At 39.7% G+C, this 144,179-nt stretch overlaps 1 protein-coding gene across 2 annotated transcripts; it reads right to left on the reverse strand.

The window, feature by feature from the left end:
* Positions 1 to 1,797: 1,797 nt before the first annotated feature.
* LOC149194766 (proteinaceous RNase P 1, chloroplastic/mitochondrial-like) lies at positions 1,798 to 121,028 on the reverse strand. Of its 2 annotated transcripts, none has more exons than XM_089405159.1 (7): positions 119,696 to 121,028; positions 118,371 to 118,469; positions 118,009 to 118,190; positions 54,972 to 55,092; positions 3,230 to 3,298; positions 2,657 to 3,088; positions 1,798 to 2,481 (listed from the first exon to the last, which is right to left on the reverse strand). In XM_089405159.1, the coding sequence occupies exons 1-6, from the start codon at positions 120,677 to 120,679 to the stop codon at positions 2,699 to 2,701; spliced, it is 1,845 nt and encodes a 614-aa protein (XP_089261285.1). In that variant the 5' UTR covers positions 120,680 to 121,028; the 3' UTR covers positions 1,798 to 2,481; positions 2,657 to 2,698. The 2 variants fall into 2 exon arrangements, with proteins under 2 accessions (XP_089261285.1, XP_089261284.1); XM_089405158.1 differs by having other exon boundaries at positions 118,371 to 118,472; positions 119,696 to 121,027.
* Between the last annotated feature and the right edge of the window lie 23,151 nt (positions 121,029 to 144,179).

The following is a 144,179-nucleotide window of genomic DNA, read 5'->3' on the forward strand; positions in this document are numbered from 1 at the left end:
TGAAAAGGAGACGAGAAAGGGAGCCTCTAGTGCACCATCGAAGGAAGGAAGAACACCGAATCTTAAAGGACTGTTTCTAGGGCAACCTACAGTCACACATGCGAGGACAGGGAAGGCTGCCTGCAGTCATAACAGCAGAAACCCACAGTTGGCATATCTCTCTAATTGGGCTAGGAAACTAGACCTATAAAGTCTCCCAATCAAGCGAAGGAAGAAAAGAGCTTACCATATCAAGGAAATCACCACACGTGTGGAAATCTAGGGCTGCAGGACAGTCATATCAAGCCTGCACCTACACCTTGAAGAAAGAGCTCATTTGGTCAATTAGAAGAGACAGATCATCACAAGAAAAGGGACTTATCAAAAGGTGTCCCTTCTAGAGCAAATGCAACAAAGTCTATCAACAATTAAGAGAAGAACGATGTGCCGGAAGAAGGAGGTCGAAGTGCTGGAAGGAGGGAGTGCCGGAAGGACTTGACTTGTGCTTGGAGGATATTCAAGTCAAGGATCTAGGATTTCGCATTGATCAATAAAAGAAACTTACTAATGGGTTTTCCTCTCAAGAGAAGAGAGGTTTTGGCCCTGGCAGAGAGCCAACATCTTGTGTTCTCGTTCTTATGTTTTGGTAGCGGTTTGATGAAGTTCACACACATGCATTAATAAGAAGAAGAAGAAGATTAAGTTAACAAGAGAAAGTAAAAAGACTCCACAAATTGTTATCAAGTAACGAAGAATCACACTACACTTATTTGCCCTAGATTCTTCAACAGAGGACACTATTGTAAACGCAAGATGTCAAAATAGAAACACTCAAAGCTACAGGTAAATAAAATCTATGAAAAGTAAATGGGTGAGGTTATATGCATATTTGTTACAGATCTTTAATATAGGAATATTGATAATGGCATAAGAGATGAAATATACTTGAAAAGATTACCATAATGTTTGGCTCACAGCAAAATAAGTATATATATTGACGGTTGAATTTCACAGGTGGTCTCGAGACATGTTGAATATCTTCCTCCAGGACCCAGGAAGGGTGGCCAATCATAATCAGCATCTTAAATTGGCTTCGGCTTTCAGATCAGTCACTTAAATTATCTTGGCTATGAAGTTTTATTTGGCTTGCATCAACAAGAATGGGTGACTGGATATGTTGCAAACACACGGCAGCTTTGAACTTAAGAGCGGCCATGTGGAGAGGTAGCCCAAGGTTTATGATTAGCAGCACCTAAACGAAGAATGGTAAGAGTATAGTATGGAGCCATGGACTGACACGCACCTGCTCTAGTATAAAGCCAAGTTAGAAGCACTGACCATTATGTCACTACTACAGATGTTGGAAATTCACCTAAAGCCACATGGGATTGTAAAAAAAGACAAGAAGATAATTAGCAGATGCCTGGAGACCAGCTGTTTCTGCAAGCAGTTTGTTTCTTCAGTCATTTGTGGACTGGAAGCCACAATAAAGGGGCAGCTTATCAGAAGAACGAACATGTCAGTTACCCACAGATTCGATTTGCATGTCTGTGTTGGAACTTGGAGGAACTACCAGCTAATAATATAGAACATTCCAGGACTTCAACGTCAGCACTCGAGGAGGACCGAGATGTAGGGGCAATAACTATAATGTGGAGAACTACTCAAACCCTCAAAATGTATCTGTTCTGTATGTGATTTTGATCCTTTTTGTCTATGTATAGTTACAATTTGTCCAGCTTAACTGAGGCAGGCATCATAGTTTGTACTTGTTTTGTTCCTGTAACTGAACTTTAGCTTCACGGAACAAGTTAAAAATGAAATAAAATATCAAAGGATTACATATATTTCCAATCCTTCCAACAAAGCATAATGAAAGAAACTTAATGAGATTTGTTCTTTACAACTTCAGAATTGCCAAGCACTTGAAATCACCTTGAACTTAGATGATCTTAGCTCATTAAATGTCTGTTCCCTTTCACTTCTGTAATGCTAAATTGAGATGATTTTGCATGATTATATCTGCCAGTAGATTTCTTGTTTATCCTATCTCTATAGAGAACTTGTTACAAGCTGAACGTTTGGTCAAAATGGGTCATGCATAGGAATAACACAATAACCACGATGCATTCCTTGGAAATACATCAGGACTTCTAATGTCTTACAAAATCAAGAATTCCTGTGAAAAATGAAAAATCAAATTAAATGGAAGAATGCACAAAATTTTTCTGCCAGAAATATTTCCTGTTTCTAAGTAGAAATGCCAGCTGAAACCTAGCTTGGCATGTTAGTCCCATCATCAACAACATACCAATCCTTGCACCTATAGAGTGTTCCTCATTTGAAGCTAGATAAGTTCAAGCTACCAAAACATAAAATCAAATTTTATGTTTCAGTTAACAGGTGTTACCATGTTCGGTTTCATGATTCTAAATGCAAAGTGACAAGTGAAACACTTCCCACCAGAATTGTATAATTTATGACTGCTGCCTGAAGTTTTTCCTGTACATAAACGACATGCATTTATGCTTGTAAGATAGATCAAGATTTCCTGAATAAAGGTCGACAACTTGAAAAGATTTAATGCTCATGTCAGATTTGAAAACCAGATGAACCTTCAATTGTATAAGCACAGGCAAAGATTTCTGCGAAATACTAGATGGTTTGAAGTTCAAACCTTCAACTGGTTTACTCTTTTAGAGAAGGCAAGTATCTCCATTCAGGCAGATTCCTTCCTTATTTTATATGAACAAGGTTGTTTGCATGGACTTGAAGGGGACATCGATCCCCATTTTCTTTTGTCCGTTTCTGATGTTAACTGAGCAGTTTCTGTAGAGAAAGTTGAACATAAACCCTCGCCAGTGTTCTGCTCATGCCTGGCTATACTTGTGTCCTCAACGTCCGTGTTTGATTTGGAAACAACATCATCATTAACAACCTCAAAACCTGAGTCTTCAGATGGGCCCAATGTATTTCTTTCCTGGGATGAAGGATCAGACCGTTGCTTAAGTCCACATGCTAGAGACCTAGTAACACATAGCCAACTTCTTGGCATTTCAATGTCATCACCTCCTTTAATGGGAATGTGCCATGAGCCTCTTTCAGACTCCTACATTACAATTTATAATGACATATTAGGATCGCCTTTGCAGCCAACATAAATGAAGCTATTGACAGTAAAGATGGGAATTATTTGCAGAAATGAAGTTACAACCTTTCGAAGTGCAAATACCAAGAAAAGATTACATACTTGAATAACAATCGAATATGGAGGTGGCATGTGAAACTGTGGACCAGATTTATTGAAAGTAAAGCGGACCTGCCATTCAAAACAATCAAACAAACAAGACTCATTAAGTCATTATTTGAAACAAAGACAATAAATAAATAATATATATATATATATCATACCCCCTACAAGCAGTTGGATGACCTTATACATGCATGATTTAACCAAATTTTGGAAAATTAATTCTATATTTTGTTGAGAAATGTAGCTCAAGCAGCAACTTCTTGCATGGGTTTCAGTGTGAATGTGCAGAAAGTGGTTCAAAACATTTCATTGGTGACCACCTTGGAAATCACCAATTCCTTGTCGTAATTTCGCTTGAAAAATAAAAAATAAAGTGAAAGTCTGATGTTTTGAAGATCACTTACTCTTAGGAATCTAAATGAAATGTTCTATAAGTTCTATAACATTAGTGATCTAGATTAGGATTTAATCTTAGCCGTACAACTCAGGATTGAGATAGGTGGCACCTAGGACTAAGGAGTTTAGTTATTTCTCTCAAAGCATAAATAGGACAAGAGAAGAAGAGGTCAATTTCATACGAGAAGAGAGCACAAGCACCAGAAGGAAGAAGGTTCCACCAGGGGAAAAAAGAGAAGACTGCTAAAGAGACCAACAAGATACAAGCAAACTGTAAAAGCCATACCTCTGTTGTAGCCATTTTTTCTTCATGTACATGCCGTACACTTTCAGATCTGTATATACAGAGACTTCTGCAGTCACTTAAGTATGTTTTGTTGAAATGTGTAACTAGGTTCAGTCTTCATAAGATATGAAATGTACTATTGATTCTTGTATATTGTAAAATGAAAGAAAATTATTATTATTATTTTTGTAGCATGGGTTTCATGCTCAAGGTCATTTTATTTAGAGGTCAAGCACCCATTGAGTGCTTCTAGGGTTTGTCCTAGGGTCAAGAAGTCAATAGAGTCATTGTCATATGAAGAAGACCCCATTGGGCACATTGTAACATGTCAAAAGAATTATTTTTGTATTTAAAAGTGTCAAAATACCCTCCAAGACCAAGTCGGCCTGGCAGCTAAGAAGTCGGCCTCATTAGGGCATGTCGTCCTCCTTGGAAGCCTATATATAGGAGGGAACTCGACCTCCTATGGACACTCACTCACTTCTCATCATCTAAGTAGAAGAAGGCTAGCGAAGAAGGAAGAAGGACGAAGGACGAAGGCTTGGGTTATTTCTCTCTCTATCTCACACATGAGAAGAAGGAAGGCTAGGGTTTTGATGCTGCAAGATCGAAGTTGAGGAAATTGCAGAAAGAAGGACGAAGAAAGAACTATTAGGTCACCTACAAGCCCTAGAAGGAGAAGCAACCCAAGTGAAGGTCCAAGGAAGCTTTGGAAGCCCTAGAATTGCTCTCACGAGTGGAAGCAGGAGCTATTGCAGAGGCCAAAAATTTCAAAGCAGCAGTAGAGGCCGAAATTCTGTAGTTTGGGCTCAAAGTTGTGCAATTGGAAGAGATTTGACTGGGATTGGCTTGGATAGAAGGAGCACATCATCAAGAAAGTCTAGCTTGGTATTGGAAGGGTATTGGTCTTGGTCTAAAGGTCTTGGAATTCGTTATTTGAAGAATGATGAATCTATAAGAAGAGAAGAATTTGTGGGTTTCCCTCTCAAGTGGAAAGGCTTTGGCCCTTGCTTGCTGCCTACAACATGTGTTCTTGTGTATTGTTGATCTTCTTGTTTTGGTAGTTGTTTGATGATAAGAGCAACATAATAATAAGAGAAGTTAACAATTAAGTGTTAAAATTGGCAACTAGGGCCAAACTCCACATGGGTCATCTTATTTATGATAGCTGATATTTTTCTTGGATTCCTCTCTCCTATAGGTATAGGATTGATCTAAAGATCACCTGATTCTGACATGTACAAATGAAGATATAAATTTATTTATATTATGGACAAATTGTCAAGGTCAGCCACCAAACTCATGTAGGCTCAGAAGCCCAACAGTCACGTCTATTCATCCTCAACATCAGCCTATAAATTCATGATGTCTCATCCTCATTTGGACACACTCATCTTCACACATCTCTCTCTCTCCTCATCTGATTGGGTACGATTTTTGGGCAGCTTATCTATCCACACGTGTGAAGGAAAGGACAGCTAAATTTCTGTTTTGGACGTTGACCAGAATTTCCAGAAGGTTGTTTTAACTTTTGGGCTGCGTTGACCAAGCATTGACCTGTTTTGCTGTGATTTTGAATGGAGGAATTCTGTTCTAGCAGGGCGCATTTCTGGGCACAAAAATCAAGGCAATCCATTGACTGTTTGACCAGCATTCACTATGGTTAAGGCTGACCGCAGGTTGACTGTTTGACCAGACTTTGACTAGGCTGAATTTGACTGTTTTGAGGGTTTTTTCATCTTGCTATTTGGAGGCTGAAGTTGACCAAAGTTGACCGAATCTTTGAGGATCAAATATGCCCTGTTGACCAGCGTTGACTTTTTTAGTTAGGGCTCTTTTGCTGCTGTTATAAATTATCAGAATTTGTAAATTGTACTATCTCTCTCTGCTGAACTATTGAAGACGATAAGAAGAATTGATCAAGGGTTTCCCCACATTGGGGTTTGTCCCTGGCTGGTGCCAGTGGCCACATCTTGTATCCTCTTGTCTTGGCTTATCTTCTACTGTTTATGTTTTTGTTCTATCTGCATTTTACTATCATGTTGATGTGATTGCTAAACTGGATATTGATATTGGGCTAATAAAGAAATTGAAGTAAAATTGCTCTAAAGCATAGAACATGCCATTCAGGTATGTTCAAGTGGTTCATTACTCATGTAGCAAAGATCCTTTGAAGCATAGTTTTAAAATTCGGCCGTTTCGAAACCGAAACGGCCGAGTTGATCCGTTTCATGGCCCTCAGGAGTGACTCGGTAGAAGAAACGGCTCGTTTGGCCGAGTCATGGCTGACTCAGCCAACTCGGCCGTTTCCATACTAACTCAGCCGAGTCACAAACAGCGGCCTGTAACCCCAGTAAAACAGCGATTTAACAATTTTTTAATGATTTTTTAAGGTGTTTGCTGATTGGTTTGGACTCCAATGTGTTTTATGAATTAGTTAAATGTTATTTGGAGTCCATTTCCCCTCCCAAACCCTATTTAACACACTCAAATGCTCTGTACTATTGATATGCTATTCAAATTTCATGGTAATGTTAAATTCTTAAAGTAAAAGTGACATTCTCCTTAATCTTCATTTTTATCCTTTTACTTAAATTTTTAACATTACCATGAAATGACTCAGGATGTTTGAGAGTGGTTTCGGCCTCATTGGATTTCATATGGAGAAAGTAGAATTTTAGATTTCATTCAAAATCCAGCAGACTTATCAGTTTTTCAGGATTTCAAGATTGGAGGATTGCAATGTTTCCATTCACTTTTTTCATGTATTAGGGTATAGAACTCGTATTTAATCAAGAGCACCAATCCCTCTATGTACCTTGATATTAGTGACATTGGTTGTCGAACTCCTCTAGGATTCGCTCCCAAACTAGGAGCTTCTGAAAATTTCGCTCCCGCTCCCATTTTCGCTCTCACTCCCCACTTTCGCTCCTACTCCCAAGTAACACTGAGCCAGATGATGTTGGCAACTCTAGTAGTAGCCAGTAGTACTGGTCACAGACTTTTGTTGTAGAGGCCATTTATAGCCTCCTTGGTTATGTGTTTTTGTTTTGATCTCTATATCATCATTGTGTATGTATTGGACAATGCACTGGGTGCCATTTTGATATAATGGTTATATTCATGAGCCTACTTTGATCATATGTTGTCTTCTATCTATATTCTAATGCTGTGTGTTTGGAAACATGAATGAAAATCTTTAAAATTATGTGTTTTTATAAAAAATAAATATTTAATGTATTTTTTACAACGACCGAGTCATTGAAATCGAGTCGGTCGAGTCGATACCGAGTCGGAGTCGGAGTCGGAGTCGACCCTTGGCCGAGTCGGAGTTGGAGTCGGAGTTTTAAAACTATGCTTTGAAGAGAGGCTTGACACTTATCCAGCACCTTTCAAAGGACGTTTTGCTCATTGTTGAGAGCAGACATGACCTTGTAGCCCCAGCATTTCCCACATGTGATGGACATTGGGCTTTGATGAGACTCCACATAGTTGTAGGCCCCTTACTACACCTCCAAATGTTGAAACATTGCACTGGGAAGCCAACGTGTTGGCTTGTTTGATGATGTGCCCAAATGGACCCAAGAAGCCCCCAAGTTGGCCTTGACCCTGTTTTATGGATGTGCCTTGTTCCAAAGCCCAGATGAGGATGGTGATCACTAAGATGACTTGGGAGGCCTAGCACATTATGCCTAGTTGTCAATGCTTGCCTCAAAGTATGCCACATCACCCTCCATGTGCCCTAGAACGGTGACGTGAGCCTTCTTGGAGATGACATCATGGTGGAGGATTTATTTTGAGATATACCCATGCATTGATGATTTCTAGAGTGAAGAGCATTCCTAAGCCACTTTTCCCTTGTTTGATGGAGATTGTCCATCTTGAGAGCATGACATTATCATGGAAAGCACTTATTCCCACATGTGTGTGTAATTTTGATGTATTTATCAATGTGGAAAAAGTCGAAGTTGGGATTAAATCAACAGGGGTCCAATAGTTGAAAAACTCATTAAAGTCGGGATTTTTTTGAAAAAGTCGGGATTTTTTTGAAAAAGTCGGCAAAATTAGAAAAACACAAAAATATTCATTTATTTGCATTTTTTTTAACATCTAGAGTATCCACAGTCCATTAGGGCTTGTAGTCTACAACATCAGATCTGCAATCTAACCAATGAGAAATAAACAAGAACAAACATATAGCTTACTTGTTGAAGTAGCCCATCTAGATCAACCCTTTCTGCATTTTTTGTACTTGACACCTGGCAGGTCCTTTGCCTCATTTTCCATCAATTGCTCATTGAGTATTTGTTGCTTCAAAATACACAATATACTGAGCCCTAACCAGATCTACTTCTCAAGTGGATTTGACCACCAAATCATTGTACAATCAGCATCAAAGGATATCATCAACTCACAATGGTTTGGCCCTTCCGAGACGCTGAATACTAGTTGTCCAAAACCCTTATTGTTTAGCCTCCTCATAGCAAATTTACCTTGTCAAATTCATTGTATAACAACTCTAACAGTAGTGGCAACTCATAGTAATTTTGCTTATCAAATCACTATATGATAGCCCTTAAACACCACTGTCATATCCCACATTCAGCAGAGATGGCAAACTTTTTCAGTTGACTCCCGATAAAATCGAGCATCTAAGGAATATATCGTGATTTTTTCGTTTCTGAAAAAGTCTGCAAAAAATCTAAGGATTAAATCGTTTTGTTGAAAAAATCGCAATTTTAGGATTTAATCCTGATTTTTTGCAAACTTTTTCTTATCAAGCTATCTTAAGGTCAGCTACTTATCTTTAGGCCTGGTTGAACACTCAAGCAAAATTTTACGGCTTTTACTTGTAAATTTATGAAAGTGACTTGGTTACCCTCATATATATAAAGGGGAGTCACTTTCATTTGTGTCAACACACATCCACAACACCTCTCTCTCTCTCTCAAGAAGTGTACAGTAGCTCTCTTGTTCTTTTCTCTTGGACGCAATGTGATCTTGGTGGAGCGAATTGTCTTGGGAGGGATATTTTTGCATGAGGAGATTATCTTGGATTGATGAAGTGGTTTCCGATTGAATGGTGTAAGTTTATTGCTAAGTTTCTTCCATTTTGCATGGAAATTTTAGAAATTAGGGTTTCTTTGTGCTATATTAAAAAGAGTCAGGCCAGGAGGTAACTCCTCAAATGAGATTATATTATTCATTTAGGTTGTTCATAGTTATATACATGAGGGAGTGACTGTTGATTTTCATCTCCCGATGACTCTCCATGTTCTCTTATTATTTATTTACACTAATTACAGTTGTTCGCCCAATCCCCATGATTAGGTGTCAACATTCCCCCCCTTAATCTGAAGGGATGTTGGCAAGTCCAAGCATCATTCTGAATCTTTCAAGTTTTTCTCTTCCAAGCGCTTTGGTGAAGATATCTGCAATCTTCTCATTAGTGGAACAATGGCGAAGATGGATTGTTTTGGCCTCAACATGATGTCGAATCGGATGATATTTTGTATTGATGTGCTTCGTTCGATCATAGAACTTTGGGTTCTTGGCCAACTTTATTGTCGAGGTATTATCAATCATGAGTGGAGTCAAATGTACTTGTTTTACCTCCAAATATTCCAGAATTTTCGTGAGCCGCACAATTTCTTTTGTTGCCTCAGCTGTTGCCACATATTCTGCCTCAGTTGTGGAATCTGTTGGAACTAATTGTTTGCGTGATCTCCAGGAGACAGCTGCTGATCCAAGACTCATAGCATAACCAGAAGTAGATACCCCAGTTTCATTGTCTCCATCGAAGTCTGAATCAGAGTATCCAATCAAGATGAAGTCGCCCACCTGTGTATACTTGAGTCCAAAGTCTTGAGTTCCCTTCAAGTACTTTAGAACTCCTTTTGCAGCAAACCAATGTCCCTCACAAGGCTTTTTCATAAACCTGGAGAGGATTCCAACAACAAACGAAATGTCTGGTCTGATAATAGTCAAGTAGTTGAGACTTCCTACAAGCTGTCTATACTTTGTTGCATCCTCAAATTCTTTTCCTTCAATGGATGTGAGCTTTAAGTTTTCTTCCATTGGAGTAGTCAGAGGATTGCATTCAACCATGCCAAACCTGTTCAACAGATCTCCAATGTACTTCTTTTGAGAAAGGAATATGGACTTCGGATGTTGAGTTACTTCAATACCAAGCTAGTAATGAACATAGCCCAAATCAGTCATTTCAAAACCTTTCCTTAATTCCTTCTTTATGGACGCAATGTAGCTCTCGTTGTTCCTTGTCATCAAAAGATCATCTACATATACCACAAGATATACAATTGTTTTGCCCACTTTCTTGACAAACAAAGTTGCATCATCAAGATCATAATGTTTGAAATTGAGTTTCAGAAGATGCTCAGTTAGTTTTTCATACCATGCTCGATGTGCTTGTTTGAGGCCATATAAGGATTTCACAAGTTTGCATACTTTATGTTCATGTCCTTTCACAGCAAATCCTTCAGGTTGGGACATAAAACATTCTCTTTTAGATCTCCATTCAAGAAAGCAATTTTTACATCCATTTGATGGACTTTCCAACCATTCTGAGCTGCTAGGGCAAAGAGTGTCTGAATAGTAGCCCATCTTGTTGTGGGGGCAAAAGTCTCCTCATAATCGACCCCTTCCTTCTGTGCAAAACCTTTTGCCACAAGCCTGGCTTTGTGCTTGTCAAGTGAGCCATCAGCTTTATACTTATTCTTGTAGACCCACTTGCAGCCAATTGGTTTGGTTCCAATGGAGGATCAACCAGCTTCCAAGTGCCATTCATTATCAAGGCAGCATATTCCTTTTGCATCGCTTCTTTCCATTCATCATGAGAAGCGACTTCTCTGAAGGAAGTTGGTTCAAAATCTGTAGACAAATTCAATTCACAATCATAAAAAACACCCATATCAACAGGTGAATCAGAGTCATCTACATCACCTCCATTTTGTTTGGTTGAATTTCTAGTTCCTATCTTTCCAACCTCATCAGGATGAACACTTTCAAGTGTCTTTGTCAGCCACTTTGGGGGACCTTTCTAAGATGGTCCAAGCTTCTCAGTTGATTGAGTTGGGACTGAATCAAGATTGAGTCTCTCAATTCTGTCAATCACATCACTCAAAGTATCATCCATTGTTGGAGTTTCATGCGGGGGAGAGAGTGCTTCAGAAGAAGATTCCACAGGTTGATCTAGTATAGGAATCCCCCCTTCAAAATGTGGAATCTGATTATCAAATTCTTGAAATGATTTTGCATTTGCGAATCTATCCAAGTGATCAAGTTGCCGCTCAACAACATTGTCAGCTTTGGATGATTCAAGAAAGATTACATCTCTAGATACAACAAACTTTTTATTGACTTCATCATAGAGACAGTATGCTTTGGAGGTGTTTGAATACCCCAGGAAGATACACTTACGACTCCTTGCACCAAGTTTGTTTCTATGTAACTTTGGTATCAAGGCATAACATGTGGAACCAAAGACCCTAAGATGCTTTACCGAAGGAATGTGCCCATACCACATTTCATAAGGAGTCTTGTTTCTAATAGCATTAGATGGACATCTATTCTTCACATATACAGCACATAGAACTACATCAGCCCAAAACATCAATTTTACATTCTTGAAAAACATCATGGAGGGCACCATATTTAAGATTGTCCTATTCATTCTTTCAGCTACTTTGTTCTATTGGTGATTATAAGGCACAATTGTTTGATGTTTGATCCCATGTTGGCGAAGATAGTTTTCAAATTCATTTGAAGTGTATTATTCTCCATTATCAGTGCGAATAGAGCCAATATGAGATTGTGCATCATTTTCAATCCATGTATGAAAGTTCTTGAATGTTTGAAAAGCATCAGATTTGTTCTTCAATAAATAAACCCAACACATTCTGGTGTAGTCATCAATAAACGTCATCATATATTTATTTCCATTTATAGAGAGAATAAGTATTGGACCACATAAATCTGAATGAATGAGTTCAAGTTTTCTATGTGCTCTGGAATGTGAATCATGAAAACATTGTTTGCTATATTTTCCTAGAATGCAAGCATCACATTGCTTAAGTTTCCTAGGAATTGTAGGCAAACTAGTAACACCATTTTCATTCAACAAGCAGAGGTTGTCATAGTTCAAGTGTCCAAATCTAGCATGCCATAATAATCTTGATGGAAATGTACCTTCTTCATAATGAGAATTGTATGAGAAATTTTGTGCATGAGCCTTGCAGCTTGAGAAGCCTTTCTTCTTCTATCCCCGTCATGACAAGTGAGTGATCTGATGCTTTTCTCACCTCAACCTTGCCATCAAACATATGAATGGAGTGTCCTCGTTGGCGAATGTGGACCAAGGACAGCAAGTTTCTCCTTAGCTATGGGAGATATAAAACATGATGCAGAAGAAAGTCTGGAAGACCAGGCAATTTAAGCCTGATTGTGCCAAGCCCTGATGGCTTGAGTTTTGATTTGTCTGCAAAGTATACTGCTGCATCAACACTGTCAGTAAATTCTTCAAAAATTTATCTTCTAAAGGTCATGTGGCAAGTTGCTCCTGAATCAAGCAACCAATCATTTTTCCAAGAAGCAAGTGAAGCATTTACTAAGTCTTCATTTATTCCAATATTATAGTGTGCCACAACATAGTGAGCGATTCAGGTACTTTACCTTTCTCTTTGTCATTAGTTTTACCTTTGGGTTGGTTTCTTTCCTGCTCAATTCTGTCCCGAGGCAACTTGCATGTGGATGCATCATGTGATCCATCTCTTTTGCAAAGTATGCAATGCAAATCTGACTTTTCTCCTTGAGAGTATCTGCCCCCTCTGCCTCTGAAATTGCGCCTTCGTCTTCCTCTTCGACCACCTCTTCCTCTAGAAGAATCTTGAGCAATACTCTTCTCTCTATGTGCAAGACACACAGTCTCTTGAGAAGACTAAGGAGTTGTCTTCTTCCCAAAAGCTTTCTCTCTTTCAGCAAATTTTTTCACAAGGGAGTAATTTCTTTGAGGTTTCCATTTGCTTGCAATGACTCAAGATAATTTGAAAAAGTGGGATAAAGTGCCTTGACAAAAGCTATCAGAGGAATGTCGAGTTCAACATTAGTGACTTTGATATCATGCATAATAGATTTTACTTCTGATGTAAGAGCAAGAGGATCATCACTTTGTAATTCAAGGCTGAACAATTTAATTATGAGTTGAACAACTTCAAGTGCAGAGTGTGAGTCATAGAGTTCTTTCAGTTTTTGTAAGGCTTCGAAAGCATTTGAAAATGGCAAAATATGGCGACTCACCTCTTCATTTGCTGACGCTGCAATCAAGGCATAAGCCTTGCTATTCTTATTTTCCCAAATGGCGAATTCCTTGTCTGAGGTAGGTTGTTCTGGTTCTTTGTCTTCGTCTCCAACACACACTCCTTTCCATAGCTCATTAAAAATGAGAGTGTGTTTGATTTTCCGTAACCATTCTGGATAGTTCTCCTTACCGATGAGAACCACTCCCACAACAGAGATCAATGAATGCATTTAAAAAAAAAAACTATGCACTGTAAAAAAATATACTTCTGCTGCCAATATATAAAATATTTTCACTTCTGGTGTTGATGAAAAAATTTGCATTGTAATAGCAATATTCTGAAGAAAAAAAGGCAATTTTGGTCAAGAATGCAGTTCTAGTCAAAAATGCAGTATGGAGGGAGCAGCAATAGCATGGAGAGGAAGGCCAGATGGAAACAACGCGTATTACACCGCAGAGAGCTGTTGGCGGAGGTTAGAGATAGCAGTTGCTGCAAGAATGCTTCTATGGGCCAGATAATGCACCAGGACTGCTGGCAGCATCATAAAATAGTGTTGCGAAGTAAGGAGAAATGTAAGCGGAGTGGTATGGGAGCTGCAAGGGGAGGTACACCAAGTGTTACACTAGTTATCACACAGAGGGCAAAGAACTGAAGAATATAGCAGACTACAGGACAAATTTCTGAAAAATGGCAAAAGGGAGTTTTAATGGCAGACTACCATGCCAAAAATGGAGCTGGTTCTGATACCATGTAAGGCCAAGAGGTAATTCCTCAAGTGAGATTATATTATTCATTTAGGTTGTTCATAGTTATATACATAAGGGAGTGACTGTTGAGTTTCATCTCCCGATGACTCTCCATTTTCTCTTATTATTTATTTACACTCCTTACAGTTGTTCACCCAATCCCTATGATTAGGTATCAACAAAAAGTGCAAAATCTTTTATGAATTCTTGTTTACATGTTATGCAAAATTAGACTTTCAAGAATCCATCAAAGGAACTTTTTATATGCATCCTTTGATCTTAAATCTTCACATAAAGAAAATCACTAGTGTTTCTATGAGAGGCTTCTTAATTCGGCACCCTCCTCATCCACGTTACGCTATCTTTGATCTCACCATTATTAACTCCATTGTCCAATTGAGAGAAAACACTAGACTAGATTGTGGTGATCACCTTAATTTCTTCTTGTTCTCCTTAATTTACACTAACTAGGATTAGGGTTGGCTTAAATCTCTATTTTATAGCAATTTATTGTCTATTTGTTATCGCCCTATTGAAAGGGATTACATTTAATAAATACAAAAAGGATAAATCTAGCATTAATTGCGTGTTTTATCCCCAATATTAGGGTTGACGTCTTGATAATTATTGTTGTCTTATGCATTTTCAGCGATAAAAACATCATTGTTTAGCTAACCCTTGCTTGCCTCTTGAACAGCCTTTACTCCTTTGTTGGTCATATCTTTCATAGAATATTTCTCACGCTACGCTATGCCATTGTATGCACTAAATCTGCATATCATTAAAACCCTAACTTATAGCAGCCTTATTTTAGATCATTAAGGTCTTAAGTGTTGAAGAATGTAATTAGTGTCGGTCTTCATAATTGTATTTGAGTCATGATGTAATATATTTGTCAAAAGAAAGAAAAAGGAAGTTTATTTTAAACTAATTGACTTATTAAAGCATGGGTTTCATGCTTGGGTCAATGTTTAATAGGTCAAAGTCTCCATTGAAGACTTCTAGGGTTTGTCTTGAGTCATTAAAGTCATTGTCATTTTTATTAGACCCTTCTTCGGCTTTTGTTCCATGTAAAAAGATTTATTTTTGAGTCAAAATGGCCATTTGTCACCTCCACACCAAGTCGGCTCTGCCCTCATCAAGTCTGCCTGAATTAGGGCAATTCGACCTCACAAGAAGCCTATATCTTGAGCAACTCGACTTCATTTGGATAGTATCATCTCGAGTTCGATCTCTAAGAAGCAGTTGCAGAAAAAGAGTGTGAAGTTGCAGAAAGAGCAATTATCAAGAAAGAGGAATCAAACCCTAAGCATTCTTTTCTCAACATTAACTGTGCATGAACTCTTGGCAACTCTTATATCATCCTTTCAAAGTTTGGTTGGTACCTTCCCTTTCAACTATTACACCTTGGATAACCCCTAAGCCCCTTATTAGCACTCAGACTCGGAACAGGCCGAGGGTCGACTCCGACTTGATATCGACTCGGCCTAGTTGATTTCAATGACTTGGTCTTTGTAAATACTAAAAAATACATTAAATATTTATTTTTATGAAAAAACATATTTTTAAAGATTTTCATTCATGTTTCCATACTCAAAGCATTAGAATAATAGAGAGAAGACAACATATGATCAAAGTATGCTCATTTATATATCTGTTATATCAAAATGGCACCCATTGCAATGTCCAATACATGTAATATATAGAGATCAGAACAAAAGCACAGAACCAATGTTGCTCCGAAAACCAACTCCTCAATGGCAAAATGTTGATCCAAAAAACAACTCCTCAATGTTGCTCCAAAGATCGCCCAAGAACCTCCTCAATGTTGCTCCAAAGATTGCCCAAGATCCTCCTCAATGTTGCTCCAAAGACCAACTCCAACTGCTCACAAACTCTTCACAAATGCTCACACAAATGCAATGAGATAGCTATAAGGAAATATGAGGGGTTTGGTTCACCTTTATAGGCATGGGAGCCATGTAGAGGGGCTAGGAAATAGTTTAAATAGAAAAAAATGTGACTGTAAGTCCACCCAACTTGCGTTTTTTTCTCGTCACCGAGATCAGCCAGTTTAAGTCAGGCTCGGTTAGTCCCGCCATTCCGTCACCTAACCGGCCAAATCAGTGACCAACTCGGCCGGTTCGATAACGAACTGGCCACCGAATTGGATAATTGAACTAGGGGGTCCGAGCATGGGTGTGGCTCGGTCAAACAAGTTGATTCGAGTCAAACCGACCTAGTTTTAGAACATAGCTTATTAGTTGAACATCTTGTTAATTATCTTTTTAGAGAAACCTCCCTTGTGTGGATAATATCCACCACTAAACAGCTAGAGAGAAACCACTGAGGTGACAGTGGTCGTTGATCTCTTGTTTTCAAACTTTTCATAAGACCTTGGTTGCATAATGAGGCTTTGCACTAGGTCTGCGAGATTTTACGATATCATGCTCCATTTCCTTCCAAACGCCATTAGGTAATGTTCTTTAGTTAAATGACATTTTATTTGCTACTAGCCTAAAGAAGAATCTTCCTTTTCATTTATTGTATGATAGATCTATAGTGTAGAATTGCATTTGAAAGCCAAGAATGCAACATTGGAACTTGTAGTCTATCCAAAGAGAGAAGGTGGCCTTTAATAGTTACTTGTCGATCCTGTGGTACTTGTACATTCCAGTGAAAAGTTGGATCCGAGGAGAGCCTTCTAGCCTTGAGGACACACCCATAGAGTATGCATGGTAGAATGCCAAGTAGATGGGTTCAAAACCTATTGTGGAATTAGGGATTGATGATGGGATTGTTGGACTCTCATGGAGAGAGAGTTGGCATTGATGATACTCTTGCTTTAAAACTATCTAGAAAAGAGGAAGTTGATCCATTTCAAGTTGTTGTTTGAGTTGGTAGAGGTTTTGAGATGCATGAGAGGGACTCTCATGATTATAAGTTGATGACAACCTTGCATATGTTGTTACTTGTACGACATGCTTGCTATTTCAAGATGGATGGGATTTGTGCAGTTGTCTTTGTGATTTTGATAAGATGTGACCCACTTGTCTTGGTCTTCTATAAAGATATGACCATCTTTTCAAGATGTCATGAACAATTCATGATGTAGTGTCTAGAGATTTTGGCAGGTAACAATGACTTGAGGGATGACGGAGTTTGATAGGTTTTTTATGGTCCAAAGTTATGTTCCATGAGATGTGGGGTACATCTTGTGTGGTTAACAAGTAATTAATCCATGATGAACTTGCACATTGGAGATCACTTACTAAATGGTTATCAAACCCCATATGGATGCTTGATTAACATCTGTCATTGAAGCATTGGAGATCTTCAAACGGTTTAGTGACATTCCACATGGTGGCCACATGGATGAGGTTGCATGCTAAAAACGTCCTACATTGCACGAACATTGTTTGGTATTACAAAGGAGGGTGTTGACCACTAGACAGCATGTGGTTACTTGAACCACTTACATGGAGGTTTGTACTTGACTTATGCTAGCTTGGGTTGAGGGAGTGGACATGTCGATAAGTGGACTCAAAGATGGCACACTTGTCGGAAATACTAAGAGGGGTGAATCAATGTAAATAGCCCACAAGAATGGCTCAACAATAAGCTCAATTATATATGATGTACATACAACAATTTACTAGATAGATCTGGAAGGAAGTGTAAGGCTCCATAGGGTTTTACCAGCAATGCTCAAAAAAAGCAAATGCTCTCTAAAGATTGAGCTCTTGTACCAGGGATAATGGCCCAGTTACAATAAGTTGTACTCGTCACTCCAACTGCCATTGTTGTTGCTATAGTGCTTATGTCTGTTGCTAAATTTACTACAGATGTCCACTGCAACTACCACTATTGTTGCCACTCTTCCTGCACTACTCTACTGCCATCATCCACAATTGCCCATTGATGCTAGGCATACTACTGTAACCACTACTACACCAACATCCATTGTTGTTACTGCTACCATCTTTGTTGCTACTACCACTCTTACTGCCTCCTAATCTTGCTACACTGTTGTTCGCTCTTGATGTTGTTTCACTGCTAACACTTCACATGTCAACAAGGTCATATGTCATAGGATCACTATCCTGCATCACCATATCATTAGGATCAAAGTCACAGCTCACTGTGATGCAATAAAATCACTTCAGGTCACAGTCCAATGAGTCAAATTCTATCATACAAGATGGCTGCCATTCATCAAGGAAGCTACCAAATACTAGTCAAGAATTATTGTCATATCAAGGGTCATGTCACAATCTTCCTTGTCAAGAAATGATTATAATATTGTTGTAGTATGTTATATAAAATTAAAGTCTATAATTAGTAAGTAATTAGGAAGAGGGCATGATAAAAGATCAAGCCCATTCACCAAGAGGCACCTAGGGTTGTATTTAAGCCAGGGCCTCCCACAGTTGTAAACATCATTGAATAATTAAAAATCTTTATTCGTATTTCTGTCAACCAATGAATTGTGTGCTCCATTTGGTATCAGAGCTAACGGTCCTTGACCTACAACCACATTTTTTCCATTGTTCCCTGTTGTTCTGCTACTGACTTGTGCGCTCCAGTTCCTCATCTGCCCTCGCCGCCATCTACAACACAGCCATGATCCAAAATTGATTTTGGATAAACTCCTAAGTCTAGTATTCCTCGCTGAGGAAAATGAAAGTCCAAGGAAGTTCCTGGAAATAGCCCCATTGCAGAGTCCGTCTCGTCCTGAATCTGCTACAACTCGAATGGGCAAAAATGGACTTAGGATGCAAAAGTTATTGCAGAAAGAAGATGCCTTTGTTCCTTAGAAAAAGAGGCAAAATCCTTTTAAAAATGGCCTAAAAGGCTTTATGAAGAAAATTGCATCGGAGGAGGTCAAAGGCGGATTTAAGTGAAAAGGGGAAGCACCCCCGATTGCTGATCCCCAACAAATCGGGTCAGAGGAAGGCACATGCACATATAACATAAAGACAGGATCGGGCCGCCGATATTGCGATCACCGATATCGGTGGATCGCAATCGGCGATACCACGAGGCAAAGACGAGACCCCGGGCCGAGCGATATCGGCGTCGGCATAGGCCATGCCATATGGACAGACCCCGGGGCTCATGCGATATGCGATATGTCGATCGCCGATGATCGGATCGGCGAATCGGTATCGGCGATGGCCGAACCCGACGGCAATATGAACCAGATTTAAAATATTTTGAGTTCCGTCAACAACAGTTTTCTATGTATTTTCGCATATTTTGTTTATTAAACGAAACACGAAGGGAAGCGCCGATACGATGAAAACTGGACCGGAAAGGGTTTGTGAATGAAAATATATATTGTTTCAAGTCCAATATGGTCGTTTTACGGGATTTTGCAATGTTTTAATGTATTTTAAAAATACAAATGGAAACCATCGAACAGGCATTTGCGACATGCGATAGCGATTTAAAAGGCGGACCCGATGGAATATAAGGAGGAGTTCATAGTTTTTGAAGTCCCATAGACGCGTTTAGGCGGATTTTTACAAGCTTTCTGTGTATTTTCCTATGTAAGCCGAGAACGACCATCTTTGGGATCTCAAGGGCACCAATGGTCCATTCCGTTACGGAACGGGTGGCCACCATCCCTGAAGGCGTTTGGCAACGATTGCTAACGCTCGTAGGGGGATTCGAGCAGACAGAGGCCAAGAGACAGAGAGCCCGAGAAGAGGAAAACAAACGGACAGCGCCAGTTGGCTTAAAAGCCATGAATGTCAGAGACAGAAAGGTTGTTGTTGGAGTTGTTGTCAAAACCGAGTATAAGTAGAAAGCGAAGCCAAAGCAGGAAGCTAACGCGTAAGAGAGCAGCGCGAAAAGGCAGCAGCAAAACAAGCATGCATAAAGCAAAATCGGAAGCGCACGCAGCCAAGGGAGTCACTTGGAGTTCAAGTGGAAAGCCAGAGGGTTGTAAACTGACAGAGAGCCGAAGAAGCCAGAGCTAAGAGCCAGAGTTAGAGCCAGAGCCAAGAACCAGAGCCAAGAGCCAGAGCTAGAGCCAAGAGCCAGAAAGCCGAGAGCTTCAAGAGCCGGGGATAAAACGGTGTCTAAACCCAATGTTTCTGTGTAAAACAGTGGGGTTGAGCCAAGAGCTTGTAAAAATGACATTTCCATAATCCCAGAGAGCCTACTTGAGTTGACTAGAGCTCATGGAGATGTAGCCCAAGAGTTTGGGGTGAACTCCTAATTAAATTGTTGTTCTGTGTGTTTGGTTTATTGTTGCATTGAAGACGTTTTCCGTTACACCAAAACCCGCAGGTGTTGGTAAACTTTCCAAACCAGTAACTAGGATCCCCAAGGTGGAAATTACGGATTCCATAAAGGTGCGATGATTCTTCCAACACCCCCCTCAAACACAACTTGGGGGAATCGAACCTGGGTCCAAGCTCTGATACCATGAAGAGGTTTTCTGTTACACCAAAACCCGCAGGTGTTGGTAAACTTTCCAAACCAGTAACTAGGATCCCCAGGGTGGAAATTACGGATTCCATAAAGGTGCGGTGATTCTTCCAACATGCATTAGTTATTATTGTATGTATTTACATATCAGCATACACAGCAGATTTTAAAGCACATAAACAGTCAACAAAAAAACATAAGCATACACCTACAATTTCAAGCATATTTTTAATTCCGCATTGGTTAATCAATAAGACTTGGGAATATTTAAAGCTTTGGAAGTGGGAGAGGTTCTTGTAAGTTAGACAAGAAGCCTAAGTGCCCCATTTTCAAATCAGGTGGTATCAAAACCTAAGTTTGATTAAACCCACCTTCAAAGGAGGTTATATCAAAATGTGTGATTAACAGAGCAAAGATTGCTTGTCTGAAAGGTGTTTGGGCAGTCAAGGATTGATTGTCTGATTGATGTATGCTTGTTGCAGACTGACTATTTTCTAAGTTTGCAGAGGTGAAGGGAAAGCTATTGATAGCTCAGTCTAGGAAGGGCAATAAGGAAGAAGGGCTGAAGGCATTCTTCTATCCCAAAGGACCTCAAAGCAATCCTTGAAGCACAAGAGGTCTGTTGCAAAAGGTTGCTTAATAAAGCACTTTATTAATCTTGTTTGAAGTCTTTTGTTCATTGGTATAATGACAACTTCTACAAGTGAATCCTCAAATTCCTCCTTCATTACAAGACTCTATGATGGAGACTTGAAGCAAGACTTGTTCATCATGATGGACAAGGTGAGAGAAATGTATGAGGATGGAGGGAAGAGCAGCCTACTTAGAGAGCAGTTGAATTCCATGAAGGAAGAGAAGCAGTTGCTTTCTGACAGACTGCAGTAATCAATGAACGAATTGAATTAATTTACATGAGAAAACGAAGCTCAATAAGTAATACAGAGATATTTACAGAAATAGAAACATCAAGTTTCTATTAGAAAACAGAAACAACCAGTTTCTTCTAAGAAACTGCTAAAAAGATAAAATTAGAAACAGCTAATAAGAATGAGCATTAAACACTAATAGCATTATTCTAATACCCTCCCAAAATGCTCAATCTATTTACAACACTGATAGACCCTCTAAATTTTACAAACTTATCAGGACCAAGTGGCTTAGTGATGATGTTAGCGGGTTGCTCCGTTGTGGGAACATATTGCAACTGAACAGATCTGTCTTCAACAAGCTGGCGAATGTAGAGACAATGGGTTTCTACATGCTTTGTTCGTTCATGAAAGACTGGATTCTTGGCAAGTTTGAGCACTCCCTGATTATCACAGAACAAAGGAGTGGGATCTGTCTGGAAAACATGCATATCCGCAAGCATACGTCGAAGCTAAACTGCCTCACAAGATGCCTTAACTGCTCCCCGATACTCTGCTTCTGTTGAGGAGAGAGCCACTGCCCGCTGCTTCTTACCAGTCCAGGTGACAACACCGGATCCTAGACTAAACACATACCCAGCTGTAGATTTACGGTCATTAACTGAACCGGCCCAGTCAAAATCTGTGTAACCACTGAGTATAGGATCGGAACTTCGAGTGTACAGAAGTCCATAATCAAGAGTGCCACGCACATAACGCAGCACACGCTTCGCTGCTATCCAATGATCAGCCTTAGGAGCTGACATGAAGCGGGAAATGTAGCTCACTGCAAAACTGATGTCAGGTCTAATGGCAGTAAAGGTAGATGAGGTTGCCCACTAATTGCCTGAATAAAGTTTCATCCACAAGTGGTGAGGATGTCTGAGCTGAAAGTTTGAGCCCTGGTTCCATAGGAGTCGTGGCAGGTTTGCAATCCTGCATTCTGAATCTGTCCACAAGATTTCTAGCATACTTGGACTGAGAGAGAAAGATGTTGTTCTCGGTCTGCAAGAATTCAACCCCCAAACAGTAATGAAGATGTCCTAAATCTGTCATATCAAAAGTGCTGCACAAATCCTGTTTGATCCCATGAATCAAACGTGTTGAGCTACCAGTAATGATAAGGTCATCCACATAGACAACCACAAATAGAATATCATCCCCAGTGTGCTTGATATACAGGTTTGCATCAGATGGACTCCACTGAAAACCATGATCTATGAGGTACTGATCAATTTTCATGTACCAAGCCCGAGGAGCTTGTTTCAAACCATAGAGTGCTTTGACTAATCTACAGACTTTCTGTTCTTGACTGGCAACCTTGAATCCTGGAGGTTGTGTCATGTAGACTTCTTCCTGTAAGTCACCATTCAGGAAAGCACTCTTTACATCCATCTGATGGACTTTCCAATTGAATTGAGTTGCTAAGGCAAGGACAAGTCGTATGGTACTCATCTTGGTTGTAGGAGCAAAGGTCTCCTCGTAGTCAATGCCTTCCTTCTGTGAGAACCCTCGAGCAACAAGATGAGCTTTATACTTGTCTAGGGTTCCGTCTGCTTTGTATTTCACTTTATACACCCATTTGCAGCTAATGGGCTTTTTTTCTACAGGAAGATCAGAAAGAGTCCAAGTGTGATTCTTCTGAAGACTCTAGAATTCAGCTTCCATAGCTTGTTCCCACTCAAGTGTACCCTTAGCCTCTGAACAGGTTTGAGGCTCAAAAATACTGTGCAGGTTAGCCATAAGAGCAAAATTTACTATAGACGGTTGTTTGCTCTTATGTCTAGAAGTTCTACCTTCAAGGAGTTCATTATCCCAAAGATCACCAATGGTTTTAGCCCACCATTTAGGCTGGAGAGTAGAGGAACCAATATCAGGAGGAGATGGAGAAGGCTCAGGAACAATAGGAGCAGCAAGAGGAGGGTTATTTTCCAGAGGAAGCTCAGGTAGTGCATCATCAAATATTGATGTTGCATCATCCCTCCCATCAGGTGGACCTACCGGAAGAAGAACATTGTGAGGTCGATCCTTAGAACACTGCTCAGAAGGACGAGACTGAAAGAATCCTCTGTCTTCATCAAATACTACATCACGACCGAAGCTAAGACGACCAGTGGCTATGTCTATCAACCTATAGGCCTTGTGATGATCATTGTACCCTGTCATCATGAGTTTCTGGCTTTTGGAATCCAACTTAGAGCGCTTCGCAGCTAGAATCCAAACATATGCAACTGAGCCAAATACTTTGAGGTGACTAATCTTAGGCTTACGGCCAGACCAAACCTCTTCGGGAGTCTTCCCCTTAACAGCCTGAGTAGGTGATCGGTTAAGAAGATAGACAGCAATAAATATTGCTTCACCGTAGAATTTGTTCGGAACATTCCTGTGTTGTAACATGGAACAAACCATTTCAACAACCGTACGGTTGCGACGTTCGATAACACTGTTCTGTTGAGGAGTGTAGGGTGTAGTTAACTGACATTTGATGCCATGAGTATCACAGAAGTTGGAGAAAACAGAAGAACAAAATTCCCCCCCCGTTATCTGTCCTAAGAGTTATGATATTACAGCCAGACTCTTTTTCAACTAAGGATTTAAACTTCTGAAAGATACTAAATATATCAGATTTATATTTTAGAAAATACACCCACATCTTTCTACTAAAACCATCTACAATAAGCAAAAAATATTTGCAACCAGAAATAGAAGATGTATGCATAAGACCACAAATATTAGCATGAATTAACTGGAGTACCTTAGATGCGCGCCAAGATTCTCCATCCTTGAATGAAGACCGATGTTGCTTGCCAGCTTGACAGGCACCGCATACTCCCAACTACTGAGTTTGAATATCAGGTAACCCTGACACAAGTCCCTCCCGAGAGAGCTGAGAGAGATACTACATGTTTAGATGCCCATATTGTTGATGCCATAGAGTGCTGATGGGAGAAACACGAGCTGCTAGAGCTACTTCTGCAGAATCTCCAGTGTCAAGAAGTCTGTATAGACCATGATCCTCTAGGCCAACAGCAACCGTAAGACTAGTGTCCTTGTCGATAATGGAGCACTTGTGCGCACTGAACACTACATCAAGCTAAGGAGAGTTCCTCATAATCTGGCTGACAGACAGCAGATTAATTTCCATGCCACGAACATAGTACACATTTAGGAAGATGAGTGTGCGCCCACCAGACTGGATTTGAACTGTACCTTTGCCAACCACTGTGTACTCTTCACCTCCGTCGAATACTACTGAATCACTGAAAGGTGAGAAGTCAATAAACCAATCACACCTGTGAGAGAAATGGCATGATGCACCAGAGTCAATGTACCAGGTCGAAAACGGGATATGATCTGAATACCTTTTAGCCATAAAGACGTAAATGGAAAATTCTGTATGCTCGGAATGTTCTGCAACATTCGCTGTCTAATGGGGCCCTCCCTGTTTCTTCCATTCAGAAGCAATCTTTTGTCGGCAATCTTTCTTCATGTGGCCGAATTTGTGACAGTAATTACACTACACATTTTTCTTCCTAGCAGGATCAAAAGGCTGAGAAGAACCTTTCTACTGAAAGGACTAAGAGGATTGATATTTGGCAGCAAAAGCATTTTCTGAGGAGGTTGATAAGGCACCACTCCCAAACTATTGCTTCCAACGATCCTGTTGCATGAGTTTTTTGCATAGCTCCAGAAACTTCAGATCAACATTAGTGGAGTGTTTCTATGAAGTGCTCATAAGATTTTGGTAGACTTTTAAGAGTGATGACTACCATATCTTCTTCCTCCATGGTCCGACCAATGGCTTCAAGTTGATCTCGAATGTCTTTAATCTTGTTAAGATGTTCCTGTAAAGACATATGTTCGTCCATCATGATGGAGAACAACTGATTCTTGAGAAAGAAAGCTCTGCTCTTGTCGGATGTCTCGTGCAATTCCTTCAGATGTTGCCAAATTTCAGCAACTATTTTGCCGGAAGGAATCTGCGGTAACTAATCATCAGTCACAGAAAGTTTGAGAAGCATAACAGCCTCTCGATTTCGATCATCAAACTTATCCTGATCGGTACTAGCTATACCAGGACGGAGCTCTTTGTTCAGAACGAGCTGGTCAAGACGCCTATATTCAAAAATGGTCAACATTCTCTGTTTCCAGATGTTATAATTGGTGCCATTAAAGCATTGATTGCCTTCCAACATCAGATTAGTTAGCGAGGCCATCTGCACGTTTCCCAAGACACGGAAAACAACAAAGGTGTCTGACACAAATTTCAATGCAGATGCCAGCAGATCCGGACAAAATCTGACACGTGCTGGTGCAATAGAAATAGAACCAGAATAATTAATTCCACCTTTAACAATATGTCCCTGTCTCCTCAACGATCATAAATTGAGAAATTTGTTTGTTTCAAAGATGCGTCAGATGTTTTGTGACAAATACTCGGATTTCCAATATATATATTTTTTTTTAAATACACAGAAGGCAAATCTGCTCAAAACAGAAGCATAGAACCCTGCTAAATATTGAAAATTCCACCGCGGCAACTTTATGATATACAAAGTAAGTGGAGTTTGCAGTGAATGGAACAGATCAAAACAACCCAAAAAGTGGTTGGGACCAAGATAATCGCAGAAGCGAGAATGAACAACAGGAAGCAAAACCTTGCACGCCCTTAGATTTTGTGCCTTTTGTTGTTGTTCACTCAGGTGCGCCGATGTTTGCAGACTTGCTCCTCCAGAAGAATCGATTTTTCGTGCACTTCTGGTTCTGCCACCAGTATCTATAGATTACCACAATCTGGAAATTTTGAAAGCATCAATGCACTGTCTTATGCATATGCACAGAATCTATGTGTTGCTACGGGGCTTGGTCAATCTGTACGCTCAACCAACCAAGACACGATGCAGCGTATGAATTTGTTGATTGGGCGTCAACTTACGTGCTGGAACAAACACAATTGTGGCCTGTTTCGATGGCAGTGTCAACCTTCTAACTGTTCAATCCAATGTTGCACGAAGCGGGAGCGAAGTGGAAGCGCGGAAGCGGAAGCGGGAGCGCGGAAGCGTCATTTTCCAAAAATCTAGGAAGCGAAGCGTCCGCGGAAGCGTCTGCTATATATATATATATTTTTATATTTTTTTGCATTTATACTCAAAACAAACATCCCAAATACCAAATTAATTGTAGAAGACATGAAAACATGCATATTTTTGCATAAATCAAGATAGATATGGCATCCATGATTCCATTGTAGTTACTAGTATGTACAACAATCATCTATATTCTAGCTATTACAAACATACATCAAATTTTTAAGCATATTATAAAACATAAAACATTTAAGCATATTATAAAACATAAAACATTTAAGCATATTATAAAACATAAAACATAGAGCATATTATGATTTATCTAGCAAGTGAGCAACTGTCAACATTTGTCATGTCCAAAATTCAAATAATAATGTTTACAAAATATGTCACTTGGTCACCGCCAAGCCAAAAAGGTTCAAAATTCAAATTCACAAGTCTACAAGTCTAATGAGTAATCTATGACAAAAAGTAGTAGATTGTGAATATATCTACTAATCTCTCCTCCTTCCACCACGAATAGAACGTGATGGCGGGCCTCCACGTGGTGGCAATGAAGAAGATGGTCCCTGTGTAAGTCGTGGCACTGAAACTGTGGAAGAAGAACCCCTGCTGTTGGTGTTGAACCATGGAACCTAGGAACCAAGGGACCAGATGGGGGTGGGGGTGGTGGCATATCAACACGGTCATCATCATCCTAGAATCGCTCAAAAAATTCATGCAAAAAAAAAAAAACACTAGTTAACAAAAAAATTAAAAACATGAATTAGAGAAATGCTTTATAAGGGAAAATTGGAAAATTCATACCACAATGGACATACCTGGATAAGAGCATCCTCTAATTGCTCTAGTCGCAACACTCCATCCTCCAAATTGGGCTCCTCTGGATTCTTGTCCCAAATCAACAAGTCTTTATTAGACGTTGCATCTTCACAGTAATGGGACAACAATCGCAAGTTGTAATGAACATAAACCAAGCTCTCTGCCCAGTCTAAATTCAACCTGTTCCTTTTAACATTGTGGATGAAAGAATAAGAACTCCAACACCTCTCTGCAGAAGAAGTGTTTACCACCTGTGATAGCACCCGCAATGCCAAACTCTGTAGAAGTGGAGTACCCCCTCCATGCATGTTCCACCACTCAAGAGCAGAAAAAGTCTCTCGACCTTGAATTGCATGCATGCCCCCAAATGGACCAGTGTTGAGCGTATAGTTGCTCACCTGTCTCCGTACCAATGCAGCCTCCTCCTCATCAGGGATTAATTTACTCAATGCAGCCATATATTTTTCGTGAACCTCTCTATCTTGGTGTGGTTTTTTCCTGCTTCCCCCCCCAGGTGCTGGTGTTGAAAGCCATGATGGATGATAGTATTTAGGTGTCAAAACATATGCTAATGCATGCAATGGAATATTTAGCATTTCCCATCGGTTTTGCACCTCTACACGAATATAATTGTACAAGGTGGTATCTCTAGGCTCAACAATGTCTTTAATCTGCCCCAACATGCTATCCATTTGCTCATACACCTCCCCAATTACTGGTCGATCTGAATCTGCAAACTTGATCATGTAATAAATTGGTTTGGTGAATTGCAAAACATATTTAACCTGTGACCAAAAGTAACTGTCAAGAACAGTGTCCTTGACTGCATTAGCACCATCTGAGTCAGTGTTAATTTCATCCCATGTTTCAGCACACACCAGATTAGTTAAATCTTGTCTCACCCTCACTAGCCGCCTAAAGGTGAGGTAATAACTAGCAAATCTTGTCTTTGCAATTTTAAGCAATTGCAACTTGGAGTAAGTGCCATAGAAGTAGTTTACCCTTGTATGCCCTGTGATGAATTTAATGAGCTGCTTCCCTTTCCTGTAAACCTCAGCAATCCACCCACAATCTTTGTGTTTCACAATATCATGCATCAAAAGGTTCAATGTGTGAACCAGGCACCCAGACCAAAAGATGTGTGGATGAGTACGCTCAATAATTTTTCCTGCTGCCTTACAATTTGCTGCATTATCTGTGATCACTTGAACCACATTATTCGGACCAACATCTTTGATTGATTTCAATAGGAGATCTGCAATGTTTTGTGCAGTTGCACTGATGGAGGAGGAGTCATGACATGCAATAAATACTGCACCACTAGAAGAAACACCAAGAACATTTATCAAATGTTGGTTTCTAATATTTGTCCACCCATCTGATACAATGGATACCCCAGAATCCACCCACTCATGTGTAAAACGTGTCAAAGCTCTTTGAACCTTAGCTTTTTCTCTTTCTAATAACACTGTTCTAGCTTTCTCATAGTTGGGGGCCTTGTATCCTTTTGGGGCTTCATTGATGGCCTTTACCATGTCATGCCAATAGGGAGAGCGAAGCACATTGAATGGTACACCGCAAGCACAAAGAAAACAGACTATCTTTCCATCCACATCATCCCTCCCAGCAACATTAAGGAAATCCCCTATTGTTCTTCTACCTCCAGAGGTTGCAGAAGTACCATGAGGAGATGGGCAACTACCAAATTTAGAGGTTGCACTTGATTCAGAATGAGTTTTTTGTTTCTTGTTTTTTCGTTGTGCAGCCATCTCTATTTGGATGTATTTTCTCCTTTCTTCAGTTGAAATGTTTGGGCAAATTTGTACCCCCACAGAACCCTTTTTTTCATCACTGTCCAGCACCCCACAAAGATGCCTCCTCAGACGGGTATATGAACCCGTATATGGTTTTCCTCCATGACAACCATGAGGGCACACAAATTTGTAAGATCCACCACCCTTTCCCCCATCAAGTTTGGTCACATAGTTCCACAAGGGTGTTGATGTACCTTTCCCATCTTGTGCTTCAGTGTCCCCTTCAAGTTCATCCCCTTCCTCTTCAAACCCTTCCTCCTCATCATACATTGGGTCACTACTGTTAGGACCAAGTTCATCCCCTTCCTCTTCCCCTCTATTCCTCACCCTTGCCATCATTAAAACCAAGAGTGGAATGATACATAGAAGCCAAAAGAACACCATCTTGGAATATGGATATAGGTGGTGGACAACCTGTAAATAAAGGAGCAAGTAGAAACAATGGGAAAGAGTAGGAGAGGGAGGAGAAAAATACAATTTTTTTTTCAAAAAAACAAGGGAGTTTGGGGTTTGAACTTACCTCTTTAGCTCTTGTAGATGAAGTCCTCCAAGCTCTTGCTCCAAGCTCCTCCTTCTCCTAGCTCCTCCTTCTTCACTCCTCCAAGCTCTCCTCTCTTCTCCTCTCCTTTCCTCTCTTCTCTTCTCCTCTCCTCTCTTCTCTTCTCCAACTCTCATAAACTCAAAGTGAGAAAATGAGGAATGAATGGGAGCTTTATGCTTTTCATTCCTCACCTAAACTCACCCTAAACTCACCCTAACCCACCCCCTCATTGCAAGTTAAGTTAACTTTTAAAAAAAATTAAAAAAAATTTAAGTTTAAAACCGAGCCCGCGCGGAAATTTCCGGAAGCGCTCCGAAGCGCTCGTGAAGCGTGCGCTTCCGGGCCCGAAGCGTGGCGCTTCCGGAGGCCCGAAGCGCCCTCCGAAGCGCGGATGGGGGGCAACGCAACCCAAAAACCAGGAATCGTTTTAAAAATTCGGAATCGCGCTTCATGAAAACTGGAATCGCGCTTCGGCTGGAGGTTCCGGAACGCTTCCGTACGGGACGCGATTCCGGCCTAGGATCCGGGGGGGCGCTTCCTGCAACTATGGTTCAATCTTGTAGATGCCAGAAGTGACCAACTTATCCACAAACACAAAGTAGGCAACTACAAAAATCCGTGTGACTATCGCTCTAACTCAATCACGAGTTGCTGCTGAAATCCATTACTTGCACCTCCAATTGATTTGACGTTGCAGCCATGAATAATGCGACCCCGCCCTAATCAATTTCACATGCCCAAATCAAATTCGCATTGCCTCAGGAGAATTATCTTTGGACATGTCACAAAGGTGTATAAAGAAACAAGACTTTGGCCCCAATCCAGGGATTCGACTGTCCAATAGTTGTGCACAGGCTTTCGACTCAACGGCTCCAGAGAATCGAACCTCGGTCGCCGAATCCCTCGTGCCCGAACCACAAACAAAACAGAACAAGATGTTAAATAGCAACTTTACGATGTGGCCGAAAGTGGAGATCAGATTTTTCACCAGCGGTCTTGCCCGTCGAACTGGAGCAACAAATGGCCACACTCGTACAGAAGACGCCAGATATTTTCCCTGGCCAGATGCTTTCGCACACACAAACCCTCACACAGAGAGCTAAGTGGGAGTCGAACGCGGGAATTCGACCTGCAATGGTGGACCACGACGCCCAAAAAAAAAAAAAAACACCACGCCCAAAAAAAAAATTCAAACTCTAAGAGAGCAATTTCGAAATGAAGCACAAAATTTTTCAAACAATGTAAAATTATTTCAAAAAAAATACCCGAGCTCTGATACCATAATCAATGAATGAATTGAATTAATTTACATGAGCAAATGAAGCTCAATAAGTAATACAGAGATATTTACAAAAATAGACACATCAAGTTTCTATTAGGAAATAGAAACAACCAATTTCTTCTAAGAAACTGCTAAAAAGATAAAATTAGAAATAGCTAATAAGAATGAGCATTAAACACTAAATAGCATTATTCTAAGATGCAGGAAATGGAGAGGCAACTTCATATTGCAAATATAAACCTGAAGAGGATGCATGAGTTGGAGTCACAACTCTTTGTTGCCAAAGAAGCCTTGGTCAAGTATCAGCTTGAAGAAGAGGTAAACCATTCCAATTTGTCTTCAAATTCCTCTAAGAATGCTTATATTGGTTCTTTTGAAAAACATACTAGAGGCATAGGTTCCAAGCTAATGTCCAAAATGGGCTATGAAGGAAAGGGCTTGGGAAAGCATGCATAAGGTATTGTTGAACCAATAATGGTTGAGGAAAGGCCTAAGTATTTGGGTCTTGGCTATGGACAGTCTTATGGAGAGAGTTCCAAAGCTGACATGGAGACCATAAGAACAGCTCCAAGAAGGAGTTGCACTGCAGAGTGTGAAGATTGTGTTCAAGAGGAATGCAATAACTTGAAACATCACTTGTAGGATGCAGGCGTTCAGAATCACACACTTGAACCAGAGAGTTGTGGAAACTCTGAAAGCCTTGAAGAGATTGATGGTGCTTCAAAGGAAGCCACTTCTTCATTTGCTTCACCTCCTCATGAAGGCAATAAAGGTGAAAGAGGCAGGTATAAATCTGGTTCTAAACACATTCCTTTTGATTTTGCAAAGCATGGTAAATTTCCACATAAGCATGGGAAAAGAATTGCATGTTCCTTTTGTGGTTTGGATAACCATCATGTTTCTAGATGTTGGAAGAGAATGGCCACATACAGGAAAATTTTGAAGGAAAAGAAGCAAAGAGCCAAAGGTTCATTGGACAAGGCAAATCATGTTGTCAAGAGGATGCACATGCGTTGCACTTACTGCCATAAGCAAGGGCATCTTGCTGAAAGGTGTTGGACTCTGAATCCAGCAATGCTTCCACAAAAGCTGAAGAAGATGGAAAGAGAATATGGCAGAAATGGAAAGGAAGTTTCCATGAATGATGTGTTTCAAAATGATTCACATGTTGATGCTGATGTGCAGACAAAGGCAAGCCCTTTGAACTAGATTGGTAAGAAATGGTTAGAGTTCTTTTCCAATTAAGGATTGCATGTCTATTGATGCATCTATTTGCATTTCTTTGTTGATGAGATGCAAGTTGCAGGTTTCTACCAGGAAGATGAATGGAGAAGTTGAGTAGGAGGCTCACTTTATGGCTGCAACATTATATTTCATTTCAGCTTTGAAAGTACAGTGTGCTTAAGTGAAAGTTGAAGGATGAAATGCATGCATGAGCATGATGTGCATGGACACAAGGGTGTTGATGTTTTCATTGTATTTGAACATGTATGTGTAATTAACTTGTAGGGTTGATTGCTTTGACATGCATGTGATGCAATGTTGACTTGGGAGAAGTTAACTTGGTCTCCAAGATGGAGATAGTGATGAAGTGTTTCATCTTTTGAAAGGATTCCTAATGGTCTTTTTCTACATGCTTGACTTGAAGGGTCATTTGTTTTAAAGGCATGTTTTGTAGGCTTGTGACCTAGTACATCATTTGTATGCAAGATGTAAGGCATGGAGGTGTTCACAAAATCTGAAATCTGTTTCTTTTGTTGAAGCAGGAGTTTAGTCCATCCAGTTGTTGTCTGTATTCATGTTGTTGTTAACAGTTGTTGTTGACAGCTTGTCAAACAGGTACAAATGAAAGTTTTGTGGAGCAGATGTACTTCACATTTGTTTGAGCCACCTTGGATCAATGATCAAGGCAGGAAAGTTCAAACTACCTTCTGTGACCATCTAAGCAAGAGTTCTGCAGGATGGCAAAGAAGAAGGCAGCTCTTCCCAGGAAGACCAGCGCATCCAAGAATGGAAGTCGTCAAAAACTTTGGTTCAGAGGCACTATGTAAGGCAAGTGTAGGGAGGCTCAAAGAAGAGGGTGAGTCACTCTCATTTACTGTTCAGATCAGTATATCAATCTTTTGGAGACCAAAAGTTCTTTAGTGGGAAGGTGTGATCCAAAATTGATTTTGGATAGACTCCTAAGTCTAGTATTCCTCACTGAGGAAAATGAAAGTCCAAGGAAGTTCCTAGAAATAGCCCCATTGCAGAGATCGTCTCGTCCTGAATCTGCTGCAACTCAAATGGACAAAAATGGACTTAGGATGCAAAAGTTATTGTAGAAATAAGATGCCTTTGTTCCTTAGAAAAAGAGGCAAAATCCTTTTAAAAACGGCCTAAAGGCTTTATGAAGAAAATCACATCGGAGGAGGTCAAAGGCGAATTTAAGTGAAAAGGGGAAGCACCCCCGATTGTCGATCCCCGACAAATCAGGTCGGAGGAAGGCACATGCACATATAACATAAAGGCGGGAACGGGCCGCCGATATTGCGATCACCGATATCAGCGAATCGCAATTGGCAATACCACAAGGCAAAGGCGGGACCCCGGGCCGAGCGATATCATGATTGCCGATATCGGCGTCAGCGGATCCCGTCGACATAGGACAGACCCCGAGGCTCATGCGATATGCAATATGCCGATCGCCAATGATCGAATCAGCAAATCGGTATCGGCGATCGCCGAACCTGACGGCAATATGAACCAGATTTAGAATATTTTGAGTTCCGTCAACAGCAGTTTTCTATGTATTTTCGCGTATTTCGTTTATTAAACGAAACACGAAGGGAAGCGCCAATACAATGAAAACTGGACCCGAAAGGGTTTGTGAATGAAAATATATATTGTTTCAAGTCCGATATGGGTCGTTTTGCAAGATTTTGCAATGTTTTAATGTATTTTAAAAATACAAATGGAAACCATGGAACGGGCATTTGCGACATGCGATAGCAATTTAAAAGGAGGACCCGATGGAATATAAGGCAGAGTTCATAGTTTTTGAAGTCCGATAGACGCGTTTGGGCTGATTTTTACAGGTTTTCTGTGTATTTTCCTATGGAAGCCGAGAACGACCATCTTTGGGATTTCAAGGGCACTGATGGTCCGTTTCATTACGGAACAGGTGGCCACCATCCCTGAAGGCGTTTGGCAATGATTGCTAACGCTCAGACGGGGATTCGAGCGGAGAGAGGCCGGGAGACAAAGAGCCGGAGAAGAGGAAAACAAACAGACAGCGCCAGATGGTTTAGAAGCCATGAATGTCATAGACAGAAAGGTTGTTGTTGGAGTTGTTGCTGAAACCGAGTATAAGCAGAAAGTGAAGCCAAAACAGGAAGCTAAGGCATAAGAGAGCAGCGCGAAAAGGCAGCAGCAAAAAAATCAGCGCAGAAAGCAAAAGCGGAAGCGCATGCAACCAAGGGAGTCACTTGGAGTTCAAGTGGAAAGCCAGAGGGTCGTAAACTGACAGAGAGCCGAAGAAGCTAGAGCCAAGAGCCAGAGTTAGGGCCAGAGCCAAGAGCCAGAAAGCCGAGAGCTTCAAGAGTCAGGGATAAAGCGGTGTCTAAACCCATTGTTTTTGTGTAAAACAGTGGAGTTGAGCCAAGAGCTTGTAAAAAGGACTTTGCCATAATCCCAGAGAGCCTAGTTGAGTTGACTAGAGCTCATGGAGATGTAGCCCAAGAGTTTGGGGTGAACTCCTAATTAAATTGTTGTTCTGTGTGTTTGGTTTATTGTTGCATTAGTTATTATTGTATGTATTTACATATCAGCATACACAACAAATTTTAAAGCACATAAACAGTCAACAAAAAAACATAAGCATACACCTACAATTTCAAGCATATTTTTAATTCCGCATTGGTTAATCAATAAGACTTGGGAATATTTAAAGCTTTGGAAGTGGGAGAGGTTCTTGTAAGTTAAACAAGAAGCCTAAGTGCCCCTCATCTCTCTGTAACCTGACTTGTCTTCTTCCGCCGTACTTCTTCCTCGACCCTCCTGCATATTCCCCACTTATTTCAAGTTGTCCTCGTCACTGCTAACCCTGTCCCTATCTAGTTGCCATTGCCCTGTTCGTTGAGCTAACAGTCCTTTGCACATTCCTATTCCCTTGCGTCTTCATTTCCGCCACCGATATTTCAGCTTCTACCGCATCTATTGTCTAGAGTGGCCACTGTTGTGGGCAACAAAAACCCTGCAGTCCACACCCCAAATTATGTTTGTCACTTCCGCCTCATGCCCAACAGTCAACCGCTACTGTCACCATCATTAATTCACTTGACTAGTCGTCACCACCGCTCAACACGCCATCCACACCTTCGTCAACCATCGTTGTCGTTCTATCTCCGGTCAAAAGTTCAATACAGGATCCCTAGTGTCGTATCCATTTGTTTGGAGAACCCACTATATCGATTCACATTTACAAAAAAAGGAGAATCACACAATTATATGCTATATTATATTTTATAATTATATAATTAATTTAATTATTAAAAAAAAAAAAATTATAAAATAAAATAAACAAAATATATATATATAAAAGAAATCTTAAATAAAAAAATAAAAAATAAAAAAGGTTTTTCTTAATTAAAAAAAAAAAATAGAATCAAGTTAAGAAAAGTTAAGCTGGATAAGTATACTCCACCACATACCCAATCAATGGCTTCATCAATGTCGATGATCGATTTCAATAAAAGATTGATAGATCTTGAGACTAAGGTGATCGGACATGGTGAACAAATCGAGGCGCTCCAAGATACATCAAAGAGAATAGAGAGCCATCTCAAGCAAAACCATAATGAATTTAAAAGGGATCATGCAATCCTTTCAAATACAGTGAATCTAAATCAGAGTCAAGCAATGGTGATGTTGACCTGTATTTGTGACAAGTTGAAGATTACACCCGCTCAAATACCCCAAAATAATGAAGCTACTCGTAACTCAACATCTCAATTCTCCAGATTCGTCAAACTCATCAGACTCACATGAGAAACCCGAATCTCCAAAAGCATTATCCAGACCCCATCAACAAAATAGTAACATGAATTTTCAAAATACGTAGCTCTGGAATCAATTCTCAAATATGCAGCTTGTGAATCAATACCCTCTATTTACTCCAACAGTTGCGACATATCAACGAAGAGAAAAACTTGAACTCTCCAAATTTGACGCTAACAAGAAGTGAGTGTTGCATGGTTCAATTGTTGAAATTTCTAAGTATTACCCGTTAGAAATTTTATGTGTATTCTCTGGTTTATTTCTCCTACTTATTAATTACGAACAAGTTATTTAACCATATAAATACTTAAATAAACACATTACAGTCTCAACCATCTATAGATCAACAGCTGAAAGAAATAGCAAACACACAAGTGACACCGTTATTTTTGGACAACTCGGCCCCGGAAAAACCCAACTTGGGAAAATCGATGCAGCAATTCTAAGGGTTATATTATTATGCAGTCTTTCTGAGTACAACTAGGTGCCAAACCGACTCAACCGACAGAGAAAATAATCTAGCAGTAATCGGAAGCAGATATTCAGAAAGTCTGCCCCACAAAACCCTCTCCAGCACAATTTGAAGCTCAGCGTCAACCCTCCTAGCCTCTGCGTTAGCCTGAAACCCTCTACGTCAGTCCTCTGAGGCTCTGCGCAGCCTTTATGGCCCTCTGCATCACTCCTGCGGCCTCTGCGTGGATGATGCAGGCCCTTCTGGCCTTTGTGCGGTCCCTTCTGCCTATGCATGGCACCCTCTGGCTCAGCGTCTGTCTCTCTTTGCCTCTGCGTGGCTCCCTCTGGCTCAACGTCTGCCTCTCTCTGCTTCTACGTTGGTCTCTCGGCACTATCTTTGCCTCTCTACCTTGTACTCACTGCCCCTCGTTGTAACTTGTCACTGATTCAATTTCTCTTAGCAAACCCTGCTCTAGAAAATCGAATGGCTGATCACTCTGGTGTATTCTCCAACTGACCCTCAAGCCTCCTCTTATACTTTTCATGTTGGTCCGTCAACCGCCGCGATTACTTCTCTAATCAACGGCTAAGATTAGATTTGGCTTGATCATGTCATTTAGAACCTTCTAACCCAGTTTTATATTAATACCCATTACTATTTTATTTTAAAAATATTAATTATTTTAATATCTCCTTAACTGGGTAGAATCTGCCCAAACCATTTTTGGGTCTTGGAGATCTCATGTGCTTTAGCCTCTCCACCAATTTTCATGTCTAGAGCACATCCGATGCTACCCCAAATCAACACTCCCTCTTAGCGAGCACTGTGCTCTAGTAATACTCCATACTGAGCATCACCCTAATTATACAGCACTGATACCTGTGCTGATGCTAGGCCTGCCCGCCCAACATCCTTTGCACTACTGCATCCTGTACTGTTGCCCATGGCTCTGCCACTGCCACTGCTACATCCATACGGCAACTCCCTTTGCATCTGTGTTGTTGCTAGTCCTTTCTCCCAACACTGCAACCCCCTCTCATCATGCTGCATCGGGCTACTGCTTACTGCTACTACACTGCAACTCAGTTACTCAGAAGTAAGTAACTGATCCACCCAACTACTGACATCCCTGTCAGGTTAGAAACACTCCCGATGTTGAAGCTCTCTCTCCTACTATCTCGTGCTCCCTCTATTGCCTTTGCGTTGCTACAACAACTCCCTGCCTCTCACACCACTGCAAACCCCTCTTTGTGCCATCCTGCACTACTGCAACCTCCTTTGTGCCTCTCGCACTGCTACAACCCTCTCTGTGTTGCCCGAGACTACTAAATTGTAGCACTCTCTATTGCTTCATCCACATCCGTTTCTACCGACATCTGCCATCCTACTATCACTTCGGGGCTCCCGTAGTCAGGTATAATCCAAGAGTTTGGGTACCTCAAGGATCCTGCCCCTCATCGCCTGTAGTCTTCCTGACTACAGCTCGATGTCTCCCCACCATTCTCTAGAGGTACATGAGCACTCATGCCACAATCATCATCCTCCTCTACCTCCTTTTCATGCACCAGGATCTTTTAAAATGTGGCATTATCACAAAAAGTATAAGTTTGTATGTTGCTCCAGTTGTATTAGTTCGAAAGAAAGATGGATCGTTCAAATTATGCGTCGATTATAGAGGAATAAACAAAATAACAATTAAAAGCAAGTTTCCAATCCCTTTTATCGATGAAATGTTGGATGAACTACATGGCGCTAAATACTTTTCAAAATTGGACTTAAGGTCAGGGTATTACCAAATCATAATAAGGTTGGAAGACATAGCAAAAACTATGTTCCAAACACATGAAAGTCATTACGAGTTTAAGGTAATGCCTTTTTGTTTAATCAATGCACCAGCGACATTCCAAGCTACTATGAACGAGCTATTTTGCCCATATCTAAGGAAGTTTGTGTTAGTATTCTTTGACGACATTCTAATTTTTAGTAAAACATGGAAGATCACCTACAACAGTTGGAGCAAGTCCTTATTGTGTTAGAAAAACATCAATTCTATGCCAAGAAGTCCAAATGCACTTTTGGGAAAGAAGAAATAGAGTATCTTAGACATATAATATCCAAGGAAGGAGTAAAATTGGATCCTAATAAGATCAAGGCTATAAGGGAATGGCCCATGGCCCAAACCAGTGAATATCTACAAGCTAAGAGGATTCTTAGGATTGACAAGGTATTATCAAAGATTTATTAAAAACTATGCCCATATAAGCGCACCCCTAACAAACCTTCTAAAGAAGAACTCGTTTCGATGGAATGACGAAGCAGAAAAGTGTTTTGAAGACTTGAAGTTATGTCTAATGCCCCTGTATTGGAAACTCCAAACTTCTCAAAACCATTTGTAATTGAGTGTGATGCTTCAAGTTTTGGCATAGGAGCAATACTAATGCAGGATGGACACTGTTAAAATTGGCAACTATGGCCAAACTCCACGTGGGTCACCTTATTTATGGCTGCTAATATTTTTCCTAGACTCCTTTCGTTGAGAGGTGTAGGATTGATCTAAAGATCATCTGATTCCGACAAGTATTTATGGAGATATGAATTTATTTCTAATTACTTGACAAATTGTCAAGGTCAGCCAGCAGCTAGGTGTGTGGCACTCATGCCCGGCGTTTCATATAAATAGAAGAGAGGTTGAGTCATTTGCAACTCATCTCATCACTCATCTTCTCTCTCTCCTACACATCAAAGGAGCCTCTCTCTCTCTCTCACATGTGGCTGGAAAAGAAGACACAGTAGGGCAAGGCAGACGCAGGAAGGAGGACGCAGGGGCTGCAGGTCATCTCTTTGACCAGCATTGACCAAGCGTTGACCATCTAGGAGTGCAGATTTGGTGTGGCTGCCTCTCCTAGGCAAGCCGCAGATTTTGGCACGAAAACCGAGGTGATCTGACCTCTGGTTTGACCGGTGTTGACTGCCCTAGTTTGGGGCAACAAGTTGACTTCAGTCAACTACAGTTTGACTGCATTTTCAGGGTTGTTCAAGGGTTGTTTCTTCAGGTTGTTCGAGGGTTAGCTGACCAGAAATTGACCAAACATATTGGAGGTCAATTTCCACTCGTTTGACCAAGTTTTCCTTTGCTGATCTAGGGTTTGTTACTGCTGATATAAAATTACAGAATTCTGATTTTGTACTATTTCTCTCTGCTGAACTATTGAAGATAAAAGAAGATTTGATCAAAGGGTTTCCCCGCATTAGGGTTTGTCCCTGGCTAGCCGCCACATCTTATCTCTTGTCTTGGCTTGTTTTCTGTTGATCATTTAATGTTTTATTTGCACTTTACTTTATGTATATGTGATTGCTAATTTGTGGCTAATAAGAAGAAAAATAAGTAAACTGCTCTAAGCATAGAACATACCATAAATTAACATGGTATCAGAGCTGAGGTGAAGACAAAACCCAAGCAAGAGCAATCACCGAAGAGAAGGTTGGCAAGGCTATCTTAAAGAAATCATGGGGTCCTCAACACACTTCCCTGCTGAAGACAGACTCCGTGAGAAGTCTGACTATCACGGATGGAAGATGTCTCTCGATCTAACATTAGAAGAGCAAGAAGTGTTGGACCATGTGAGAGGCAGAATTGTTGACAAATGGACCAAAGGAGAAGTCAAAGCAAGGAAGATCATCTGAGACCCTATCGACAAGCGCCTGGTGGCCTATGTTTCCGCGCTAACCACCTCCAAAGAAATCTACAATAGACAGGTGAGTTTATTTAAAGTTAATGATGCAAATCAAGTTTTGTTCCTTAGAAATAAGCTGAAGGAAATTAAGAAGGGCGAAGATGAGAGTATGCAAGCATATTTCTTAAGGATCACCGAGATCAAGAACGATCTCCTATCTATTGGGGAAGTAATTCCTGACAGGGAAATGACACTCACAACTCTTGGAGAACTACCACCTGAACGGTATATATTCAGGACTACTCTTCTCAACAATAACGTAATTCCTGGATTTAAGGAATTGATGGCTAGATGCATTCAAGAAGAAACAAGGATGGAAGAGCAAGAAATGCCCATACTTAGAGGTCATCCCTCTGCCTTTTCTTCTCATGCTAAAAGAAGAAACAATTCTGGGGCTAAATTCAAAGGAAAGGCTGGACCGAAGGGTGGAAGAAAAGGACGATGTTACAATTGCAATAAAACGGGCCACTATGCTAGGGAGTGCCCTGATAAAATGGACTCACACCGGGACGATGATCAAAATCACTCTCAAGGCAATCAAAGGAATGATAGGTCAAATGGTAGAGGTAAAAGAAATGTCGGAAATCAAGGAAGAGGACAACCCTTCAAGAAGGCAAGAAACTCCAGGTATGAATCTAACATTGTTAACAATAAGAAAGATGAATATTATCTACCAGCGGCTCTCTCTACTACTATTCCCCCGGACTCGCTCGGAAATTGACTTATTGACAGTGGTGCCTCAAGGAACTTCACTGGTTACAAAGAACCTCTCTCTAATCTGGTAGAGAAGGAGACCAACCTGGAAATTGTTCTTGGGGACAATTCAAAATATCTCGTGAAAGGCATAGGGAATGTCACTCTTCAATTGAATCAGGGAAATACAATCCATTTACAAGATGTATTATATGTATTTGATCTCAAAAAGGACCTGGTGTCCATTTCGGCAATGGAGGACAAAGGCTACAAGGTGGCCTTCAGCGATGGCACGGTACGTGTATGGAAAAAGAACTTTAAAGATGCTTTCACTCTTGGGTTTCGAGTTGATTCATTATATCATGTCGGAGGAAGTCCGTTGGGTGTCATGTCTTGTCACACATCCCTTCAATCCGAACTATGGCATCGGAGGTTTGCTCACCTTCATTATAAAGCTCTACCCGATGTGAGAAAAAAGGTAATTGGGATGCCCGAATTCAAATTAGAGTAAGAAGGTGTATGTGCAGGATGTACCGAAGGAAAGCTCAGGGGACCATTCCCCTCAAGCCCAAGCAAGACCTCCAATATATTGCAGTTGGTTCACTCCGACATATCCGGTATGATGCTTGTGAACTCCTTGGGAGGATATTTATATTACCTCACTTTTACAGATGATTATTCTCGCAAGACTTAGATACACTTCTTGAAAAAGAAGGATGAAGTGTTCTCCTGGTTTCTGTTAAACACACACATGGCAAAGACAAATAAGAAAGATAAAACATGAGAGTACAATTTTATTAACTAAACATATACATTTATAGTACATGGTTTGACCGTTGGGTTTCACATCCCAAGGTCTCTTGGACTTCCTTTTGTCTATTCAGCTTCCACACTATCCCATTGAGGATTAGGTGTCCAACATTCCCCCCTTAATACGAAGGGTTATGTATGAGTCCAAGAAGAGAGCTGTAATACAAAATGTGCAAAAAATGCATGGCAGCACTAGGCTGAGTGTGCTCTCTGAAATGTTGGTATAAAGGGCAGTGGTTTAAGGATGACCACCAACACTAGAATGCTTATAGTGCAATTCCCGGAACTTCCAAAACTCGCAAGAAGCTGAAGTCTTCTGCTAGAGGAAATGCTCTTGTTGTTTTGAAGAGGGAAACCTTCAACCATGAAAGGGAGGTCTCACTCTGCATAAAAGGGAGAACTTCAACCTGAAAAGGGAAGTCTCCACCTGTGATGGTTTAAGGATGACCAACAACTCTGGAATGCTTAATGCAATCCCTGGAACTCTTCCGAAACTGGCAAGAAGCTGGAGTCTTCTGCTAGAGGATGTGTCCCCAATTTTGTTCCTGTAATTCTTCTGAAACTGGCAAGAAGCTGAAGTCTTCTGCTAGAGGAAGTGTCCCAGATTCTTTGAAGAGACATTACCAAATGAAGGCATGCTCAAGGGCATCTTTGTTTCTGGCTACAACTCTAAAACTGGTGTGGCAGGTTGTGGCTCAGGCTCGCTTGATGTGACTTTGAAGCTTGTAGATAACCATCATTCCCCCCCATCAAATAGAAGGTGAGATGATGGAGAAACTCAACTACAAGACTGTTCAATACTCTGGAACAAGTTCTGACATGTGATTGGAATATCTTCTTGGCTGTTGATGCCCATTGCCAAGAAGCGATCCATCCAAGATGAATCTTTGTTCTTGCAAGACGTTTGTTTCTGAAGCATCTGTGTGAAGAATGGGTGGTTTTATCACAATGCTTACATGGATGAAGATCAAAACAGTGAACTTTCAGATGGCCAACTCGATCACAGTGTTGGCATTTCACAATCTGATGTTGTTGTTGTTGCTGTGGAAGAGGGGCAGAATCTAGAACAGCTTGAGGTGAACTGTAATGAATGAATCCAGCACTCTGAAACTAAATGGGCTTTGAGTAGTCTGGAATATGAAAGGACAAGTCCTTCTCATATCCGAGACCAGTTCTGTGTTTGTTGTGGACAAGCTCTTCCCAAGGTCTGATGATGGGCTTGGGAAGTGCAAGCTGAACTTCTGCATCTGCATGTAGCCTTGCTGCTTTATGGGAGTCTGTTTCAATCTTCTGAACAGAAACAGGTTCAGAATGACTCCTCTGTTTTAATTCTTCTTGCTGTAGCTGAGATTCGAGCTGCAAAAAATCAATTTTCTCTTGTGCATTTTGTAGACAGACCTGAATGTCTGTGAGAGAAACTTTGTTGACTTTTAATGTATCATGAGTAGTAGACAATATCAGAGTTTTGATGAACTCTAATACTTCATTGATTCTGGCCATTTTCTCCAATGTTAAACTTACACTTTAAACCAACTATGAACCAATGTCACTACAAGGTATTCTCAAAGTTTGTTCTCCCAGAAAACTACAACAATCAAGTGATATTATTCCTTGAGGAATGAACCAAAAGCAAGATTTTAACTCTATAATTATTCTCCAAATCCACTCACAACGATGATTGGTTGCATTCATATACAAGGAAAGTATATTGTGCATTCCCAAACAATGCAACTCAAATGCTACAACAAATAAAATACTTGTTTCTCCATTATGAATACTCAGAAATATATATCAGCAAGGATGCAAGCTTTACACAGTCATCTATTCAAGAAATACAGAGCGCAAATCGAAAAGGAACCTGACCTAACCACTTGTATAACAAATTCAACTTCTAGTGCCTGATATGCCAAAGGAATGGTAGTAAACTTCATAAAATTGTCCACTGTTAAGTCTGCACCAGAACTTGATAAATTTCGTCCCACTGATTTGAAGGTTTAATAATAGCAATCAGCAGCCCATTCATCTGAGAATTATCTCTATGAAGAATTGTTCCCGCATTAGAGTTGAACTCGCCCCTTTTTTTCTTTTTTTTTCTTTTTTTTTTAAATATAGGAGACAATCTGGGTGCTATTCTTTTCGCAGCAACTTCTCTGGAATCACAACTTAAAGCTATTGCCTCCACCCATGTGCAAGTTGAGGATTTGAAAAAGAGGCCTTTCACGTGGCCATCAATTCTTTTCGATCCACTAAAGCAGCAGACATTAGTTTGGAAAGCGTTTATGATATTGCTCTCAGAGGGCTTGATGAACTCTCCACAATTGAGAGATCCTTTGCTACATTTAAGAAGACTTTGTTCAATTCAGAAAGCCTACAGATAGACCGGGAGCTTCAGAATAGAGAATACAATGCAAAACTAGATAAATCTATTGCCACATTCTTGCATTTACTGTCTGGATATCTGCTTCTTTGTAACCTTGCTCACAAGATGCTGGAGTACTTGATTCGGCGATACAAGATATATGCATACAATGTAGATGATGAAGTGCTCACTCTCGAAACCCTTAACCATTCAACGCATTCAGATTACTTGCATTGTATTGTTGCACGCTCATCACAAAACCAGGTTATCACAGGTTCAGAGGATGGGACAGTTTGCTCCCAATCCGCAGGTGTTCATGTTGTTGTGGGGACACCAGGTAGAGTCTATGACATGCTGCGGCGTCGTGCCTTGCGTCCTGATTCAATCACAATGTTTGTGCTCGATGAAGGAGATGAAATGCTATCACGTGGGTTTAAGGACCAGATATATGATATCTTTCAATTTCTACCTTCAAATCTCCAAGTCGGTGTTTTCTCGGCTACCATGCCTCCTGAAGCTTTGAAGATTACTAGGAAGTTCATGAATAATCCAGTCAGGATTCTTGTCAAAAGAGATGAGCTTACCAGATCAAATGCGAGCTCGGGAACTGAGACCAGGATACATCTGGTACCATGTTGAAAACCTCAATGATTATATCTATGCATCCACGGTCCTCAAAAATGGCTAATGCACCCAATACCAAATGCGGCCCTTTAAAATTTCAACGCAAAATACCAGGAGTCATGCATGGAGATCACACATTATTTTGTATTCCTTCGACCTTCAAATCTTTAAAGAATAATTAATGGATTTCCGTCGATGACACATATGAATGAATCCCTTGCAAATATTACGCAGAAAGAAAAGGACCTTCTGGCGAAAACAGTAAATGTCTTGAACTCTATGCAAAATGTTGTGGATCAGACTACAATTATCACGTTCGACTCTGAACTCGCCGAATTCCAGCGTGAGATGGAGAGAGTTAGAGAACAACGACTGAAATCAATCAAGCAACGCGAAGATCTGAACGTTCGCAGAATAAAAATGGCAGAAGAGATCCTTGAAACTGTCAAGGCGGCAAGAGCGGCTGAGGATAAGTTCAATCGTCAACACGATCGGGAACACAGAAATGTAATGGATGAACTTCGAGCCGCACGAATGAAACGAGAAGATGTCCAACGAAAGTTGAACGCTGCACTCCTTCAACCCGATAACTTTTAACTTTTAATGGATACACTGTACACTAATGACAAGAAAACGTGAATTTCTTCATCCACGTTGTTTCTTTGGAGAGGGTTATTGGCCTTCTTGAGTTCTTTTCACGGGCAACAGCTTCTGAAACCACGCATCTTTGTCCGGTGTTCAATTTAATGTAGTCAATGTTCACCACAGTTCTAAGAGCGACCAACAGGACTTCATCGTTCATATTCAACTCCTTCAATCTCAATGAATATTAAGAGCCCACAAGAATTTTCTATCTGCCTGCAACGAGCCTCCACCATTGTATCAATTGTTGCCTTGTAATGTTGCTTCGGTGAATATCAACAGTCCTCAACACAGAAAATAGTGAACGGTGAGGAGATAGAGCACTCAATGCACAGCGCAGGGAATCAAAGACATATTTTCAAAGGTCGAATCAGCGAACTTCTAATACAGACAATATCCGCACACAACCAGAGAGTTAGTCGCTCCAGCGTTCGAATCTCATAGCGAAAATCCTCCCTCAGATGCTCGTCTTCTTGACGGTTTCCACGAGATTCTGCTGCGTTGTTCCCAAAGCCAACTTCTGCTCCAGCTGAGAAGACCAGTGAATTTTGATCTGGCGTGCTGCCTAGATGGGGGAGATTATGCGTGCTGCAAACAAGCTGCAATGGAACATTATGCCAGAGGTCAATTAACTTATGCAATATCACCAAATATGCACTCATCGCACCATACTATGTCAGTGATGTCAGTTTCTACAATATGGGCAGAACATAGGCAGAATAGGCAAATAGGCAGAAAAGGGAGTTACAAGGGCAGGAATGCTAAAAATAGGGTTGGAGAAATGACAGAGGTTGCAGCTAGAATTTAGCTGAGAAAATATTCATGAAATGCATAAATGATGACAGAAATGACCTACACATAAAGGCCATAAAACAAATGGCTCAAAGTAATTATGTAGGGCAGGAATACGCCTGCTCTGATACGATGTTAAGCACACACATGGCAAAGACAAATAGGAAAGATAAAACATGAGAGTACAATTTTATTAACTAAACATATATATTTATAGTACATGGTTTGACCATTGGGTTTCACATCCCAAGGTCTCTTGGACTTCCTTTTGTCTATTCGGCTTCCACACTAACCCATTAAGGATTAGGTGTCCAACAGTTTCGGCACTTCAAAGCCTTGATCATGAATCTGACCGAAAAGAAGATCAAGACCTTAAGGACTGATAATGGGACTGAATATGAATCCAATGAGTATGACTTTTGCAATGAGGTTGGCATTAAGAGGGAGACTACTACACAATATACTCCTGAGCAGAATGGTGTGGCAGAAAGGAAGAACCGTACAATTGTGGAAGTTGTCCGTGCTATGCTCCATGATCAAAGACTTCCAAAGTTTCTATGGGCTGAAGCTGCAAATACCGTCGTATATGTACAAAACCGATGCCCTCATCAAGCATTGGGTTCCAAGACTCCCGAAGAGATGTTCACTAATAAGAAACCTGACATATCTCATTTTAGAATCTTTGGAAGCCCTGTATATTTTCATGTGCCGAAGGAGAAAAGAAATAAATTGGGTGCATCTGGAAAGAAAGGAATCTTTGTGGACTATAGCGAAAATACTAAGGGCTATAGAATCTATGTGGTTGGTCAAAGGGAAGTTGAGATTAGTCATGATGTCACCTCTGATGAAGATATGGCTCTTAGCAAAGTAGACAATCTTCCTACTTTAAGGGAATCTAAAGAGGCTGACACCGAGGAGCCGAAGGAAAAGGAAGATGAGACGATGCCCGATGTGGAAGAACCTATGGATCCTATTGATCCTCCTCCGCAAGAGCCTTCCTCTTCTAGGAAGAGGCCTTCATGGCTTAGGGGGACACTTGATGATGCTGAAGGACACATTGCACCTTTCGTGAAAGTAAGAAACCAAACAGGTATCAGGGGTACCTGACCATCATGAGCACGATCATCCAAAATGAGCCTTCGTCATTCACAAAAGTTGTTAAGCATCAACTATGGAAGGATGCTATGACCGAGGAATATGAGTCCATCATGAAAAACGACGTTTGGGATGTGGTTCCCAGACCCCAGGACAAAGCAGTTGTTACTTCGAAATGGCTTTACAAGATAAAGCATGTAGTTGATGGAAGTGCGGAAAAGTATAAGGCTCATTTTGTCACTCGTGGCTTCTCCCAGAAGGAAGGTATAGACTATGACGAGATATTTGCACCTGTTGCCCGATATACCACCATCCGCTCGATCATAGCCCTTGCTGCTTCGCAAGGATGGAACCTACATCAGATGGATGTCAAGACTGCGTTCTTACATGGTTCGATCAAAGAGGAGGTCTATGTGGAGCAACCCGAAGGATTTGAGATTTATGATCGAGAATCTCAGGTGTGCAGATTGAAGAAGACTCTCTATGGGCTAAAGCAAGCACCCTGAGTGTGGTATGAGAGGATCGATAGCTACTTGATGAAGCTGGGATTCACTAGGAGTGAAGTTGATCGTAACCTTTACTTTAAGGCTGTAGATGACAAGCCAGACCTGTTTTACGAAATGCTACCAAGTATCGTCAACTCGTCGGAGCATTGATGTTCTTGGTGAACTCCCATCTAGATATATGCTTTGTAGTCAACACATTGAGTCAACATATGGTTGAGCCTCACCACTCACATTGGATTGGTGCCAAGAATCTCTTGATATATCTTTTTGGCACGATCACTCATGGGTTGAGATACACTACCGGAGATGTGAGACTACTTGGATATACCGATGCTGACTATGCAGGCAGTGTGGTGGACCGAAAAAGCACTTCAGGGTGTTGTTTCTCTTTGGGATCTGCCTCAATATCCTGGATGAGCAGGAAGCAGAAATCGGTGGCTTTGAGCATCGCCGAGGCAGAGTACATTGCTGCAAGTATGGCCTCCTGTGAGGCAGTCTAGTTGTGAAAGCTCTTCAGTGAGCTGTTTGGATTTACATTGAATACCATTGTGATCATGTGTGACAACTAGAGCGGGATTCGTTTATCAGAGAATCTCGTATTCCATGATGCTCCAAGCATATTGATATCAAGTACCACTATATTCGAGATATGGTGCAGCGGGGAGCAATAAGGTTCCAACATATCGGTATAGATGAACAGGTCGCCGACATTTTGACAAAGCCCCTGGGAAAGGTCAAATTCTTGACTTTCCGAGAATGACTTGGTGTCATTCAGAGACCCTCTTATGAGGGTCAAGTATGATGTATTGAGCTCTGGGAGCTCCAGGGGGGCGCGGGGTACTTCTTGGAGCGACATGCAACCACAGGGCGATTCACCATCCCCTGGTGGTGCACTATGTATAGGGGAAAGGTTCAACCTTCCTCTATGACACCTCGTGGCAACTGTGGAACAGGATGATTAGTTCTCCTGTGGGCCAAGATGATTAGTTCTTCGTGGCGACTGTGGAACAGGATGATTAGTTCTCCTGTGGGCCAAGATGATTAGTTCTCCGTGGCGACTGTGGAACAGGATGATTAGTTCTCCTGTGGGCCAGGATGATTAGTTCTCCGTGGCATCTGTTGGACAGGATGATTCGTTCTCCTGTGGACAGGATGATTAGTTCTCCTGTCGAGGCATCCTACCCATGCAGTCTGGGACTCATGGGAAGTACCTCTCATCTGATCAATGAGCAGGGAAATGAGGTTAGGGACCATAGTAGTACTATCGATGGACGCATCGTTGTATCTACCGTAATCCCTATGTTAGGATGACCTCCATTGATCTAGGATCAGTGAGTGTTATGACACACTTTGAGACTGACTTTGGGTCAGTGGAGGATGGTATGATACATCCTCGATCATTTCTTCTTCTTCATAGTTCACGCAGAGCAGAGCAGGACCAGCTATGCAGGGCAGTGCATTTGATGGTTGGGATAGTAGCGACAGTCAAACAGATTGCAGATGAAGTTCTCCCTAGTTGAGAGGGAGTATTAAAATTGACAACTAGGGCCAAGCTCCATGTGGGTCACCTTATTTATGGTTGCTAATATTTTTCCTAGATTCCTCTCGTCGAGAGGTGTAGGATTGATCTAAAGATCATCCGATTCCGACAAGTATTTATGGAGATATGAATTTATTTCTAATTACTTGACAAATTGTCAAGGTCGGCCAGCAGCTAAGTGTGTGGCACTCATGCCCAGCATTTCATATAAATAGAAGAGAGGTTGAGTCATTTGCAACTCATCTCATCACTCATCTTCTCTCTCTCCTACGCATCAAAGGAGCTCTCTCTCTCTCTCTCTCTCTCTCTCACGTGTGGCTGGAAAAGAAGACACAGTAGGGCAAGGCAGACGCAAGAAGAAGGATGCAAGGGTTGCAGGTCATCTCTTTGACCAGCGTTGACCATCTAGGAGTGCAGATTTGGTGTGGCTGCCTCTCCTAGGCAGGCCGCAGATTTTGGCACGAAAACCAAGGTGATCTGACCTCTGGTTTGACCAGTGTTGACTGCCCTAGTTTGGGGTAGCAAGTTCACTTCAGTCAACTGCAGTTTGACTGCATTTTCAGGGTTGTTCAAGGGCTATTTCTTCAGGTTGTTCGAGGGTTGACCAGAATTGACCAAACATATTGGAGGTCAATTTCCACTCGTTTGACCAAGTTTGCCTTTGCTGATCTAGGGTTTGCTGCTGCTGATATAAAATTACAAAATTCTGATTTTGTACTATTTCTCTCTGCTAAACTATTGAAGATAAAAGAAGATTTGACCAAAGGGTTTCCCCGCATTGGGGTTTGTCCCTGGCTAGCCGCCACATCTTGTGTCTCTTGTCTTGGCTTGTTTTCTGTTGATCATTTAATGTTCTATCTGCACTTTACTTTATGTATTTGTGATTGCTAATCTGTGGCTAATAAGAAGAAAAATAAGTAAACTGCTCTAAGCATAGAGCATACCATAAATTTACAGACACCCAATCGCGTTTGAGAACAAGAAGCTCAATAAGTAAGAACATCTCAAGTCTACATACAACAAGGCAATGCTTGTTATTATGCATGCATTAGCCAAATGGAGACAATATCTCTTGGGAAGTAAGTTCTTAATACAAACAGATCATAATAGTCTCCAGCATCTCCTCCAGCAAAAAACACTATCTACAGAACAACAAAAATGGATAGAAAAAATCGCTACCTTTGACATGGATATATTACATAAGAAAGGGAAAGATAACGTAGTAGTTGATGCTCTGTCTAGGAAGGATGAAGAACCATCATTACTTGCAGTTTTGGTTGTTGTTCCTAGATGGCTTGATGAGATTCGAAGTGAATATGCAAAAGATCAATAACCTTCCTCAGAATTCAAAATTTGAATGGAAGAACGATATTCTATGGTACAAAGGAAGAATTTATCTAAATTCAAATTCCAAATTTAAAGCCAAGATTCTCAAGGAGTCACATGATTCACTGTCAACCGAACATGTAGGGTTCTTTAAAACCTACTATAATGCACGCCAATCATTCTTTTGGAAGGGAATGAGTAACGATATTCAGAAATATGTAGCAGAATGCGATAAATGCCATAGGAATAAAAATGAAAATATTGTGACACCTGGACTACTTCATCCTTCAAATATCCTGAAACAGAAATGGAAGAAATATCAATGGACTTTATCGAAGGTTTACTTGTGTCTAATGGTAAGGATAAAATTCTTGTAGTAGTCGACAGACTCACCAAGTATGCTCACTTTATTGGAATGAGGAAATCAGACTCAGCAAAACAAATCGTTGAGATATTTTGCAAAAATGTTTACAAATTACATGGATTTCCCAAGGTCATTGTGAGCGATAGAGATGCCAAATTTAAGGGTAATTTTTGGAAGGAATTTTTCAATCATATAGGAACCTACCTCAACATGAGTTCAGCCTACCATCCTCAAACAGATGGCCAAACAGAGGTTGTCAATAAATGTTTAGAAGCCTACCTACGTTGTTATGCCACAGACAAACAAAATAAGTGGGTTCAGTGGTTACATCTCGCTGAATGGTGGTACAATTCTACTTACCACACGTCAGCAAAAATGACTCCATTTCAAGCTCTGTACGGTTATGAACCTCCGAAATGGAAGGACTTTGCTATCATCGAGACGAAACTTCCAGCTATTAAAAACCAGTTAGAAGAAACCCAAAAAGTCATCCAAACTCTAAAAGAAAATCTAAATAATGCAAGAAATCGTATGAAGCAGCAAGCTGAAAACAGAACTAAGAAAGAAATTGAAGTTGGAGAATGGGTGTTTGTTAAACTTCAGCCTTACAAACAGTTGTCCTTAAAACAGAAGGGAAAAAACAAATTGGCACCAAGGTTTTATGGACTGTACCAAATCAACAAAAAGATCAGCCAAGTAGCATACAGTTTAAGCCTTCCTGATAAAAGTCGTGTTCACAACGTTTTCCATGTATCCTGTCTTAAAAAGACACTTGACGAACATCAATCAGCACAAACAACACTTCCGATCTTAGATGACGAAGGAAGGGTCATTCTAGAACCAGAAGGAATCATCTCCATTAGGGAAAAGAAGTTGTTATCACGAGTAATCAAAGAATACATGATCAAGTTGAAGGACTTACCAGGAGAAGAAGCTTCTTGGGAGACAGAAGCATTTCGTCACCAACACCCGTCGTTACGTATGCTTTGAGTACAAAGCATTTTTTCAAGGGGAAGGCAATGTTATATAAAATTAAATAGTCTGTAATTAGTAAGTAATTAGGAAAAGGGCATGATCTTTGCCAAAAAGTACCCAGGGCTGTATTTAAGCCACGGCCTCCCACAGTTGTACACATCATTCAATAATTAATAATATCTATTCTTATTTCTGTCAATCAATGAACTGTGTGCTCCATAGTCACTTCATATATGCAACAGATTCACTTTGCCATATAAGGATGCAATCTGCTTCTAAGTTGCTGTCATGTGTATATGAGCGAGGGTTACTGTTGTATAGATATCACTGTGTATGTATTATACAATGGGATCATTGTCACAATATCAGTCAAGTCAATAATCAGTCTTCTAAACCCCAGCTTCACAGCAATCTCCAAGCCTTTTACGAATGCAACTCGGAACACTTCTTCAAGGACTGTTTACACAAAAATTTATAATTCTGGGCATAAATGATCAGGACACCTTGTTCATTCATAAGTTTGTAGACTGTCAAATATGTTGCCTTACGGAGAATGCTAATCACCAAGAACATTTAATTATCACGGCCTCACTTCTCAAGGATCTTCATAGTGGTCATACATAAGGACACTTGCCAGGTTCAATATATATCACAGTTTATTGTTGTCAGGGTCACTACATGTCTTCAATACTTACTGTTTCTAAAAAAAATCAGACTTAGGATCTCCATTAATCTGTGATACAACCTTTGCACCCTGAAAACATATGTCACAAAATAAACGGCGGGTGTATTATTCATAGGTACACATTTTCAGAATCTTAATGTGATAATTAGGGCTCCAAATATTGTATTGTGCACACAAAGTACAGTGCTACTACTGTCATGAGTACCCTTGACCACTCTTTGACTGCAGACACATGCACACGGATTTCTTCAAGACTTCTCAGGTTCTGGAACTTCAGAGATCTAGTTCAAGATGTTTCTTATGGAAGACCGCAGAGTGTTGTTCTGAAATCTATGCTGCAAGTTCTGAACAAAGTTTCCAACAAGACATGATTAAGTTCCATATGCATGATGCTTTAACCATAGGCTCAGATAAAAGGCATCTTTCAACAGTGACCAGGCCACAAGGATTTGATTCCTTCAATGCTACACTTCTTCAAGATAACCCACAAATTTTAGATGATGTTTTGATTTGCAGTCATGTACAGCAAAGATATGTATTAATTGATCCAACTGTGTCCTTTTACAGAGGTCAGCTTACTTTTCTAATGGGACCGTAGGCACATATATCTATATATATACATGTGCTTGATTTTCAAACCGTGCCAAATTCAGAACATCGACTTCAGAAATGTGTAATTGCAGAGATGGAACTTAGACCGAAAACCGAAAATTTTGCTTTCTCAGAACTGCAATAGAAGAAGGGTCCAGCGCTGCTTCAGATCAGAACGATTTCAAAAATCATGTTTTAATTCAATGTATCCAAGACAGGATAATTAAGGCCACAGAATTTCAGAATGTTCTACACCGGATAGATGGCAGAGGAAACATGATGTGCATAGCTTGATTGATCTGCAAAAAGGACAAAAGAATCACCGAAATCCCAGCCCAAAAAATGTAAATCATATGCCCAGAAATCATTCATACTTTCAAAAAAAATCCTCAAGGCCGCAGAACCTCTCTATGTCAGATAGGCATTGAACACACATTGATTCATGTTTGATCTATGGAGCCCACAAGATCACAAATGAGGCTTGTTTAATCGTTTCAACAGCACACAGGCTTGAATAAGGTATTTCTGGAGATCTGCTAGAAAAGTCAAACCCACAAATCCCTTTGAGCACCCAGATCAATACCCTAGCAAAACAAAATAAAACCCTTCTTTTGCCATCTGACTGCAGGCAATCTCAGAAGTAATTCCATCTAGCATAAGATTGTTCATCATCTGTGCCCTAGCCACAAGATGAAAGAAGGACGAAATTACTTGCTCGCCTAAGGAAAGGAATAAGCTTGTTTATATAGATTCAATCAATCCATTTGACATGATGTTACACCCTATTTTAACCCATGACTGTTCAAAATCCTTCAAATATTCATCTATGGACAAAACTTCTTTTCAAAAAAGAGATCCCCTCAAGTCATGCATACGAGAGCCTTTGAAGCCCTTTCTAGCAGGAATAATAGAATCCCATATAGGTTGGTAATAAGGTGAGTAGGCAACATTGAATTGGATATCTACATCAGAACACCATCTAGCTGTGTACTCAAAAGCAGCTTCTTTATATTGCTTCTTCAAATTGCTATTCAAGGTGGGAAAAGTTTGACTTGGTTGAGAGGCACCGGCACTGGAAGAGGTGGGGAAAGGTGTAGAGCATTCAAATTTGACACTATAATTTGCTAGAGATCCAGAAGCCCTCATCCTGGCAAAGTAGCCTCTTCCTCCCTATTTTAGCATTTCTTTCTTTTTGCCTAACCTTGTCTTCTTCAACTCTCTCAAACTGATTTTGCAATTCCAATCTAATCTGTCCGCTCTCTTGTAATGGTGGCGTGCATAGGACAACTTGACTTCTTATACCAGCCAAGTGTTGCTTCAACCTGTGGATCTCACCACCCAACCCCCATTTTTATATGTTTCTTGCAATATTTGTAATACATCTCCTCATCAAGAAGATCGGCATGAATCCATGCAAAATCTTTGACACTTGGGACCATGGTAAAATTTAAATGGAAAGAAATCTACAATTTCAGATATGCAACCCTATCGTAATATGCACTGTGGTAAGGGTGGAGACCAACTCTGTCCCAGTTTGAGTTGGTTGGATTTAAACACACTAGTCTATGCTGATCTGGAGTCAGAAGCAAGGCTGCAATTAGTGTCACTTGTTACCCTTAGCAGATGAAAGCACCATTAATGAGGTGAATCTCTGGGTGATTCTATATTTTCCTTAAAAAAATTGGGTTCTACAATGTTATCACTTCTTGAAAAAGCATAGCACCAATATGAGTCTATAATCCTTCAACACAAGTTACAAACTAAGAGAACAGAATAGCGCATCAATTACAGTAATAAACATGCTAAATTATTAGTGTAGATTCATAAATCAGGGTATCAATGAAAACTGTAAATAGGAAAGAAACAAAATCAACATACCTGATGTTTTTCCTTCCATTTTGAGAAGAACTCATTAACTAACAATTGGAATAAATGATCTCTCATTTCATCATTTGTCACAAGCAAACATTTGAATCTCACAGCCGCATATAGCCAGTACCTGAAGCACACAGTTTCCATCTTAGATACTAAGCAACTAGTAAAGGTTATTCTGAAAAGCAAAGAAACATGCACCAGAGGGATGTGGAGCACAAGAGTAGTGCATCCAGACCTAAGGACTTAGAGATCCAATCCATACATATAACATCTTATCACCATTTGTCACAGTTCAGCTTTCAAGAATGTCAATCTGTGCTTGATTCACCTACTAAATATTTTGTCCTTCTCCGTAAAAATCTAGATGAAAAATTGAATGATGGCAGACAAAATAGAGCAATTCCTGTTAGCAGATCGGGAATTTGACAGTAGTTTACTATTTCTCTTTTTAAGCAACACAAGTTCATTCAAAGTTCAAACCGTAATCTTTAAATGTTTAAGGATCATTATTTGTAAGAAACATGTTTATATGAATGCTCAGAAATTTGCATTGTATTCAAGCTCTTTAATACATCATATTTGTTTTCGTACTTCCATTTTTGTCTAGACTTTAGATGCTTTTGTATGCACTAAATGTCCCTTTTATGAGTGTTGTCTTCAACGTTCATTGAAACGCCATGTAACGAATAAAATATATAAAAAATATAAATATAATGTAAAAGATAATAATAATAAATAATAGTTAGTTAAGCTAGTAATTAGGTTGAAGAGGCATGTCTAATAGGACATGACTCTTCATGAAGAGACACTTGCTTGGTATATAAGCAAGCCTCTCGTTCTCATTTGTAGTTCATTCTCATTCATTCATTCTTATTCATTTTATTTAATATAATATTTGTATCCTAAATGGATATCTTGACATTCCAAGTCTTCTTGAAGTAATTAATCTGTAGAAGGAACTTTGTTTGCTTCATTTGGTATCAGAGGCAGTTCGGTCCTCTAGGTTGTTTAACCGGTGCACAAAGCTCGTTCTCTGATCCAAGTCTTTGGCTATCGAAATTCGTCAACCTTGTTGCCGTATAATTGAAGCATTTTGCTCAGAATTTGGGAGTTTCTCCTTTTCTCCGTTTTTCTATGCCTTTGGCCATTAAAATTAAAATTAAAAGAAAATTCGATATTTGATTTTTGTAATGTAATGATACTTGATATAATAAAAGAATGTATTTTTGTATATTGGCCTGACGAGTATATTTCTTGAGAGACAAGTCAGTCAAACAAAAACTATTTCATACAATGACTTGTTGATTTATTAAGTAACTTTCTGGATTACTTTTACGTCACCTAAATGAATTTTTTATTTACTGCTAAGAAGAAATCAGAGAGCTGAATGGAAACAATGAGATGAGTAAAAGGTTTTAGGGTGACAAACCAGCAGGCCCTGAAGATCATTAGGAACTTAATCACAACTCCTCCAATGACCAAATCACCTGCAATTGTGAACAAATTAAACTCCAAACTGCCACAACACACCCAGAACTATCCCAGAAGTCAAATTGTTTCCAAACAGTAAGGGGAGAGGGCACATGGAACAAGGTAAGATCAGAAGGATGGGCTGCAAAGTCCCTAAGGCCTGCCGCTTGTATCAAAGGAAGCCTGCGGCCTTAAGGAAATAGTCCCCTAGACCTGCGGAGAGCAGCCCAAAGGACTCATGGCAGAGAGGAGAAGGCCTCATGGCAGGCAGGTCAAGGGCAGGAGAAGGAAGGAAGGTTACAGCAGGCTTGGAGGAAGAGAATAAGGCCATGGCAGAGATGAAAATGGCTAGCAGAAGGCTGTAAAAAGGAAGAGAGGAGATGCATGAGGATAGAGGGCAGAGGAGAGGATTAGGAGACTTCGACAGGCAGGAAGGGAGCCTGTAGGGCCTGCATCCAGGCTTGAAGAGGGCTGATGGCAGAGGAGGAGGTCCATAAAATCCTGCGGTTAGGGTCAGATGCGTCCAAAGGCTCACAGTGAGGAAAGATAGGTCACAACCAGGGCAAAGGAGACCTTTTTTTAGGCATGTGGTTCACTGGAAATGCAGATAGCAAGGAGAAAAGTAGCCACGCTGGGCTTAGAGGCCCTAAAATTCCTTGAAACCCTCACAAAATTCAGAAAAAAATGCTTCAGATCCTGAAATTTCTCTGCAAATGATGACAAAACCCCCTTGAAGGTTGACGTTCTCTCCTTGGGCTTGATCGTTGAGCTTGGACGAGCAATAGATGGTGGATCTTGCCTTCCTAGGCCTAGATCCACCTCTAGAAACCCTCTAAAAAATTTCCAAGGGCTGAAACCCTCGAAAAATCTTCAGATCTAGCTTGAAGTTCACCTGCAAAAATAAAATTACAAAAGCCCAAAACCCCAATATATACAAAACTTTAAAATAAATCCCAAAACCCTAATATATACAAAAATTTAAAATAAATCCCAAAACCCAAGCTGTAAACAAGGGTTAGACAATAAAAAAAAATTACAAAATTTTATTTTACAATATACACAATGATTTATGGCTCTTATAAGCAGATCTATTCGTTAAATGCACAATAGATAAAAATACATGAGCGAAATAATTTAAATGGGTGAGCAATGGCCAAGATCTCTGCAAAACCAATCGTTAGATAAGCCTTGAAATTTAACAAAGTGGGCTCTTAAGCTTTCTTGTCTTGGGAGTTGGTTGGTCCAACCAAAAACTTCCCCTCACGCCCAAGATCTGAATCCATGAAGTCTCTACACACTTAAGATCAATAGGGGTTAGATAGACACCATAACCTTCAAGATCTAGAGATACCTGCTAGATCAATCAAGTTAGAATGCTTTCTCTAAACCCCGTAGCTAATGCAAGATACCTGTGCAAATCAATGTTTTAAAACTCCGACTCCGACTTGGAAACAGCCGAGGGTCGACTCCGGCTCGGTATCAACTCGGCCGGTTTGATTTTAATGACTTGGTCGTTGTAAAAAATATATTAAATATTTTTTTTATAAAAAACATAATTTTAAAGATTTTCATTCATGTTTTGAAGCACAAAGCTTTAGAATATAGAGAGAAGACAACATATGATCAAAGTAGGCTCATGAATATATCCATTATATCAAAATGGCACCCAGTGCGCTGTCCAATACAAAGTTCATACTTAGCCACCAATGCCAGGATCTTTTCTGCCTCAACCTAAGGACAATCACTAGACTACAACAACAATAATTCCAATTCTTTGCCCCTAATGAAGTCTCAAAACCCTTGATTTAATTCTGGTCAAGCTCCAGAACAATCAGAGGTAAATATGTATTTATTAGTCCATTGCCAGAACGTTTGCCATTTTAAAACGTTGTATGGCTCAATGCATTGTTTCAGTTTTCTAATTCATGCCACTAGGATAACCATACTTCGGCCTTGTAATTTTCAAAACTTTCTCACAGTGATAGATTACTTTAGGGCTATAAATATGCAATAAACAACACAACCATTGATATGTAGGAGGCGGAACAACTTTTTAAAAATGTGCTTCAGGATTTTTGTCAAAGAGCCAAGCAGGCCAAGAGTTGTTACCGAGCTGACCGAGTCATTACCGAGTCGGACGAGTTGTTACTGAGTCGACCGAGTCAATGACTGGCTCGGTAACAACCCGGCTAGCCGTTCTGTTTCGGCCACTGAGTCGACCCGGCTAGGAATTGGCTCGGTCTGACTCGGCTGAGTCGAAGTTGACTCGGTCGTTTTTTAAAACAATGGTGCAAATAGCTAATCCAATCAATGGCTAAAGAAAAAATAACCTATTAAATATTATTCAGTAGAGCATTAAGAACATGATCCAAAATATTTACCACAAGAAGCTGAAGAGGAACACCACCATGAATAAACCCCAAAGTCTTTTTTATTATTTCCAGAAAAAATTACAGTAGCAGAGCTTGACTTAGAGCTTCTTTACAAAAAACAAAAAAATCTGGTAGGTTGTGATGTTGATTGTGTAGAACATTTTGCTTGATCATGAAAATATTCAGATGAAAAATTTGAAGTATGCCTCTTTTCGTTTTGCATCTACTCTGTTAAGAGTGTTGGATTAACCTTATATGTATTAACCTGATTTCCTTCAGTTTCCCTTTTATCCAAATCGCCTTCAATTAGCCACTTTTCAATGGAACAAATGACCTCCTCGTAATAGGATGGAGCTTGCTTATGATCTGTTGTAAGTTCCCTATTTCCTTGTTGCTTATTATCTGACCTAGGTTAGAACTTCTATACCTATAATTTTTCCATTTCTTCCAACTTATTCAACAAGGTGGCAATTTGATTTGAATACTTATCCTCTATGGTATTGATTTCCTTTGCATGACTTGATTCCATAGTTTTTATTAATCGTTCTTGCTTTTCCTCCATGGCCAACAATCTATTTTGAAGAGATATCTTACCAGTGTCCATGTCCTTTATCATTTTGTTATGATTTACTTGAATAACACTCATTTCATTAACATGATTTTCCTCTTTGGTAATCAAATGATTTTGCATGGTAGTCATCATGATTTCCATTTCCTTAGCATGTTTTTCTGCTATAGCCAACAACTCGTTCTGAAGAGTGTTCTTTTCAGTTTTGATGGCATGGTTAGAGTGTTCAGCTCAACCTTCATAGCCCCCGACCTAAGCTATTGTCGTAGTGCCTGTGCAATCTGAGCGACAACATAAAATAGTGATAATATTTTTACCCTGGGAAACCCAACCTTGGGAGAAAACCAAGCAACTTTTCTTAGGAGAAATTATCCATCAACAAGGTTTACAAATCAATAGTTTGTCTAGAAATCTGAGCCAAGTACAAATCCAATACCAGTGAATCTGTTCAAAGTAGTTGCAAGTCAATGTTGATCAAACCAACCAAAATGCATAAAAGTCAACGTTGGTCAAATGGTCAGCCTGAGGTCAAACTTCAGCCCTGCGGCTCTTGTAGTCAGCTGTAGTCAAATTCCTATGCACGTGAGGCCGTTCTGCAACTTGGCGAACTCTAGTCAAACTCAGTCCAAAACAATTCAGTAAACTCGGGTCAAACTCAATCAAACAAAGAGAGAAACAACTCGGTCAAACAGTCAACTCGTCCTCCTTTTCTCCGCACACACAGTGATCCAAGATACCTTTGAAAGATGAAGAAGAAACTCACTTGCTTGGTGGAGAAAAATGAGATGTCATGTCATTTATATATACTCGTCAAATGGGGTAAATTAAGACATTGGACACACCCTTACATAAGTTGAGCCAACTTGAATTTCTGAGCCTACATGAACTTCAAAAATAAATTTTATTTTAACTTTTTCATAACAATTCTTCTAGGTTGACTTAGGCATGCAGGAATACCTCTCGATGCTACAAAAAATCAACACTCCCTCTTAGCGAGGGAGATATTCTCCTTAGCTACAAATAGATTTCCCCTTAGCTAAAATTTATCCTCCACAAGAATGTTCACGAGCTTGCTATGTTGATGTAGTCTCATGCATGTCTATAGATTACTCCATCCTGGAGTAGGCAATGTGAGCATCCAAGGACATTTACCCCTTGCTAAATCAGCACAGTTCCTCAAGTAAATGTATCAATATCCTCTAGTCCAATTAACATGACCCAACCAAAGTCCTTCATGGCTTTTTAAGAGAGGAACTGCCCCTGGACCATTCACCCCTAGCCAAATCAGCATGCCCCAGTCAAAGTCCTACATGCCTTCTCAGGTGAATTACATCAATCTCGTCTAGTCAAATCAACATGACCCAGCCATGTCCTGGATTCTCAGGAGATGATCTGCCACCCCTAGCCAAATCAACATGGCCTAGCCAAAGTCCTTCATGGCTTCTCATGTGATTACATCAATCTACTTTGGTCAAATCAGCATGACCTAGCCAAGTCCTTTTGGCTTCTCAAGAGAAGATCTATCCAATCCTGCAAAGACATCAACACCCCCTCTCAATGAGGGAGACATTCGGCATCACACCAAGCTTATCCTTGAAGTATACAAACTTTGCTCTAAACAGAGGCTTGGTGAGAATGTCTGCAATTTGCACATCTATGGATATGTACTAAAGCTTCACTGCTACTCTCTACACCATGTCTTGGATAAAATGATATTTGATCTCTTCCTAATCAAATAGCCTTGTAAGTAGCTTCCGAAGTTATATTGCTTCCTAACTTGCGGCACTAGTTGCGATATACTCTGCCTCTATTGTACTGAGTGCAACAAAAATTTGCTTCCTGCTAAACCAAAATATCATCATTGATTCTAAGTTGAAGCAACACCCCCAGGTGCTCTTTCTATCCTTGGCACTCTGGCCCAATCTGAATCCACACATCCCTACAACCTCACTTCACCACCTAAGACATATCTCAAACCATATCCAACTGTACCACCCAAGTACCTCAAAACATGCTTTGCTACATGCCTTAACTCAGCCATAAACTGGCTACCTTCCATCACTGGATCCAACACCACAGCTGCTTTTCGGTCACCCTGATTGAGCGCTCCCTCTGACACTGAAACAGTTCCTACTGTGGCAATCTTGGTTGCTCCCTCTACCACTGTTGTTCCCTTTATCACTAAAGCATATTGGGTTTTCTAGTATGGTACCCTTATAGAAGGCATACTGCTCCTAGAGACCTCCTGTCTCTAAGCATATAATTTGACAATCTCCACCCATGACATTCTGTTGGATGGTTGCTCCTTCCATTTTTGCCTAACTATCTTCTCCCTCTGAACTTGGAAGTTCATCCAATCATCTAGCACAGTCCTAGATGTCCTAACAATCTCTACAATCCTGCCTTTCGAACACCAATCACTCTAATTGAGCCTATGCTTGAGCCCTAGGCCATATAAGAACCTAGCCATCTAGTGACTGGAGTAAAAGTCTCCACGTAGTCCATTCCCTCTTTCTAGGAGAAGCCTCTTGTCACAAACCTCGCTTTGTACTTCTCAATGCTGCCATCACCTTGGCATCCTCCTGCAATGGACCTATTCTTCCTTTCTGCAAACCCAATTCAAGAGGCCATGGAAAAGGAAAAAGCATAACCAAGCAATCATTTTTGGATATCAAAGCATAAAACATAAAAAGGACAAGAGGCTTAACATAAAAAAAATAAGAGAAGGAAAAAAAATAAGATTGCCAGTACTTATCTCTTGATCAAGGAAGAATCTACTAAGGATTGTAGGGAATTGTCAACTTCCTCTTGATCCCTGCCTCCTTGGAAAAAACATCCATTCGCAATCTCATCAAGCTTGGATTCCTTTGTCTTTTTCTTCTATGGTGGATGCTCATCTTCATCATCAATATGAGTGGTCGATATATGTTGCTTTCCTTTCCTTTTCCTTGCATGAGCTACAAGGGCTTGAGTTTCTTCATCCTACAGATTCTGCAAGCTATTCCTAGACAACAATTTGGCCTCCTCTTGGACACAATCAACCCATAGCTTATCAAACTTAGGCAGTTTTTCTTGTGCTCAAGTTTTCTGAACAAATGGATCCCATGAGGAAAGAAGTCCACTGAGAGTTATTGTAACAAGCTCTGTATCATTAATGTTATCTCCAATGGCTCTAAGCTCATCTCTCAACTAATATACTCTCATAAGATAAGAGACAATAGAATCTGATCTAGACATCATGACACAATGAAGTATATTCTTAAAGGTTAGTTTTTTGCTAGTATTGTTGCTCTTAAACAAACCCAACAAAACATCATACACTTCTTTGGCAGTCTTCAATTATGTAGCATGTGGAATCAAGTCAATCTATTAGAATCTATCAAGATTCCCTTAGCCTTGACTTCATTCTTCTTATACTTTGATTTCTCCTCAGATCCCTCTGGTTCTGGAATAATTTTCTTCACATGATTTCAAACCTCATTTCCTTCTAGGATAAGGAGTATCCTAGTCTTCCAAGATCTAAAGTTGATGGCACTATCTACCCTGTCTTCAACTCTGAGACTTGGTGCAATTTTGTCAAGAGATCTAAGAACCAATCAACTTGTTGAACACTTGTCTCTTAGGCCAACTTCAATGGCTACTCTTTCAACAAAGCTCTAATACCATGTTGAATTTTCTACAAGAGCACAGTAGAATACTATTTTCTACCAGATAATTACTTCTTAATGATTTTCACACAGTGTTCTTACGCCACTGATATCATTAAGCAATTACACTTCAGAATATATCAACAATAAATGCAGTGGAAATAGTGAAGATTATAGAATGACAGCCATGCATAATAGAGACAATATTTTTACCCTTGGAAACCCAACCTTGGGAGAAAACCTAGCAACTTTTCTTAGGATAAATTATTCTTCAACAAAGTTTACAAATCAACAGTTTGTCTAGAAATATAAGCCAAGTACAAGTCCAAATACTAGTCAAAATCTGGTCAAAGTAACGACAAGTCAGCCAAAGTTAAACTAGCGAAAATGAACATAAGAAAGCACTAGTCAAATGGTCAGCCTATGGTCAAACTTCAGCCTTGCAGCTCCTGCGGTCCTGCTGTCAAATTCTTGTGCATGTGTGACCCTTCTGAAGCTCGATCGGCTTTGGTCAAACTTAGCCCAAAACAGTTTTGTCAACTTGGGTAAAACTTGATCAAACAAAGAGCAACAATGTGTTCAAACAGTCAACTCGTCCTCCTTTTCTCCACATGTGCGACTATCCAAGAGACCCCAAAAAGATGAAGAAACTCACTTGGTGGAGAAAAATAAGATGTCACATCATCTATATATACTCGTCAAATGGGGTAAATTAACCCAAGGGACACACCTTTCATGAGGTGCCCCGACTTGATTTCTTGGGCCTACATGAACTTCAAAAATAAATTTTATTTTAATTCTTTCTTCATGATTCTTCTAGGCCCACTTATGCATGTGGGAATACCTCCCGATGCTACAAAAAACAACAGGAACCACTCTCAAACACCTTGAATCAATTGATGTTAATGCTAAAAATTTAATTAAAAGGATAGAAAAGGTAAGATTGTTAGACTGAGTCCCTAGACAAACACAAAATCCAAGACCATATTGTCACGAGTTGTAATCCTTATCTTGATGAGGTGTTGTCATGATCCACTAATGAGTTGTCAATGAGATCTAGATCTAGATCTAGAAGATCTAAAGGGTCAAATTGATGTAGTATAAATTCATAACCTGGGATCAATACAAGAGTAAATGAGAATGGCTTGAGGCCTTTTCTGCCACTTTGCTTGTCTTGTCTCACTCATGGTAATTCTTAACATGGTATCAGAGCCATGAATCTGAAGAGCTGCTGACTTTGCACGCATCAATGCAGTTTTTTATTTTAACTCAAAGGTGAGTGTTGAGTTTCACATGTATTTGTGCAAGGCTTAATCAGTACTCATTGTATTACATTTTTCATCTTTTTAAAGTTCATACATCCATTCCCTGATAAGTAAATACTCGTCTCTCCCATGGAGTATCTCACTTTTGGTAGCCTAAATTCATTCTCTGTTGCATAGTTTTTCCTCATATCAACATCATTAAAACATAGTGTGATGTGTTTCAAACCCAGAGATTTCTTCCAGCAATTTTTTTGGTATACGAAATTTGTCCATGAAGACTTATGATCCCGAAAGTGCAGAAGAGAAACCAATTCATGTATTTTTCATGTAAATTAGCAGAATTTGATGGTAATCAATTGAAGGCTGCGTTGTTTGACATGTTTGGAAGAGGCTTAGCAGAATCATGTTCCTTTTCTTAGATTGACAAGAATGAGCTAACTAGTTGAGCAAATGATCAGATTTATCGAACTAATTTTTAGCAATCTGAACTTAAAAAAGCGTGCATTTAGGTGTCCGTGCTGTGAAATGATCCACTCTAGTTGCATTTTGAGAAATCGAGCCAAATAAACAAGATACGTCAAAGAGAAACGCAACATGTGAGAAAGGCCTGTACCATAACCTCTCCAGCTGAACTGTAAACCAGAGATTCCATCAGTGACAAATAATTTAGATCAAAAGCATTAGCAGGTTGCTGATGAGTGGGGAGGTAGTCCTGGTCATAGATCTAGGTGTGTGTGAGACCTAGGCATTGTGGGTAGTGTTGTATTTATTCTGTTCTTTCATTGATACATACGATCATCACTAGATCAGTGACAGTTGCCACAATTAGGTTCAATTTGTGGATCTCACCCTCTGTTCAAGGAAGTCACACTATTTTGCAGGCCATATCTGCAACATGATCTGTTTCATCCCAAAGGAAAGTTCAAACAATCTATTGCAATGTGTCCCTTTGAAAAGGCCCTTAATGTAACTATGCAATCGTCAGTTTTTATACGAAATTTGTCCATGAAGACTTATGATCCTAACAATGTAGAAGAGAAACTGATTCGTCTTTTTCATGTTGAAATTTGGTACCGGAGGACAGGTGGTTCCCTTAGGTTTTGATCTTTGGCCTAGGGAAAAGTGTCCAAAAAAATTTAATTTTTCTCCTAAAGTGACTTTATAATTTTATAAAGTTAAATCTAATTTAAAAGTGACTTTAAGTGATAAAGTTACTAACTCTAATTTTAAAGTGACTTTTATAAAGTCAATGAAAAATTAGAAAGGAAAAGTGACTTTGAAAATAAATGACTAAGTGGGTCTTTATTAAAGTGGGGTGAATTAAAAAATAAAAAGTGAGATTTAAATGAGCATTTAATCTCAGCCTTAGATCTCAATCTATTTCAGCCATTGGATTTAGGGATCACCCAAAAGTCACTTGGATCACCCAAAAGTCACTTGAGGTTAGATTAAAGGAGGAAAAGGAGGAAAAGGTCACCAATTCCTTCATGAGCAGATTGAGAGAAGGAGAGCAAGAGAGCAAGGGAGATTTTTGGACAGTGAGCTGCGGAGTTTCAGTAGGGCGGAGTTTCAGCAGCAGAGTTTCAGCAGGGCGGAGTTTCAGCAAGGCGGAGTTTCAGCAAGGCTGAGATAAGCTGTAAAAGTTTGCTTGCTGATTTTTGATGAATATTTCTCTTACTGTAAAAAGGCATTTTCCAGAAATAAAGAAGAGCTCTCAAACTGGTTTTCCCCAAGAGTTGTAGGGGGTTTTTCCAGGGTCACATTGACCAAAAATCTCAGTGTTTAAATGTGTTTTAATGGCTGTTTATTACTGCTGATTTTTATTTCTGCAATTTCCAGCATTCTGTATAATTTCCAGAATTTGCGTTTTCAGCAAATTTATTTTTTTCAGCTTGTTAAATGTATGGTTATGGGAAAGGGCATTTAACTATATGGGAGAAATAAGGAGAAACTGAAAACCGGGGTGGGAAATGAGAAATTTCTACATGGTATCAAAGCTTGAGTGCTGAAGGACAGTTTGGGACAGCAAAAAGAAAAATTACAGCTGCTGATTTTTCACTCAAAAAATTCCAGCAAGCTGATTTTTTTCATAAACAGCAGTTTTATCTTTACTACAGCAGTGCTATTTTTCAATTTTAGGACAGCAGGATGTCATTGGGAATGAAGGTGGAGGATAGGCTGGATGGGCATACAAATTACAGCGTTTGGAAGGAGAGAATGCAGAGTATCTTTGAGGAGGCAGAAGTCTGGGATATCATGGTGCATACCACACAGAACCCTGTTGTTGTGCCTACTGATGCTACTCAGTTGACAGCTTATAATAAAAAGAACAACAAGGGTAAGACGCTGATTCGAGACGGAATCAAAGACCATTGCATTCCTCATGTGAGAGGAAAGAGCAATGCCCATGAAATGTGGACAGCATTGTCCAATCTCTACCAGAGTACCAATGAGAACCGGAAGATGGTCCTGAAGAAGAAGCTGAAGAACATTAAGATGGGTAATGATAGTGCAGCTGGATATCTCACAAAGATTACTAATGTGAGAGATGAGTTGGCAGCGATTGGAGAGGCCATTCCACCCACTGAGTTGGTGCGGATTGCAGTGAATGGCCTCCCCCGTCCATGGTTGAACTTTGCTGATGGGGTTTGTGCACGTGAGACCCTTCCCACATGGGAGAGGTTTTGGGATGATTGCATTTAGACAGAGATCAGGAAAGGTCAGCTTGGGGCAGCCAAGCCAGTTGAGCAAGATGAGGATGTAGCACTCGTGGCAGGAGGCAAGAAAGGCAAAGGGAAGAATCAAACTTCCACAAGCGGTGGTGGGGGCAAAGGCAAAGGTAAAGGTAAACAGGGTAACACACAGAAGGACTATTCCAAGGTGAAGTGTTGGAATTGTCAAAAGATGGGACACTATGCAGTTGTGTGTCCGGAGAAGAAGAAGAAGAAGGGCAAGAACCAGGACGTGGCAGCTTCAGCAGAGATTGAGGACTTTGCAGATCGTTTTGACCGGGAGTTTGCGTTCACTACGTGTGAGTCCTCTAGTGCAGGATCACCTGCCACACAGGTTCAAAGGAAGCATGCTTTTCCCTCGATTAGTGAAGCATCTTCAGGTATCTGATATGTGGACAGTGGGGCTTCACGTCACATGACAGGAGTCCGTGAGTACTTCTCAGAGCTTTCAGAGAGTGGCACTGATATAGAGGTAGTACTCGATGATGACAGAGTTGTTAGAGCAGTCGGGGTGGGGACACTGACATTTCAGAGGGAGTCCAAACCTCCCTTGAAAGTGTCAGATGTTCTTTATGTGCCAGGGATGAGGAAGTACCTCATATCCGTCACAGCTCTGGAGGACAGAGGATATGAGGTACTGTTCAGGGGAGGACAGGTGTTGATGTATCCCAAGGGCACTCCAGCTGATTCAGCTAGAGTGATAGGTATACGCCATGCAAAGGTGTACAAGTTTGCATTCCAGCCCCTTTTGGCATTGAGCAGTAGTACCGACAGCAGAGCTAGCAGTTTTGAGCTATGTGAGATTTGGCACCGCAGAATGGGACATATGTATCATGGAGCCTTGAGGACATTGCGGGAGATCACTACAGGTGTGCCAGATTTCAGTACTGATCACTTTGATACTTGCAGAGGTTATGCGATGGGCAAGTTTGCCAAATCCCCTTTTCCTAGCAGTGACAGCAGAGCGACTGGGATACTTGATTTGATTCATTCCGATGTGAGTGGTCGGATGTCTCCTGTTTCCTTGAGTGGATATGAGTACTATGTTTTATTCATTGATGATCACTCCAGGAGGACCTGGATTTATTTTTTGAAGATCAAGAGTGAGGTCTTCAAGCGGTTTCAGGAGTTCAGAGCTCTTGTGGAGACACAGACAGGTCGAAAGATCAAGTCCCTGAGGTCGGACAATGGAGGAGAGTACACCCTTGGAGAGTTTGTTGACTATTGTGCGGAAGCAGGCATTAGGAGGGAGTTCACTGTTCCTTACAAGCCCCAGCAAAACGGGGTTGCAGAGAGGAAGAACAAATCCATCATAGGGCTACCAAAGCCATGTTACATGATCAGGGGTTGCCATTGTTCTTGTGGGCAGAGGCCTGCAACACAGCTGTTTACTTGCAGAACAGGAGTCCGCATCGTGCCTTGGGGCACATGACTTCGGAGGAGGCTTTCTCTGGGAAGAAGCCTGATATTGGTCATCTTCATATCTTTGGATGCATTACATACTCCTATATACCCAAGGAGAAGAGGACCAAACTAGAGCCCACCGCAGAGAAGGGTATCTTTGTGGGCTACAGTGAGACCTCAAAGGCCTTTCGGATTTACATTCCTGCACAGAGGAGAGTTGTTGTCAGACGGGATGTGAAGTTCGAGGAGGGCAGGGCCTTTAGGAGGTCACGGGAGTTAGAGTATCTGGATCAGCCAGACCCTCAACAGCAGTTGAGTCAGTCGCAGGGATCCAGTGGGCACGGATCAGGAGGATCAGGAGGTACATTTATGAGGATGTCAGGTCCATCAGTGAGCAGTGGCTCACCGAGCCAGAGGGGTGGTGCTCCGGGCAACATGCAGAGCAGTTCACTAGGGAGTCCACTGATGGACAGTTCACACGGTACCTCAACTTCTACAGGTTCAGGTGCAGGCAGGAGGACAGCAGACAGATAGTCAGAGTTCAGGCTCCTGATGATGATGAGGAGGAGGAGTTTCATTCTCCGGTGGGAAAAGTGCGCTCAGGGAAGAGGAAGCCCAAGTGGCTTCAGGAAACCTTGAGAGATGCCTCATCTGTTGCTGAGCCGAAGAGGCCGATCAGAGAGAGTAGACCACCTGAGAGGTTTTGTAGCTATATGGCGATGGTTACCAGCATCCTTGACTCTGAGCCTTCTAGCTATGAGGAGGCAGCTAGCCAGCAGGTCTGGAGAGAGGCCATGCAGGAGGAGTATTCTTCTATCATGAAGAATGATGTTTGGGAGGTGGTGCCGAGGCCTGAGGGAAAATCCGTGGTTACTTCCAGATGGCTTTACAAGGTAAAGCATGCTGCAGATGGCAGCATTGAGAAATTCAAAGCAAAGTTTGTGGCTAGAGGGTTCTCCTAGGGAGAGGGAGTTGATTATGAGGAGACCTTCACACCCGTGGCTCGATATACTTCAATCCGCTCCATTATATCAATAGCAGCAGAGATGGGTTGGAAGATCCACCAGATGGATGTGAAGACCGCATTTCTCAATGGCTTCATACAGGAGGAGGTGTACATTGAGCAGCCACAGGGCTTTGAGGTGCATGGGAAGGAGTCCCATGTGTGCAGACTGAAGAAGGCCCTTTATGGCCTGAAGCAAGCTCCCAGAGCTTGGTACTCCAGGATAGATACATATTTGCAGGGGATGGGTTTCACAAAGAGTGAGGCAGATCCGAACCTTTACTTTATTGTGATTGATGAGGAGCCTCTCATTCTGGTGCTGTATGTGGATGACTTGGTCATTACAGGTGCAGAGAGACTCATAGAGCACTGCAAGAGAGATCTTGCGACGGAGTTTGAGATGAAGGACATCGGCTTGATGCATTACTTTTTGGGCTTGGAGGTGTGGCAGGAGGAGGGGCATTTCTTCCTGGGGCAGGGGAATTATATTGTGGACATCCTTAGCAGATTCCACATGGAGGATTGTAGACCCATGTCGACACCGATGATCACCAACTGGAAGAAGCTTCATGCTTCGGATTCCGAGTTGGTGGATCCCACATTGTACAGGTAGCTGATTGGTTCATTGATGTATTTGGTCAACACTAGACCAGATATCTGTTTTGTAGTCAACACGATGAGTCAGTTTATGTGTGAGCCTAGGAAGGTTCACTGGGTGGCTGCAAAACACATTTTGCGGTACTTGCAGGGGCAGTGGATTATGGTCTGGACTACAGGCAGGGGGGTGGAGTGAGATTGGCAGGTTATACTGATTCTGATTGGGCAGGTTGTGCTTATGATAGGAAGAGCACTTCAGGGTGTTGTTTTGGGTTGGGTTCAGCAGTAGTGTCATGGTTCAGCCGGAAGCAGCAGTCAGTAGCACTGAGTTCAGCGGAAGCAGAGTATATGGCAGCCAGTCTAGCTAGTTGTGAGGCCATTTGGCTTCGCAAGATGTTGTTTGGCTTATTTGGTCAGTCGTTGAGACCTTCAGTGATTTACTGTGATAATCAGAGTTGCATTAAACTCACGGAGAATCCAGTATTTCATGACAGGTCAAAGCATATCGGGATCAGATATCATTTCATCGGAGACTATGTTCAGAAGGGAGCTGTGAAGCTGGAGTATATTTCCACTGATGAGCAGGTTGCAGATATTCTTACCAAAGCCTTACCACGGGGCAAGCATGTCTACTTCAGAGACAAGATGGGTGTGGTGAGGAACACCTTCCTCGGTAAGAGGGAGTGTTGAAATTTGGTACCGAAGGACAGGTGGTTCCCTTAGGCTTTGATCTTTGGCCTAGGGAAAAGTGTCCAAAAGAATTTAATTTTTCTCCTAAAGTGACTTTATAATTTTAAAAAGTTAAATCTAATTTAAAAGTGACTTTAAGTGATAAAGTTACTAAGTCTAATTTTAAAATGACTTTTATAAAGTCAATGAAAAATTAGAAAGGAAAAGTGACTTTGGAAATAAATGACTAAGTGGGTCTTTATTAAAGTGGGGTGAATTAAAAAATAAAAAGTGAGATTTAAATGAGCATTTAATCTTAGCCTTAGATCTCAATCTATTTCAGCCAATGGATTTAGGGATCACCCAAAAGTCACTTGGATCACCCAAAAGTCACTTGGGGTTAGATTAAAGGAGGAAAAGGAGGAAAAGGTCATCAATTCTTTCATGAGCAGATTGAGAGAAGGAGAGCAAGAGAGCAAGGGAGATTTCTGGACAGTGAGCTGCGGAGTTTCAGCAGCGAAGTTTCAGCAGCAGAGTTTCAGCAGGGCGGAGTTTCAGCAAGGCTGAGATAAGTTGTAAAAGTTTGCTTGCTGATTTTTGCTGAATATTTCTCTTACTGTAAAAAGGCATTTTCCATAAATAAAGAAGAGCTCTCAAACTGGTTTTCCCCAAGAGTTGTAGGGGGTTTTTCCAGGGTCACATTGACCAAAAATCTCAGTGTTTAAATGTGTTTTAATGGTTGTTTATTACTGCTGATTTTTATTTCTGCAATTTCCAGAATTTGTGTTTTCAGCAAATTTATTTTTTTCAGCTTGTTAAATGTATGGTTATGGGAAAGAGCATTTAACTATATGGGAGAAATAAAGAGAAACTGAAAACCGAGGTGGGAAATGAGAAATTTCTACATTTCATGTAAATTAACACAAACTGCTGGTAAACAATTGAAAGCCAGTTTGTTTGACATTTTTGGAGGAGGCTTAGTTGAATCCAGTATTCCTTTTCTTAAATTGACAAGAATGAGCTAACTAGTCAAGCAAATGATCAGATTTATCAAACTAATTTTTAGCAATCTGGGCTTATAAAAGAGTGCATTTAGGTACCTGTGCTGTGAAATGATCCACTCTGATTGCACTTCGAGAAATTGAGCCAAATAAACAAGATACATCAAAGAGAACGCAACATGTGAGAGAGGTGTACCATAACCTCTCCGGCTGAACTGTAAACCAGAGATTCCTTCAGTGATGAATAAGTTGTACTAAATAAATAATTTCTCAGCTTTTTAACCACACTGAGAAGTTTGATGCAAATATAAGGGGTTCATTCAGCCTGTGGATGTGGCTATACTGCAGACAATTCACAAGGGACGTAGGGTATTTATCCTTGTGGTTCAGCTGTGTACTACACTATTTTCTCCAAGGAGGTGAATTATGTTTTAAGCAAGCTTGTGACTAATTCAGAGCTTACCCTGCAGCTGGTAACGGATCCACCCCAGCATCAACAAATGCAAGAACAAACCTCCATCCTCGGCTCACACCATGGAATTGCCTCCATAAATGCTCCAGTACACAAACTCGTTATCCAGAAGCAGCTCAATGATAAGCACTGTCAGTCCAACTTTAGTCGATTTCACAGACTTGGCATCATTCCAGCACATTCCAGCTTTGTATTGCTCTAATTATTAGAGTGACTGATTGATCCTTCACATCCATATCTGGATTCTCCCTTCTATCATATTAGGGTTGGATCAGCATCAGATCCATCATTCCCTTGGCTCAAATCATCCTTAGAAATATGCCCACCATTATTCAGTTGGAAGATCAATCTTCAGGCATGTTACAGAAATGCCAGATTCTACAGTGCACATGGAGTCATGAGTGGAGCGTCGTCATTTTGGAGGCGCCATTGCCTGTACACATCAATGGCAGATCTAGCAGCCCTTTCTTAACATGGGGCTTCCTCCCAGTGATGTATCTCATATGGAGCAGATATTCATGTAACGATACAGATCTGAAGAAGCAAGATTGTCATAATAGACTGGAAAACCAGATAATGCTTTTTGTCCCATTCATCATCTGACAGTGCAGAAGTTGGTGTGATGTTCAATTCAGCTGAGCATTTGTTCAATTTGAACCTCATAAAAATTCAATTTTTCAATGGTGTTTTTCCACCTGGAATTTACAAGAATAGCCCACCAGCCTTCATGTGTGTGTCACATTTCAAGATGCAAGCAAGCAAGTGGATTGTAACCCGCCCATGAGCACAAGTTGAAAGAATATTCAAGTAAATTGTAAAAGGGAGCCAAACGCATGCAATTGATGGTGTAGGGAAACATAAAGACTATCCTTTCATTAAAAAAAATGGCTAATCTTCGAAGCTAATTATCAAAGTTTGCATTTGAAAAACTTTCAAAAGTCAAATGTATGATAGTTTTTTCAAAAATTCAGCCGAATTATCGTGAAGTATGGAAATTGGTGGACTTTTCATTGTATTTGGGCCAATGTTGCAAACATTGGCATCAAGATAAAATCAGCAAGGGTCCGGAAAAAGAAAAAATAGTAAAAATCAGCAAAACATTGGCAAAATTAAGAAAATACAAAAATTCTTTTTCTTTTAAATTATTTTAGCCACTAAAGCATCCAAAACATAAAATAAATGCATTGACACATAAATATGAAATAAAAACAAAAAATATAATAAATGTATCTCATATCATGAGTCATATACAATGAAATGAACCACTAAGTTCTAACTTCTAACTTCTAACTAATCATTTCCTTTGCCCCTTTTGCGAGAAAATGTAATGGTGTTTTCTTTTGATAAAGGAGGCCCTTGGGCTAGAATTGAACTCTGATGTTCTCGAGAAGAAGTAGGAGGAGTTCGACTACGTCCTCTATTGGACACCATGGTAGGTGGTGTCACCTCCTCCTCTTGTTGTTCCTCCTCTACCTCTCCCCTACAGCTGCTACCTCCTCCATTGCCGCCTCCTCTCAACCACTTAGGGGTCGATTCCATGACAGGATTCTGAGCCTCGACCCTCAACCCTCCATGTAGCAGTGGTGTAAATCCCATCCAATGGCATGGCCTCCACTTCAAGTGTCTTCTGAAGTTGTCTAACTCGCAATCGGAGATTGTAGTAGATGTAGAACATGTTGTTAAGGCGTTGGGACTCCAACTTGCATGAGGGTCATGACTCATAAGTTATAAATTAATAATTATAAAAATAATAAATTATAATTTTGAATGAATTCAAAAAAATGATTTGAAAATTTTTAACATGTTGTGCTTCTTGATGTGTAGTTTTTCATATACGCTCCAATTGTGCTCGCATCCGAAGGAGCTTCATGTTAGGTTGAGAACTCGAATGCCATGACTTTGGAGATTGGGTACTCTGCAGACTGCCACCATAGCTTCTACACCACACATCCACAACAAATAAGAGAAACATAAGAAAAGAATTGAAATTTGAAAGTTGAATCAAAGTATGAAGAGACAATGAAATTTGAGTAAAACTAAAGCTTACCTGGCATTTTGGTCTTCCTATCTTGGATAGGCATGTCAAAGCTAAATGCGCCACCTGCCATCCTATATATCTCCATTTCTTTAGAAATTTTCGCACGTTCTACTAGAGATAACACTATCTTTTGAACACAAGTAAAGAATCCATCCATGATCTCAACATGAAATACAAAACCAGAGGAGTAAGAAAATGTGGGGTTCAGGGAGATCCCTACAGCATGAATGGGACAATGAAGTGTATTGTTTCATCGCTCATCAATCACTCCCCGTATCAGTTGTTGTTTCTCAAACCCTTCATCCCCCTTATCCTCATAATAGCTACAAATGGATTCTTAGGCCCTATCCATGGCCTCATACAAGTAGCCCATTGTAGGTTTGTCTCCATCAACTAATCGAAAAACCTTCACCAAAGGTTCAGTAATGGCACTTCCTGCACTCCTGCCCAAAAGCTTTCCTGGTATGAAACTAGTCCGCATATGGCCTCTCCCTCTGGTTTGTGGCTAAATGATAAAGCACACTACTCCTCCAAAAGAAACATTCTCTTCACATCCCACATAGAATTCAAGAGAGACTGAAGAGATATGAAGCTAGTGGAAAATCGTGTAATAGCAGGGAGCAGCAACTCCTTGTTATTAGTGAATCTTCTCATCACATGAAGCACATATGCATGATTATATATAAATTTTGTTATGATATTTGATGATTCAACAATATCCCAGACATAAGGAATTGTTCCTATGTCCTCTAACATCAAGGCAATATAGTGTGCAACACAAGGTGTCAAAAACAAGTTAGGATGCCTCTCCATAAGCATCCTACCAGCAACAACATAATTTGTAGCATTCTCTATTATGACCTGGACAACATGTTGTGGACCTAACTCTTGAATGAACACGTCTAACAAATCACATAATAATCGTGTATCTTTGATATTAACAAATGCATCAACAAATTTTATATTCGTTGTCCCCTTGGGACAATTAACCAAGAAGTTAATGAGGGTTCTACCATTTAGATGATTCCAACCATCTAACATCACAATGCATCTTGTGTGTAAAGAAATTTCAACCCCCATTCCGGTTATCAGTTTTCCTTATCACTCCATGCATTTAGTTTTAAATCCAAGCATGATAGAAAATTCTAAATTCTGGAAATGACAATATTTTCGAAAACACAAATTTAGAGATTTCACGATTGCTGAAATTGCAGAAATAAAACACAGCAAAATTATGACAGCCACACAGAAAATAACATAGTGATTTTTGGTCAATGTGACCCTGGAAAAACCCCCTAAACTCTTGGGGAAAACCAGTTTGAGAGCTCTTCTTTTTCGCTGAAAATGCTTTTACAGAGAAACTAAAATACATAGTAAAAATTCCAGCAACCACAAATTACAACTTATCTCGATTTCTGTGCTTGAGCCCCACCTCGAAAATCGTGCCAATCAACAAACAGCGAAAACAGAAATTTTTCCAACAATAAAACAACATTAAATGATGTACGACCTGCCTCAAAAATCATGCCTGAAACCTGTTGTACGGACCATGTGGATTTCTACAATATGGCTGCCTCAAAATTCATGCCCTTGCTATTGTCCCTCTTCCTCGATTTCTATGTCTTTCTCCTACTGTACGTTTTTTCCTTGGGATGCGTGCCAATAAATGTTGCTGCCCAGCTTTGTTGAAATGTCTTCTTGCTACTCTCTTTTACTTCCTCACTACTCAGAAATTTTCTCCTTGCTCTCTCTTCTCTTTTTCTCAAATGTTCATGAAAGAATGAATTGACCTTTTTCTCCTCTTCTCCTTTTACTCTCTAAATGACCTTTTGGGTTACCCTAAGATCTAATGGCCGAGATTCATTTAGATATAGAGATGAGAATAAATGTGAAATTAATGCTCACTTTCTATTTTTTAACTCACCCACTTAAATAAAGACCCACTTAGTCTTTTATTTCCATAGTCACTTTTTCACTTTCTAATTCTTCATTGATTTTAATAAAGTCACCTTTAAATTAGAATGTAACTTTACCACTTATAAAGTCACTTTAGGAGAAAAGTACAAATAAATTTGGACACTTTTCTCTAGGCCAAAGACCAAAGCCTTAGGGAACCACTTGTCCTTTGGTACCCAAATTTTAACACTCCCTCTTACCGAGGAAAGTGTTCCTCACCACTCCCATCTTGTCTCTGAAGTAGACATGCTTTCCCTGTGGTAAGGATTTGGTGAAAATGCCTGCTACCTGCTCATTTGTGGAAATGTACTCAAGCTTGACAGCTCCCTTTTGAACATAGTCTCTAATGAAGTGATATTTGATCTCAATATGCTTTGCCCTATCATGAAAAACTAGATTCTTCGTGAGTTTTATGCAACTCTGATTATCACAGTAAATTACTGAAGGTCTCAATGCCGAACCAAATAGACCAAACAACATCTTACAAAGCCATATGACCTCACAACTAGCCAAACTAATAGCCATATACTCTGCCTCAGCTGAGCTCAATGTAACTGATTGTTGTTTCCAGCTTATCCATGACACAATTGCCGAACCCAACCCAAAACAGCACCCAGAAGTACTCTTCCTATTTGAAGCATTACCTGCGCAATCTGAATCAGTGTCCCCTGCCAATCTCACTCCATCACCCTGTCTATAATCCAGACCAAAATCCACAATCCCCTGCAAGTAACGAAGAATGTGTTTTGCAGCCACCCAGTGCACTCTCCTGGGCTCACACATGAACTAACTCATAATGTTAACTACAAAACATATATCTGGTCGAGTCTTGACCAAATACATCAATTTACCAATCAACTGTCTATATAGAGTAGGATCCACCAACTTGAAATTAGAAGCGTGAAGCTTTTTCCGGTTAGTGATCATAGGTGTAGACATGGGTTTGCAGTCCTCCATGTGAAATCTGCTAAGAATATCCACAATGTACTTCCCTTGTCCCAGGAAGAAATGCCCCTCCTCCTGCCACACCTCCAATCCCAGAAACTAATGCATCAAGTCGATATCCTTCATCTCAAACGCTGAAGCAAGATCTCTTTTACAGCACTCAATGAGTCTCTTTGCACCAGTCATGATCAAGTCATCAACATACAACACCAGAATGAGAGGCTCCTCACCCACCACAATGAAGTATAGGTTCGGATCAGCCTCAACTCTTTGTGAAACCCAACTGCTGCAAGTATGTATCAATCCTCGAGTACCAAGCTCTACGAGCTTGCTTCAGGCCATAGAGTGCCTTTTTCAATCTGCATACATGGGACTCCTTCCCATGCACCTCAAAGCCCTGCGGCTGCTCAATATAAACCTCCTCCTGAATGAATCCATTGAGAAATGCGATCTTCACATCCATTTGGTGGATCTTCCAACCCATCTCTGTTGCAATCGATATAATGGAGTGAATAGATGTATACCGAGCTACGGGAGCGAACCCTGAAGGTCTCCTCATAGTTAACTCCCTCTACCTGTGAGAACCCTCTCGCCACAAATCGAGCCTTGAACTTCTCGATGCTGCCATCTGTAGCATGCTTTATCTTGTAGAGCCATCTGGAAGTAACAACTGATTTACCTTCAGGCCTCGGCACTACCTCCCAAACATCGTTCTTCATAATAGAAGAATACTCCTCCATTATGGCCTCTCTCCAGACCTGCTGTCTGGCTGCCTCCTCATAACTAGAAGGCTCAGAGTCAACAATGCTTGTTACCAATGCCATGAAACTACAGAATCGCTCAGGTGGTTTACTTTCTCTAACCTGTCTCTTTGGCCCGCAACTGATGTGGCCTCGCGCAAGGTATCTTGAAGCCACGTGGGCTTCCTCTTCCCTGAGCATACTTCTCCCACCGGAGTGAAAGAATCCTCATCATCATCAGAACCCTGAACTCCTGAAGGCCTGCCAACTGACCTCATGCCTGAATCTGTGCCTGTAGATGCTGAAATACCGTGCAAACTATCCATTAGTGGACTATGAACTGCTTTAAGCACTGCCCCTGCATGTTGCCCGAAGAACCACCCACCTAACTCTGAGAGCCACTGCTCACTAATGAACATGACACTGTAATCGATGTACCTCCTGATCCCTGACCACTGGATTCCTGTGACTGACTTAGTTACTCCTGAGGGTCCGGTGACTCTCGATACTCTAACTCCCGTGACCTCCTGAAAGCTCTCTCCTCCTCGAACTTCACATCCCGCCTAACAACCACTTTCCTTTGCACAGGAATATAAATTCGATAAGCTTTCGAGGTCTCGCTATAACCCACAAAGATGCCCTTGTCTGCAGTGGGCTCTAGCTTGGTCCTATTCTCCTTCGGGACATAGGAATATGTAAGGCACCCAAAGAAACGAAAGTGCCCAACATCAAGCTTCTTCCCAGAAAAAGCCTCCTCCAGAGTCACATTCCCCAAGGCACGATGTTGACTCCTGTTTTGCAAGTACACAGCAGTGTTGGAGGCCTCTGCCCACAAAAATAAAGGTAACCCCTGATCATGAAGCATGGCTTTGGCAGCCCCTACAATGGATTTGTTCTTCCTCTCTACAACCCCATTCTGCTGGGGGTTGTAAGGAACTGTGAACTCCCTCATAATGCTTGTCTCAGCACAAAAATCAACAAACTCACCAAGGGTATACTCCCCTCCATTGTCCGACCTGAGGACCTTGATCTTCCTACCTGTCTAGGTCCCGACAAGAGCTTTGAACTCTTGAAACCACTTGAAGACCTCACTCTTGGTCTTCAAGAAATAAATCCAGGTGTTCTTGGAGTGGTCGTCAATGAATAAAACATAGTACTCATAGCCACTCAAGGATACATGAGACATCCGACCACTCACATCAGTATGAATCAAGTCAAGGATCCTGGTCACTCTGTTGTCACTGCTGGGAAAAGGGGATCTGGCAAACTTCCCCATAGCACATCCTCTACATATATCAAGGTGATCAGAACTGAAATCTGGCACACCAGTGGTGATCTCCCGCAATGTACTCAAGGCCCCATGATACATGTGCCCCATCTTGCGGTGCCAAATCTCACACAACTCTGAACTGCTAGATGTACTGTCGGTCCTATCTCGGGTGCTACTACTCAATGCCATCAGGGGTTGGAATGAGAACTTGTACACCTTGGCATGGTGCACACCAATCACTCTAGCTGAAGAAGTTGGAGTTCCCCTAAGATATATAAGCACTTGCCCTCTGCTAAACAATACATCGTACCCTCTATCCTCAAGTGTTGAGACGGATATCAGGTTCTTCTTCATCCCAGGAACATATAGAACATCTGACACTTTCAAGGGAGGTTTGGGTCCCCTATCAAATGTCAATGTCCACACACCGACTGCTCTAACCATGTTGTCATCACCAAGTACTACCTCCATATTAGTATCATCCTCTGAAAGCTCTGAGAAGTACTCTCTGACTCCTGTCATGTGGCGGGAAGCGACACTGTCAACATACCAAATGCTAGAAGATGCTCTGCTAGTAGCGGCGAGTGCACACTCCCTCTGAACCTATATGGCAGGTGATCCAGCACTAGTGGCCTCACAAGCTATGAACCCAAACTCTTGATCAAAGCTGTCTATCTCTGCAGAAGCTGCTATGGGTTTATCTCTCCCTTTCTTGTTCTTCTTCTCCGAATACACAACAGCATAGTGTCCCAACTTTTGACAATTCCATCATTTGACTTTGGAATAGTCATTCTCCTTGTTCTGTTGCTTGCCTTTACCTTTCCCTTTGCCTCCACTGTTAGAAGCTTGCTTCTTTGCTCTGCCCTTCTTGCCTCTTGCTAACAATGCCACATTGTCGTCCTCCTCCACCTATTTGGCTACCCCAAGATGGTTCTTTTTTATCTCATTCTGAATGCAATCATCCCACAACTTCTCCCAATCGGGAAGGTTTTCTCGTGCAACAATGCCATCCACAAAATTCTCCCAAGTCTTGGGAAGACCATTCAAAGCAATCCTCACCAACTCAGTGGGTGTAATGATCTCACCTACAGCTGCCAACTCATCTCTCACTGAAGTGATCTTTGGGAGGTATGTTGTAGCCTAGATAACCAGATTCGTCCTATAGGCCCCACGAATCCCGAATCCAGCGTGTCCGACGTGATTCTGCCCTGATTCGTGTCCAAAAACCATGACACGTCGTGTCCTTTCCTGACTCGTAGAATCCGAGGTTGTGTCACAATTTTGGCAGCGTGTCCTGTTTTCCAGGACTCATTAGGCGGCAAAAGTGCCTGCAGGGGTATGAAAAGGCTGCATTTGGTCATTATAGCCACGCATATTTTCATTTGGCAAGCGTTTTGGCAGCTTAATGATCAAGTCTAGGCCCTAGTATTGATATGCTATTCATGGTAATGTTAAATTCTTAAAATAAAAGTGACATTCTCCTTAATCTTCATTTTCATCCTTTTACTTAAATTTTTAACATTACCATGAAATGACTCAGGATGTTTGAAAGTGGTTCCAGCCTCATTGGATTTCATATGGAGAAAGTAGAATTTTAAATTTCATTCAAAATCCAGCAGACTTATCAGTTTTTCAGGATTTTAAGATTAGGGGATTGCAATGTTTCCATTGAATTTTGTCATGTATTAGGGTATGGAACTCGTATTTAATCAAGAGCACCAATCCCTCTATGTACCTTGATGTTAGTGACATTGGTTGTCAAACTCCTGTATCATGACCCTCCTAAAAATGTACGCATCACTCAAACAAAATCTTGACTTGACATGTTATGCTTGTTCTATCTTATGTTAATGCTTAAAGGGTGATATTAATGACAAAGATCCCTATACAGATACAGAGGTAATGACAAAAATACCTCTGGATATTAATGCTTAGAGGGTGATATTAATGACAAAGATCCTGATTTTCCAACAAGACTAAAAAATTAGACATTTCTCGTGGTGGCAAGAGGGCCAAGCATAAGAAATAGATAATAGATTCACATGTATTTGAATTTTGTATGTACTATGCATGCTAATAGCTATAGATGAAGATCTATATTTGAGATCAATAAATTTGTATCATTAATTAAAATTTGTGTAAGAGATATCTAATTTTTAATATATATATATATATATAACAAATCCTATGTGTCCTATTCCGGGGGGTCAACGTGTCTGAATCCGACACCACGAATATCGAATCCTACGTGTCCCGAATCCCCATGTCAGGTGACTTAGGTTGTAGCACTATCAATCTTACCCATTTTAATGGCCTTCAGTTTCTCCTTTAGGACCATTTTTTTGTTTTCATTTGAGTTCTGATAAACACTGGTCAAGGCTGTCCACATCTCATGTGCATAAGTCTTTCCTCTCACATGAGGAATGACATGATCTTTGATTCCTTCCAAAATCAATTTTTTTGCCTTTGCATTCTTTTTGTTAAACTCTGCCAACTGTACAGAAGCAGCAAGTACTACTACTAGGTTCTGTGTGGTATTTACCATAATGCCTCAGACTTCTACTTCCTCAAAGATGCTCTAGATTCTCTCCTTCCATGCATTGTAGTTGCTCTGCCCATCCAACTTGTCTTCAACTCTCAAACCCAAAGACATGTTTCACTGTCCTACCAAACTGAAATTTTCAAATCTGTGGTAAAGGTTTATGTTCTCTGTGTAAAAATTAGAGTGCTGTTATTTTCACTTTGTTGTCCCAAACTACACTTTTCAGCGAATCAAAGCTCTGATACCGTGAAGAAATTTCAACCCCCACTCCGGTTATCAGTTTTCCTTATCACTCCATGCATTTAGTTTTAAATCCAAGCATGATAAAAAATTCTAAATTCTGGAAATGACCATATTTTCTGAAAACACAAATTTAGAGATTTCACAACTGTTGAAACTGCATAAATAAAACACAGCAAAATAATGACAGCCACACACAAAAAATAACACAATGATTTTTGGTCAATGTGACCCTGGAAAAACTCCTTCCAACTCTTGGAGAAAACCAGTTTGAGAGCTCTTCTTTATTTTTGAAAATGCTTTTATAGAGACACTGAAATACATAGTAAAAATTCCAGCAACCACAAGTTACAACTTATCTCAATTTATGTGCTTGAACTCCACCTCGAAAATCGTGCCAATCAACAAACAGCCAAAACATAAATTTTTCCAACAATAAAACAACATTGAATGTATGACCTGCCTCGAAATTCGTGCCCAAAACTGGTTGTACGGACGTATGGATTTCAACAATACGACTGCCTCGGAAATCATACCCAAATCTACCTCGAAATTCGTGCCCTTGTCGTTGTCCCTCTTCCTCGATTTTTGTGCCTTTCTTCTACTGTACGGTTTTTGCCTTGGGATGCGTGCCAATAAATGTTGTCGCCCAGATTTGCTGAAATGTCTTCTTGCTACTCTCCTTCACTTCCTCACTGCTCAGAAATTTTTTCCTTGCTCTCTCTTCTCTTTCTCTCAAATATTCATGAAAAAGTGAATTGATATTTTTCTCTTCTTTTCTCCTTTTACTCTCTAAATGACCTTTTGGGTTACCCTAAGATCTAATGGTTGAGATTCATTTAGATCTAGGGATGAGAATAAATGTGAATTTAATTCTCACTTTCTATTTTTTAACTCACCCACTTTCTAATTCTTCATTGACTTTAATAGTCACCTTTAAATTAGAATGTAACTTTACCACTTATAAAGTCACTTTTAAATTAAATTGATTTTACCACTTATAAAGTCATTTTAGGAGAAAAGTACAAATAAATTTGGACACTTTTCTCTAGGCCAGAGATCAAAGCCTTAAGGAACCACTTGTTCTCTGGTACCCAAATTTTAACAGTGTGTTCCTATGATGCCCTGATTTCCTCCAATCTCACAGTGCAATCGGCCTTTTCATTTTGAAGAATACACTCTCTCAAGTCATCACAGGAAGGGGATTTGTACCCAGAGGCAACAATAGCAATAGCATCAAACATAGGCTGGTAAAATGGATTATTCCTGGCAATGTTGAAGGGAATGTCACTCCATAGAAAACAACTACCCACCAGCTAGTCAGCTTCTTCCTTCTTTTTTTAAGAGTTGATTGTGCACCAAGTGTGGTTCTAGGAACAAAAAAGGATGAGGAAGTTGTGGGGCTAATTGTAGAAGTTGACGTTGAAAGAAAAACCTCACGGTCACCTACAACCACTCCACCCCTTTCCATTTGAATCTTCATAGCTTGTTAAGGTTGGTTTACTCCTTATCATCTAATGATTTGAGGGCAATACGGATGAACTCTCGAGATGTGTTTGGGCAAAGTCCTACATCATGTCTCAGTGTTTGTGCAAGGTGGTATTTCAATCAAAATACTCCCCCTGTCATATGCTTCCCACATAACTTGTAACTCAAATTTTCTCTATCGAATACCCCATCGGGTTCACCATATTCCCACATCAGGTCCAAATGTTTTGCCATGCTTATTGAATTCTAAAATTGAACCTATGGCACAAGAAGAATTTGAAAACAAAAATCAACATTTTGACAATAAAAAAACTGCCTCCACTCAATGAAACCATAATGGCAAGAAAACAAACTCTCGGCCCTAGCAAAATCATGGAAAATAAATTGGTGACTAAAACCCAAGGAAAAACACAGAGAAAAAAAATAAAACATGGCCAAATTTGATGCCCATACTTGCAAATCCATGGCCTATTAAGGAAAGTTGGTCCACAATCTAATTTTCTTTGATTGGGATCCTAAATACCTCTGAATTGAGGCTTATGTGATCCATATTGTGTATATTGTAAATTTTTCAAAAAAATCACATGAGACTTTTTTAGTCGACGTGTTTCAAACCATCCATTGTGGTTCATCGTCATAGGCAAATCTGGCATATGTTTAAATAGAGAGAGCACAATGTAGAGACCAATAATTATAACGGTTAGAATCTAACGACTAGATTTTAAAAATATTAAAAATATGGTTGTTAGATTAATTACTAAAATATTTTAATATGATATTAAGTCAACAACTAACAATGACAAATAAAAATATATTTCTTATCTATGGGATAAACTTATAAATATATTTAATTTAATTTAATAAAATAGAAATCACAACAGTCAAAAATCAAATAAAAGTCAAAATCATAATTAAAATCAAATAAAATTAAAATTAAAAATATTTTTAATTTCAAATAAGATGATTTAAAAATTATAATAATAATAAATAAATTCTATTTTCATATAAATTGATTTCCAAAAGTAAAATTGATTATTAAATTATAATAAAGGCCAAATAAATTAGAAATCATAACGGTTTTAAAAAAAAAGTCAAAATGATAATTAAAATCAAATAAAAGTAAAATTAAAAAGATTTTTAATTTCAATAAGATGATTTAAAAATTATAATAATAATAATAATAATAAATTTTATTTTCATATAAATTGATTTTCAAAAGTAAAACTGATTATTAAATAAATCAGATAAAAATAAAACCAATAATGATTTTTAAAAATAAGTAAAATGTTTTTTAAAAATAAATAAAAGTAAAAGTAAAACAAGATGTTTTAAAATTAAAATAATTTTAACATCAAATAAAAATAAATAAATAAAAATTAAGAAGACAGGGTCGAGACCCAACAACTGCTAATCTTCCAACCATTGTCTCTATTAAGATTACTAGGCTTTCTTTCAATTTCTATGGCCTCCCTATACTTGCGGCAATGGAAATGACCAATCTTCGCAATGACTTGGGCCTCTTCAATGCAGAGGTGATGTTCAGTTTTTCCTGCATGTTCTGCTAGAGTTGAGGATCGAGTTCTCCCATGTTTGATGTCAGCTGCGTGCTCATGAATCCTTTGTTGGATCACCTTTGTAATAGCGGGAGCTATAAAAAACTTAATAAGAATCCCTTGAAGAAGATCTCCAAAACTGTGGCTCTAGCTATAAAATCCTTCTATCCTCAAGAAGTATCGGTCTTAGATGCTTACCCAATCCTTCATTCTTTCTTCTTGAAGTGACAATAAGAATGATGTGTCTATCTCTCCCTCTCAACTAGGGAGGATCTACTCATTCTTGTAAATGAAAGGAATATACTCAAGCTCCCTCTTAACTAGGGACTTGTTTCCAACAACAGCTATCTATTCTTTCGTGGAGATCCTATCAGCGGCTTGTAGGGCTCCTCTTTCTATATCATCATGTCATGAATAAACTTCAACTTCTACATCATGGAGCTATCTTCTTCCATAACTACTTCGTAGGGCTTCGGCCATCTTCTACATCACTTTCCCTTTTTTTCAACGAAGCATAGTGTTGAACCAAGTAATGCTAGTCATGTCATCCTTCTTTTCATCGGAAAGTGACCTTCTTTGTCATCATCTGGTTATACTTCATACTGCTACCTCTTCCAAGTCATGTTCTTTTCAAAGTCATCCATCCAAATTTATGTGCAATATTTCTAGATGTAGTTTTACAATTTTTTGCCTGGTAGCCCTTTTTCAATCCAACCAAATGGTTGCTTACAAAAAAACAAAAGTGAACTTCAAAAATAGAATTACCTCTTTATGATGGCCCATTGACAAGATACCTGTTTCTACGACATCAACATCCTTTTCTATACGAATTCATCTCCAAGGCTTCCATTACCGAGATTCTCTTTCTTCATCATATTTATCGGGGCCTTCATTATTTCTTCATGCAGATGTCATAACCAATCCTTCTTTACATTAGAGGTTGATTATACATATCATCTATGCAGTTGTATTTTTACGAACTCTTCTTTCAACTTCTTCACGTACTGCTTCTTCAGGATCTCTATACATAGCTCCTTCTGCATTTTCCTATCTTCTCATATTCTTAAGGAAGTCATATAATGTTGATACCTGTTTCTACGACATCAACATCCTTTTCTATACGAATTCATCTCCAAGGCTTCCATTACCGAGATTCTCTTTCTTCATCATATTTATCGGGGCCTTCATTATTTCTTCATGCTGATGTCATAACCAATCCTTCTTTACATTAGAGGTTGATTATCCATATCATCTATGCAGTTGTATTTTTACGAACTCTTCTTTCAACTTCTTCACGTACTGCTTCTTCAGGATCTCTATACATAGCTCCTTCTGCATTTTCCTATCTTCTCATATTCTTAAGGAAGTCATATAATGTTGATTCTATCATGTCATCATGTAGAAGAGTTCAAGGCATATTGTGTTTATGCCTTCATGTATCATCCATAAGGAAGAGTTCCTTCTTCTTCAATCATGCTCATGAGATAGAGCATTTCAATCATTTTCTTCTGCAAAAAAGTGAAGACATGACTTTGTCTATCTATGAAAATAATTACCAAATTTATGCATACCTCTTCCCTCATGTAGTCATCTAGACTTCCTTTAGCAACTTCCTCTTGCTTGAATATGGAAAAATATTTCAACTAAATTATCATGCTGCATTTTTATGTCATCGTACCTTCATTCTTCCAAACTATGGATCACACACTAGGTGGAATGTGGACTATCTATGTAACGCTTGCTTCTTTAAGTAGAGATGAATCTTTCTAACAAAGATTCTAATGGAGGATCTTTGATGATCCTTTTCTGCAAATGCTTCTTTCTGATGATGATGTGTGATGAGTTTTGATCTTCCTATCTTGCTAGATCACTGCTTCAAATTGCAAACCAGCTATTTATGCCATCCCTTTATGCTTCTAATGATGATGTCATCTCAAAAATGCTTCAATGCATCCTACCATAATTGTAATGCTTTCTACCATGACTGAAAATGAACTTAATATGTGAGAGACCTTTAGTAGTAGAGGTCTTTAACTTCTTCCTTCTTTGATTTCTTTTCTTCCAGTTCTTCTACTTCTTCAGTCACATGGGCTTCACTTCTTTCTTTCCTTTTCTTGTTGCCCTTCTTGAGTTTAGGACAATTCCTCTTGTAGTGCCCATATTCATTACATTCATAACATTGGTTTTAGACATGTCAATTTTCTTTTGAAATTTCTTTCGAGACTCAAACTTCCCAAACTTTCCTTTCTTCCGTGACATAGTTGTAAATGCTTGAGACTGTTCATTAGATTCAACGGCATCCTTTGCTTTTAATCTTGATTCTTCAATTTTGCATAATGCCCATAAATCATTGAATGGTGTAGCTTCCTTCTTTGCATAGATGCTTGATACAAAGTTGCCCCATTCATTTAGTAGTGCATTGAGTACACAAGTGGTCATCTTTGGATCTGACATTGTTTCTCCTAGCTCTTGTAGTTGATCTTTAATTTGTGATATCTTCATGAGATAAAAGCTACCCCTTCTTCCTTTATTACTTTCATTTTGTATAATTCAGTTCTCAAGGATATTATTTCCCCAGTTGTACTTACAGAGTACAGATCTACTAATTTGTCATAGATCCCTTTCAATGACTTTAATTTTGCTACAAAGGGAATGAGAGAATCCTTGATAGATTCAATGAGGATTCTTTGAGCCCATATTTCTCCTTTCATATATTTTGATCATGCTTGAGCTTGATCTTAAGGAGGTTTGGCGATGGAGCCCATAACATAAGCAAAAACTTCATTTTTTGTGAGAATCAAATCTATTCTCTTCTTCCATGCAAAGTAGTTTGATGTCCCAACAAGTTTATTGTTCTCCTTGCGAAAGTAGTCATTTGATTTGTAAATTGAGGCATGAATAAAAAATACTTACTTGTCAAATGAGTATGCCCCCTTGATGATGGTGCCTTTCACTGGAGTAGTTGTTCTTTTTCAAGATGAGGGAGAGACGTTCTTCTTCCTTCAAAATGCTTGAGGTGTGATCTTTTTCTTCAATATGAGGGAGATCACTTTGATTCCTTTGATGATTATGAAGTGCTCTTCTTGCTTCCTTTGGATGATGATGTAGAATGTGGGAGGCTTCCCAAGATGCTTCAAATGTGTAGAGTCCTTTCTCTGAGATGGAGGCAGCGTCTTTGAGGTATCTTTTCTTCTTCCAAGAGTTCTTCCTTCAAAATGATAAGGTCTTTGTGATGTGATGACTAGATCTTCTTGATGCTCTTCCTCTTATATTCGGCCCTTATGTATCCTTTTTTCAATTGAGTGATCTTCAAGCTGCCTTTCCTTGTCACCTTAGCTTTGATACCATGTTGAGAAATCTAGGGCAGCTAGATTAGGTGTGATTTCTCTTTACTTTGATAATTGTTTGTGATGTTCTTTTACTTTAACTTGATGTACTTATAATTTGTTTCTTCTTATCTTGATTATTATGGTGTTCTTATCATCAAACAACAACCAAAACATGAAGATCAAGACAATAAATAGATACAGGATATAGGTCTTATTTGGAGATCTGAAATTTCATCCTTGTAGTTGCAAAAACCCTAGCTTCTTCTTTAGACATGTGAGAGAATAGAGACAAGTTTTGGAGTTTAGACTTCTTTCTTAGATATTCCTTCCTTTTTTGCTTGCCTTTTGGTCTTCTAGATGTGTTTCAATGAACTTGCTTGATGGTCCTTCCAAATGAGGTCGAATGCTTTATATTTATACCTTTCCTTGGAGCTCGAATAGCCCTAAACAGGGTCAACTTCTTCTTTGCGGGTCAACTTCTTCTCTGCAGGGCGACTTGGTCTTGGAGGGATATTTTGACTCAAAATAAGTTTTAATGACTTGTTACAAGATGCCCAATAGGGTCTATTACATATGACAATGACTCTTTTGACTTTATACAATGATGACAAATCCTAGAAGCACACAATGGGTGCTTTGACCAAAACTACAACAACAACAAAACAAACAAACAAACAAAAAAAAAAAAAATTGACCTTAAGCATGAAACCCCATGCTTTATAAAATGATAATAATAATTTTCTCTCTTTTACATCAAATATATAAAATCAATAATAGATGAGATATTATGAACACTGAACCTAGTTACACATTTCAACAGTTTGGAGGCACTTACATTTCAGAGTTTCAGAGGTTAGCAGTCATGGTCACAGATATCTCAGAGGCCAGATTGGTCATGCAATTTGTAGAGGGGTTGTCAAAAACTCTACATGGATAGATCAAAGGCTTTGAACCCACCACTCTTCGTGTGGCAATTAACAAGACTAGGGACTTGCATGATGCCGCTTCTAAAAATAAATTCACTCCTAAACCCACCTTCCCTCAAAAAAGTAAAGAAGTCAAGCCCTTTCAAAAGGAGTGGACTAGGAAACTGAAGGTGGATGAGGAGACTAGGAAGGAGTTGAGAAAGAAGAAGCTTTGTTTCAGTTGTCAGGAGCCTTGGCCACTAGGGCGCAAGTGTGCAGGTAAGGACAAGGCGGACAAGGCTCACTATATTGAGGTGTACTCAAAGAGTGACAATGATGATGCAGATGAGGAGTCGATGCAGGGATAGGTACAGAGACAAGTACATGGACAGATGCACCACACAGTTGGAGGTGAGTCATGATGACAACTACCGAGTTGTAAATGATACCATTTACTATAAAAACTGAATCTATCTCATATCGGAATAACATCTCAAGGAGAGAGTCATGCAAGCAGCTCACAACTCAACCTTAGCGGGGCATCAAGTGTACATGAAGACCTACAGGAAAATTAGGGAGGGATTCACATGGAAAGACCTCAAGATTGACGTGTTAAGGTTCGTGAAGGAGTGCAGCGCTTGCCAGCAAAACCGAGTTGTAAATGATATCATTTACTATAAAAACTGAATCTATCTCGTATCGGAATAACATCTCAAGGAGAGAGTCATGCACACTGCTCACAACTCAACCTTAGCGAGGCATCGGGTGTATGTGAAGACCTACAGGAAAATTAGGGAGGGATTCACATGGAAAGACCTCAAGATTGACGTGTTAAGGTTCGTGAAGAGTGCAAGGCTTGCCAGCAAAACCAAGCAGAACACACTCATCCAGCAGGTTTACTGCAATCGCTCCCTATCCCAGAGCAGAAGTGGGAGAGCATTTCCATGGACTTCATCATTGGGTTACCTCTAGCACAGGAAAAGATTGTATATATGTGGTGTTAGATCGGCTCACAAAATTCAACAGCGCAAATGGCCAAGCTTTTTTTCAAAGTCGTCCTCAGATTACATGGGTTGTCGAAGACCATTGTCAGTGATAAGGATAGTAGGTTCATGGGCGGCTTCTAACAAGAGCTATTCAAATTTCAGACTTGTGGGGACCGAGCTAACACCGAGCACCAATTACCACCCACAAACTAATGGACAAACAAAGATAATCAACAAATGGTTGGAGGGTTATCTCCAAAATTATGTGATTGACCAGCAAAAGGCATGGGTATAATGGTTGCACCTAGGGGAGCATTGCTACAACACCACTTTTCACATGTCCATCGGCATGACTCCCTTCAAAGTGTTATATGGGTATGATGCCCCAACATTTGCAGATAGGATATTTGGGGATAGTCAGGGACCTCTAGCCAAGGATTGGATTCAGGAAAGCCAAGATATTTTAAAGGTCCTCAAGGACAACATACACATGTCTCGGAATCAACAGAAAGTATATGCAGACAAGCACATATTGGAGCGCAATTTTGAAGTGGGAGATATGGTGTACCTTTGTCTTCAGCCCCACAAACAGTCTTCACTCAAAACAAAGGGGGAAAAAAGGTTAAAACCTAGATTCTATGGGCCATTCAGAATCTTGAAACGAGTAGGAGAAGTGGCCTATGAACTTGAGCTTCCTAAAGGATGTAAGATTCATAATGTTTTCCATGTCTTGTGCCTTAAAAAGGCCCTAGGACAACATATTGTCACTTCTACTGAAGTCCCACCATTGGACGAAGAAGGGGAGTTGATCTTGGTTCCAAAGAAGATCCTAGAAACAAGGGAGAGGAAGTTGCGGAGTAGAACAGTGAAGGAGTACCTAGTAAAATGGAAGGATTTACCTGACACCGCCTGGGAAGGTGCGCAGGTGCAACATCCTAAGTTGAAATTGCTTGAGAACAAGCAAATCTTGGGTGGGGAGAACTGTAATATCCCCGACCACTTAGGAAGCTTATATCGGAGTCTGCTAGCCTAACATGGTTCCTATAGGCTAAAGCATGGAATAAATTAATAAGGGGACTTAATTCGCCTAGCGAAACATTATAAAAGTCTAAGGGGTGAAACGGGGACATTTCCTAGGCAAGCAAAAAGTCACTTTAACTTTGTAAAGTGAAAATATTATAAAGTGACTTTGTGAAAGTTAAAAGGGCAAAGGGGAAGGCTGGAGCGAGAGGGGTAATTCTATGCCCCGACGAAAACATGGCTTCCCTGTCATGGAAACGGTGTCGAAGATTCCTCTAATAACTCTTCGGGGGCATTCAGGCATGAAATAGAGCAAATAATATAGCGCATAAGAGGGCAAATCATCTTTGAAGCTAGGTCCCATTTCTCTCTTATGATGAGCCAGTTAGAAAGTCTAAGGAACAATATGGAAATAGTGTAGGCCACCTCGAATGTAATTATGACAATGATTGAGAACCTAGACCAAGGAAAAGGTGGAAATATCAGTCGTCTTTGTCTTGAAAGAGGCATTTAGGCTTGGGGAGGTTGGTGATAATGAACAAGGCAGAGGCGCTCAGGACGCTCCTGCTCAGGAGAATATGGTTCACCTGGACATTCAACAAGTGGTTGCGCAGCTAGAACCGGAGGATGCAGGTCCATCAGCAGAAGTTGAGGCAGCAGAGATGGATGAAACTAGACAGCATGCGCCAGATGATGCAGATTAGTTAGTTAATTTATATAGTTTTTAATGCTATGCAAGTATGTAAAGTTTAATGGGGTCTTTTGGCAATTATATAAGAACAATGTAGTAGAAGAAATAGGCAATAAAACCCTGAATATCTTATGCCTATGGCCAGAGAAATTTTGCAGAGATATGGACTTGATGTTGCTTCTGATTGTATTGGTTTTGGCCAGAATCCAGTTTTGTTAATAGAAATATAACTATTATTTATAAATTAAAAGCAAAAAAAATTAAAAGGGTAAAATGGCGGCAAAAGTGGCCATAAGTTAATAAAAGAGAAAAAATTAGGAGACTCTCCACACCATTCACTTGTGTTTTTAAGAAAAGAGTTCTTGGAGAGTTTTTGGAAAGGAGTTTAGGATTTGGGAAACCCTAACCACCATAGCTAGTTTCAATGTTGAAACTATACACTCTAACTGATTCAAAGAGTGGAATCACCCAGATTTCACCATCGAGATTCAAAGGAAAAATTGATCTACAGGAGATATTAATCTGGAAGAGGTTTTATCAGTTAATGCATCTCTAATATGGTTTTTCTCAACATTTATGGACAGGTTATTCATACTCATTAAAAATGAAGACTCCGGGTTCAAGGAATACAACAAGATTCACTGCCATTCCAAACTAAGATTACCTCCAAAATAGTGGGAAGATGTTTAGAGCTGAATAAGGGTTGAGTTTTTCATGCATTGAAGTCAAGTAGCCTTTATTTGTGTTGCTAGTCATTCTCCTTAGCAGCTAATGCAAAGTCCTGGTATAAGGGACAAGTTCCCTTGGATCGAAAGGATGTATGCTTAACTTTTTGTGGCTAAGGTCGAGTATTATCCACGTGGTTGAATTTTGTCAAAAAGGAAGCATGTGTTTCACTGTGGAGAAAAGGAAATGAGCTACCATCATTTTTGTTGGTTGTGTTACAAGTGTATATCTGGACAGGGAAAGTTCAAATCTCTTTATGGATGAGTTCTATCACATTATGTCCTAAGCCTAGTATTATATATACATTCATCAGCTCGTGGAGTGCCTCCTTGCATGGTTTGAACCTATGTATCTTATTGGACTGGACGTGTGGTATCACCAAAGGAGTCTGAAGTGTAGCTTATTCTTGGGAAGTGTATCACTAGATCTAAGTGCTCGAATATTATTTCAAGGGACCATGTTATATACTTATGTTAGCAACCATTCCATATCAAGTTCCTTTCATGAATTTTCAGAGCATTGTATTCTTACTCAATTGGCCATGAAGCTCTTTATTAAGTGTTGACATTTTATATGCATTATGAGTTTTAATATATTGAAACGAGACTTGGACAGTGAATGCACAGAGAGTTATTTTAGATTGTTTCCAATTTGATATTGTCGTGTGTCTAAAATATGTAAATTTCTGAGCATTAAATATATCAGTTTAATCTCTTTGAATGCTTCATCTTGGGTGGATGTTGTTTGTTGTGCCTATTTACTGGAGTTAGATTGTGAGAATGCACCTACAATAGTATGTAACCAAACCTTGACGAAAGGCATCACTGAAAACTTTAAATACTAACTCAAAAATTTATTGGAAATTTGAGGATTTTCCAAAAGGGAATTCTATAGATAACGTTTGAAGCAATGGGGTGGTAAGGCTCAATAACTTTAACCCTATTTTACCTTCATGGGTTCCACCAAATGGTAATTTTCTACGAAGAATCTGTGGAGGTTTTCCCCTGAAAGAATGATTGTTCCAAGATGGTTTAGCTAGGTTAAATCTTCAGGGGCTCGAGCTTTTCTTTTCAACATGGATCATTGATGGAGGAGTTTTGACAGATGTTGGAGATGATTTTTTTGTGGCTCAAGGAACCGTAATTTCTAAACAATGTGAGGTGTCACAAGCATGAAGGAAGGAATTTCCCATGGCAGTGCACTAGGGTTCCCCTGAGCTGAATGCGACTGAAACCCTAGGTGGATGTGTGCAAAAAGGAGTGGCTTCAAGCAACATTTTCGTCGGAGCACAATCCCAGGGAGTTGCGTTAGCTTCGTCAGGTGGAACTTCTTTAAGTGGTGGGGGTTCAGGCTAGCAGCAGGCCGAAAGTATCAAGGATTATGAAACCCTAAACACAGAGCAGCAAGAGGACGCTTCGATCGTTGGTTGATAAGGCTATTAAAACTGAAGATGGGGAGGCGTTCAAGGTGAGAGTGAAAAGGAAGAAAGGGAAGTGTTTCCGTCTAAAGGCAGAAGATAGATATATGGCACTCAGTGAGGACATACAGTTTGACTCAATGATGGAAGTGTCAAAACGCTAACACGATCTGGTCAGTAGAGCAACAGGATATTCTTTTGAACCAAAGGAAATATGTGAATGGATTAAGAATATGTGGTATGCTTTCCGACAAAGGAGGTCGAAGTTGTCATGCTAGTTTGGGGAGCATCTTGGGTCTTGGACACAAATTGGAGTATTGACTCATTCCCGGTGCTTTTGAAACAATGGAAACCTTTTTTCAATGCGTGGAGTGAACAGCTAGAGGTTGTGCCTATTTGGGTGAAGCTTCCATGGCTCCCCACTCAACTATGAACTTGAGATATTTTTCGTGCAATCAGCAACAAGTTGGGGGAATTTTTGGGAGAAAATATGTCTTTCAGGACAACGCAGCTTAGGAAAATTGTTAGGATCTTGGTAAGGCTGGACCCTCGAGAGGGCTTGTTTGCAAATATAAATCTTATGTTTAGAGGTCTAAGTTATCTCCAACAAATCGACTATGAGGACTTACCCTTTCATTGTTGTCAGTTCCATAGACAAGGCCACTTGGTACGGGACTGTCTTCTGGGTGCGACGGGGAAGAGACGGCCAAGCTCTCGACCAGAAGATAAGTCCAATTGTAGCCAGAGGACAAGTTAGTACAAAACATTATGGGAAATTTCAGGCAGGGGGTGACAGAGAAGACTATGCTTCAGAAGGAAATTCTTGAGGACCAAGAGGCAGACAAGTGCACAGGGGCAGAAGACAAGCTGGAGGATTAGTCGAAAGAGCGAAAGACTAGCAACAACAAAGTTCAATCTTCTCCTATCGCAAGTACTTCTGTTTATCCCTCCCTTGCTCTGTATCTCAATCGAATGTTGCATCTTCTTTAGTATCAAAGCATGGTCCTTCCAAGCTTGTTTTATTGCCTGTATCTCATCCATTTTGGGATCGCCTTTTGAGGTCCTCGATAGCACAAACATGACCACTTCCCTTGTGCATCCCCCTTCCCCTCCCTCAGATGTGATTGATTTCATCCCTTCTGTGGACCCCCACTGTAATATTAGGCCTAGACCTTGTTGAGAAATGTAACTAGTCTAGCTCATGAGTCACGACATAATGTAATTTTTATGTATTTGTCAAAAGAAAGAGAGAAAAACTATTATAAAAGAAAATTATTTATAAGCATGGATTTCATGCTTTATTTATTTTGTTTCTAGGTCAAAGCACCCATTGAGTGCTTCTAGGGTTTGTGTCATGAGTCATTGTCCATGTCATCTTGTTCTAGACCCTTCTTCGGCTTATTATGTCAAAGAAAGAAGATTTATTTCATGTAATTTGGTCTTTTATGCCTCTTCCACCAAGTCGGCCTCATTTAAGGAATTCGAACACACAAAAAGACTATAAAAGTAGTGCAATTCGACCTATTTGAGCATCCATCCAAGAAAAAAGCTCAATCTGCAATTTGAAGTGGAAAAGAAGGTGCAAAGAGGCTAGAAAGGAGGAAGAAACTAAAGCAAAGGAAGAAGAAACTTTTTTCAAGCTAGAGGAGCCAAATTTCTTGAGTTTTTCGGTTGCAGGAAGGGGGCGAAATTGCAAATCTGCAGTAGCGGCCAAAAGCTTATTGCGAGAGGTCAAAATTTGTGATTGATGGAGTATTGAAGAAGGTTGACTCTTGTTAACTAGAAGTTGATCTTTGTCATCTTGGAAGGACTATATTGGGACGTTGAATTGATGGATTGGAGGAGGTCTTTGTCTTGATCAAAGGGTCTTGGTTGTCTCATTTGATTTGGTTCTAAAGGAAGAGAAGAGAATTTTAGGGTTTTCCCCTAGAAGAAGGGTTTTTCCCTAGCTAAGAGCCTACATCCTATCTCCTTGTTTTGATCTTCATGCATTTATGTTTGGTAGTTGCTTGATGATAAGAAAATAAAAGAAGTTAATAAGATTGCAAAGAAATCACAAGTAATTATCAAGATAAGAAAAATCATTTTGCCTTTCTGATTTTCTGACAAGCCTCCCAAGGGGGGATCCGTTGTTGGGATGGGGGATCTCAGTTCCCTCTCGTCCATTACTGGCCCTAATAAAGCTAGAAGAAGAAAATCCCAGATTTCAAAGACCTAATTGAAGCCTCGTTTAGATAATGTAGAAGGAAAACAAAAATCTCTATAAGGGGCATTTAGAGCGGTGCGAGACCCTGTTAAAGTTTCCCTATGATAGCCATCACTTTCAATTGCAAGGGATTAGCTAGTTCCCAGATAAAACTAGCTCTGAGAAGATTGATTTTATCCACTTGTCCAGATATTATAATGCTTCAGGAAACTTTGTGTCCAGGAAATTTGATCACCGTAGCCTTGAATAAGATGTTCCCTAATTGGGTTTTTTTCTCTGCAGATGTGAAAGGTTGCTCAAGGATTAGCCATGGGTCTCAACCCAAGATCTATTAAGGTACTCAGCACCTAGGGCTCTAAGATAGTCCTTGGAGCAAACATTTATTCTGCAAAATTATGCATGGAATTTACTGTTGCAAATATTTATGGACCCTGCCATAACAGAGCCCCTTTCTGGAACAGTGTATTGGTTAAGTCGTTCATGAAGAAAGGCAATCTCATTGTTGGGCGGGATCTGAATTTTTCTCTAGGGGCATCAGAAGTCTGGGGACCTCAAGCCCTCCTAGATCTATTGGTGGATTTCTTCACCTGAAAATTTGTTGATGGTCACCTTATTGATCTAAATCTTACAACTTAAACCCTCCTAGAGGAATAGGGAAACTGGGAATGAGATGGTGACTAAGCGCCTTGATAGATTTCTCCTGGCAAATAAATTGATTGGAAATCTCTCCCTTTTTCGTCAATGAATTAGGAGTGGTGGAGATTCTGATCACCATCCAGTTCTATTGGAGATAAAAGGAGGAAACTGAAAGCCTAGAAGCCCTTTTAAATTTAATGCTTGTTCACTGAATGAAGAAAGTTATGTGCAATTGGTAAAGGATACATGGTCTCCTTTCAATTTGGATTTGAGGGTCTCCGTTGCTTAGCAATCTGTGAATAACTTGAAGGAGATTAAGAAAGATTCCATCCAATGGGCAGCTCAAAAGAAGGTTAGAGATGAGGCGAAACTTAAATCTGTCGAAGAAGAACCAGAGAGACTGGGAACGCCTGAGGGAGGTGGGTATGATTTTGTGGAAACCAAATAGGGAATCATACCAAGAGGAAGCTTTTGGCTAAGAAGGAAGAATAATGGAGGTTGAAGAGTCATGCGGTTTGGTTAAAAAGTGGGGGCAAGAATACAAAATACTTCCACAACTATGCCAAGGGCCGAAAAAATGCCAACACGATATGGGAATGCCTAAATCGAATGGAAGTAGGGCAAAACCTTTTGATGATATTGCGGCCCTAAGAAAGGCTTATTTCCAAAACTTGTTTAATGCTCCCGAGGAAGCCTCCTCCATTGTTGAAATAGTCCATATTTCCCATTTCTTTCTAAGATTCGCGGATGAGGAAGATAATCAGAATTTAATGGAACCTATATCTAAAGGTGAACTGGAGGCAGTTCTCAAACGAATGCAGAAGGATAAAAGACCTTGGTTGGTTGGCTAGACTATGGAGTTATGTCTGGGCTTCTTCGATTTAATTGGGGATGAACTTCTACGGGTCGTTGAGGACTCTTGACTAAATGAAAGAATTTATGATCCTTTCAACTCTACCTTTATAGCTCTCATCCAGACGGTCGATGATCCACAATCTTTTGGTGATTACATGCTTATTTCTCTATGCAACTGCATTTACAAAATCATAGCAAAGATCATCGCAATGCATCTTCGACCTGTTCTGTTCAAGAATGTGTCTAAAGAACAATTTGGTTTTTTGGAGGGGCGTCAAATTCATGAAGTTATTGGGGTCGCACAAGAAGGTCTGCACAACATCAAAATCTAGAAGTTGAAAAGGATTGTAGCCAAAATTGACGTGTCAAAAGCATGTGACAAAGTCCGTTGGATTTATAATCGTATGATTCTAACATATTTGGCGAGGTCCCTTTTATTAACTGGGTTATGGGTTGTATGACTAATGTCTCCTTTGCAATTCTAATTAATGCCTTAGCAACTCCTTTCTCTCATGCCTAGAGAGGGTTGATGCAGGGATGCCCTCTGTCTCCACTCTTATTTCTCATAGCAGCTAAGGGGTTGAGCTGATTGCTATTGGTAACTAAACATTGGGGTGACCTTCAGGGCATTGAAGTGGCGGTAACTCTCTTTATTACTCATTTGCTTTTTGTGGATGATGTCCTAATTTTTTGCAATGGATCAAGAGAGGATTTGGAGTCCATCATGTTGAGAAATCTAGGGCATCAATAGTTAGGTGATTTCTCTACTTATGATAATTGCTTGTGATGGACTTTTGCTTCTTGAATATGATCTTCTCTTTCTTGTAGTTATTATTGTGTTCTTTTCATCAAGACAACTACCATATCATGAACAATAAGGAGACAAGAGACACAGTATTGATATCCTAAAATTAACAAAGATTCTTTGATGGATTCTATGAGAATCCTCTGGACCCTCACTTCCCCTTTCATGAATTTAGCAAGTGCTTGAGTATCTTCTTTGGGAGGTTGGGTTATTGACCCCTTGATGTGATCCATGACTTCATTCTCAATGAGGTTTAGGTTTGTTCTTTTCTTCCATGCAAGAAAATATGAATCCCCAACTAATTTGTTGCTCTCCTTGCAAAAAAACATTTTGATAGATTCAAATGAAGTCATATAATTACTTGAGTAGATGTTGCTTTCTCCACTTGCTTCCTCCTTAATCTTGATAGTGATAATAGAGGATTACTCCTTGATACATTCTTTGATGAGAGAGAGCTTGCTTTACAAACCTTTTGAGGATGATGACAATGTTCTTCGATCTAGTCTTCCTAAGTCTTTGAAAGACTTCCACTCCTTAGATGATGGATGAGTGATGATCTCGGAAATGCTTCTAGGGTTTGCTTCCTCCTTGATGATAATTCCAAGACTGTTGTTGAAATGCTTCTAGGGTCGTGTTGCCATGGCTAAGAGAAAAGGAAAGTTTGGGAAATCTAGTTCTCATAAAAGGAAGAAGAATATATCAAAAGTCCAATGCTATGGCTGTCAGGATATGGGCACTACAAGAGAGATTGTCAAAAGTTCAACAAGGACAACAAGAGGAAAGAAAGAAATGAAGCTCATATCACCAAAGAAGTGGAAGAACCTGATGAGAAGAAAACCAAAGGGATAGATCTTCACTATTAGGGTTTCTCCAATGCATAGCAAGGAGAAGTAGGAGGTGAAAAGATCTCCACCATGACAGTCAAGATGAGAAGTATTATGACAAGATGCATCTTAGTTGAAGATGGCATCATACTAGAAGCATATCGTTAAAGCAAGAGCTCATGACATCATTAGAAAAGCTTGAAATAGAAGCTTCAGAGATGTAGCAGTTATCATATAAAGGAAGTGGCTCTTGGTAACGTCATTGAAATCATATATAGTACATATAATTGAAAGAAAGTCATCTAACATGATAGAAAAAATTCATCATACATCATCATCATGAGAAAGGAGATTTTTCGAATGAGGAAAATCAAGATCCTCTGTTGGAATCTTCACTAGAAGGTTTACTTCTACTTTGAAAAAGCAAGTGTCTCATTGATCATTCCACCTTGTTGGGGATACATTGTTTAGAAGAATGATGGTAAGGTGACAAAGGAGTGCAGCAGGTCAAGATGATTAAACTTTAAAGTACTCTCAATCAAAGACAGGAAGTTGTTGAAGGAAGTCTAGATGACCGAAAGGAGAAAAGAGGTAGGTATATATTTGATAGATTAAGTCATGTCATCATATAGTTGCAAATAGCATGGGTCATGTCATCATATAGTTTCAGATAGCATGGGTAAATGCTCTACCTCGTGAGCATGATCAAGGATCTCTTCTTTTGAAAAGATGCATGAAGGCATGGTTCACATATCGATAAGATGAAATCAACATAATATGTCCTCATATGGAATATGAGGTAGTTGACAAAGATGAAGGAACTATGTATGGAAAGTTCTTGGAAAGCAATATGTGAAAAAAGAAAGAAGAGATCGTGAAAGATGCAACTACGGTCACAGGAATTCAACATTCGACGACTAGAAGAATTGATCATGACATCTCCATAGAGAAGAAGACCGTGATAAGGTCTATAAAGAAAGGAGACCCTTGACATATGAAGTCTCGGAGATGTGTTTACGAATGTGCAGGTTGTTGTAAGAAAGCAAGAAGTCATGATGAAAGGCCATCACAAAAGGTAACTTTGATTTGATGTTCATTTTTTATTTTTGAACAACATCTAGATGGGTTGATACAAGGCTACTGAAAAGAGAGTTGTAGATGTCACCTACAACCAATGTCACATGGTTCGGGTTCGAGTTCGGTTCGACAATGATTAGGTTCGACTTGAGTTCGAATTTTTTTGAGGTTTGCCATTAGCTTCGTCTATATATATACTCATACATTAGTTTAAAATGAATTATAGGATAAAATAGTAATAAATAAACATCAGTAAACATCAAAAATGTTATCACGGACATGGAAACTACAAGGATAAATTACAAGCTTGAGTTGTGACATGAAGTTATGAGTTTTGATCTATGGACTTGGTCAATGGCTATGAGGCTTGATGAGGTTCGCCGAACCTCAAATTTTTTTTAAGGTTCGCCAAAATTCGAACCTCAAGGTTAAAGTTCAACGAACCTTGTGACATAGCCTACAACTAGCGCTCATGCGGTTGGATGAAAGGCTCTGAAGGAAACATGACTTTAAATAGGTAGATGTATGAGGAAAAAGTCAGATGGGGACTAGAGGATCACTTTCTGACAGAGAGAAGGATGACATGACCAATGTGGCTCGTGAAGGAAAGTGATGGATGGTCAATGCCCTACGAAGAAGTCCCAAAAGATGAAGGCTCCATAATGTTAAAGATGAACTTCATGACATCAAAAGAAGGAGCCCCACAAGCAGCTGATAGTCCCATGATCTCCACCTAGAGCAGAAAGTTGTTGGAAGCAAGTCCCTAGTTAAGAGGGAGCTTGGACAAGTCCCTAGATAAGAGGGAGCTTGGATACATTCCTTTTATAGGAATGGGTACATTCCTTTATAGGAATGGGTATATCCTCCCTAGTTGAGAGGGTGAGATAGACACATCATTCTTGTCTTCACTTTCGGAAAAAAGAATGGAGGGTTGGGTAAACATCTGGCATCCGATACTCTTTGAGGATGAGATAGGGCATCCAAGACAGTAGTTGAAGAAGACCGATATTCTTTGAGGACTGGGAATCCAAGATAAGAATATTCTTGGAAGGACATACTCTATGAACACACAGGCAGGGTATGTACCTTGAGAGACAATGATGATGGTGTCTATAAGTCATTGGTCTCGCCAACATTGTGCTCTGAACTTATGGAGAGATAGAGTTGTTAATCAAGGCCTTGCTATGTGACAATGTTGGATGATATGATGCTAAAGAGATGGGTTACCAATCCGACTTTTCTTATGAGAATTCTTCAGATTGAGAATGTCCAAGTACCTTGTATGGATTATGAATACCTCCCTAGTTAAGAGGGAGCCTCCCTAGTTAAGAGGGAGTGTTGAAATATGTAACTAGGTTCGGTCTTCATAATGACATATGTAATCATGATTTTATGTATTTAACGAAAAGAGAAAATTAAATTTGTTATTGTTATTCTTGAGGCATGGGTTTCATGCTCAGGGGAGATTTATTTTTAGGTCAAGCACCCATTGAGTGTTTCTAGGGCTTGTTATTGAGTCTACAAGTCAATTAAGTTATTGTCATGTATGAAAGACCCTTTTGGGCATGTTACATATTGTAAAGAAAATTTATTTTAGTCAAAAAACCCTCGAAGACCTCGTCATGATGCAAAGATCAAGTCGGCATACATGAAGAGCAAGTCAACCTAAAGATAACAATTTGTACCCCTCAAAGACCTCGTCATGATGCAAAGATCAAGTCGGCATACATGAAGGGCAAGTCAACCTAAAGATAGCAATTTGTACCCCTCAAAAGCCTATAAATAAGAAGAAACTCGACCTCATTTGGATACACTCTCAAGCAAGTATGATCTCCTCAAGATAGAAGCTAGCAAAGGATGAAGAAGAAGAAGATCGAAGTTTTGGGCTCTCTCTCTCTCTCTCTCTCTCTCTCTCTCTCTCTCTCGTTAGGGTTTCATCAATTACTGGGCAAGACGAAATTCTAAAGTTGCATCGAAGCTGTGAAGCTGCAACTAGGTCGAAGTTGTGAATCTACTGGAGAGTTCGAAGTTGCAGAAGAATTTGTTGGAGGGGTCGAAGTTGCAGAAGAATCTGTTGGGAGGAAGAATTTGCTAGAAGTTGAAAGTGTAGGAGTTGTTGAGAACTGCTAGAAGGAAAGCTCATCAAGGTACTTGGTCTTGGAGGGTCTTAGTTAAGGGTCATAGGCCTTGGAATTCGTCAATTGAAGATTCTATAAGAAGAGAAGAATTCTTGTGGGTTTTCCTCTCAACTGGAGAGGTTTTGGCCCTAGCTGATTGCCTATATCTTGTGTCCTCTTATCTCACTGCTCTTTATGGTTTGGTAGTTGTTTGATGAAAATAACACAATAATAATTAAGTGGAAAAAGAATTTAACTAAGATAAGCAAAAATACATCACAAACAATTATCAAGAGAAGAGAAATCACACAATCTAGCTGCCCTAGATTTCTCAACACATAGAAGGGTCCCACGCCCTTTTTTGGGTTCTTAAGCGAGCCCGCAGAAGCAAAAAAGTCACAAACAAGGTAGATTTGGGCCGAAAGGCGACCAAAACATTTCAGCGACGTTTCAGTGGTATTTCCAAATCTAGAAATGCCATACATGGGTTTTGGCCACATTTTATTCATGTTTGAATGATGTTTCACGTTCCATGTATGAGAATGCCAGCTTGGGAGGCATTTCTTGCAAGATCATTGCAACAACTTCATATTTGCAAACGGTAGCTTTGGTCGAGTTGTAAGGGGCAAAGACAGATGTCAATGAAAATACTTTCCTCATAAAAAGGGAGTATTGGCTTTTGAGATTACTTCAAAAGTGTTAACACCATGTTAGGGGGTGTTTCATGAGATGTGGGGAACATGGAGTATGGTTGACCTTTCATGTTTTTTGATGGGTTTGCAAAATGGAGGTGGCTTACTCTTGGATGTTATATGTTGTATGGATGCTTCGATGACATCCTTTCTTGGAGCATTGGAGACCTATGGAGCTTGATGACTTCTTATTGTGGTCGGCACATGAAGTGAGGTTGCTTGCATGGAGGATCCCTTGCATTGGAGTGTTAGGAATTCCAGAGATGGGCATCGAGCACGTGTAACAAACAGTAGTTGCTTGTATGTGTGTAGAAAATATATGTAATTGTATAAATGTATTGATCTATAATAACTAAAAGAATGATGAATATTACATTGAAGGGACCCCATTATATACCTTAGTGGTGTGCCTTTTCGTACTAAGGGGAATGTCTTTTTGATAAAACACATATTTTCCTTAACTAAGTCGTCATTGTTTATTATTACTATTATATTCATAACATTGTCATCCCCTTAAAAATTGTTTTGTTCTTGAAGCAAAGGTAATGAAGGATATCATAGACAAAAACATGTCATTTCCCATGATGAGTCCTCTTCTGGAATTAGGTGTCAATCTCTTTCCTTGAAAGAAAAAAAAAATAGCTTGATTGACTTCATAAAACTTTAGGTCGCCACTAACTTCAACTCCATTTTCACCTTTTCCAAGAGTAAGTTTTTAACTCCAAAGATAATGATCCAAATTATTTAATGATATTTTGCCTTTATGCATTATATTAATCTAATGTAATATCCCTAGAAATTTTTACCCTTAGGGTTATGAAGTCATAAGATAAACCCTAGTAATTTCATAGTATTCTTCAACTTCAAGAGGAGTATGAAGTCATAAGATAAACCCTAGTAATTTCATAGTATTCTTCAACTTCAGGAAGAGAACATAGATTTTACAATAATGCAAACAATAGTAGATTTTACAGCACATCAATTAATCAAAATCTATCTTCCTTTTACAAGTACTACTAGGACTATTATACAAACAATGGTTGTCTATCCAATGTAAACTGTCCACTTTTGTATTTACAACAGTAATAAATTTCTAATCAACAGTACTAATCCTCCAATCAACTTTAATCAACTTACAAAATGACTGGAGCAACTAAACATTTTGATCTCGGCTTACTAAGAATCATGCTACCTAGTAATGTCCTAACTGGGCTAGCCATCTTATTGTTTTACACAGTCCTGCTTCTTAAGCTCATGTGCGTTGGTCAATTCAATGCTTATTTAACAGGCCCTTGGAAGTATAGGCCACAACTCTCCCAGACGACCCACAACCCTACTTTGTCACCAAGAATCTTGATTTATCTCCTCGTAGGTCCACTACCTCAAAAAATTGGGTCGAGACCGCCCGCCACCCTTGAATAGTCCCAAGAATGTTAATTTTAGCTATGTTCTATGCTTAGAGCAATTTATTTCAATTTTCACAGCTAGCTCAATATCTTTTTCAGATTAGCAATCACATCAGCATTAAAGTAAACCGCAGATAGAACATAAACATAAATCGTATAAGACAAGCCAAGACAAGAGGACACAAGATGTGGTGCTAGCCAGGGACAAACCCTAATGTGGGGAAACCCTTGATCAATTCTTCTTATATGTTCTTCAATAGTTCAGCAGAGAGAGAGAGAGAGAGATAGTACATTTACAACATAAGTCAACACTTTGACTTATCTAGATAAGAGCATAGATCATCTCTAAGAAGATGATACATGAGATCAGTTGAAGACATGCTGCTTCAACTGATTCTCCAAGGTGACTCCTTCACCTATCATTGTGATGCATTTCATCATCATGCTTCACCTCACCGCGCTGCACCCATCATCACTAGGGTGCATCTCATCACGCTTCATCTGTTGAGCTCTGCTCTACTATGCTGAACCATGAAAAAGAAGAATTGATCGAGAATGTCTCATACCATTCTCTACTGACCCGAAGTCAATTTTATTAATCCCAGATCAATATCACTAGAGAGTGTCTCAAACCACTCATACTGATCCCAGATCAATGGAGGTCATCCTAGCATAGGGAGTACGGTAGATACAACGATGCGTCCATCGATAGTACTACTATGGTCCCTAACCCCATTTCCCTGCTCATTGGCCAGATGAGAGGTACTTCCCATGAGTCCCAGACTGCATGGGTAGGATGCCTCGACAGGAGAACCATTCATCCTGTCCCTAAGTCGCCTCGGGGTATCACAAGGGAAGGCTAAGCCATTCACTCTGTACACAGCACACCATTAAGGGAGGGTGAGTCGCCTTATGGTCGTGTTTTGCTCCAACAAGTACCCCAAGCCCGTCGAAGCTCCCAGAGCTCAATGCATGCAACATGTAGGACCCTCATAAAAGGGTCTCTCAACGACTCCAAGTCGTTTGGGAAAGTCACAAATTTGACCATTCCCTTGGGCTTTGACAGAATTTCTGCGACTTGTACATCAATCTCAATGCGATGGAGCCTCCTCGCTCATCAACGTACCATATCCCTGATAAGGTAGTATATGATGTCTATCTACTGAGGCAATCATAGAATACGGGATTCTTCAACAATCGAATCCCCCCTTGGTTGATACAGAGGATCACGATGGTATCCATCATGTGTACAAACAGCTCGCTGAAGAGCTTCCACAACCATGCAGCTTCACACGAGATCATACTTGTAGCTATCCTGCTTATCCTAGATATCGAAGCAGAACCCAAAGAGAACCAGCACTCAGAAATGCTCTTGCGATCCTCCACACTGCCTGCCTGGTCAGCATTCGAATAATCATGCAGCTTCACATTTCCAGCAGTGTATCTCAATTCATGAGAGATTGTGCCCTAAAGAAATCTCAGAAGATTCTTGGCACCAATCCAGTGAGGCTCAACCATTTATGAGCTCATCATATTAACTGCAAAACATATGTCCGGACGGAAGTTCACCAAGAACATCAACGCAAATGAGTTTATGGAACTCAGAGGCATTTCCCAAATCTGGTCCAGCATCACTACCCTATAATTTCTAAAAGTTAAGATCCTCGAGGTAGTCGCGGGCTTGCAGTTTACCTTTCCACATCAGGAAGCCAACTCCCTCTTACTTCTGCAAATGAGAGGGTTTGCACCTGTTAGAAATAGGTTGTCCTCAGAAGGTGCCGGTATGAGAGGTCTATCATCCACAACATTCAAGCAATGGTTTGGATTGGCTTCACTCCTAGTGAATCTCAGCTTCATCTGACAGTTATCAACCCTCTCATACTATGCTCAGGGTGTTTTGCTTCAAGCCGTAGAGGGCTTTCTTCCACCTGCATACATGAGATTCCTGATCATGAATCTCAAACCCCTCAGGTTGTTCCAAACCTGTGGACCTACTACATGAGGGGAATGGTCCCCTTGTAAGATTTTCCTTCGGTACATCTTAGACATGTACCTTCATGCTCTTCTTGAATTCAGGCATCCCATTCACCATCTAACTCACATCATGTAGGGTCATATAATAAGTAGACCTCTTGTGCTATAGATGAGATATGTCAATTGACATGATCCCCAATGGACCATCCTGCAACTTGATACAAATTTCCAACACTGAACCCATGAGTAAAAGCATTTTTGAAAATTTTATTTTCAAACACGCACCTTTCCATCGATGAATGCCACCCTGTAATCTTTGACGTCCATTGCCGAAAGGGACACCAAGTTCTTCTTGTGATCAAGTACATAAAAGAGATTTTGTAGATGAACTGAGTTACCCTCATTCAATTGAGGGGTAACATTTCCTACACCCTTTCCGAGATAGGTGGCATCGACTCCAAGTATAATACGACGATTGTTTCCATCTCTAGCAAATTAGAGAGAGCACCCTTCTATCTGTTGAAGTGCTTTGGAGCACTACAATCAATAAGCCAGATTCCCAAACAATCTAAAGGAGAGGGCTAATACAAGATAACGCTTCTTTATCTTATCAGAAACAACATTTGATTCTTCATACCTGGGGTTCCTTGCTTTCTTTGAAGAGTCGGTCGTTACCTTGATGACCTGCATTACCTGTCATTCCTTTGATCATTGAAGATGTCCCTAGAATGATTGTTATCATCATCAAGTGATGTGTCCCTGCCATTCAAACACTCCTCCGCATAATGGCCGAACTTATTGCAACCAAGCATTTGCCTTTCCTTCCACCCTTAGTTCCGGACTTTCCATTGAAGTGATCTTTATCTTATCAGAAACAACATTTGATTCTTCATACCTGGGGTTCCTTGCTTTCTTTGAAGAGTCGATCGTTACCTTGATGACCTACATTACCTGTCATTCCCCTGATCATTGAAGATGTCCATGGAATGATTGTTATCATCATCAAGTGATGTGTCCCTGCCATTCGGACACTCCTCCGCATAATGGCCGAACTTATTGCAACCAAGGCATTTGCCTTTCCTTCCACCCTTAGATCCGGACTTTCCATTGAAGTGATCTTTAGGTAGGCCATCAGAAACTTTCGCTGCGCCATTATGATAATATTCTCTGCTTCGACTTCACCCTCGGTGAATTTGAAGAGGGATGAGGAATCCACTGATCCTTTTGTTCTTTCCCAACTGTCTTCGGTGATTGCTCTTTCACTCTTGCTTGGGCTTTGTCTTCACCTCACCTCTGATACCATGTTAATTTTAGGTATGTTCTATGCTTAGAGCAATTTATTTCAATTTTCACAGTTAGCTCAATATCTTTTCCAGATTAGCAATCACATTAGCATTAAAGTAAACTGCAGATAGAACATAAACATAAATCGCAGAAGACAAGCCAAGACAAAAGGACACAAGATGTGGGGCTAGCCAGGGACAAACCCCAATGTGGGGAAACCCTTGCTCAATTCTTCTTATATGTTCTTCAATAGTTCATCACAAAGAGAGAGAGAGATAGTACATTTACAACAGAAGTCAACACTTTGACTTATCTAGATAAGAGCATAGATCATCTCTAAGAAGATGATACATGAGATCAGTTGAAGACATGCTGCTTCAACTGATTCTCCAAGGTGACTCCTTCACCTATCATTGTGTTGCATCTCGTCATTACGCTGCATCTCACCGTGCTGCACCATGCTGCACCCATCATCACAGTGCTAGACCTCATGAGTGTTGCACCTTATGTTGCACTGTTGTCCCATGTGCCATTGTTGAACCATGTTGTCATATAGCATGTCTCATGTGCTTGCATCACCATGCTTGCCACTGCTATCCATGATGTCTGCGCTTGCCATGCTTGTTGTTGTTATGTCACAGTTGTTGTCCCACTTTGCTTTAGCATCCCTTTGTTGTCCCATTTACTAGCACATTGTACCTTGTTGCTATCTATGCTTGATGTCAAGTCACAATCGTTGTCCCACTTTGCTTTAGCATCCCTTTGCTATCCCATTTACTAGCACATTGTACCTTGCTGCTATCTAATGAATTTGCAGCACCATACTTGGTTGATGTCCCATTTGTAGCCTTGTTGTACCATGCTATCCATCCATCGCTGCTCCTATGAGTGCTTGTTGTCCCACTGTTTGTTGCACCAAGCATCATGCCTAGCTGTCCCATTTATCTTAGCATATCTTGTTGTCCCATTTATTATGCAGTTGTCCCTTGCCACTGCTGCCTAGATATATGTTGTAGTTGTTGTCCCTAACAATCATACTATACCTTGTTGTTGTCCCCTTGCTGCTATCCCCTTTGCCTTGTCATCCCTTGTTGTTGTCCCATGTGTCTTAGCAACACCATGTAGCCTAACTGTCCCATTTATTAGCATTGTTATCCTGGGCATGTTTGAGTCCTCAAACTCCCATGTTGCCCCTGTTTTGAGGGTCACCTACAACCCACCTTTTCAGCCATATTAGACCTGCATCTAGGGCACCATAGGTTAGCGTTAGGGCTCCCTTTAGACTGCGTTTAGGGCTGCCTTTAGACAGTGTTTAGGGCTGCCCTTAGACTGCATTTAGGGCTGCCTTTTGGACAGCTTTTAAGGCTGGCCTTAGACTGCGTTTAGGGCTGCCTTCTGGACAACGGTACGGCCTCTCTTAGCTTTGATAAGATTCCTCCAAGACTGCGGCTAGGACATGCTTCCTTGACAGTGTTTTAGACTTCTTCTTTCACAGTGTCTAGGGCTAGGGCAGCTCCCTTAATCTTCTTTCCTCCAACATCTAGGGCTTCCACTCCTAGATTTCCCTTCCACTAAAACCCAAGACAAGTGGAGAGAAATCAAGATAGAAGTGTGTGTGAGAAATGACTCTCAAGTCATCTCTTCTTATACTAAAACGTTGAGCACATGTGGGGTTTATTTGGTTGCTAGCCAACCTTGACGAATTGTCTTATAACACAAATAAATTCATAACTCCATGAATACTTATCGGAACCGGATGATCTTTAGATCAATCCTACACCTCTCAATGAGAGGGATCCAAGAAAAAGATCAGCTGCCATAAATAAGATGACCCACATGGAGTTTGGCCCTAGTTGCCAATTTTAACAAAGAAGGAATACGGTGATATATCATTGCCCTAGACAGCCTCAGGGGAGATTTATACATTGTTCTAATATCCAAAACAATTCACGAAGAGAAAGTTGACCATAGACAATTGCCCTAGAGGCCTCCTTGTCCCTGATGGGTGTTGTTACTCTCAAAACCTCGACGTTTTGCCTCAGTAAAATAGGCAGATGAAGGGTTTACACAAGACTTCATCACCAATCGAACCACAAAAAACTCTCCTTTTGCTTGCCAGATAAACTAGATGACTGATTGTTTTCTTGAAAGATTATGCCAAATAAATGAGAAGGGGAGAGAAGGCTGACTAGGGTGGAATCTTTCACCACCGAATTTAGTTAGAGAGAAAGGGGTCTTAAAACCCTCAGAGCCTCAGCTCACAAAACAGAAATATCCAATTCAGCCTCGATGCTAAAGTGATTTATCCTCTCTCTTATTTATAGACTCCTTATGGGGTCTCTTCTCCTTATTTTGATGTGAAGGTTACAAATTAAGCCCCCAATTCTAGCTTTTTGCCCCAACTACCCCAAATTTACCCAATGTTGCCCCAAAAACATTGGATAATGGGTTTTTCCCTTTATCATCGACTATAGCCCATGGAGTTGGATAGGCTACTCCATCCCCCTTTGGCCAATTAATTGGAAGGGGTCATTACATCTAACTAATATAACTTTTATCCTAATTATATTTTGTTAACGCTAATGGTTGTGGGTCAAAATTAAATATCATAAATCGCAATGTTTGTGCTTGGATACACCCCCACTCTTCAAATTTGATAATGGCACCATGAAAAACACTAGATTGGCACTAGTTCATGAAATATATTACGCTTCTACTTTCTCTTTTAGATTTGGTTATTTCAATGATATAGCTTCCATGCAGGTTGATTTCAGATCCCTCCCCGTCCTATTCATTTCTTATATATTGGTTTACCTCCTTATCATCTGCAAAATCACTTTTGTTGATCCTAATCTCCCTTGGATTTATACAAGTTTTTTATAGCACAGTTTAGGTTTTCTGATATATTTGCATGAACACCTTTCATTGTCACAAGAGCACCTTTCAGATTGCCTGCTATCATTGTCATAGGAGGACCTTTTAGACCACGTAGTCTAAGGAGGCAACATTTTCGCCTAGAAAACAATGGAAATTCTGGCACAATTTTGACAAAATCCAACGAAAATTTTTGGAAATTTGGGTTACAACTGTCAAGCTTCAGGATTTAGGGTGCCTGGGGGGTTTTGATGGTGTTAAATCCATTTCCACCATCAAAGAAACAAGTCAAACACTCCCACAATGAGATTTTTTTTTTTTTAAATTGGTCGGATAAAGGTGAGAAATGTTCATCCAGGCAAAATTGTCGCCTCAATAGACAGCACCCTTTTAGACTGTCTGCTAGTAGAGCCTCTATGTATGGATATTCCATCTCTGCAACTTCTTTGCTAACTACTTATTTGACTATCTTTAATGGGGATAAGTTCAAGTTTACAAGAATTGTGGTTGCTTTCATATTTTTGGTATTTTGGTTTTTTATCTCTATAACTTACATGACTAATTTCATAGACACCTCTGCCCCTAGGTATCACAAGTCTATAACTTTTGTGACTATGTGTTTCGCTACCCGTCATGCCGATTTGCATTTCAATTCTACAACTTTTGTGACTAGTATTAGATTCCACGTCATTCAATCTCTCATCTCTCAAACTATCAAGTATTCCAAGTCTACAACTTTTGTGGCTATTTGTTTCACTATCTCTCATGCCCATTGGTATTTTAGAGTGTCTTTCATTGCTGATATCATATGCCTCTTGTTGAAGAAAGTGTAACTAGGTTCGGTCTTCATAAATGTAATTTTGATCTTTGTACTTGTAAAAGAAAAGAGGTATTGTTTTTGTAAATTATACAATGAGTTTCTTGCTCATTACATAGGTCCAGCACATGTTGAAGTGCTATAGGAAAGTCAAAGAGTCAAAGAAAATGTTAAAGAGCTCTTCTTGAGCATATATGTAATATATATGAGTCAACCTAGTGTCTAGATCAGCACTCCAAGACAAGCACAATCCTCTTCAAGAAGGCAGTGAGCAAAACGATGTAAAAGCAGTCATGTCGGCTTGCAAAAGGAGACACAACACTTCACACTGACACGTCGGCTAATTATGGAGGACAAACAACTATAAATACCCCACTAGGGTCACCACAGAAAGAAAAAAAAACTCGGACTCTCTGTAATTTCGTATGGGTGCAAGAAGCTCTGAAATTTCGGATGGAACAGTAAGGTACAGGATCTCAGTGATGAGTACACTGTCTCGGTGCAAGCAAATTACAGTGATAAGTGTGTCTCAGCCTCCTCATAATCAGTCTTGAAATGATGAAAGCAGCCATGACACATACAAAAACACAGTCACTATCTCAGTGATCTCTTAGTAATATATTCTCAGTCTAATTATGATGAAAGAGGATCACGATGATCCCACAGTAGTATACACAGTCTCGGCATTCTTGTTCTGAAGAAGATCATACACTCTCAATATAACAGTAATGATAAGGATCTCAGTTATCCTATAGGAATACTCTCAATATGGACCTCGTTGTTATGATGGTGATCTCAATGATGGTGCAGAGATGATCTCAGTAAAGGCACAGTAGTGATCTCAAGGAGCAGTCATGGTGTAGCAATGATGATCTCGGTGAAGCAGTAATGATGATCATGATCTCAGCAGTAAGAAGAGGATTGGTGTCTTGGTCTTGGAGTGGCTTGATAGGTTAAGAGTCATGGTCTTGGTATTCATCAATTGGAATCTCTATAAGAAGAATTTTGAGCGGGTTTTCCTCTCCAAGAGGGAGAGGTTTTGGCCCTGGCAGAAAGCCAACATCTTGTGTTCTTGTCTCTTGTATTTTGGTAACTGTTTGATGAAGTAAGAAATACACACACTAATGATATCAAGAGAAGATTGTGCTAATAAGCAAAAGTTAAAATACCTCACAAATAGTTATCATGCTAAGAAGAATCAGATTAACTCTAATTGCCCTACATTTTTCAACACCTATCCCTCATGTTCACAAAGCGTGTACTATTTGACCTTCTTATCATCTGCAACAAAAAACTTATAATATTGGGCTCTTTTGCATTTTGATAACTAGTTTGATAATTAGATTTAGCTTTTATGATATCATCACTAGAGAAACTTCCATCATTAGTCGAGAATCTTTCAAAAATCCCTGAACAAGATAGGATTTGCATGATCATATGCTCTTTGAATTTGCTTCCTCATAACAACAAAAGAAAAGGTAGCCATCCTAAACAAATGTTAGTCGCAGTTAACATGTCTTAAGCCATTTGGCTCATAGATATTCCCAAAAACACCAATAGATGTTTCCAAAAACACCAGCAGATGTTGGTGTAGAAAACTTAATGACCTTGAGTAGGACTTGGTCATCATTATGAACAAACATTTTTAGCAGATCTCATGGTAGATGTTCTACAATCCCTATTCCATATTGTTCAAATTGAGGGGTTGTTGAACCAAGCCAAGAGGTAGAGGTGTTAGGCTCGACATCATAGACAAGTTTAGCAGAACACCTATCTTGGTTAGCAGTATCATGTGCAAGGCTATAGCTAGGAGTAGAGGCAAAAGACATTGCTTTATCTAATTCTTCTTTAATGACTTATTTCTCATCAAGTTTGGTTGAATCCCCTTCCTGGTTAGAACATTCTTGAATGCTAATTTCTTTCATGTCAACATCAATTTCTATTGTAGGTGTCAAATCTAACATCTTAAGATCCTTGGGCCATTTTTTAATTAATTCTTTTATTTCTTGTGGCAATTTTTTTTTTTTTTGATTTGTTGAAAAGTGTCTTCAATTTCCCTAATTTCAAGATCTAAAAACATAGTGGTAGCCAAAACTTGGCTTTGATACCAATATCACAAACAATGCATGCTTGGATGGGTGTAGACAATATATTTGTAAATGTATAAATCAACTTTGCAAACATTGGCATGAGGATAAAATTGGCAAGGGGCTAGGCCAAAAAATGGCAATTCCGCGATAAAATCGAGATGTTTGCAACATTGGTATAAATGTATTAATATATAAATAATTGATAGAATGAGTAAGAATGACAGATATTACATTGAAGGGAACCCTTTATATATACCTAAGCAATGTACCTTTTCGTACCAAGGGGCATGTCCTTTTTATAAGATACATCTTTTCATTAATTAAAATATCATTATTTATTATTATTATTATGTTCATAACAGGTAGATAGTAGAAAGTTGCTCAGTTGTTTGCACAGAGGTTTACACTTGACTTCAAGATGCTTTGGTTGAGGAAGTGGACATGTAGATGTAGTTGTTCCTAAGGGGCACATGACCATAGAAATGTATTGGAGCTTTGGAGCCTTGGCGCAGGAGCATTGGACCTTCGAGAGTAGCGCCCATACATTGGAGGCTTTCTTGTTGACCATCATCACCATAGAGCTTAAAGTGTATCACTTGCAGTAAAGAGATTACATGTGTGGACATACTTGTGTCTAGTTGGTTGCTTGTAGTGGACTAGGTCCACTTGTCATTGTCAACCTCCTTTACCCCTCGTATAAATAGACGCAAGATAAAGCCATGCACCCGTCCATATTCTTCTTTACACTTGGGTTCTAGATGTAAAAGGAGTGCTACTCTCTCTCTCACATCTTCATTGCACATTATCTCTTTGTTCTTCATATCTTATATCTCTACCTTATGGAGTTAAGGTTTCATGGAGCATTCTTGAAGTCTAAGGGTAAGGTCAGATCCCTAAAGCGGCATTAGAGTTAGGGTTCGGTGATAAGCCCTGAGTTGTATTGGTCAAGGAGGAAAAGAAGAAGAGATGCCTTGCATGAGGACAAAGAGGACTTGCTAGTGATGATTCTAAGTTGTTGGGGCATCTTTGGTGGAGCTAAGGTTTTTCCTAGTTTTCCTTGGCGAGGGTTTCAGAGAACTTGGAGGGTTGTACCAGGTTGTGATAAACTAAGAGTATGTATTTCATCTCTTATCCATATATATGAAGTTTTAAGCTGTCCAAAATTGTCATATTGCAAATTTGATTTTCAGCTATCATTGTGTTCATGGTTTGAAAATTTCCAGCACTTATAAGTCCTGCTGATTTGACATAAGTAAAAGCTGAAATTGTTAAGGAATTTAACATTTATATTGAAGATAATAGGACAAATTTACAGCTGTGAATAATAAATATGCATTAATTGAAATGCTTTTAGACAATGTCACATGGTTCGGGTTCAAGTTCGGGTTCGACAATCGTTAGGTTCAGTTTGAGCTCGAATTTTTCGATGAGGTTTGCCATTAGGTTCGTCTATATATATATATAATAAGATAAAATGGTAAGAAATCAACATCAGTAAACATCAGAAATGTTATCACGGACATGGAAACTGCAAGGATAAATTACAAGCTTGAGTTGTCACATGAAGTTATCAGTTTTAACTTTTGATCTATGGACTTGGCCAATGGCTATGTGGTTCGATGAGGTTCACCGAACCTCAGAAAAAAATTAAGGTTCGCCAAAATTTGAACCTCAAGGTTAAAGTTTGACGAACCTTGTGACATAGTCAAATAGCTTTTAGATATGGTTTATGTATGAAAAGATTGCTCCAAAGTGCTGCAACTTGTTGGCCTATATTTGGTATCTTCTCTCTTGGATTGCCTAGGGATTGGGATTGATGTGAAGTGAAATATTTTCCGTTTGCTGCTGTAATTTATATTTCAGTTCAGCCCTAAGGCTAATAATTCAAAAGGATTGGATCCATGGAATCTCTAAAGAGATAAAATTTCTAAATTTGCAAAAAAAACCTCAATTCATGAAATTTCTACATTTAGAAGCTCAGTAGTTTAAAGTTAAACCTATGAATACTTGAAGCATAGGATGTTCACAAATTACCTCAGAAGATTTTGACTATGTTGCAAGCATGAAAGAAGGAACAGGAATAATTTGACATTTGCCTTAAGGTAGATTTCAACTATACTAACGTGTGAAGTTATCAATCTACTTTGACAAATTTCTACACAATTATCTTTGATCATGCCTGCATTTGATTCTTATAGAAAAGAACAAAGCATATAAGAAGAGAATGTGCTAAAAACAGATAACACATGATTCAGTGTATGGAATCAAAAGTTGCTCCTAATCATACAACACTATACAGTATAAACATAGATAACATTCCCGAAGTTCACAACATATTAAACAAGCTTAAAGCTGTCAATCGCTCCTCTAACATTGTCTTGTCGGTGTCACCAAAACTCAAGCAACAAGGCAAAGTTTATCTTTTACTCAACTTTTTTGTTTAAAAGATATAATATAGGAGACTACGCAAGGGTCTATATAGGGGTTATCTAAAGGCACTCCATTAATCATTATAGACAAATCTGATATAATTTTCAAATAAGAGTTTATTTTTTTTTCTTTTTCTCCTAATCAACCACAACAGGTATCATTAAACTTGGAAAAGAAAGTTCAAAAGATTGCTTTCATTTTACAAGAATTCTCCACATGGAAATCTTCTTTTAAAATGCACTCTAATCAAAAGGTTATTTGTTTTATGTCCATTTTACATTGTTAACGCATGCTTGAGGTAGCCTTTAAGCTATAAGATGCAATAGTGTGTAGATCCTTTACATGCTTTTGTTAGAATGTTGATTGTATTCTTGTAATAATCTGCAACTATTGCATAAGGATAAGGTTTACTGTCATAAGTACAGATAAAAACTCTCCTGTATTACAGCCTGATATGATGTCCTTTTGACCATTGAATATGCTGAAACATTTACCTTTAATAAAGTTGCTTCCAGCAAAAGTTGGAATTGACATTACAGAACCAGACAGCAAATGCATGACTTGCATCAATCAAGGGCTTTGACTGTTTCAGTGTCCGTATAATGTTTGTCAGAGCACCTATCGGAGAAACGCACCTGCAAGTGATTGCCTGACACATAACACCAAGGGTTTTTGAACCCCTGCTTAATGTGTATGATGCAATGGACGCTTAAATTAACTCATTAACTCTAGATTCACTCACATGTTTCCTGAAAGATGAATTGGGTTCATACTAAATTCACACCCTTTAAATTTTTAAAATAGCATATTCAAGGAAGCTAACCCTTGATAGTTCAATGCCCGTGTGATAAAATACTAAGAAGTTAGAACTAAGATACAATACAGATGGTTAGAGTTCTTATGAATTTTTAACACACATCTTACAAAAAAGTAACCCAAGAACATATTGCAAAAAACACAAGCCATAAACCAGCACTAAAGCCAAAGAACACATGGACAAGACAGGAGGTAATATAAGATCAGTCATCTGAATGAGGAAGACAACAAATGAAATGACAGGACAGCAGACCGTAATGGCCATTAATTGCATGATGGAGAAAAATCGCCATTGGCAGAATAGTAATGCAAGGACATTGTCTACAGATCAAAAACAGCAAAAGGTTGGAACTAAAATGGAAATAGAATAGAGGGAAACTCATGGCAGCAATGCAACAATACAAAAAGTGAATGCATCAGAGGAGTGAATAGAGAGGCATAGGAAGCACAAACTCCAAAGGAGAAAAACCCAAGAGCCTCTTGACTAGACAACTCTATAGTATGCAGTACTCTCTCTCTCTCTCTCCCTCCCTCCATTGTCTTCATTATAGTTTTCTCCCACCTTGTATGAAATGGAAAAAATATTACAAATGTAATTTGGTCTTCTTTCTGGATGGTAGCAAGACATAGTTTATCTTAGCTAGAAAAAGGGGGAGACCTCCTTGAAACCATTCATCACAATGAAAAATCCCCTGGCTTGAGCTGGTATAGAATATGCAATAGCTAGAAATTTCTATACAACAGAGGAGGGCAATAGCCCAAGAAGTTACCTCAACCAGCTGTTGCCAATGGTGAGCATTTGGCTAATTCCGTGCCAGCAGGTATATGCCCAGTTTGAGTCACCCTCAGTGAGGCACAATAGTCTACACCAAAGGGTTTACTAGGGATGCCATCCACGTATGTGTAGAAAATCCCTTGAGGGTCCCAAAATGTTTTCCTTGGAAAAAATAAAAAAGAGTAGGGAAACCAAGTTCCAAGTTCCCCCCCGCTTTTGTGCCTATGGAAGCTAAATTCCAACCAATAGAATATGTTTTGATTATGAGAAAAGAAAAAGGAAAAGCTTGCAAACCAAAGACGTTATTTTATCTTACCAGTCATCATTCGACCCAGCTGGTGTTGTATACAAGGCACCAGCTTTTCTCCAATCCTCAATCAGCTGTTTATTGTAAGGGTCATCAGCTGGCACTCCTGTGGCACGCTTGTTGTGCAATAAAATGAGAGGCCATTTCTTCTTCGGGCTTCTTTGGCGCAAGACATTGACTACAGAGCTTAACTGTAAAGTAATAAACAAATTGCACAGACGGTAAATGTTTAATGACACATTATAACTAAGTTGTATTGAGTCTTGACAACAATGAAATCTCTTCCATACCCAACAAAATCTAAATGGCATGCAAGCCTGCAAAGTGTGATGCAAATATAAAATGGATAAACAGACTACTTTCTTACTAACCTGAGAGACATTAAAACCACCATCAGCAAAGTTTTGCTGATAAAGGCCTACATTTGCACCATCCACAATAAAGTCATATGGCCCATGGTGATCCAGCCACTCCTGGATGAAAGGGACCATGTTATTCTGACAAATACGTAAAATCATACGTAATCTGTTTAAACTTGTGACTCAATTTGATTTTAAAACATGACATTCAAGCAACATAAATATACAAATTACAATCAAACTTTCTGCAAACTTCTTGCATTTTCCCAATGTGAACATATTACGCTTCCCAAGCATCCATCTAACAAGGAGGAAGTATATCGCATGATTTTCCATTTAAAAAACGTTCCAGAATCTAGCAATGCCCATTTCAGGATGCTGTTGGTCCACCAGACTGTGATCTAGAGGTCAGTTAGAATTTGGATGCATCTACATTTGCAAGTTCAAATCCCATCAAAGTCAGATAATATAAGATAAGATAATACTATCAATGTCCAACATATGACCACAAATATCAAATATAGGTCAATGGGACTAAAGGTACATTGAGTGTAGATACAATGTGGGAGTGCTTGATAATTACTGTAGTGTTCCCAAAATAAAATCCAAATCAATCCCTTCCAAGGCTTCTAAAACCATTACTATTAATGCTGCAGGGTAAACGAATGCCAGAGCCTCTTGGGCATGGATTGTTGCTGAGTACAGTATTTTTTTTCTGCCCCTTTTCATTATAGATGGATCCTTAATAAGGACAGCTGCAAGATTCAATGGGCAGGTAGAAGCATCTGGGACGTGTTGAGATTGAAAGGCATATCATTTTTATGGAAATGGTGATGTCGTGAAACCTTTCATAAAAAGATTAATTCATTCCATTTGGAGGCAATCCCCGCTTTAGATCCAAGTTGACTGCACAGATAGGAAAGTTGTGGAGTCTCTTGAGATCGGAGCCAAAGTGGACATGCTATCATAAGGTACATTTTCAAAGAGAAGGGATAATTTTATTTTTTATGACATTGCATAAACAACCTCCCCGAAAAGCATAAATAGCCAATGGGGGCCTCATTCATAGGTAGGATTGACTGAATATTAAACTGTCTACACTACAGTGACATTTTCACTGGGGTTTTAACTTTGCCTTGTCGAAATGGCATGTCGAATAAGGGGTGAGGCGAGGTGAAGCGAGGTGCAAAACCCTTGTTAATTTGAAACAATAGGTATCCCTCAGGCCTGGCACCAGAGCCAGAGGAAGCCTATGTTGTGCGGTTCAGCCCCGAAACTTGGGGCGTGTTTATTGAAGCAACTTTCTGAAGGTGAAAAAAAAGCCATAGAGTACTTACCTGAAAATTCCTGAAATTCGACTCGACCTCCCGTGCACATGCCAAATCCACCAAGGACTTAGCAAAATTGTCCGTCTCTACTGGATCGATATCAATGCTAACCAACTGCCCCCCACAGCACTTGCAAACCCCTTTTGAACTCATATTTGTTTTCTCAACCTTCCAGTCACCCTTCCCCAGCCATCCCTGCCCATGCCAACCTCCACCCCTACTAATCATCGCCTCGCTAATTCTGTCTGAGTCCCAGTTCTCATCGCCCACCTCATAACCAACCTTGCTCTTAAACCATTGTTCAATAACATCACAAGTAGATGCAGAGACCTGCCTCACCTTAACCCTCAATCTATGCAACAATGAATACACCTTATCCACTCTGCCCACTTCAACACTCAGCCTCAATAGTGCCCCTAACTCGTCTTCCTCAGGCTGAATACCTCTACCCAACATGTAGTCATCCACTTCATATGCCTTATCGGCCTCTTTTTTCTTACAGAAAACAAACAGAGCAGGACTGTAAGACCTCAGCCTAGGGGATAGATTATGACTTACCATTTTCTTCGCCATGTCAAAGGCCATATCTCCATCCTCACTGGCAGCAGCCAACCTGGCAACTGCTGTGTATGTAGCCTCATTTGGAGGGATGTTAGAGGCTACCATCTGTTCATATATTTCAAATCCCTTCTTCAATGCCAATTTTTTTGCAGCTTCTTCAGTGGTCTCTTCAGGCCTCAGGAGGCCCATGGCCTCTGAAGAGCAGAGATAGAGAAGTGTGTTGTAGTGATATTGATTGAGCTTTATCCCTTCGGACATTGCTTTCTCGCACACTGAAATTGCTTGTGCCAGATCCTTGAGCTTGGAACAATTGCCCAAAGCAAATTTTAACTGCATTTCCGGATTTGCCCATTTCTTCTTCCTCCTGTCCTTCTTGGGTCGTTCTTTATTCCCTGTAGGATTTACTTGGATTCTCTCCCCGTCCGTTTCCATGCTCTGCGAGTTGGGCTCTGGCTAAGAATTCGTGGCCGTGCCCTCGGTGATCTTCGCGGACCAAATCATAAAAGCCAGAAGCTAACAAAAGAATTCGTGGCCGTGCCCTCGGTGATCTTCGCGGACCAAATCATAAAAGCCAGAAGCTAACAAACTGACTTCGGCAGCTCAATCAACTCCTCGCTTGACACAGACTTCAAAAATTTCCAGGAAGAATAAAAGAAAATGATAGCACATTCCACATCGTTGGGAAACATCAAATATTTGAGCCACTGAACAGTTCAGTGGACTTTCATTATATTCAATTGGACAAACTCGTCCATTGGCTCCATCGACGGAGGACCGTATGGCTCCTTTTGATGATTTTCCAGGGGAATTTTTATTTTTAAGAGTTGTTTTTAGCATTTTATTTTCTTTCAATATTTTGGTGGGTTAGTTAAGTGTGGTATATAATTTTAAGTTTTAAAAATAGGGTTGGTTATTATAAAATCAGAGAGGAATATTCACTTGGATTTTAATACATTAATCAATAATAAGGTTGTATAGTTAACCTTTGCTGCCGCTTAGTTTAATTAGTTTAATTATTAATTTTGACCACATTTAACTAGTTTAATTATTAATTTTGACCACATTTAACAAAATAACTTACTATTAAAATCAAAAGCATATAAAAAAACATAACATAAATAACTTTAACCTAAAACAAAAATAAAAAACAAAAAACATTATCCCAAAAGTTTTTTTAGACAAATAAATTATAGGACAAACATTTCAAGAAAATTAGTATATATGAGAACAACCACATTATGTCGTCGATATAGCAAACAAATTAAACACAATTATATGACAAATAAATTATGTAGCAAACATTTAAATGCAATATATATATAGCAAACCGTTTGATAGACTAACACACATAAAATCATTTCAACAGGTCAACCAATCTATATATAAACAAATAAATACATAGCCTAACACTTTTCGCCAACATATACATAACACATAAATAAACAGAAGCACGGGCAGGACCCACCCTACTAGGGTTGGGGAACTCCAGTTTACAGGAAATCATTGTGGTAATCCACGACCGTCGTATTTTAAGCCAAAACACATGTCGTAGGCGACCACATCAACTGGATCACTCCCAGCGCTTATACGTGTATGCTTATGAACGCATTAACCTAATATTAAATAACAAAATAATTCTACCATCGTTATGAATGTTAGACTCAACAGTACGCTAGCGAAATACAATCATGCAATCATGGCTTAATAAGAGGAACGTTGAGTCAACCAATCATAACTTTAAAAAAAATAGATTTAAAATAATCCAACAAAATAAATTATTTTTAATTATAAAGTTAACATTACACATGCCGCTTTAATTTTTTTGGTCATATTAAAAAAAATTATAGTCAACGCATTCTGAATGCGTTATAACCTGTCGCAACAGGAATAATAATTAAGCTGAAACCTATATATTATTGCAAGTTATGAAGATCGTCATCAACTCTAGCACTATGAAACTTATCGTGGTGGGGAGCTCAAAGTTATAAAGCAAGCACTATGAAACTTATTGTGGTGGGGAGCTCAAAGTTAGAAAGCATATGGTCGTGGATACCATCTTGGTTAACACACTCTTGACATTAATGAGAATAGAAAATTTGGTTCTCCACTACAATCTGTTTTCATATCCTGGGTAATACACTCTTGGCATCAATGAGGATAAAGCGCGCAAAACAAGTAAAAAAAATAAAATAAATAAATAAAATAAAAATAAAATAAAAATTAAATTAAATTAAATTAAAAATTAAAATAAAAATAAAAAAAAAAAAAAAATTCCTTTGTTAATTTTATCAAGTTCCAAGGGAGAATAACTCCTTAATGGACAATTATGTAACAAAGCTACTTCAAGTTCTAAGGGAGAATAACTCCTTAATGGACGATTATGTAACAAATCCACTTCTTTAAAAGTGGGGACATTATTATCTCTATACAATGAATCTATCCAACATTTTAATGGAAAAGATTGCACAAATCCATAATTTTAGGCACATGGCGTATTGTAAGGCAAGTTCATCATATGGCAATGTGTGTTATGAGAAAAGACTCATCTTATCTTCTCGCAAGCCTAAGCATCTAATTCCACATGACTTTGAATTCATGGAATGTAAATCCCCTCAACATTGTTGGATTATGGCTTTGCGGTTTGGCTTTCATGTGTAAAGGTTCCAGACTATAGGTTAAAGCTTTGGTTTAGTGATTACTGGTATTCTAGTTTGGCTTAAATTTTTGGTTTAGTGATTACTCGTATTCTAGTTTGGCTTGCACTTATGGTTTTAAGCATCTTTTGTAATACATGCTTAGTGTTGAAAAATGTAACTAGTGTCGGTCTTCATAATTGTATTTGAGTCATGATGTAATTATTTGTCAAAAGAAAGAAAAATGAATTTTATTATAAAAGAAATTGACTTATTAAAGCATGGGTTTCATGTTGGGTCAATGTTTTTAGGTCAAGCCTTTGTTGTAGCCTTATAGGGTTTATGCCAAGCGTCATTGTCTTTGTCAATATGTAAAAGACCCTTCTTGGGCTTCATCTATCAAAGAAGAAATGTATTTTTATGTAAAATAGATCATTTAGGCCTCTTCCACCAAGTCGGCCTCATAAAAGGAATTCGACCTCATGGAAGCACTATAAAAGGGCAGCAATTGGACTCATTTGGTGCACATCCACAACAAGTTCGATCTGCAGTTGTCATAGGCAAAAAATGGTACGAAATTCAAGGAAGAGGAAGGAAATCCTAGCGAAGGAGAAGGAAGTCATTGTCAAGCATAAGAAGTCGAATTTTCTCTCTCTTTGTCTCACACGTGCAAAGTTGTTGGGTTGCTAGAAGCGCTGAAATTGCAACACTGTAGCTGGGTCGAAATTTTGGAGTAACTGGACCAAAATTTTGGAGTTGTTGGGGGTCAAAATTCTGGGTTGTTATCGGGTTGTAATTGTTGGACAAAAAGATACTATTGAAGGTTTTTGAATCATATTGGAAGGCTGATTTGGTGGAGGAGGAAGGTCTTTTGGTTAGGTTTAAGGTCTTGGTCTATTTCAATTTGATTAGTGGAAGATTTTGACTAGGTTTTCCCCTAGAGAGGGGTTTTATCCCTAGCTGAGTGCCTACATCTGGTGTTGTTGATATTCATGTTTTGATTTGATGATTGCTTGATGAAAAGAAGATAAAAGAAGAACATCAAGAAAGTAAATAAGACTACAATAGTATCACAAGTAATTATCAACATAAGAGAATCTTTCTACCTTTCTAATTTTCTAACTTGGTATTAGTGCTAAGGTAAAGAAGGAAGGAAAAGCGTAGCTTGAAGGTCAATTCAAAGAAAGGTTAAGGAAGAAGGAACAAGAGAATGCCATTAAGGAAAGGATCATATAAAAAGAAAAGCCTACTATCTATAGAGACTATGTCAACCACAATGAAAACATGAAACAAGATAGAAGGAGCCTTCAACTACAGGGCATGGAAAAAGAGGATAGATCTTATTCTCGCTAAGCATAAAGTTTTGGATCTTGTTCAAGGAAAAGTAAAGAAACCAACAGATGATGCAGGAAAGGAGAAGATCAGGGGAACCAACATCTTCGCCGTGAATCTGATAATAGATGGAGTAAATGACAATCTAATCCCATACATATTTTTCTCAAGAAATGTATGAAGCCCTCTCCAAGTTGTTCACCTTCAAGACTATTGGTGAGATAGCTAGTCTCAAGATTGAACTAAGAACAATAAAGATGATGAAAGATGATATTGTTTCATCATGCGTTGTAAGGCTCTCTAAACTAAAAGATGAAATCCAAACAATTGATGAAGTTATACCTGAGAAAGAACTTGTGATTGTTGCACTACTAGGTCTACCAAAGCCTTGGAGCTCTTTTGCATCAGGAATTATCAGTTAGAAGGATACACCAACCTTTAAACAAATGTGGAATGCATGCAGTCAAGAACAAGCCCATGTCTCATTAGTAAATAACAAGAAGGCGAATGAAGAAAACAACACTTCAAATGCCTACTATGCTCATTGCAAGAAGAAGGAAACATACAAGAATTTCAAATGACCAAGGAAGAGAGTTGACCTATCCAAGATTGAATGGTAAAATTGTCATAAGATGGGTCATTACAGAAGTCATTGTCCTCAAGATCCAAGAAATAAGAAGAGAAAAAGAGAACATGGAAATGTTGTCGATGAAGCTCCACCTAAGAAGAACAAGACAGAAGAATCTGAATTCAAAGACTTATATTATTAAGTCTTCTCTCTCATATCATTCTAAATCCATTATTCTAAGTTTCGCAATGTTTTATGTTTTGGATTTTAGGACACATAGATCTAATATGTCTTGTTAGAAATTCTTTTTAATAAGTTGTAGGTATCCCTCAAAAAAATTTGATGAAGAGGGAGTCTTCGCCATTTTACCAGAAGATAAGTATCTTGTTCTTTGTTTCCTCTTTTATGTTTGGTCTCCTCCTCACATCGAGATTTGTTTGTATTGTATACTAATAACCTTTTCTTTATATTTTCCTTGTTTAGGAAATCTTGCAGAATACACAAAGGTTATGGAGGAGACTTCAAAGGAAAGACTTGAATCATGAAAGAAGTTTTGTTGCAAAGGAAGCCCTTCAAGAGTTGATTTCCTACAAAGTTTGCTAAAGAACAACTCAAGGTATGTCTTAGACTACAAGTTTTGCTACAAGGTTATTTCCATACAAAAGGTATGATCATTCTCTTTTGAAATTTGCTTTACATTAATGACATTGTTATGTCTAGGGTTTGAATCTAAAAGATTCTTGTCAAGGTGATTAATCATTAGATTGAATTTACCCTCATTACATTGTCTCTTGTCATTTGATCATTCTTGTGAAACCCGAACCCTTAGGGTTCATTGTAAAACCCTGGCCTCTTTGTTGCTAAGGGTATGTCAATGTTAAATAATAAAACCCTAATCTACTTAGGGGTTATTGATAAAGTCTAGAAATCATATTCTTTTGAAGTTTAGGGTTTTGATAATGTTATGGTAAAAGCCCTAGTCCTTTAGGGTTTGTTGGTAATGTCTAAATGAAATCCTATATCTTTAGGGTTTATAAGAAAAACCCTTGTAATAGTTATAGTAAGATCCTATGAATGAAACCCTATGCATATATTTGTTTGTTTAATCTAGCCTGAATTGTTTGATTATTGATCTTGGGTTTACCTAGAAGACATTGTTGTGAAATGCTAATGCATGATTATGAAATCCAAGATATGTATATGCGAGTATGCTAACTTAATTGTTGATACTCATGTTTTAGTTTGTGAAATCTAGGGTCTGTAACAAAACCCTAGTAGAGATTGATATTCTAGGACATGATGATATTGTTTTCGATTATTGATATGATTTAGCTTTGATGATAAAATCTAGGGTTTGCAACAAACCATAGTAGAGTTTGACATGTAATTCTAAAAGGCATATTGTTGAAACCTTAGATGTATATTGCTATGATTGGATTGTTATTTGATTGAATCTAAGGCTTTGTGTCTAGAAGATGGAGTCTAGGGTTTATGACAAAACCCTAGCAAGTTTTTGAAGTCTAGAATATAAAAAGATGTAACCCATGTTTATTATGAACCTAACTAGGTCTAGGTATTTGATGTCTAAAGTTTGAGTGTTTTGATGCTTCCATTGTAATGACATAATTTTGATTGACTTCGTGCTTCTATCTATTTGTATTTGGTTATACTTGCTATTAAAGTTTTGCAGGTACATGATCTTCAAGATGTTGAAGATGTTCATAATTGAAGATGATAATAATGGTGAGCATGATGAAGGAAGCTATGAATTGATGATGATCAAGATGACCCTGATGCCATGAGAAAGAATGAAGCCTTGAAAGGTTGAAGTTTCTCTAATATTATGAAAGAAAGTAGTTGTTGATCTCCATAAGTTGAAAGGGAGCTTGTATAAAAGAAAAGGTATATCTCCCTAGTTGAGAAGGAGGGCATATTATAGCAGTCATAATGAATACCTTGAAGAAAGAAGGAAACCGAAGAATGAAAGGAAGAACTACAAATGGATGTTCCTGAAGTTACAAAAGACTTGAGAAATAATAAGGTTGTATTTGGTGCTACTAAAGAAGTGAAAGTTGTATTTGGATAACTTGATGTTGATATGAGTAGCATCAAAATGTTTGAGGACCTCGAAGGTTCGTGTTTACTTGTATATATACTTAAAGGTTTATTATTGATTGGGGTTTTGATTGTGCATAATCTCTCCATAAAAATATTGAACGTTTGAAGCATGTTCGGGGTGATGGATATATGTTTGATTTAGTTGAAAATGAGAGATGAAGCATCTTGTGGCAACAAGATGCCTGGGAGGACTTTTGGTCGCCCCTATGTGTTGATGTTTAGAACTCGAAGTAGGGAGGGTGGCCTTGGTCATGGAGCTCTAACCTTGGATACACACCCAGATCCCTAGGTTGGTGTTAGAGCTTAAAAGTGTGATGGTACCTAGAGAGTGTAAAGCCCCACCTAATTAGAGTACCCTGGTCAGGTATCTAATTTGTAGCACTACATGTGTTGTGACTCTTCATAGTATATCACTTTGAAATCTTCCATGTACCTCTGTATATATATAATTATGAATACCTCCTTAGTTAAGAGGGGGTGTTGCAAAACATAACTAGTGTCGGTCTTCACAATTGTATATGAGTCATGATGTAATGTATTTGTCAACAGAAAGAAAGAAAGAAAGAAAATTACTATAAAATAAATTGACTTATTAAAGCATGGGTCAATGTTTTTAGGTCAAAGCCTCCATTGTAGGTTTCCAGGGTTTATGACAAGTGTCCTTGACTTTGTCAATATGTAAAAGAACCTTCTTGGGCTTCATCTATCAAAGAAGAAATTTATTTTTATGTAAAATAGATCATTCAGGCCTCTTCCACAAAGTTGACCTCAAAGAAGGGAAAGTCGGCCTCATCAAGGGAATTCTACCTCATGGAAGCACTATAAAACGGCAGCGACTCGACTCATTTGGTGCACATCCACAACAAGTTCGATTTGTAGTTGCTGGAGGCTGAAAAGGGTGTGAAATTCAAGGAAGAGGAAGGAAACCCTAGCTAAGGAGAAGGAATTATTTGTCAAGCATAAGAAGTTGAATTTTCTCTCTTTGTCTCACACGTGCGAAGTTGTTGGGTTGCTGGAAGGGCCGAAATTGATTATTGTAGCTGGGTCAAAATTCTGGGGTAGCTGGGCTGCAATTATGGAGTTGCTAGGGACCAAATTTTGGGTTGTTACTGGGTTGTAGCTATTGGACAACAAGAGACCACTGAAGGTTGTTGAATCATAATGGAACATTGACTTGGTGGAGGAGGAAGGTATTTTGGTCAGGTCTAAGGTCTTGGTCTATTTCAATTTGATTAGTGGAAGATTTTTACTTAGTTTTCCCCTATAGAGGGGTTTTAGCCCTGGTTGAGTGCCTACATCTAGTGTTGTTGATCTTCATGTTTTGATTTGATGATTGTTTGATGAAAATAAGAACCCAAAGAAAGTAAATAAGACTACAATAAGATCACAAGTAATTATCAACATAAGAGAATTTGTATGCCTTTGTTATTTTCTAACAACTCTACTTCATATTTCTCGACACCAACAACAAATGCATTTTCTTTTTCTTTTTTAAATAGATCCTTTGTCAATGCAAATTGTGGGTGATTAAGGGAAGAAGAAACAATACAACAACTCCTAAAAGACATGGGAATTGTTGATTTGGACTCGGATTCAACTAAAGTAGCATTGGGAAAAGTAACCAACCATTAAGGGAAGAAGAAACAGTGCAACAACTCCTAAAATATATGGGAATTGTTGAGATGGACTCAAATTCAACTAAAGTAGCATTGGGAAAAGTAAATAGGTTTTTAAGTTCATTTTGTAAGATCTATGTCACTAAGATATCCAAGGATGTATTGATCATTAAACTAGGTGGATACAACTATTTACTGGAAGATAACTCTCCTTCTTTCTTTTTCTTTGCTTAAAAAAAATTGAAGCAAACTTTTAATGTAATCTTATTGTAAGGTCTGTTGCAATTTTTACTTAATACAAAATCTCCTAGTTATGGTTTTAAAAAATATCACGTTGTGTCAAGTGTGATAATCAATATTAACAAGTTTGCATGGGCACCATATACAAACGCAAGAAAGTACTTAAGTTTCCTCACAGGAAATACTTTAAAAAATATATCAAACCCGAACTTATCCTATATTTTTTGTAAGGCCTCTAATTAAGAGTTAGTTAGATTATCATTTAATAAATTAGTAGGAGTTTTCCAAGTTAGGTGAACTCTCGTGCAAATCCTTGCATCACTACTTCCATGTGGAAATTAATATGTAGATTATAAATTGGTCATGAAATTTTCTAAATGACAAGACTAGATGCTACTTTATAGATCTGCGGAAGTAAATTCACGATTGAGAACACAAATCATTAACATGCATCAAGATTCAACACACATACACAGAGATTTATCTAGGGGAAAGCAAATGCTCAAAACCCCTTACTATATATATTGCATTAATCAAAGAATTTGGATGAATACAATATGCTCTGCTCAAGCTTGAGCTCAACCTGTACCTGTATCTTCTATCCTCTGCCTGACTAATTGACCTTGGCCAATACTTAGCCAAAATTTCAAGCCTCCAAGCCCTTATTTCCTTCGTTGTTCCCTTGGGAATTAGGCCCCTATTTTATAGGAATTTTCCTCATCTTGATAGCACAATTCCTTTAGATTAATTCTCTAACTACATGCGCCACTGTATAACTTGGATTAGTTTACAATTGATAGTACACTACCTTGGAATCTCCATCTCAATTGGATAACTCGAATTCTCTACATGCATGAGCTAGTTTAGGCTGAGTTATTAGTTATCTCAATGATCATTGAGTGTGGTTGAAGTTTCACTTCCACAACTAGACCTTCCACTAGTTCCTCCAACAGTTAGAACTAGTTTAACTGACCATAACTCAATTTAACTGAATTAAATTGCTACAACTGAAATTAACTCAACCTAGGCTCCTAAAATTTAGGAACCCACTACACACAACTAAACTTCATGCCCCTAACTCGAATTAACTGAGCTATACTCCTATTTTTTAGGAATCAACTCAAGTAAATTGCACATCGGCTCATTAACTCGAATTGGCTATTCTTAACTGAGTGACAAGTGCTATGTCACCTCAGTTAACTCCTCCAAGTTGTCTGCTAATGTGGAAATTTGAATTTTTCTCAATTTTAATTAAGGCAAAAATTAAAATTGAGACCTTCTTGCTGCATTTTCAACACTCCCACTCAACAAGAAAGGGATTATCAACCACCCCTATCCTACACATGTGGAATTTACTGCATGCAACACCTCTCACCGTTGTTGTTTCAACCACAACATCTAGAAGTGAGAAGCATCCAAAACAAAAACAAACGGAATCAACTATGTCTGCAACTGCCTACTAGGAAAACTGTGTTGTTGCTGACTCTATTAGTGAGTGTAGAAATTCAAACTGCAGATTGTAATATGCTAAAACAATTGACTTAAATCTACTCTACTCATCGGCAAAAACAATAATTGATCGATGAAATCATGAAGCATAAAAGAGAAAGAATTCAATCATAGCTAAAAACCCTTGGTATCTATATATTGCATTAATCATAAAATATGAGAAGATTACAATGCTTTTCTCAAGCCTGAGCAACCTCTGCACTATCTCTATCTATCTCACTGCTTCACAAACTAGCTCCAGCTAATACTTAGCCAAATCTGTTGTCTGCCAAGCTCCTATTTCCTTGCGCAATTTCCTAGGGACTTAGCCCATATTTAATTGGGAAATTCCTTAACAATGAACTACGCAATCCTCATAGGCCTTCCTCTGATTGCATGCACCACCTATACAAATTGGATGATTATACAACTGATAGTACATTGTCCCTAAACTCCAATCTCAACTAGGTCTTTCTCTGATTTGACATGCATGAGTTAATTATGAGTGAATCTTCAGTTTATTGGTTGAGCAGTGCTAGTTACACCCCACTAATGTAGGTTATAGCCCACTGTTGGATCTCCCACAAATTCCTCCATTAGTTGGAACTAGTTTTAACGGAATTTAACTCAGCTAAACTGAATTAAATAATTACAACTCAAAATATACTCAACCTAGGCCCCTAAAATTTAGGAACCACTCTACATGACTCTAGATAGACTCCCAACTCGAATTAACTCAGCCAACTAAGTACTCCTGTGAGGAAACTTAAGTACTTTCAACACTCCCTCTCAATAAGAAAGGGATTATCTACTACCTCGATCATGCCTCTGTGAAACTTGAATTTGCATCTTCACAATGCCTTTGTCAAAATACCTGCATCCTGCTCCTTTGTAGGAATGTACTCCAGCAATGTGATTCTCCTCTGCACACAATCTCGTAGGTGGTGATACTAGATGTCGATATGCTTTGACCGATCATGAAAAATTGGATTCTCAGAGAGTTTAATACAACTCTGATTGTCACAATAAATCACTGTGGGATCCATCTGTTGACCAAATAACCCAAAAATGATCTTCCTCATTCAAATAGCCTCACAAGTTGCTTGACTAGCTGCCATTTACTCTGCTTCTGTTGAACTAAGTGCAACTGATCTTTGCTTCCTGTTGTACCAAGAAACAATAGTTGACCCAATACTAAAGATTCCCCTTGATGTGCTCTTCCTGTTAGATGGACTCCCTGCATAATTTGCATCTGTGAAGCCTTGAAGCTTCACTCTCTCTGTTCGTCTGTACCAAAGACCAAACTAAGTGGTGCCTCTGAGGTATCTCAACACATGTTTAACTACCTTCCAATAGATTTTTGTTAGCTTAACCATGGCTTGACTAAGTTGGTTAACTGCAAAACACATGTATAGTCGTGTGTTCACCAAATACATAAGTGAACCCACGAGTTGTCTATAAATAGTAGCCTCCACTACTTCACCTCAAATAGCATCTTCCTTCCTCCAATTACCTGCTAGAGGAGTCTCCATGGGTTTACTGCTCTTCATGTGGAACTTCTTCAGTATCTCGTTGGCATACTTTCCTTAAGAGACAAATAGTTCCTCATCTCCTTGCCATACTTTCATACCAAGAAAGTAATGCATGAGCCCCAGGTCCTTCATCTCAAATTCTCTTGAAATACCCTCTTTGCAAGATTTTATCAGCTTCTCATCACCTATTAGAATCAAATCATTGACATATAATAATATAATCAACAATTTACCTTCAACCACAATAAAGGTTTGCATCTAATTCACTTTTGGTGAAGCCCAACCCAATGAAATAGTTGTCAATCCTGGTTTACCAAGCACGTGGTGCTTGTTTTAGTCCATACAACACTCGCTTGAGTTTGCACACATGTGAATCTCTGTTGAAGGTCTCAAATCCTTTTGGATGCTTAATAGACACCTCTTCCTTAATCATACCGTTGAGGAATGTTGTCTTCACATCCATCTTATGTATCTTCCATGCTGACAGTTCTATAATAGATCTGATTGAAGATTACCTTGCTACTAGAGCAAAGGTCTCCTCGTAATCAATTCCCTCCACCTGAGAGAACCCTCTGGACACAAATATGGCCTTGTGTTTCTCCACACTCCCATCTGTTGCTTGCTTTACCTTGTGAAGTCATCTGGAACTCACCACTAACTTGTCTTCTAGTCTTGGCACTACTTCCCAAACATTGTTTCTGATAATGGAGTCATAGTCCTCAACCATGGCATCAACCCATACTGGTTGTTGCATTGCTTCCTCGAATGATCTGATATTCACCCTATGAGTGACATCAGTTAAAGATTTATTAAACTAAGGTATTACAGACTCATGTGTTGGTGTGTGTTATGTGTTATTGAAGCAACGGATCGATCAGATTGCCAATACACAGACATTAAAATGGAAAAGATAGAAGAGAAATACAGTAAGCAAACATAAAGACACAAACAATTTTAATAAGGAGTTCACCCTATTCTCCAGGGCTATGTCTCCGGTCCAACTTTAAGTGGTGGCCTTGTTTTATTGTGTCTTTAAGTAGAGAAATTACAATACAAGGACTCAATGTGAGTTCTCCTAAAGCAGGTTTGCTTGGCAGGGTGGTTTCTTGGATTCCCCAAGCCACTTGGAGTACACAGACTCTTCTTTTCCTACCAGCTCTGTGACCTTCTGGTCTACAGTGGAAAGAGCCAAATGTGACACTCGGACCAGACAAAATCCTTTATGGGATGGCTTGAATCTTCAAGCTCTCTGGTGCTCAATGCTGCCTTTGGTCTGCTCATCCCTCTTTCTCTTCTGCTTTGCTTTATTGTTCTCCGTGTTCAGTCCTTCTCTCAGTGTTCACTGTTCCACTTCGTCTCTCAACTTCTGTCTCTTTGTGTCTAACTTGACTTCCAACTGACTGTCTTCTTCCTTTGTTCATGGCTTTAGCCATTCGAATCCTATGCCTGTTCGGTTCCTCTTCCGCCTGTGCCGATTCACCTTCTACAGTTGCGCTTGGAGTTCCCTGTGTTCAGCGTCATCATGAACACTCAGGGAGTGGCCACTTGTCCTCCTCTAAATGGCGCCAACATGCTTCGTCGGTTCATTTCTTCAGTTACTCCGTGGATGCGTTCTTCCTCCACCGTGGTGGTCAAACGAATTCCAAATCCCTTTAAAACATGGCTTAATTCCCTGTCGATTCTGCTTCCTCCATCGAGCGCGATCTCAGTTGTCCGATCTGGGCCCTCCAGATCCAACACCATATGCATGTTTTGCGCGGTTGACTTGCTTGACCGATAGCGCACGATCAACGGCGGTTTTCTCTCACCTCCGCCTGCCACGAGTTGATTGTTGTATGGAATCGCTCCGCTTTCGTCCGAAACCTCTTACCTTTAAGGGCGCCCCGATCAAAACCGTCGGTTTCCAGAGCGCGGGTCTCGCCGTTTGTGTTTAGCGCTTTTTCCTTTTTCCACCTACGGTCCTCCGGTTCCCCCATGCGACCGAGTGCTCGGGCTTTTCCTTCACGGCCCAGTTCGCCTAGCGATGCACGATTAGCGCTAATCGCGCATCAAAAATCACCTTTTTTTCCCATTCCAGGGCTACTTTGGCCTCCTGCGTGGTCTCCATGGGCCTCGGTCAGCACGCTTTGACCGAGGTCCTGGTCATTCCACGTTGGCTGCCATTGCCATTGGTTCAGGGTGTTTTTTATTGCTATTTTGGATTTCTGTAGAGATTTGTTCGACCTGATACAGTCACGGTTCTTTGACAGTCTTTTATGGATCCGATTCGGATCATGGACTTCCCATTGAAAAAGATTTTGGACCACCAAAAGTTGGTTTTCAAGCATCGACTAAGTGAGGATACTGTTTTCTCACTTGTCCAATCTCAATCCACTTTGCGCTACTCGTATTTGAACCTTTGAGCCCAATTCTGAGGTACTCAACATCTCCCCTGCACGTTGTCCTCACCTTCCTGTCCAGCACTGTGTCTTCCTGCAACTCATTGAGGTATTCAGGTAGCAGGTCATCAATAGAAGGTAATTAACTTTGCTCTTCAGGGTCCTCAATCATTGAAGGTTTAAACAATCTCAAGCAATATGCATTTACAACTGAGTAGATGTGCATGTAAGCTGGTAAATCAAGGTGAAACACATTTTCACCAATCTTCTCAAGTATCCTAAAAGGTCCATACCTGATAGGCTTTATCTTTTTACCTTCACCTTGCATCCTGTCTTTGCTGATATACAACCAGACTTGGTCTCTAACTTGGAAACTATGCTCCATCCAATGCTTATCATGCCTAGCCTTGTACTTGGCATGGCTCTTTTCCAGTTGTTCCTGTACTGCCTGATGGATCTCCTGGATCTGTTCAATGGACCTAGTTGCCTTGTCCACATCACTGTGTCCATCAACCATGGTATCTTTACCAAAGACAAAATCCAAAGGAGACCTTGGTGTGAAACCAAAACAGGTCTCAAAAGGAGATCTCTGTGTAGAAGATTGTTTGGCTCTGTTGTAAGCATGCTGCACATAACACAAGTGTTCATCCCAAAGCTTAGGATGTTTACTGCAATATCCTCTCAGTAACTGGATCACTGTCCTATTTACTACTTCTGTCTGGCCATCTGTTTGTGGATGAAAAGCTGTGCTTTTCTTCAACTTGGTGTCCATCAGTTCCCACAGACTAAACCAAAACTTCCCCACAAATCAGGTGTCTCGATTAGATACAATGGAAGTGGGTAATCCAAAATGGACCCATACATGTTCAAAGAACAATTTTGCAGTCTATTCAACTGTGATCTGTTTACTACAAGGTATCAAAATACACATTTTGCTGAACCTATCCACAACAACATATAAGTAATCATGACCTTTCCTAGATTTAGGCAGTCCTCCAACAAAATCCATGGAAACGCTTTCCCAAGGGTGAGAAGGCACTGGCAATGGAGTGTACAAGCCTAGTTTTCTATTGTTGGGCTTGCTTTTAGCACACATGGCACACCCTCTTACATATATAGAAACTGTCTCATTCATTTTCGGCCAATAGCAGAATCTTTGCAGCTGTGCAACTGTTTTACTTACCCCAAAGTGACCTGATATCAGAGAAGTGTGTGCTTCCCTAATTATCTTTATCCTCTCAGTTTGTGGAATGCAAAGTTTCCCACAATGATATAAGAGTCGATCTTTTATATGATAGTCCAATTCTTCTACTCTTTTGCCTTGACTCAAAGTTGCATATACATCTTTAAAGTCCATATCCTGAGCATATTGTTCTATGTAGCTTTCATGTAGCACAGAATTATGCTTAAGTATGGTAGATGCATTTATAATGGGTCTAGATAACATGTCTGCAACCTTGTTATGTATGCCCTTTTTATATCTGATGACTAAGTGAAACTGTTGTAGAAAACCCATCCACCTGTAATGTCTTGACTGCTGCAACTTAGTTTGGGAGTGTAGATATTGAAGTGGCTGATGATCAGTATGTATTACTGTCTCTTTGCCCATTAAGTAATGTTTCCACTTTTTCACACTCTGAACTAATGCATACAATTCTTTATCATATGTAGGATAGTTAATTACTGCAGGATTAAAAGTCTCATAATGATAACATATGGGTTTACCGTGTTGTGTCAACACTGCTCCCATGGCATAGTCACTGGCATCAGTTTGGATCTCAAATGGTCTTTGTAGATCTGGCAGTGCTAGTACAGGTGTTGTACTAATTTTCTCTTTCAAGGTGTCAAAGGCTTTCTGATGTTTGCCTCCCCACTGAAACACCTTATTCAATCTTGTTAAAGCATGTAAGGGAGCTGCAATTGAGGAGAAGTTAGAAATGAACTTCCTCCAATATTGTGCTGCTCCTAGGAAGCTTCTCACTTCTGTAGCAGACCTAGGTTTAGGCCAGTTCACAATGACTGCCACTTTAGAGGGATCTATTTTCAATTCACCTCCCCCTACTATATGACCTAAGTAGTTTAGAGATGTTTTGCCAAATTCACATTTTGAGAGTTTAACATAAAGCTTTTCTCTTTTCAAAACATCTAATGTCTGCTTAATATGCTTTAAATGTTCTTCCCACGTTTTACTAAAAATCAGACTGTCATCCAGATACACAATAACAAAATCATCAAGAAAAGGTCTGAGTACATCATTCATTAATCTCATGAAAGTAGCAGGAGCATTAGTTAAGACAAAAGGCATAACCAGCCATTCATACAATCCCTACTTTGTTTTGAAAGCAGTCTTCCATGCATCTTGCTCTGCAACTCTGACCTGATGGTATCCACTGTGCAAATCCAGCTTGGTGAAATAAACAGCTTCTTTCAATTGATCTAGAAGATCATCTATGCGAGGAAGGGCATAACGATTTTTTATTGTTATCTTATTCAGTGCTCGGTAATCTATGCACATTCTCCAAGAGCCATATTTCTTTCTCACCAAAACAATTGGTGACCTACATGGTGATGTGCTAGGCCTGATGAAGCCCTTCTCGAGCAACTCCTGCACCTGTTTCTTGATTACAACATTCTCTAAAGCAGACAACTTGTACATCCCAATGTTAGACAATGGAACATCTTGCTACAAAATAATATCATGTACTATTCCCTTTTTGGGTGGCAGACCTTTAGGTTCCTGAAATAAGACATCATACTTTGAAACAACCTTTTCTATATCAGCTTGCTGTTCAACATTACAGCCCTCAAATACATTATTTTTATCAGGGTTCTTTTCCTTTACAACCATCAGTAAGAATTGTTTACATGAATTTATCATTCTTTTCATCTGTCCTGAATTTATGAGAGTATAATTATTCTTGAGCTTATGAGCTCTTACAAAGTATTCGATTCCATCTTTGACAAGTAGATACTTGTTCTCAGCTCTATAGAAAATAGCCTTTCTATCATACAAGTAAGGACTTCCTAAAACAATTCCACATATATCCAAAGGAATTATGTCTAACTCAACCTCGTCTACAAATGCTGACCCAAAAGAAAACTTGAGTTTGCACTGTCTAGTCACTTGTAGTTGTGCTTTATCATTCAACCATCCTAATGGGTATGGTTTTATGTGAGGTGTAGTTGCTAATCCCAATTTCTTTACAATTGCTTCAAAAATCAAATTTACTTGCGAGCCACTATCAAACAAAGTATCAATCTTTTGATTTTTGGAAATAACTCGAATATGGAAAAGCTCATGTCTTTTTCTCTCATTTTCTTCATCAATAACAGATTGAGTAGAATTACTAGTAGATGCTTTAGAATTCTTACCTTTTATACCTGTGGCTGCTATAGTTGTTTCATCTTCCGAGTCTGACCCCAAATCTCTCTGAATAGCTGCAACTGTCTTCTTCTTCTTGCCATTGGACTTCTTAGGTCTCAGCTCTGGATGCAGAATCCAACAATGCTCATCATCATGCCCCTCCTTTTTACAGTGAGTGCATGAGGCTTTGGCTTTCTGTGCAGTGTTAGCCTTCCTTGCTTTCCACTACTGTTTTCTTTTCTCCTTGCTCTTGCTTACAATGGGTTGGGATGGTCCCCCAACTTCTGAATTACCATTCTTTCCTCTAGCCTCTAGATGAGTAGCTTGTACAGATACCTCATCTATACTAGTGGGATAAACATGAGGATGGTATGCCTCATGTAGCTATGTAGACCACCAATGTACTTCAAAAGAGTCTCTGGTGAGCTTAATGAGATACCCAACATCAATGCTCTCTTTCTGAACTCTTGAGTATACCCTTGCACACTTTGCCCTTTCAACTGTCGAAGAGTTTTCCAACTCATCATGGCTTGTTGCATGTAGGCCAATGGATAGAACTGCTTTTTTATTACAGCAACAAATTCACTCCAGACAGAGATGGTCTTGCCATGTCTTTTCATATCAGCTTGGGTTTTGCCTTCCCACCAAACCAAGGCAGTGCCTCCTAGGCGTAGGCTCGCCAGCTAAACCTTACTCTTGTCTGAGTTTATGTTCTGTACCCTACAATACACATCAATTTGTCTAATCCAATTGTCCAACTTTTCAGCATTTAGCTCTCCATCATATATAGGCAAATCAAATTTAACATCTAACTTAATCAAATATGCTTTCTTATTATGCACGGGGCTATTAGGAGGTGTGAGAAAGTGTTCCTCTTTCCCCTTTCCTTTGGAGTTGTCATGGAAGTGAGACTCATCTTCTTCTTTCTCTTGCTTAGAGCTTGATGCATCTTCCACCTTTTGCTTTCTAAAGTCTCTGTACATTTCTTCAACCATAGAATTTATAGCTAGGAAACTCTCCATGAATTGAGGGTCTGGCCCTACAGAACCTTCTTCTGACATTGTCTTTCAAGGATAGACTCTCCCAATTTCAGGATTAGTTTCCACCAACTCTCCTTCTCCTAGTTTGAGCTTTGATCTTGTGAGCATTCACAGCTAAAACCAACACAAGATTGTCTAACCTTACAGCCTAGAGCTCTGATACCACTTGATCTAATATTCACCCTATGAGTGACATCAGTTAAAGATTTATTAAACTAAGGTATTACAGACTCATGTGCTGGTGTGTGTTTTGTGTTATTGAAGTAACGAATTGATCAGATTGCCAATACACAGACATTAAAATGGAAAAGACAGCAGAGAAATACAGTAAGCAAACATAAAGACACAAGCAATTTTAATAAGGAGTTCACCCTATTCTCTAGGGCTACATCTCTGGTCTAGCTTTCAGTGGTGGCCTTGTTTTATTGTGTCTTTAAGCAGAGAAATTACAATACAAGGACTCAATGTGAGTTCTCCTAAAGCAGGTTTGCTTGGCAGGGTGGTTTCTTGGATTCCCCAAGCCACTTGGAGTAGACAGACTCTTCTTTTCCTACCAGCTCTGTGACCTTCTGGTCTATAGTGGAAAGAGCCAAATGTGACACTCAGACCAGACAGAATCCTCTATGGGATGGCTTGAATCTTCAAGCTCTCTGGTGCTCGATGCTGCCTCTGGTTAGCTCGGCCCTCTGTCTCTTCTACTTTGCTTTACTGTTCTCCATGTTCAGTCCTCCTCTCAGGGTTCACTATTCCACTTCATCTCTCAACTTTTGTCTCTTTGTGTCTAACTCGACTTCCAACTGACTGTCTTCTTCCTCTATTCATGGCTTTAGCCATTCGAATCCTATGCTTATTCAGTTCCTCTTCCGCCTATGTCGATTCACCTTCTGCAGCTGCGCTTGGAGTTCCCTATGTTCGAGGTCATCATGAACGCTCTGGGAGTGGCCACTTATCCTCCTCTAAATGGTGTCAGCATGCTTTTCCGGTTCGTTTCTTCAGTTACTCTGTGGATGCATTCTTCTTCCACCGTGGTGGTCAAATAGATTCCAAATCCCTTTAAAACATGGCTTAATTCCCTGTCGATTTTGCTTCCTCCATCGGGCGCGATCTCAGTTGTCTGATCTGGGCCATCCAAATTCGACGCCATATGCACATTTCGCGCGGTTGACTTGCTCAACCGATAGCGCACGATCAATGGCAGTTTTCTCTCACCTCCACCTGCCATGCATCGATCATTGTATGGAATTGCTCCGCTTTCGTCCAAAACCTCTTACTGTTTAAGGGCACCCCGATCAAAACCGTCGGTTTCCAGAGCGCGGGTCCCGCCATTTGTGTTTAGTGCTTTTTCCTTTTTCCGCTTGCGGTCCTCTGGTTCCCCCATGCGACTGAGTGCTCGAGCTTTTCCTTTGCGGCCTTGCATCGCCTAATCGCGCATCAAAAATCACCCTTTTTTCCCATTCCGGGGCTCCTAGGGGCTAATTTGGCCTCTTGCGCGGTCTCCATGGGCCTCGGTCAGCACGCTTTGACCGAGGTCCTCGTCATTCCACGTTGGCTGCCACTGCCACTGGTTTAGGGTGTTTTTTTATCGTTGTTTTGGATTTCTTTAGAGATTTGTTCGACCTGATACAATCACGGTTCTTTAACAGTCTTCTATGGATCCGATTCGGATCATCGAATGAGGATGGCTCAACCTCTACACTCTCACTACTCAGATCCATGTAGCCAATGTACCGATCTAGTGACCTGCTCTTCATGTGTTGTGATGTGGGTGCTCCCATATTCTCTCTAGCATCATGCATCAATCTGTGAGCTTCTTTGGTGTGATTCCTTCCATCTCTGGAAGTATTTGCATTAGTGGATGCTTCCACTCTCTGCTCCTCTACATGTGGCTGCTTCACATCATCTTGAGGTTCCTCCTTTGGAGCTAAAAGCTCCTCATCTGCATGTAACTGAAGTTCCCTCTCAAGGGAACATCTCATGGCCTTCTCTTCATTAAACTTCACATCTCTATGAACCATTGCCATCGCGTTGGATGGAAGTTACCCCCAATAGTTGTGAGGTGTATCAATGTACCCCACAAATATCCCCAAATCAGTTGTTGGCTCTAGCTTTTTCCATGCATCCTTGGTAACATGACAATAGACTGATGAACCAAAGATCTTGAAGTGTGCCACATCTGTTTTCTTACCTGAAACAACTTCTTCTGGTGTGATCATCTCGATAATTCGATGAGGGCTTATGTTATGCAAATAAAAATTTGTGTTGCATGCTTCAGCCCATAAGTTCAACGATAGGCCCTAATCATGTAAAATCGCCCGTGCCACTCCCACAATACTTATGTTCTTCCTTTTAGCCACCCCATTTTGTTATGGGTTATGAAGTGATATTAACTCCCGTCGAATGCCTTCTGATGCACAAAAGTTCTTGAACTCATTTGACACGTATTCTCCACCATTATCGTTTATGAGAATTTTAACTTTGTTGCCAGTATCTTTCTCGACAAGTGCTTTAAATTCACAAAATTTAGCGAACATCTAATCTTTCTTATGCATGAAGAAAATCCAACACTTACGAGAAAAATCATCAACAAATATTACATAATACCTATGCTTGGTTGTGGATGTTGTCGAGAACGATCCATACACATTTGAGTGAACTCGATCAAGGATCAATTGCGCTCGACTATCTTTATCATGAAAGGAAGCTTTGGTGTACTTCCCCAATGTACACCATTTGCATGTGTCTTTCTGCTCTAGTGTACCCTTGGGAAGTCCTATAGAAATTTGTTACATGATCTTCAAAGCTCTGTGGTGCAAGTGACCCAATCTTCTATGCCACAACTCTCTGATGTCTCAGCTATGCACCTTCTCCGCTTTAGTGCTCAAAGTAGCACAGTCTTCTACATCCAATTTGTAGAGGTTCTTTACTCGAACCTCGATCTGCCTCACATGTCCTAAGGCTATGTGACAAATGAAATCCTTTCCCTTGCTAAATATCACATCATAGCCATGGTCCTCCAACATGGCAATTGAAACCAAATTCTTCTTCAATCCTAGAACATACATGCCATCTTTTAATATGAGAGGAGAACCAGTTTCCCCCTAAAAAGTAACAATATTGATGTCGTTTGCGCTATACCTCCCATCATCTACCATCTCGATGTCCATCTAGAGGTCCTTCTCTTCCAATTTACTGAAGAACTCTTCATTTTCGGTCATATGGAATGAGGCTCCACTATCCAAGTAACACACACTACTCATCATCAATGTCACCATGCAAGCGATGAGGGTGAAATCCAATTTGAATTGTGAAGCAATCACCTGCCACTCCTCCTGAGGGCTTCTTAGTGAACTTCTTGTGCGGACACTTTGTGGCATAGTGTCTAAGCTCGTGACAATGAAATAATTTAGTCTTCCACATGTCCTTCTTCTTGCCACCTTGATAAAATATGATTTGGAATGGGATGACTTCCCCTTCCCTTTCTTCGCCTTTCCATCTAAGGCGCAATTCTCCTCATCATCATGCTTGGATGAGGATCCATCTTTGGTGTTCCGTCGGATCTCTTCTTGTACCAAGTCGAACCATAATCGCTCCCTCCCATTAACTGAGTCTTGGTAGTTGTGCTAACTCTTAGGAAGTCCTAAAAGTGATAGGCTCATCAGATCGTCTTCAACAACTATAACACCGACACTTCCATGTTGAGAAATGGCAACAAGAAATTCCAGTTTAATTTGTCCTTGAATTAAACTGTGAATTAAAATATAATTCTTTTCTCATAGCAATTTGAAAATAATTAATTAAGTTTAATTAACTTAATTAATTTAGGAAATTCGAATTGGAAGTCTTTTAGAAGACATGTATATGCTCTCCCTAACTTATAGGAGTTCAGGATGAGTTATGAATGAGTTGTAATTAGTTAACTCAGTTTATTGAGTTAAGTCCAGTTAAATTAGTTCCAATCAGTTTTAGGAACTAATAGTGAGTAAACAGTCAGTTGGGACACTAGTGACCTAATTAGTGTTACTCTAGTTAACTGAAGATTCCACCATCAGAAACTCATGCATGTCGATTTTGAGAAAGACCCAGTTGAGACTAGAGTGCATGGACAATGTACTAATTGTTTTGGATTTTTCTGAGTTGCACTGATAGTGCATGCAATCAGGAACTGATCATTGAGGGATTGCGTTATTTTTAGAGGTTTTATTTCCCTTTAAATACAAGTTATCCTTCATAGGAATTACACATTGGAATAGAGACTTGGAGAGATTGTGAATTGGCTAAGCTTTGGCCTTGAGCTTGCTTATGAGTTGGAGATTGAATTTGCTGAGTGCTGGGATTGTTCTAGAGAGAACAAGCATTGTAATTTCATCTTGGTTTTCTGGATTAATACAAAACACATAGTGGGGTTCTGAGTTGTGGATTTCCCCGGATATTTATTGTGTTATGTGCCTTTGATTCTCTTCCTCTATTGATTATTGTTTTCTCGATGCTTATGGACATCCGCTGTAAAGAGTAGAAGTAGATTCTTTTCTCTTGTCTTAGTAGATTACATGAGCTTGTGAATCTACAGGTTTTCTACATGGTATCGGAGCAAGATTGTTTTTTGGGCCGAGAGTTTGCAAAGAAGTTCTGAGAATTTATGTGCAAAATTTTCAGAAACAAATTGCATATTTGGATTCCTTGGGAAAATATACCCAAATTCAAAAAAAAATCGGCTGAATCGGAGTTTGGATGAGGGAGATATCACTAATTTAAAATCAGCTCTCTAGAGGAGATTTCGAAGTTTTGAGTTTTTGGGTTACAGGTGAAAGTTGAATTTGCATACATACTTCAGGATCAGAAAATGGCGTTCCATGGGTTGAGGGTTGAGTATTCCTTGGAAAGCAACTCAAAATTTATAGCCTGGAGGGACAAGATGGAGGTTGTTCTAGAAGATAATGGCTTGAAGGAATTCATTGATCAAGAAGTCCCCAAGCCAGCAGCTACGAATACACAGAACTTGGCCGAATGGAAGAAGTGTGTGGCGAAGGCAAGGTGGATAATCCTTGAGGGAGTTTGAGACCACATTGTCTCGAGTCTCCATGGCAACGAAACTCGTCATGCTATGTGGAAAACATTGACAGACTTGTATCAGAATAGCAATGATCAAAGGAAGTTGGTACTGAAGGATAAACTTCGTAAAATCAAGATGGATAAAGGCGAGACGATTCCAAAGTATTTGACCAAGTTCAATCAATGTCGGGATGAACTTGGAAGTGTTTGAATCACAGTTGCCGAGGAGGATATGGTGAGCCTTGCTCTTCTTGGACTCCCAAAGAGTTGGCATAGTTATCAAGACCCTGTCAATGGTCGGGAGAAGCTGCCAGATTGGGAATGACTATGGTCGGATTTGATGCAGGATGAGATCAAGAGGAACACCAGGGATGACTCTTCATCAAAGACTGATGATGAACAGAAATTTGCCTTAGTGATCAAGGCAAGGAAGGGGAAAGGTAAAATTTCTCGTTCCAAATCAGATTCTTATCATGGAGGTAAGAAGAAGGACATGACGAAAGTTAAATTTTTTCATTGTCACAAGATGGGTCACTTTGCTACAAATTGTCCATTGAAGAAGTCGAAGGATAAG

This window comes from Pinus tabuliformis, chromosome 2_2, assembly GCF_031772625.1.
Source record: "Pinus tabuliformis cultivar Carrire ecotype Pingquan chromosome 2_2, CPIR1, whole genome shotgun sequence".
In the NCBI taxonomy this organism is placed as follows: Eukaryota; Viridiplantae; Streptophyta; class Pinopsida; order Pinales; family Pinaceae; genus Pinus; species Pinus tabuliformis.

Excerpts from the sequence above, each read along its gene's own strand:
- LOC149194766 (XM_089405158.1), bottom strand. The coding sequence starts at position 120,679 with ATGGAAACGGACGGGGAGAGAATCCAAGTAAATCCTACAGGGAATAAA. Across the intron at positions 118,473-119,695 it reads CGAATTTCAGGAATTTTCAG|GAGTGGCTGGATCACCATGG; the intron begins GTAAGTACTCTA and ends CCTTTCATCCAG. Across the intron at positions 118,191-118,370 it reads GTGGTTTTAATGTCTCTCAG|TTAAGCTCTGTAGTCAATGT; the intron begins GTTAGTAAGAAA and ends ATTACTTTACAG.